Source organism: Xenopus laevis, chromosome 7S (genome assembly GCF_017654675.1).
Source record: "Xenopus laevis strain J_2021 chromosome 7S, Xenopus_laevis_v10.1, whole genome shotgun sequence".
NCBI classification, from domain to species: domain Eukaryota; kingdom Metazoa; phylum Chordata; class Amphibia; order Anura; family Pipidae; genus Xenopus; species Xenopus laevis.
This window is the reverse complement of record NC_054384.1, coordinates 112,041,121-112,185,299: the sequence shown is the minus strand read 5'-3', so window position 1 is coordinate 112,185,299 and position 144,179 is coordinate 112,041,121. Positions and strand designations below refer to the sequence as shown.

Here is a 144,179-nt window from a genome sequence, read left to right as displayed (position 1 = left end):
CCTCCCTTTCTAAGCATTGAACGTGGGATCTCTTTAACTTATCAAGTTGTTATAGAGAAAGCAATAACTTACAGCCTCAGAAATGTCAGCAGATAGTTGCACTCAATCACAATGGCACCTTGAAGATCGTTGAGTAGTTTATTTCAAGCTCTTGACATCAGTGAACATCCGGTTAGATCAAAAGATTATAATATGATCCACTGCAGCGATATAGATGCCGTTGAAAATAGAGCCTAACATATTCTACTGGACACGTGGAGTAAACCAACAGACAGAGATCAGAGGGGACAACAGGAGGAAAGATGGGACAAACCATGGGTCACATGACACTAGCCCTTCAATGCATTTCTGTAAAACTTTTGCAAATTGGGATCTATCTTAATTGAACAAATAAAGTGCTGAATTTGCATAAATCCCTAAAGGTACTTTGCCTCTGCCTTGAGTATCAGTTTTGGGTTTTCTTAATAAAATCCTCAATTTGTCATTTTGCAGTTGAACATCTTCAGCAAACAAACCTCCTGGTGTTGATCTGGAATTAGAAACCACCTCACTGGCTCTGAATGCTGAGAAATCACTTGAACGTTTTGTATTCAAATTCAGAAAAACAAATTGATCCGAACACCTGCAAACATGTTACTAACATTGGATTGTTATAGGTTTTATTTACCCATAACCATTCTGGTTTTTCACATCCCTGGTAAAAGCTGCCTAAATGGTGGTCATATCGTGATGTCCGTCTCATCTTGCAGGAAAAATTTCATTCCCGCTACCTTTTTTTTAATATAAGAAACAGCATATTTGTCCCCATAAAGCTCTTATATATTTAAATGAGATTGTCGATGCTCTTATCATGGAACTGAGAACCAGGACAGAATTGTCTGAAATCCATCCGGCTCTTAGGGGCAGATTTATTAAGGTTCAGATAGTAAATTCTATTTGAATCCAAATTTTAATTTAGTGTCAAAATTCACACATTCGAAATTTAATCCCCCAATTCAAATGTAAATTTGAATGTGATAATTTTTCACACGTCGACCATGAAAACAGTTACTAATTCGAACTTTCATCACCTAAAACCTGCCGCGTTCATGTACAAGTCAATGGCAGAGATCCGTTGAACCATTTGAATATGTTAATTGACTTGAAAAACTTGATGCAAATTCAATTCAAATTTGATTGGAATTTCTGGGTCAGGGCTAAACGAATATCAGACGTTCTCAATTTTTCTCAAATAACCTCCCATTCAAGTTGTGAGTATATTTGAATTTATTTGAGTAAAAAAAATTTGACCTTTGATAAATCTGCCCATTAGTTTTTGGATTCATGGAGCTCTCTAATAAGCAGATCAATTGTTGGATGTTCCAGAGATAATTTGGGAATTCTTGCGCTTCTGCCACTTCTCTGAAGCACTGAAACTGCAGGAGAGATAAAGTATCAGCAATGTGATTAGAGAACCCTCTATGCCCTTATGTTAAATCTTACAGCCCTAAATACTATTTGCCTGAGAACTGTTAATACAGATAAATTCTGTAAAAAAATCAGTTTTGACTCCGAAAACCCGAAAAAGTTATGGTAAAAAAAAAAAGACAATTCTTTTTCTCGATTTATTATACCCGGAATCTGTTTCAAGTCCAAATCCGAAAATATTCCATCTTAAACCTGCTGAACTGATGTAATCAATGGCTGACCATTTGAACCATTTGAAGATGTTTTAACCCTCACAAAATTTTCAGAGTTTGACGCTGCTTTTTCCACAAAAATGCACTAATTTTTCATGGTTTTCGGGTGTCAAATGTGAAAAACTTGGGTTTTTCATGCAACAATCCAAACATAGTTGAATTTTTTTCCGATGCAAATATTTCATTATAGTGGCAAGAAATACTGCACCCCATTGGTACACACTTAGGGGCAAATTTATCAAAGGTCGAAGTGAAGGTTTGAAGTTAAAAACTTTGAATTTCGAAGTCATTTATGGGTACTTTGACCATAGAATAGTCCAACTTCAAATCGAAGTTTTATAAAACGTTGAAATTCGAAGGTCGAATTCGAAGTTAAAAAAACTTTGAATCGAATTGGCGCTACTTCGACCCAAAAAAACTGCGACCATCATTTGGTTGGTCTTTTTGAATTCGAAGTTCGAAGTTTTTTTAACTTCAAACTTCGACCTTAAGGGCAGATTTTTCAAGGGTTGAATTTTGAATTCATGGGAGTTTCTAAAAACTCCCATGAACTGTATATTAGAAAATCGAAATTTATTAAAAATTCGAATTTTTTAAATTCGGGTGAATAGGATCGACCCGCAAACTCAAATCAAATTTGAATCGAATTCAATTAGAAAAATTTTTTTTTCAAAACTTTACTAACCGACTCCAAATTGATTGTACGAGGTCCCCCCATAGGCTAAAATGCCAATTTGTCAGGTTTTAGATGATAAATAGTTTAATTCGAATTCTTAAAGAGACAGTACATGAAAAATTTCAAAATTCCATTTTTTTAACTCAAATAGAATTTGGACTTTTCCTAAGTGAAATTGCACTAAAATAAACTTGAAATTGGAATTTTCAGTTGGAACTTGATAAATGGAAAGATCCAGGGAAGTAAAAAGCGAATAGTCAGTGATGAGCCAAATTGTCTCGTTTCACTTTGCCAAAAAATTTGCGAAATGAAGTCAACGGGCGTCAAATAAATGAAAGAAATGAAAAAATGAAAGAAATGAAAAAACGAAAGAAATGAAAGAAACGAAAGAAATGAAAAAACGAAAGAAATTAAAGAAACGAAAGAAATTAAAGAAACGAAAGAAATGAAAAAATGAAAGAAATTAAAGAAACAAAAGAAATGTGTCGAGCGCCAATTCTTTTTTGCTCGAAATAAATGAAAGTCAATGGGGTTTTTTTTGTCACAGCGAATTTTCCGCAGCAATTTATTCTGCAGTTTCTTAAAGAAAATCAAATCTATAAAGAGATGAGGAAATGTCAGAGGAAATCCAGCGCAGGCCAAAGAATGAATTGCTCACTACTAACAACATGAGGGCTTCTGGGTAGGAAACAAACAGCTGATTTGATTGGCAGAAATCCGAATTAAACCAATAGGCGCAGTAGAAGACTAGTCACTGAGCGCACGCTGAGAAGCGGTGTGAGCTGTCTCTTTAAAGGCCTCAGTCTCCACCCACTTATTGTTTCTGCTGCGAAGCTGTCTTAGCCAATAGCAGCGCTGCCACACGCAACATGGCGGAAACGTCTGTCTCAGCGCGTCCAATTGGTTTATTTGTGACAACGCGCCTTCCGCGCGCTCCCCTCCCGCTGGCGATTGACTTGTACGTGCGCGTGACAGAGCTTGGTGCGTGTGCGCTCCCGCGTTGTCTGGTGACTCTGGTCCTCTTTTCCCATCTAGCGCTGCAGGGAAGATGGCGGCTCCGTGACTGGGAAGATACCGGGAGGGACCGGGCCCGGCCTGAGGCGCAGAGAGAGAGGCAGGTGAGACCGCAGGGCCCGAGGGCTGGAGGCGAGAGCGGCTGTATGAGGGGAAGTGACGCTGTGAGCTGATATGAGACTCTTATGGGCTGGGGATGGGGGAGGGATAAGACTGTGGCAGGTGGGGGACTGGGGGTACAGGGCACAACTGGGGTGATACTGGCTCACTAAGTGTCACCCAGGAACTGGCACAGGGGGGAGACCGGCAGGTGCAGCTCATAGGCCATTGGCTCCATTTACTGTGCCCCCCTCCCCATTTAATCCTAATGGTTGTGCCCTAGGCCCCCCTGTTAGGAGACTTGGCCCAATATTCTGCCCCAGTGGTTCCTCCACTGTTTTATCTTCCTGTCCCTCTGTCTGTCTGACCCCTCTGTCTGTCTGACCCCTCTGTCTGTCTGACCCCTCTGTCTGTCTGACCCCTCTGTACCAACTGGAATGAGACTGGCACGCTTGTTCCTCTCATTTACACACACAGTGGGCACAATTGGGGGGATGATCAGTTTGTTGGGGTGCTCAGGGTCCCATTCAGATACTGGTGTAACCTGTGCACTTTAATATGTTCTATCAGAGACTGTCAGCTCTCCAGTCCATAATGAACACTGCTGCGAGGCTCATACACCTCAGCAACCGCTCCTCCTCTGCCTCGCCATTCTGTCAATCCCTGCACTGGCTTCCGTTACCTTTCAGAATCAAATTCAAATTAATGACCCTGACAGTCAAAGCACTTCATAACTCTGCTCCACCCTACATCTCTGAACTCATCTCTATATACTCACCCACTCGCTTACTACTCTCCTCTACTGACCTGCTACTCAACTCTTCTCTCATTACCTCCTCACATGCTCACATTCAAGACTTTGCAAGGGCTGCACCCCTCCTCTGGAACGCTCTCCCACGATCTGTCCGACTTTCTCCCAACCTTTCTGCTTCCAAAAAATCTCTGAAAACGCACTTCTTTCGAGAAGCCTCCCCTCACTCTGCTTAACTACCAAACGCAACACCACATACAATACCACATTTCTCACCCACTTAATTCCATCTTGCCCACTCCCACACCTTGTGTATTACTCCCTTCCCTTTAGACTGTAAGCTCCTATGCATAGGGCCTTCCTCACCTCTTTGTACCTGTATTGATTGTGATGTATGTAACTCCATATGTTCTATGTATATAATTCATGTGATTTAGTTGTATAATCACAGTTACTTTACAGTGCTACACAATATGTTGGCGCTATATAAATACATGTTAATAATCAAATGATGTTAAAAATATTTGTTTTGTATGCGCTTCCGTTTACAAATAAAATACACCAACTTTTGCGTCCCCCAAATGTCTCAAAAGTCCCTGTGTTGTACAGAGATCCGGAGCGAACGGATCTGTCCGAATATTGCGTTCACAATCCCTGCAGTCAGAGATCGTTTCTTATCTTAAAGACACAAGAGACAAAGGCAGACAAATGTGGAATATCGTAAATGCCGGTATCAGGGCCCTGGGACTTTTGAGACATTTGGGGGACGCAAAAGTTGGTGTATTTTATTTGTAAACGGAAGCGCATACAAAACAAATATTTTTAACATCATTTGATTATTAACATGTATTTATATAGCGCCAACATATTGCGTAGCGCTGTAAAGTAAATGTGATTATACAACTAAATGACATGAATTACATGCATAGAACATATGAAGTTACATACATCACAATCAATACAGGTACAAAAGGTGATGAAGGCCCTATGCAGAAAGAGCTTACACTCTAAAGGGAAGGGAGTAATACACAAGGTGTGGGAGTGGGCAAGATTGAATTAAGTGGGTGAGAAATGTGGTACTGTATGTGGTGTTGCGCAACCAGTATGTTATTTTTGCGCAAGACATATACTGTTATATACTAATAATCAGATAATATCTACTCTGAGCTACTGGCACCTGCTGATATTTGTCTGTCTGCTTGTGGGCTGAACCCCATCCTCCTCATCTACTAAATACTGGTCTGTCACTAGTGGGACTGAGTATCACAGGCAGGTTAAACCATCATAACCAAGTCACATGCATTGTTTTAGCTGTGGGGCCCCATGTCTGGGAGCAGATCTGGAAGAGAATTCCTTTCTCCTATCTCCTCTGCTCCTTTCCCCATGCCCCTGTATCACTTGTGCTCTCATGTAGGTAAGTGCCCGGGTGCAGGCGGCACAATAAACAGGCAGGTGTGAAGCACATACACAATATTGATTGTGAATATTCAACGTCTCCTTCCCTGACTTGAAGGGCTTTTTTAAAGGAGAAGGAAAAGCTAAAACTATCAGAAAGGTCTATATAAATACACCAGTAACCCCTCAAAGTAATGCTGCTCTGAGACCTCTGTCAAACAGCACATTTCTTTCCTTCTATTGTGTACTCATGGGCTTCTGTATCAGACTAACTGTTTTCAGCTTAAACCTCCAGGGCTAGGGCTTGAGCATGCTCAGTTTGCTCCTCTCTCTCTCCCTGCTGTAATCTGAGCCCAGAGCTATGAGTGAGCAGGAAGTGATGTCACATGAAGCTAATATGGCAGCTGCTATCATAAACAAACAGAGAGCTTCTAGAGTTGTTGACTCGGATAGGGTAAAGAATTTTACAGAATAAATATAGTGCTATAGCTTGTACTATTGTGCCTAATCTATTGGCAATTAAATGCTTCGGTAGCTTTCCTTCTACTTAAAGAATGGGAGTAACATGCACAGCTCTTGTTTCTTCACAATGCCCCTGAGAGATAATGGCCTGTCTGCCTGTGTCTGCCTGTGTCTCAGACTTACAGATAAGGAACAGTTCCTGCCATTATGGTTATGGCTACATACAGGAGATCAATCTTAAAATAAATTCTGGAGAACCACAGCAAATTCAGTGTGTTTATTTTTTTGGTTACATAACCTTCCAGTTCCTTTTCCTCAGTATGAGGTGGGCTGAACAGTGTTCCAATGTTCCAAATATGTAGGGCAACAAATAACTGTTTACCCTTAAAGGGGTTGTTCACCTTTAAATGAACTGTTAGTATAATATAGAGAGGGATATTCTGAGACACTTTGCAGTTGGTTGTGGTTTTTCAGTTATTTAGCTTTTTATTCAGCAGTTCTTCAGTTTGTAATTTCAGTCATCTGGTTCCTAGGATTGAAATTCCCCTAGCAACCATGCATTGATTTGAATAAGACACTGGAATATGAATAGGAGAGGCCTGAATAGAAAGATGAGGCATAAAAAGTAACAATACATTTGTAGCCTTACAGAGTGTTTGTTTTTTAGATGGGGTCAGTGACCCTCATTTAAAAGCTGGTAAGAGTCAGAAGAAGGCAAATAATCCAGAAACAATAAACAATAAATAATGAAGACCAATTGAAATGTTTCCTTGAATTGGTCATTCTGTAACATACTAAAAGTTAACTTGAAGGTGAACCATTCCTTTAATATCAAATGTGATCGGGTTTGATCCTACTTTACCCTTTAATTTCTACTCTATTGTAAAATGAGCATTTTCTCTGTGGCAGGGAGTGTGTGCGAGGCCATGGCCGTCTCTTGTGGAAGTGAAGACGATGGATTCATGGCCATTGACTCAGAAGAAGTAGAAGGAAGGATGGAACAGGGGGAAGAGCTGCCCCCACAAGGGGAGACAATACAGAGTGAGCACAGCCGGGTGATGGTAGAGATGCCGGAGGAGGTGCTGGAGTATATACTGTCCTTCCTCTCTCCCTACCAGGAGCATAAGAGCGCCGCCCTAGTGTGCAAGCAGTGGTACCGCCTCATAAAGGGTAAGTTCTTCCTCCTCTGCTGCAAACAGACTCTATTACTTGTACAACTGTCAGTCCCTAAATGCCAGGGACACTTTTGTGTCTTATAATGGGGCTGCTGTGTAAGGTAGACTTCTATAGCATTTTTTATTGGGATTGCACTTCATTACTGCGCAATATAGTGGCGCTCTAAAAAAACATGTTAATAATAATAATAGTTCTAGTATGACACCGAAGTAAATAAAACTGTATAATGTATAAAGAGGTGCTTATTTTGTCCCCCTTACACTACAGTAATCAGAGTCTGCTGTGACGGTGTATTTCTCCCATTTCAGCAACTTTTTTCTAATGTTGGTTCCGTACATGACCACAATGAATTTTAAAGGAACAGTTCAGTGTAAAAATAAAAACTGGGTAAATAAATAGTCTGTGCAAAATAAAATTGTTTCTAATATAGTTAGTTAGCCAAAAATGTAATGTATAAAGGCTGGAGTGACTGGGTGTGTAATATAACAGCTACAACACTACTTCCTGCTTTTCAGCTCTCTTGCTTTACACTGACTGGTTACCCTGGTTACCAGGCAGTAACCAATCAGAAACTTGAGTGGGGGTCACATGGGTCATATCTGTTGCTTTTGAATCTGAGCTGAATACTGAGGATCAATTACAAACTCACTGAACAGAAATGTCCCATGTGGCCCCCCTTATAGTCACTGACTAACTCAGAGTTAGAGAGCTGAAAAGCAGGCTGTTTTATTAGACATCTGTTCACTCCAGCTTTTATATATTACATTTTTGGCTAACTTACTATATTAGAAACATTTTTTATTTTGCACAGTCTATTTATTTACCCAGTTTTTATTTTCACACTGAACTGTTCCTTTAAATGAAACAACTCAGATGCAGTTGAACTGCAGACTTTAATTCAGGCGGTGGAACAAAAAGATTGCAGATCTGTCCCAATATTTATGGAGGAACTGTGTGTGCATGCCAGTACTCTATGCTTGACACGTGACAAGTCCTGTTTTTTGTGCTGCTGCTGATGATACTAAAGGACTGGTTTACGAACTATCGCTAACAGCCGTGCCTCTCATAAAAGTAATTGAAAATGTAATATTTAAAAATTCTATTTTAATTGAAAACATTTTTGTCCAAATTGTTAATCCTGGGATTGCTTCAATGAATTGACAGTTTGCTGTCCTGCTGAGCAGCGCCACCCCCATGATACACCTCCCCTGATTTATACACACCGCAGTTTCTCCCAGCGCAGGGTCACAGTACATTGGATTTCATGTGGTACAAATGGGATGAGTCCATTACGTTGCTTTTTCGCTTGGCTGCCATACTGTGTGACAGGCAACTCTGTGGTGCTGCAGGTTTGCCAGCAGAACAGCATTGGGAGGGGACTGATGGTCTGTAACACACTGAAGTGCCGAGCAGCTGTTAGTTGTACGTACCATGCAGTGTGTTATTGTGGGTCACTAGAAGGGACACTGCTCCCATTATACACAGTGAGAAGTGGGGGCAGTGCTCCTCAGGTCACAAGGGGGGCACAGAGCCGTCTCTTGTAACTTTTAAAGCAGGGGTCCCCAACCTTTTTTACCCGTGAGCCACATTCAACTGTAAAAAGAGTCAGGGAGCAACACAAGCATGAAAAAGTCCCTTGGGTGCCAAATAAGGGCTGTGATTGGTTATTTGCCAGTCCCTATGTGGACTGGCAGTCTACAGAAGGCTCTACTTGGCACTATACTTAGTTTTTATGCAATCAAGCCTGGAATGTAAAAATAAGCACCTGCTTATAGGCCCACTGGGAGCAACATCCAAGGGGTTGGAGAGCAACATGTTACTCACGAGCTACTGGTTGGGGATCACTGATTTAAAGCAACAGTTAGGTGTAAAATTAAAATAAATAGTCTGTGCAAAATAAAAAAATTATCTAATATAGTTGGGCAAAAATGTAATATATAAAGGCTGGAGTGAGTGGATGTGTAACATAATAGCCAGAACACTACTTCCTGCTTTTCAGCTCTCTAACTCTGAGTTAGTCAGTGACTATAAGGGGGGCCACATGGGACATAACTGTTCAGTGAGTTTGTAATTGATCCTCAGTATTCAGCTCAGATTCAAAAGCAACAGTTATGTTCCCCCTCTCTCAAGTCTCTGATTGGTTACAGCCTGGTAACCAATCAGTGGAAAGCAAGAGAGCTGAAAAGCAGGAAGTAGTGTTCTGGCTATTATGTTACACATCACTCCAGCCTTTATACATTACATTTCTAACTATATCAGATACATTTTTATTAAGCACAGACTATCTATTTACCCAGTTTTTATTTTTACACTGAACTGTTCCTTTAAGTGCTGAATTATTGTTTTGTAAGCCGGAGATTCAGCCTTCTGTACTGCTATGGCCCCTCCTGTAGTTGGGTGAAAAGGGTAACTGGGGGGTTCAGCATTGCCCCTGTTAGATCATGTGATTCTGCTCCTGGGGTCATGTACATAAATTGAATTAGTTGGCTGTGCAGTATGGGCTCCCCTTGCTATGTGTGCAGGCTGGGCTCCAGTTCAGCTTCAAGGCCTTATATGGAGGCTAGAGAGTCCGCTCCATATCTGTGAGTGCGGGAGATAAGGAAAGCATTGCTAAAGCTCTGCTAAATCTCATGGATTCAGACTGCTGCCCAGTGTGGGAAACACGGAAACAGCGCAGGCCCCAACCCTCCTAATAAATAGCAAATAATTGGAATACTTTCTCTTCCTGCCAGCGACTGACAGTTGCCCTTTAGATTCACTTTGAATGTTCTAGATGGACAAACGTGAGCACCCTTGCACTTGGCCATCATTTATATTTTTGTCTTGTTGCAAAAGCCACAAAGCATCACTGGTATTTACTACATTATTAGGCCTTCCCATGTAAAGGGGAAATTCACCTTCCAAAAACTTTTTTTTTTTCCAATTCCGAGCTTTGTTTCCAACTTCTTGTGTGCCCCAGGATCATTTCAGGAAGGAGGGGGTTACTGACCATTTAAGCCAGGGGATCCCAAAAGTTAAATTGGGATCCACCAGTGATCATTAGATCTCAAGAGACTGTCCACAAAAAGCTTGTCTAAATCACCCTCCTGTTTCTTGCTTTTCATTCACATATTTATTATTTTAAGGTGACATAAACAATAGTTTGCTAAATATAACAATATATATATTTCTCATAAATCAGTATTTAAGTAATATTTTCCATGGAACAGAAAGATAACTTTTATGGATGTAGAGCATAACGGGACAACTTCACTAAAAGTAGACCTTGCTGTAATAAAATAGGGGCCCTCCTGATTTAAACTGTAACAATCTGATCTATTACTTGATACACTTCTTGATTGGGTCTCTGAGCTCTCTATGAGCACCATTAGTTGTTACACTAGTTGGGGAGTCATGTATCACATTGAAAGGAGAGCGGCTGCTCCAGTTCTGCAGACCTACCCCATCCACTGAACTGTATCTGTGCCAGACTATCCCAACTGTCACCTTCCCCCCCCCCGGGCATGATTATATGAAGGGGTGTCACTTAACCCACGGAAACCTTTAAGGTGCCACTGGGGGAGGTCACTGACATTCTACATTAGGTGAGATGTAAACAGAAATGTTACCTAATAAATCTAATTCTGTCCCTTCATTCCTCATTCTCACTTTATAGTTCTGTGTAACTGTCATTGTGTCTGTCCCTTTCTCTTCTCTGCACTGCTGCTTCTGACTCCTGATACAACTTCCCAATATCCATTCTTCCTCATTCTCACTGGGTTTATAGTTCTGTGTAACTGTCATTGTGTCTGTCCCTTTCTCTTCTCTGCACTGCTGCCTCTGACTCCTGATACAACTTCCCAATATCCATTCATTCCTCATTCTCACTGGGTTTATAGTTCTGTGTAACTGTCATTGTGTCTGTCCCTTTCTCTTCTCTGCACTGCTGCCTCTGACTCCTGATACAACTTCCCAATATCCATTCATTCCTCATTCTCACTGGGTTTATAGTTCTGTGTAACTGTCATTGTGTCTGTCCCTTTCTCTGCACTGCTGCTTCTGACTCCTGATACAACTTCCCAATATCCATTCATTCCTCATTCTCACTGGGTTTATAGTTCTGTGTAACTGTCATTGTGTCTGTCCCTTTCTCTGCACTGCTGCTTCTGACTCCTGATACAACTTCCCAATATCTATTCATTCCTCATTCTCACTGGGTTTATAGTTCTGTGTAACTGTCATTGTGTCTGTCCCTTTCTCTGCACTGCTGCTTCTGACTCCTGATACAACTTCCCAATATCCATTCATTCCTCATTCTCACTGGGTTTATAGTTCTGTGTAACTGTCATTATGTCTGTCCCTTTCTCTGCACTGCTGCTTCTGACTCCTGATACAACTTCCCAATATCCATTCATTCCTCATTCTCACTGGGTTTATAGTTCTGTGTAACTGTCATTGTGTCTGTCCCTTTCTCTTCTCTGCACTGCTGCTTCTGACTCCTGATACAACTTCCCAATATCCATTCATTCCTCATTCTCACTGGGTTTATAGTTCTGTGTAACTGTCATTGTGTCTGTCCCTTTCTCTGCACTGCTGCTTCTGACTCCTGATACAACTTCCCAATATCCATTCATTCCTCATTCTCACTGGGTTTATAGTTCTGTGTAACTGTCATTGTGTCTGTCTCTTTCTCTTCTCTGCACTGCTGCTTCTGACTCCTGATACAACTTCCCAATATCCATTCATTCCTCATTCTCACTGGGTTTATAGTTCTGTGTAACTGTCATTGTGTCTGACCCTGTCTCTCTGGCTTTTTATATTCTGTGCACTGCTGGATCTGACTTTTAACAATGTATCAGAAGCAAGCTAATTAACAGACCTCTAAAGAAGCAATTAAGACTTTTGGTACATGATTTCAAGATGAATGAAAGAATCCTGGGAAGCTGCTCGGAATGACATTAACCTCTCTGTAATAAAATCCTTTCTGTGCTGATGACTCTTTCTTTCTTTCCTTCTCTCAGGGGTTGCCCACCAGTGTTACCATGGCTTTATCAAAGCAGTGCAAGAAGGAAACATCCAATGGGAAAGTCGCACCTACCCGTACCCAGGGACGCCAATCACTCAACGCTTCTCCCACAGTAGGTACCTTGGGCTCACGGGTATAATGCCCTTGGGATTCTCACAGATTTTGCTCCCCTCCTGTAGGGGGCACCTATAACTGTCTTTATTTTCAGAGCTGAGTGTATGTGCATAGCAGACTGCTGCCTCGGCAAATAATATACAGTATTGGGAGCCTTTCTCCATGAAGTCACTCTAATTCAAATTCATTTACTAACACATATTTGTCTTTAAACATTTTTACTCATTATCCGTGTATGATGGACCTACTGTAAGTTAATATATGTATGTGGATATAGAGGAGAGTCTCAAGCTTTGCATCACTGCCTGAACCCCTTCCTCATTGTGCCCCCCTATCCAGGTGCCTGTTATTATGACGCTAACCAATCCATGTATGTGTTTGGGGGCTGCACTCAGAGTAGCTGCAATGCTGCATTCAATGACCTGTGGAGGCTGGATCTGAACAGCAAAGAGTGGATCCGACCCTTGGCTTCTGGTGAGTGGATCTGATGGTACAGGGTGGGGGTGTGCTGGAACATTGGGTGCTGATCCTGCCAGTTCACCTGCATGGTATTTACTGTACCTCTAATTCTCATACAGGAGGGGGCTGGCCACTTATTGCTTAGAGTAGAGCTGGACCTCTGGTGCCCTACCCAGGCACGGATATTTTGGGGGGAGACGTGGCTTTTTTTTTTTTTTTTTTATCTTAATGCTGCTCTGTCATCTTGTCTATGCCCCATAATGTGCCCTCTTCTGAGCAGTCGCTTAGGGATATTTAGTTGAATGATGGAGTTGGGTGGCTCCATAGGCTGCGTATGCATTCCATGATGTTGGCCTGTAAATTGCCAGACTTTCCAATGATCCAAGCAGATCTTAAATCAAATGTGTATCCTTATTTAATGGGCTTTTCATTGGTCCTTTGCACCTTCTGATTTCTCATTTTAGGAGAATTCAACCCTAAAAAAAAACCCATACCCCCCTAACCTACATAGACCCCCCTTCCTCCCCCCCCAGCCTAGCTGCTACCCCGGGAAAATGCCCCTGTCTTTACTTACCCCTCCATGCAGATTCTGTCCAGTGGAGTTCACGGGCGCCATCTTCTTCTCTTAGGAATGAGATTGGTTCATGTGCCGAAACTCATGAAACTTGCTGAAGTGATGGTCTCATTCTGAAGAGGAGTAGATGGCGCCTGTGAATGCCACTGGACAGAATCTGTTTTTTAACTTTAGGGTTTTAGCCCATGGATCTCCTTCCTCACTTCCTCACTTCAGAGTCCGCAGAGGCTGTGTCTCTTTGCATGACTGCTGCTGCCTGCAATGCTATCAGTGTAGGTGTACAGGGCTATATGGAATGAATGGTCTGGCTGCTACTCTAGGTGAGTCAGTGATAAGTCACCCTGCCTTCTCCTTCCAGGGCTGTTCAGCTTCCTCTTCTGCAATGTTCATTCTGTGTGTTTTGGGGGTTCAGGGTCTCTGTCCTTCCTCCTTATGCTATTTGATTAGCAGTTACCCCGTCTGCAGCTCTTCACTCTGTTACAGGAGATTCATTTCTCTTACCCCGGCAGCAAGTGGGGCAAATGGCCCCCATCTTAAAGCCATGAATACTTACGTTTAATAGCTTCATGGTACATATACCATCAATCTGAATACATAACATATGTAAAGGATAGTGTTTGTCTGTATCTGCTCCATTTATACTCTGATGGGAAAAGTCACGGGGAGGTACAGGACTGTCATTACTTATATATTCTGATGGGCAAGTACTGGGGTAACTACTGGCATTACAGGTACTTGTATATTATCTGGGAGAGTCATGGGGTAAGAACATGGGGTAAGTACTGGCATTACAGGTACATGTATATTGTGCTGGGCAGAGTCATGGGGTAGGTACATTAGTGGTATTACTAGTAAATGTCATACTATGATGTTGCAGGTTCCTATCCCTCCCCCAAGGCTGGAGCCACACTAGTTGTGTTCAAGGAGCTGCTGGTTCTGTTCGGAGGCTGGACCAGACCCAGTCCGTATCCATTACACCAACCTGAGCGATTTTTTGATGAAATACACACTTATTCACCTTCCAAAAACTGGTAAGTGGGAAACTAAGGAGCAAAGAGCCCCGTGTGTTTTCGTGCTTTCATGGGCTCTGCAAGGAGCAGGTGTATTTGGGGGTTTAAGTAGAACCTACAGGATCTCGTAGTATTAGGGGTTGTATTTTCCCAGACGATTAAATGCCAAGGCATTCCATATCACTCAGCTTAAAGGAACAGTAACATCAAAAAATTAAAGTGTTTTAAAGTAATAAAAATATAATGCAGTGTCTCCCTGCACTGGTAAAACTGGTGTGTTTGCTTCAGAAACACTACTATAGTTTATATAAACAAGCTGCTGTGTAGCCATGGGGACAGCCATTCAAGCACACGATACACAGTATATAACAGATAAGTACTACTATAGTTTATATAAACAAGCTGCTGTGTAGCCATGGGGGCAGCCATTCAAGCACAGGATACACAGTAGATAACAGATAAGTACTACTATAGTTTATATAACCAAGCTGCTGTGTAGCCATGGGGACAGCCATTCAAGCACAGGATACACAGTAGATAACAGATAAGTACTACTATAGTTTATATAACCAAGCTGCTGTGTAGCCATGGGGACAGCCATTCAAGCACAGGATACACAGTAGATAACAGATAAGTACTACTATAGTTTATGTAAACAAGCTGCTGTGTAGCCATGGGGGCAGATATTCAAGCACAGGATACACAGTAGATAACAGATAAGTACTACTATAGTTTATGTAACCAAGCTGCTGTGTAGCCATGGGGACAGCCATTCAAGCACAGGATACACAGTATATAACAGATAAGTACTACTATAGTTTATATAAACAAGCTGCTGTGTAGCCATGGGGGCAGCCATTCAAGCACAGGATACACAGTAGATAACAGATAAGTACTACTATAGTTTATATAACCAAGCTGCTGTGTAGCCATGGGGACAGCCATTCAAGCACAGGATACACAGTAGATAACAGATAAGTACTACTATAGTTTATATAACCAAGCTGCTGTGTAGCCATGGGGACAGCCATTCAAGCACAGGATACACAGTAGATAACAGATAAGTACTACTATAGTTTATATAAACAAGCTGCTGTGTAGCCATGGGGGCAGCCATTCAAGCACAGGATACACAGTAGATAACAGATAAGTACTACTATAGTTTATATAACCAAGCTGCTGTGTAGCCATGGGGACAGCCATTCAAGCACAGGATACACAGTAGATAACAGATAAGTACTACTATAGTTTATATAACCAAGCTGCTGTGTAGCCATGGGGACAGCCATTCAAGCACAGGATACACAGTAGATAACAGATAAGTACTACTATAGTTTATATAACCAAGCTGCTGTGTAGCCATGGGGACAGCCATTCAAGCACAGGATACACAGTAGATAACAGATAAGTACTACTATAGTTTATATAAACAAGCTGCTGTGTAGCCATGGGGCAGCCATTCAAGCACAGGATACACAGTAGATAACAGATAAGTACTACTACTATAGTTTATATAAAGAAGCTGCTGTGTAGCCATGGGGGCAGCCATTCAAGCACAGGATACACAGTAGATAACAGATAAGTACTACTATAGTTTATATAAACAAGCTGCTGTGTAGCCATGGGGCAGCCATTCAAGCACAGGTTACACAGTAGATAACAGATAAGTACTACTATAGTTTATATAAACAAGCTGCTGTGTAGCCATGGGGCAGCCATTCAAAGCAGAAAAGGCTCAGGTTACACAGCAGATAAGCTCTGTAGAACATAATGGTATTATCTGTTATCCATTATTTAACCTGTGCCATATAGCCTTTTTTCAATTTCCGCCACAGCTTGTTTATATAAACTGTAGTAGTGATTCTGAAGCAAACACACCAGTTTTACCAGTGCAGCACAACACTACATGATATTTTTATCACTTTAAAACACTTTAATTTTTTGGTGTTACTGTTCCTTTAAGTGAAGAAGCAAGTTGAATGAGGAAACATTAGTTGGCTAAGGAGGTCCTGTTTGTTTCCACTTATCCCTGTTCTGTATGTCATGGGCCGGATACACGGAACCTACAGACATTACAGACCATGTGACCTGCTCGTAAGATACAAAATGTTCATAGAATAATACTTGGTTTTCCCCCTTTAGCTTTACAGTTGTGTTTGTCACTTCCCCTTTATTATCCTGTATTTCCTATGTTTTTTTCATTCATTCCCTTGTTTCCTTCCCCCTCTTTTTATTTCACTTTTTTGTTTTCATTTTTCCCTTTTCTGAGCCATTTTTAACCTTTGTTTTCTTCTAAGCCTTTTCACTTTTTCATCTTTCTCCTCCTGTACTTCCCCTTGGCCTATTTTTGATTCTGCCTATGAGATCCCTTCTGGTGTGACTGCGGGTGCCACAGATTATGGGCATGTGGGTCGGCTGGGGGGCAAGTAAGAAGTATTAGTTATTCTTTTGCTTTACAGGTGGAACTGTATTGTGACAACTCATGGGCCCCCACCTATGGCCGGTCACTCCTCCTGTGTCATCGGAGAGAAAATGATCGTCTTTGGGGGCTCCTTGGGTTCTCGCCAAATGTGAGTAAATTAACTTTTTCCTTCAGATCTTCTACTAACCAGTAGTCAGCATTTTACCCACAGCAACCAGTCAGCACTTAGCTTAACTCTACCAACCAGTCAGCTTAACTCTACCCACAGCAACCAGTCAGCTTAACTCTACCCACAGCAACCAGTCAGCTTAACTCTACCCACAGCAACCAGTCAGCTTAACTCTACCCACCGCAAGCAGTCAGCTTAACTCTACCCACAACAACCAGACAGCTTAACTCTACCCACAGCAACCAGTCAACTTAACTCTACCCACAGCAACCAGTCAGCTTAACTCTACCCACAGCAACCAGTCAGCAGTCAACTTAACTCTACCCACAGCAACCAGTCAGCATTTTGCTAACAACCATTTGGTAAATAATTAAAGCCTCCGGTTAGCAAGGAGTGTTACACTGAACCAGTTGTCCTTGAATGTCATTTAAATGTTGAAGTCAGAAACAGTAGTGGGTTTAGATGTTTTTTTCTGGGTAGATTGAGGGCGCTAGTAATGCCAAGCAAGTATTTCACATTAGTCACTAAAGGGCACTATTTAAATGAGTTTAAATGTTCTTGTTGCTGCTATAAATTATTTAGTTGCACTTTTTTTTGTGCTTAATGACATAAGTATCCTTGTGCCAATAGCTTCACATAAGCACCTTGTCATTGCCCTTATAGTATCCGGGTTGTAGCAAATACTGAGCCTTTATTCCTCAGTCTCAAACCCTCACTAGCAGAGATTTTGGTGATTTCTTACTGTACCCATTTACTTATGTGTTTCACCCAACCAGGAGCAATGATGTTTGGGTGCTGGACCTGGAGCACTGGTCATGGTGTAAGCCCACTATTACTGGGACCTGCCCTCATCCTCGCGGGGGACAATCTCAGGTGAGGTGCCAGACACAGTATGAACAGAAACATAATGAAAGAATACCTTACTATACCAGTGAATGGTTTTGGGGTGTAATTGGAGAGAGTTTGGTGACAGAATGTATTTCCATACCAATACTTTGTGTATGAAGGAAGCTGTGGCAGCATATTGAGCCCATGCTGGGAGTGCTGCTATCAGTTTGGGATGAAACGTGGGCTCACTAACCCTCCACAACAGCGATATCCAGTGTGTCCTAGTTATGTAACATAAGGGAATCCAATGTCCCTGAGCTACAAGCAGATTCACTGAATAACCAACCTCTTCTGTCTCTGTGACTCCCTCCTGCAGATTGTGATTGATAGTGAGACCATCCTTATCCTGGGGGGCTGCGGAGGTCCAAATGCTGTAAGTATTTAGGGCTCCTTTGTCCTTTACACTTGAATACTGAGCCTTTAATTCTGCTACTGTCTGTGCTGTGCCACTAATGCCTCTGTCTGTGTCTGTGCAGCTGTTTAAGGACGCATGGCTACTACATATGCATGAGAGCCCTTGGACCTGGCAGCAGCTCAAGGTGGAGAACGAGGAGCATGGTGCCCCAGAACTGTGGTGCCACCCTGCCTGCAGGGTAAGTTAAGCTTAGTGACGGGGGGCACTGTATTGCTCTTGGTTATATAGAAACATTCCACAATTCCTGTCAGGAGAAACAATATGGCAGATCCTATCCATATGTATCAATACAAATATACAGAGAAGGCATGTTCTGGGCACACAATAAGCTATACCCTCATACTGTACTGTCTAAGGGAATCAATATGGCACCTCCTCCTCCTCCCATATGTATAAATACAAATATACAGAGAAGGAATGTTCTGGGCGCACAATAAGCTATACCCTCATATTGTACTGTCTGAGGGAATCAATATGGCACCTCCCTCCTCCCATATGTATAAATACAAATATACAGAGAAGGAATGTTCTGGGCACACAATAAGCTATACCGTATATACTCGAGTATAAGCCGACCCGAGTATAAGCCGAGGTACCTAAATTTACCTACAAAAACTGGGAAAACTTATTGACTCGAGTATAAGCCTAGGGGGAGAAATGCAGCAGCTACTGGTAAGTTTCCCAAATTTTCCTAAATAACAGATAGCTAGAATCGCAGCTGCCATAGAGCAGGACAGGACTGCAGCTTACAACAGGGATCAGATAGGATCTGTGCAGCCACTGGGACAGAATGTTCTGTTATACAGATAGCTAGAATCTCAGCTGCCATAAAGCAGGGCAGGACTGCTGCTTACAATGGGGATCAGATAGGATCTGTGCAGCCACTGGGACAGAATGCTCTGTTATACAGATAGCTAGAATCTCAGCTGCCATAAAGCAGGACAGGACTGCTGCTTACAATGGGGATCAGATAGGATCTGTGCAGCCACTGGGACAGAATGTTCTGTTATACAGATAGCTAGAATCTCAGCTGCCATAAAGCAGGACAGGACTGCTGCTTACAATGGGGATCAGATAGGATCTGTGCAGCCACTGGGACAGAATGTTCTGTTATACAGATAGCTAGAATCTCAGCTGCCATAAAGCAGGGCAGGACTGCTGCTTACAATGGGGATCAGATAGGATCTGTGCAGCCACTGGGACAGAATGCTCTGTTATACAGATAGCTAGAATCTCAGCTGCCATAAAGCAGGACAGGACTGCTGCTTACAATGGGGATCAGATAGGATCTGTGCAGCTACTGGGACAGAATGTTCTGTTATACAGATAGCTAGAATCTCAGCTGCCATAAAGCAGGACAGGACTGCTGCTTACAATGGGGATCAGATAGGATCTGTGCAGCCACTGGGACAGAATGTTCTGTTATACAGATAGCTAGAATCTCAGCTGCCATAAAGCAGGGCAGGACTGCTGCTTACAATGGGGATCAGATAGGATCTGTGCAGCCACTGGGACAGAATGCTCTGTTATACAGATAGCTAGAATCTCAGCTGCCATAAAGCAGGACAGGACTGCTGCTTACAATGGGGATCAGATAGGATCTGTGCAGCTACTGGGACAGAATGTTCTGTTATACAGATAGCTAGAATCTCAGCTGCCATAAAGCAGGACAGGACTGCTGCTTACAATGGGGATCAGATAGGATCTGTGCAGCCACTGGGACAGAATGTTCTGTTATACAGATAGCTAGAATCTCAGCTGCCATAAAGCAGGACAGGACTGCTGCTTACAATGGGGATCAGATAGGATCTGTGCAGCCACTGGGACAGAATGCTCTGTTATACAGATAGCTAGAATCTCAGCTGCCATAAAGCAGGACAGGACTGCTGCTTACAATGGGGATCAGATAGGATCTGTGCAGCCACTGGGACAGAATGTTCTGTTATACAGATAGCTAGAATCTCAGCTGCCATAAAGCAGGACAGGACTGCTGCTTACAATGGGGATCAGATAGGATCTGTGCAGCCACTGGGACAGAATGCTCTGTTATACAGATAGCTAGAATCTCAGCCATAAAGCAGGACAGTACTGCTGCTTACAATGGGGATCAGATAGAATCTGTGCAGCCACTGGGACAGAATGTTCTGTTATACAGATAGCTAGAATCTCAGCTGCCATAAAGCAGGGCAGGACTGCTGCTTACAATGGGGATCAGATAGGATCTGTGCAGCCACTGGGACAGAATGCTCTGTTATACAGATAGCTAGAATCTCAGCTGCCATAAAGCAGGACAGGACTGCTGCTTACAATGGGGATCAGATAGGATCTGTGCAGCTACTGGGACAGAATGTTCTGTTATACAGATAGCTAGAATCTCAGCTGCCATAAAGCAGGACAGGACTGCTGCTTACAATGGGGATCAGATAGGATCTGTGCAGCCACTGGGACAGAATGTTCTGTTATACAGATAGCTAGAATCTCAGCTGCCATAAAGCAGGACAGGACTGCTGCTTACAATGGGGATCAGATAGGATCTGTGCAGCCACTGGGACAGAATGTTCTGTTATACAGATAGCTAGAATCTCAGCTGCCATAAAGCAGGACAGGACTGCTGCTTACAATGGGGATCAGATAGGATCTGTGCAGCCACTGGGACAGAATGTTCTGTTATACAGATAGCTAGAATCTCAGCTGCCATAAAGCAGGACAGGACTGCTGCTTACAATGGGGATCAGATAGGATCTGTGCAGCCACTGGGACAGAATGTTCTGTTATACAGATAGCTAAGGGGGGGAAGTGCAGGCAATCATTTCAGCAGATGTGCTCTGCTGTACTATGACTTATGTGAGATGGGAAAATAATGCAGCCAGGGATCAGTGCTGCAGGATGGCAGAGCAGAGTGGTGGGAGTTGTAGTTCACATCATAGACCAGGCACTCCACTCATCTCTCAAGCATTCGCTACCTCACATTCACTGTTAGTGCAAGTTGCTATCCCTGTACTTTCTCTGATGCGACAGGGAGTTCACCACATGGATACTGGCAGAGCGGTGAGAGAGAGCAGGAAGGGCCCTGCCAGCTCCGGAATACGTTTGATTTACAACAGCAGCCGCCCTTATTGCTGACAGGTCAGCTAGTGAGAGAGGAGGAAAGCTTCCTCCCCTGCACATAAATGCGATTGCCCGTGGCGTGCAAATTAGACTCCGACCTGCTTGTTTGGTGACCTTTATAAACCCCTCACAGTTTTTAAATACCTTGGCTAGATTATTTCAGGCACAGGATAGAATTTTAAAATTATCATATAGTGGAACCTACTTTTTCGTTTTCCCAGGGACCGCAAAAAATCCAGGAAGGAAATCACATCCAGGAGAACAAACTATATGGTTATGTAAAAGGGGGGGCTTCTCTTATTTACATCAGAGTTCTCTTGGTTTCCTGCTTACTTCTGCCCATTTGTTTTAGCGATCACTTGTCTGCTGCTTGTACTGACTCGAGTATAAGCCGAGGTAACGTTTTTCAGCACATTTTGGGTGCTGAAAAACTCGGCTTATACTCAAGTATATACGGTACCCTCATACTGTACTGTCTAAGGGAATCAATATGGCACCTCCTCCTCCCATATGTATAAATACAAATATACAGAGAAGGAATGTTCTGGGCACACAATAAGCTATACCCTCATACTGTACTGTCTAAGGGAATCAATATGGCACCTCCTCCTCCCATATGTATAAATACAAATATACAGAGAAGGAATGTTCTGGGCACACAATAAGCTATACCCTCATACTATACTGTCTAAGGAAATCAATATGGCACCTCCCTCCTCCCATATGTATAAATACAAATATACAGAGAAGGAATGTTCTGGGCACACAATAAGCTATACCCTCATACTGTACTGTCTAAGGAAATCAATATGGCACCTCCCTCCTCCCATATGTATAAATACAAATATACAGAGAAGGAATGTTCTGGGCACACAATAAGCTATACCCTCATACTATACTGTCTAAGGAAATCAATATGGCACCTCCCTCCTCCCATATGTATAAATACAAATATACAGAGAAGGAATGTTCTGGGCACACAATAAGCTATACCCTCATACTGTACTGTCTAAGGGAATCAATATGGCTCCTCCCATATGTATAAATACAAATATACAGAGAAGGAATGTTCTGGGCCCATGGAGAGGTTTGTGAGCCACATGATGCCTATAATTATAATTATATATATATATGTCTACTCTCTGCAGGTGGGACAGTGTGTGGTTGTGTTCAGCCAAGCTCCCAGTGGCCGTGCTCCTCTCAGCCCGAGTCTGAACTCTCGTCCTTCTCCAATCAGCGCTACTCCCCCTGCCTTGGCTCCTGATAGCAGAGAATTTCGCTCCCACTCCCCAGTCCGGGCCCCAGATGAGGCCCCCTGTGTAAATGGCCGCTGGGGGACACTGCGCCCCCGGGCTCAGAGACAGAATACAGGTGGATCCAGGGAGGGCAGTCTCTCTCCTGCCCGGGGGGATGGCCTGTCTCCTGTACTTAATGGGGGTGGTGTGTCTCCGGGTGCAGCACTGGACAGTCCCCTCCAGGTCGTTTCCCCTCCAGCCACTGAGGTGTGTGAGGCACGAGGGGCCAGTAAGAGCTCCCTCCCTGAGCAGAAAGACTTGTGCCTGGGAGCCTCGGACTACGAGTGGGAAAGGAAACGTATGGACTCTGAGCTGGACTCTGCAGGTAGGACCCATTCGGAGCAAACCAACGGCCTCCACAGCCCCCCGCACATCACTACTACACTCTCTGGTGCTGTTTCACCCGGAGCACTACGGAGGGGACTGGAAGCTGTCAGAGCCATGGCTACCTCCTCCCCCTCTTCATCACAAAGTGGCACTTCCCCTCTGAGCCCCCCTGCCCTCTCCTCCCCCGTCTCCCCCAGTAGCGGAGCGGAATCTGCACCCCGACCAGTTCAGGCACAGAATGAAGGACATTCCCTGCCCCCCATAGCCCGCCGTTTAGGGCATCACCCGCCTCAGTCGCTGAATGTGGGCAAGCCGCTGTATCAGAGCATGAACTGCAAGCCCATGCAAATGTACGCCTTGGACATTAAGGGGGCCCAGGAGCGGGGCCGAGTAAAGTGGAAAGTCTTTAGCAGCAGCTCTGTGGTTGGACCCCCCGAAACCAGTCTGCACACGGTGGTACAGGGGCGCGGGGAGCTGATCATTTTTGGTGGGCTCATGGACAAGAAACAGAACGTCAAATATTACCCCAAAACCAACGCCTTGTATTTTGTACGGGCCAAGAGATAATGTCATGGAATGGCTAACCAACCAGACTCTTCATTTTCCCAGCCCCGCCCGCTTATTTGCTTTATACTCTTTTACACTACTTGTTCCCTTGTGTTTTTAGCTCTCGATATGATGACACGAGCCAATAAAGAAAATAACAGCTGTACTTAATAGGCCAGGATCTGTCCTCCACTCTTCCACTAGTCCCTTGGATGTTGATCTCAGTGGCCTCAAAGCCGATGCTTATCTTTAAAATTCCAGACTTGGAGATTTGGTTGCATTAAAACCAGGAGTACTGCCAAATAGACCCCCTATAGCCTGTCAGTCGATATAGGGGCTACCCAATAGCAGATTACAGCCCTTAAGTGGGATCCTTAGGGACTTATTTTTATGCTTGTGTTGCTCCCCAACTCTTTTTACATTTGGATGTGGCTAATGGGTAAAAAAGATTTGGGGCTCCCGACATATTGTATTGTCTGTACTCTCTTTATGTTCATTGGTCATGGTTTTCACTGAGCTCCCTCAGCCTTGTATTTTCTCCTGCTGCAAACATCTCACTCCTGCTGTGAGCCCCAGACTGATTAGGATTGGATAGCAAAGGCTAGAATGTAATGTATGTAAACTATACCCCCCCAAACAATGTAGGTCTCTATAAAAAGATATTGCATAAAAGATGCTGCAGTATTTCTGGTCAGGTGATCTCTTCCTGTTACAGTTGGAGCTGCAGTATTTCTGGTCAGGTGATCTCTTCCTGTTACAGTTAGAGCTGCAGTATTTCTGGTCAGGTGATCTCTTCCTGTTACAGTTAGAGCTGCAGTATTTCTGGTCAGGTGATCTCTTCCTGTTACAGTTAGAGCTGCAGTATTTCTGGTCAGGTGATCTGTTCCTGTTACAGTTAGAGCTGCAGTATTTCTGGTCAGGTGATCTCTGAGACAGCACACAGACCATCACAAAATGGGGGTTCAAGGCAAGAGATGTAAAAGGGCAAGATTTACTGAAATATATAGACCAGTTTGGTAAGATTCTTTTATATGCCTCTTAATATGATACAAAATATCTGTTGCTTAAGTGTTCATTTTGGTGGTATAGTTTTCCTTTGACTGCCTGACAGCAGGGTTCAGTTGCTTGCAGCAGGGACAGACTGGCTGTGCAAGGGGTGAGTTCTGATTCGCTACTGTGGATACCCCTAAATCCTTTGTGTTGCATTTGCTCTTTCATAGGCCGTGAGCCAACCAGAAATGTAGAATGTTTGTCGTTATTGTACAGATCCCTATGGCATGCGACCCTCCGTGGCAGGTAAAGGGTTAAACCTGTGGTCTCTGGTAAGTTCATATTTATTCTTATTTGCAAATGTGCTTTAACTTGTGCACTGCCAACCTCTGCCCAATGCACTTCATGGTGGGACGTGACCTGCACCTCTGCCAGTGATGATGTGTGGGTGAAGCTGCTGTTACAGGGCCACACTTGCTTGGGCAACATCACTCATTCTGGTATACTGATATACTGGCTATTAATGGTCATGATGGGAAATGTCAGTCAGCTGAAGGAAGAGGAGTCGCAGCAGCTGTGATCACTTGTGCAGTTAGGATCATAAGAAGCAAGGATTATATGAATGAAAGGAGAAACTTACCGCTTTCCACCGTGGGTTCCGGGTGCTCATGCCCCAGACCTTCAGCAAAGGGGAACAACACACAGAAAACTTGAGTAGTGGGCAGGCACCATTCCGGACCACCAAAATCAGACAGTCAATGGAATCCAGGAGCCAAAGTATTTTAAGTAGTAGAAAAAGGCCTTTATTTTACATTATGTATAAAAAATAAAAGCCTGGTTATGATTAATTGTCCGTGAGGGACTTGAAACACGTCGGGCTTTTATTTTTTATACATAATGTAAAATAAAGGCCTTTTTCTACTACTTAAAATACTTTGGCTCCTGGATTCCATTGACTGACTGATTTTGGTGGTCCCGAGTGGTGCCTGCCCACTACTCAAGTTTTCTGTGCCCCTACAGTAACCCTTTATAACCCAGGCTAAAGCTCATATCTGACTAACGTCCCCTTTATAGGACATAACATGTTTATAAAATAATGGCAAATCTGGCTACTGGTTTCTACCCTGGCCACGCCCCTCTAATCAAGGATTGGTTTATTCTGCAGGGGAACCCCATAAACATTCTCTGGAAATTCCTAGGGTCCCATAAAGAAAAACAGCCGTAATGTGGGCGGCACACAATTCTGCCCCAATATTATTAAATGACAATAATTTAATACGAGTGTACCGCTCCCTTATGGTAGATTATCAATACAAAACCCAATTTGAGTGGCCAGAGACAACTGGACACCTTTAATTACAGATCCCCAGTCAATGTTTTTATTGTTTAGAAGTTAAACAAGCAGGAATTTCAGCAGAAAGGTTGAACTTGATGGACGTGTGTCTTTTTCCAACCTGACTTACTCACATCAATACAACTTGTAGCAAAAATGCCTAATAGGAAAATGAAGAGTAAATATGACGGGTGAAGCCAATCAGATTGTTCAACAGATTAAAATAAGTCAATTAAAATCCTATAACCAAGCGACCAAACTAACAAACCGCCAAACAGCGCTCAGCGAATGTTAAAATTGTACCAACATAAAGCCAGGGCTGTAAACAAAGAAAATATATAAACATTTCCATTGAACCAGCAAAGATTTGCTTAGAAATGTAACAAGCCCAACGTGTGAGTATTGAGCCGCTCTGTATTCTTCTCTAATGATAATTATGGCTCATTATGATACAGAATTACCCCTCTCACACTCACCATCCAGTCTGATCCCCACTCACACTCCAGTCACACTCACCATCCAGTCTGATCCCCACTCACACTCCAGTCACACTCACCATCCAGTCTGATCCCCACTCACACTCCAGTCACACTCACCATCCAGTCTGATCCCCACTCACACTCCAGTCACACTCACCATCCAGTCTGATCCCCACTCACACTCCAGTCACACTCACCATCCAGTCTGATCCCCACTCACACTCCAGTCACACTCACCATCCAGTCTGATCCCCACTCACACTCCAGTCACACTCACCATCCAGTCCTAGCAGTACTCACCACCTAGTCTGATCCCCACTCACCATTCAGTCCCATCCACACTCACCACCCAGAATGAGCTGCACTCACACTCACCTAGTGACACACAGAGAAGGGGAGATGTAGGTGCAGATAGAAGGATTTATTGCAGGATAAAGCAGAATAATCAGAATAACAGACACAGTAACATGAGAGAATGATATCAGGACTTGCATGTTCATCTAGAGTCCATTAGCGTTACTGTCCCTTTAATATGTGCCCTCTCAGTGGTGCCAGTCTGACCCAGGTCCCTCCATGTCCCAGGCAGGGCGGGTCACTGAGCAGAACAGGACGGAGCTGGGAGGGATTGCTGGCTTAGTGGGTGCAGGGAATCTCCTCTGATTGCAGCTGTGGGATTAGTATCATGGCAGGATCAGCAGAAGGGGGATCTCCAGCTGGGAATCAAGCAGCTCTCGGGGGTCTCTCAGCCAGGCCTGGAGTAAGTGCCGAGAGTAGGAGACCAGAGTAGGTGCTGAGAGTAGGAGCAGGACACTGGTTACATAAAGTCTTTAGTACGAGTGATGGGTCTCAGAGAACTCAGTGTATCATTCCAGCCAAGAGGAACATAATTTGGGACTTTATCTCCTGCCACCGTGACCATTCGCTTCCCCTTGTAATTGGCATGTTCATACAGGATCCAGGCTCCTCTTTGTGTCTTGTGAGAGGAAACTTTATCATTGAAGTCAAGGAGAAAATCGACTGCTTTATCCACAGGAACGGATCTTCCCTCATAGTTGACATGTTCATAGAGATCGATCCTGGGAGCACAGAAGCCACCGGGAACCACTCGTACTGAGCCGATAAAGCCAGAAAACCCTGGGATGAAGTTGTAGGTTCCCTCTTCATAGAAGGCAAATTCTCCTTCATATTGTCTGTCAATAAACACAACCCAAGGGTCCCCACAAATTCTAAGGGACTGGGCCTTTCTCCAGAATCCAACACTGCACAAGTCTGGGGTATCTGCAGTCAAAGAGACGGCGCATCCCTGTAGGTTTGGGAACTGGAACAGCTCAATACAGTTCATGTTGTGCTGGTGTGGGAGATTTGTGGCTCAGTGTAAGGTCAGGAGATAAATATATGTCTGTGTCTCTGGGCTTTAATTTATAGGAGGGCCCCTCCCCATCAGAGGCTGGACTCTATGTAATGCCCATTGCAGCAACATTTCTACTATGGTCTCATATCTCTGCTATTGGCCAATGTTACTTCTGCACAGAAATGTACATCCATTCTGCACGTGCTCATGCATTCGGGTAACGGCCCCATCCTCAGATGTAAAGGGCTTGTTGAGTTAAATGTTAGTAGGATGTAGAACAGGGGCCCCAACCTTTTTTTGCCCTTGAGCCACATTCAAATGGAAAAAAAAGGCTGGAGAGCAACTCATGCACGAAAAATGTTCCTATAGATGCCAATTACGGACTGTGATTGACTACTGTCCCTTTGTGGACTAGTAGCCTACACCAGGCTCTGCTTGGCTGTACCCCTGTTTTTTATGCACCAGAACTTGCCTCCAAGCCTGAAATTCAAAAATAATCACCTGCTTTGAGGCTACTGGGAGCAACATCCAAGGGGTTGGAGAGCAACATGTTGTCCATGAGCCGTTGGTTGGGGATCACTGGTGTAGAGAGGGATATTCTGAGACTATTTGCAATTGGTTTTCATTTTTTCTTATTTGTGGTTTTTGTTATTTAGCTTTTTATTTAGCAGCTCTCCAGTCTGTAATGTCATCTGGTTGCTAGGGTTCAAATTGCCATAGCAACCATGCACTGATTTGATTTAGAGACTGGAATATGAATAGGAGAGGCCTGAAAAGAAAGATGAGGGACAATAAGTAGCAATAACAATACATCTATAGTCTTACAGAGTATTTGCTTTTTAGATGGAGTCAGTGACCCCTATTTTAAAGAAAGAGGCAAAAAATCTCCCAGATTTCCCATCTAAAGGCCTTCAGTTTTTCATAGATGACCCAAATCTATTATTGCACCCCCCCCCCATCATCATTTCAATTACTTCAAATTAATAATAATGGGCCTCTGACTGGACAAATACCCCTCAACTCTAGACTGGACCCAGAGGAAACACATAAAGACTGGGGCTCAAGGGGAAGTCCAGTGTTGCTCCTGCCTCAACCTCAAAATCTTTATCTCACCAACTATTTCTCAATGGGAAGCTTTTTGTCCCATCACACGAAATTCCATTCAATCTGGTCTCAGTCCAACTAAGAATTTGTGACCCTCATTAAAACTGGGCAAATCTGGCAGAAAGTATAAACCCAAATCCTAATTACCCCCCAAAAGCCTTAAAGGACATGTAAAGGCAAAAAAATAAAATCCCATTTTTAATTTCTTTAATGCAAAAGAAACCTATCTCCAATATACTTTGATTAAAAAATGTGTACCGTTTTTATAAGAAACCTGACTGTATGCAGTGAAATTCCCCCTTCATTTACTGCTGTGGATAGGAATTGTCAGACGGTCCCTAACTGCTCTGCAGGGAAACAATCATACTTATGTACAGCAGGGGGAGCCCCCGCCTTACTTCCCAGCCATGCAGAACTCAAGCAGCTTTGTTTGTTTCCCTGTAGAGCAGTCGGCGACTGTGTAGAGATTTGTATTGGATTTTTTTTGCCTTTACTTCCCCTTTACTGTTTCCAACTCCAGCTGCAGGGACAAAGATCATGGAGCCAGATTTAAACAGATAAACTGGGATTCTATTTGGAGGATTATTTTGCTGCAGCCACTGGTTCTGCAGAGTTGGAGAAAGTTTATATTAAACAATACAAAAACTATAAACTCCACATTAGATTACATGACAACACAGGACCCAGTGCAGTCTGTATATTCTGATTATTAATCAGTCTTGTTGTATCGGCTTCTGGCAGATATTATTTGACTTGTGCTGTTTTGATCATTTATGACGATCCCTAAGCAGCCCAGATCACACTGAGCATGTGCACAGTCTTGGTCTTGCAAAGATGTATAACAAAGTCACAAGATGGTGACCCCCTGTGGCCAACTTTGAAAGCATAAATCATTTGTTTGATTAGACTTGTGGTGCAGTATGTTCATGTTTATGTTTAGTATACAAAATACAGCATTTCTAGCCTTATTCTATTTTACACTTTACTTCCCCTTTAAAGCTGTTATTGGTGCAAATGGCTTCACTAGAGAGAGTTATAATATGGAGGTGGAATACTTTATCCCAGGGAAAATCATTTTGGGGTCAGACTTGTCAGTAACTGGAAGGTCATGTGGGGGGTACAGACAGTGACACCCTGGGGCGTTTGCTTATTCAGTGGAAAAGAAGGTTTGTGATGAGACTCTATGGGGGTTACACAATCTGTGGTTTGGGGTTTCTTATAAAGAAAGAAGTGATGGGGCCCCACCAAAGAAACCACAAGTTCTGACACAGAGACCTCAGGGGGAGTAGGGGCAGGTTTAGGGGAGATATTATGTACCTGTTGTTCCCTTGGAATGTGTGAGACCCTAGTGGGGTGCCGCCATTGGGTCATATCAGTTACCAGGGTCCCCCATTGTTCCTCACAACACAACAGGGGCCCCAAGCTTTACCCCAGGAATACAGATAATGAGAGCAAAATGCAATATCACGTGGCTCCTGTGTGACCCGGGGGAGGCAGTTGTGAGAGAAAGATTTTCAGGAAGTTACAAAAGTCTTGTTTCTGATTCTTATGAAGGAAAATCATTTTATCATTGTTCCAAAGAAACCTAAAAATGAAAAGCAAGGCAGGGCCCCCCCCCCGGGTACAGAGATATCTTAGTGGGTCATGACACGGGGGCACGTTTGGCAGGAGATACAGATTAGAATGTCCAGTTAGTTGATATTGTAGCCCCTTTTGCTTTAAAAAGAGCCTGTTGACTTGGAGAGTTTGGGAGATACTGCTGGTCAGGAACCTCCCCCTGGGTAAGTGAATCCAATCTCCCCCAGTACTTACCCAGGTACAGAGCTCTGATTCTCTGTACTTCCTGCTCCTGGGCTGTTCTCTTTCCCATGGTCAGACAGGAACCTCCCCCTGGGTAAGTGAATCTCCCCCAGTACTTACCCAGGTACAGAGCTCTGATTCTCTGTACTTCCTGCTCCTGGGCTGTTCTCTTTCCCATGGTCAGACAGGAACCTCCCCCTGGGTAAGTGAATCTCCCCCAGTACTTACCCAGGTACAGAGCTCTGATTCTCTGTACTTCCTGCTCCTGGGCTGTTCTCTTTCCCATGGTCAGACAGGAACCTCCCCCTGGGTAAGTGAATCCAATCTCCCCCAGTACTTACCCAGGTACAGAGCTCTGATTCTCTGTACTTCCTGCTCCTGGGCTGTTCTCTTTCCCATGGTCAGACAGGAACCTCCCTATAGGAAAGTAAACCCAATCACATCTCAGAACACAGAGCAAAGAGACACTCCCCCAACACCAGGTATCAGTATATAAAACTTTTATCTTTATTGAAAGTGTCTAAGTAATAAATTATTTACAGGGCTTTTTAATGTACAGGAGGAAAAACTTTCCACCAATCATAACTCATACTACCCTTTTCCCAGGAGAGCCACACCCATAGTACAGTCCCAGCCAATCAGGTGAATGTGAGCTGATTTTGGGATGATTCAGCCAGGCATGGGAGTTGGATCAAGATAGGTTGAACTGTAGATTAAATCCCATAGTCCAGTGCTCTGGCTGATCTTTGGCTGAATATTGGTTGTGGGGGCCTGTTGGAAGGACCTAAACATGGGCAGATCAACTGTCGACTGCCCCTTTATGGCCACCTAAAAGTTCCCCATAGACAAGCCAACATAAACTGGCAACAGACTAAATGAGCATCTTATGGGCCAGTGTATGGGCCACTCCAACAGGCGACTCCTGATCAATGTCAATGAGCCGGGTTTAAAAGTAGTTCCGTTCAAAGACCGAAACGGCTCATTCATCTGATCCTTGATCCAACCTCCTGTTTTGTAGTCATTGTGATCTGGTCGTTGGCTCAAGGGCTCACAATTGGATCAGCCGGATCGGATCTCTGTGTGTGTCACTGTGAGTCCTCGTTCTATAACAGGGATCCCCAACCTGCACATCCCGTGAGCAACATTCAGAAGTAAAAGGAGTTGGGGAACAACACAAGCATGAAAAATGTTCTTGGGGTGCCAAATAAGGGCTGTGATTGGCCATTTAGTAGCCCCTATGTGGGTTGTCATCCTACATTGAGACTCTGTTTGACAGTACAATGTGGTTTTTATACAACTAAAACTTGCCTCCAAGCCTGGAATTCAATAATAATCACCTGCTTTGAGGCCACTGGGAGCAACATCCAAGGGGTCGGAGAGAAACATGTTACTCATGAGCTACTGGTTGGGGATCACTGGTCTATAGGCGAAGTAAAGCAGAGCTCATTAACCCCTCCCCCCTTGATTCAGGAAGGCCCCACTGGTGTTTTAAGTGGTTGAAAAGGGGCGTGACTTGTAAGCCCCTCCCACCTATTTTAGCCCCTAACACTTGCAGGACCCCCCCCTGCTATTTCATAATAATAATCATTTGTATAAAGTGAAGGGTCTCTATGTGAGTGACAGCAGTAGTGGGAATTTGCATCGATGTGATTTGGTGTCTCACTGTTAGTAAGTTGCCCTTGAGCAGTGGCTCGTGGGCAACAAATACAGTAGCCCAGCAACCCATTGGCTGTTGCTCCCAGTGGCCTTAAAGAGGACCTGTCACCTTGAGTCATGGGTCATATATATCTATTGTTAACCCCTGTCAGCTGCTTTTGTCTATATCTGAAATGGATTAGAAAATCAAGTACATGTAAAAGTGCGTTTATAGGAGCTGCCATGTTGAAACAGGAGCCCTTTATGTTGTGTGTGGGTGGGATCTCATGTTTAGTCATAGAGTAATACTGTGTCATAGACTCACCCAGGACCTGATCTTCTACTGGCATTTCTATATTATTCAATGGGCTGCTACTAAAAATCTCATAAACTGTGAAGTCACTGAAATTCTAAAACCTACTAAGAATGTGCAGTTCTTTATCTTATTTAAACAGCAATTAGCAGTTCCCTTGTAGTCTTCAGTGGAAATCCTTCCTTGTATTATATTGGGTACAGCTTTAATCTGGCACCACGTCTACCACCTTAAGGGTAAGGCCACACGAGGAGATTCGGGGTGATTTTGTCTCCTGGCGACTAATCGCCTCGTCTTCTGAGCGACTCCCCGAACTGCCTCAGTGTGTTTTCCCATTGAAAAGTCGCCTGCGCTAATCACACGCGGTGATGCCTTTTCTATATTCGCCTGAAGTTGCCTCACTTCGAGCAACTTCGGAAAACAAATCGCCGCATGTGATTAGCGCCGGCGTTTTTTTCTTTTTAGCCAGAACAGATTCAGGGAAGGCGTTTGGGGAGATTGGTCGCCGCAAAAACGAGCCAATTAGTTGCCAGACGACCAAATCTCCCCAAAAAGCCCTGTGTGGCCTGACCCTAAATACTTAACCCTTTTATATACCACCCCCCCTCGGTACTTTTTTTTTCATTGTAGGCAACGCAAGACAGAGGGAAGGCGTTCGGCGACTAATCTCCCTGAATCGCCCAGTGTTCCCCTACCCTAAAGATGGCTAACGGGGCTCCTTATCTTACACCCCCTCCCTCCTCGTCCTCCGTGATGATAAAACTCCCGATTGTCTGTACTGTCCTTTTGTTCTCTGTATGTCTCTGAACTCCTTCACTATAATAACATTCACACGCTGGACTCCTCCAGCTCCTCCTCTAACAACATCTAAAGACGCAGATATTGCGAGAGGAGTCCAGGGAAGTCGGGGCTTCAGTGTCTCGTGGACATTTTGAAAAAACAGTAATTTATTGGGATTTAGTGAGAATTGATTTAAATAAATTAATGTACCGTATATACTCGAGTATAGGCCGAGTTTTTTCAGCATCCAAAATGTGCAGAAAAAGTCTACCTCGGCTTATACTCAAGTCAGTAGCTGAGATTGCAGTCACTTTTAATCATTCCTATACCAACAGTTCACTTGGGGAGAGACTGCAAAATCACACAGCGCCCTCTGTTGGTTATATGAAAGAATAACAGTGACTGCAATATCACACAGCGCCCTCTGTTGGTTATATGAAAGAATAACAGTGACTGCAATATCACACAGCGCCCTCTGCACATGGTAGTGGGACAGTGGGACAATACACACAGTAATTCTCTGTCACCATCAACTTTGCAAAGAATTACGGTTGATCGATGGGGGGGTCAATTTGGTGGAATGTGCGCTGCTGGGAGACAGGGCTGTAGTTGTGTCTAGGCTTATACTCGAGTCAATAAGTTTTCCCAGTTTTCGTAGGTAAAATTAGGTACCTTGGCTTATACTCTGGTCGGCTTATACTCGAGTATATACAGTATGTGTTTTTATTGCCTTCCAAGTGTTAACTCAATCGTGACAGGTTTTCTTTAAAGCAGGGGCTTCTTGTTGAATTCATGGCTATGAGGGAAATTTTAGTTGTAAAGAAAACCAGGAGTCCTGCCAATCACAAGCTCCTGTAGCTGCCAGTCCATAGAGGGGCTACCAATGGCCAATCACTGCCCTTGTTTGCCACCGACAGGGACTTTTTCTGTTTCTCTCAAACTCATTTGGAATGGGACTCATGGGCGAAAGGGGTTGGGGCCCCTGCCCCAGAGGCTAATTGATGAGCATTTAATGGAGGAGTTCATGCTAAAGTTTAATCCCCTCTGGTATCTACTTGTGACCCTGGTCAAGTCAATTCTATTGATTCATTATATATTTTACACAGGGACTAAGTTTTACCTGCAACTTACTTACCCTGGTGGCTAATTGTAGCACGGTGGATATTTGATTAAATGATTTACAATATATATATCTGATTTATTGTGAATCAAACCTGAAGTTTGAGTAAGTTTAAGATTTTGGGATAGTTATTTGAGTCCAATGTCCCTGATGTAGTTCTATTGCTGGGCAAACGTTGTATAACAAACACAGGCATTGTTGGCCAACAAACATCTCTTAGTATGAATAAACAGCAGACAGACAAGACTCAGATTGAGTAACAAACTGTGTCTTTTTGAAAGAGATACAAAGTTCTTGCTGATCTTTTACAATTCCATTGGACAGCATTTTGGGCTCGCTAACTACAGGCCCGGATTTGTGGAAAGGCCACCTAGGCCCGGGCCTTGGGTGGCAGGATTTTAGGGGGGCGGCTGCCCAACCACACCCACATTGGTTCAAAAACACTGGGGATGAGCTGGAGATACAATGATTTTTTTACATTTCCCCATTGATGATGAAAATTTGCACAAATAAATTGAAGGGCACAGGGGTGAATGACAGTGGGTCTAGGGGCGCCCTCTATGTAAATCCCTGGCTAACTATATTGCCTAGGTCAGCATTTGGGGTTAAAGGTCTCTGTAGCTGTCGATTATAAAGCACACCTTCACTTTACATGGGGAGCTTCGCCTCGGACCCATGAGTGGCGCCAGGATTTGGATCATCGCTTGATTATCGGGAACCTGAGGCTGATGAACCAAAGGTTGTGGGGCTCCCCGATTGTGCAGAACCGGCTATTTATATAATTCCCATCATATGAAGTTGAGTAAACGTTTTTAAATTCTACCTTTACTTGTGTGTGTGTAAGTTATTGCTCACAAGCAGTATATCAAAAGGTTTAATCATTGATCCTGTATATTTGTATTCATATATTTATTTTAATTAATACAAGTATTATTATTGATAAAGGTTCACTCCTTTATTACACTAATAAAAGGGCAGCCAAGTTTGGGAGTTTTACTTTGAAAGCAGCGAGTAAGTTGCAGGTAAAACTTAGTCCCTGTGTAAAATGTATAATGAAGCAATAGAATTCTTAATGAATCAGATAAAATTCAGTGTAGGACTGGCCAGATATGGGATGAGTTTATTAAATATATTGCAATATATGGACAAACAATCCCTGTTTTGTTTAAAGGGTAATGGAACAAGATAGAGCAGAAGCACACCCACGGCAATCTCCTGAAGATAACGCCTGGTGCTCAGTAATAGAGGGTACGGCAACCTCAAAATGTAGTCAAGAAACAAAGATACCGGCACACAAGGCTTTCTTGCAGGGAAACCCTTGCTTTAATTCAAAGTGCGGAAGTGCAACGTTTCGGGGACACGCCCCTTTCTCAAGCATACGGAATCATTAGTGAACAAGGTATATATAAATAAAACAATTAAAAATTTGCATAATAATTAGATTTACATAATTAGAAAAAAAAAATTTTTCTTTTAAAAGTGAATCAAAATACGAAAGTGCGTACATAATAAAACAGTAGCAGTCCACATCTCGTCTTTCTCGTGCACGTGGTGATAAAACCAGATAATGTCCAAAATTTGTGAAAAGATCCGGATTCCAATAAAAAATTAGAAAGCCTTAGAAATTGTGATAAAGTCTGTTTGCAAAGTCAATAATATAAACATACAGTGCAACAATTTGACGCAGTAACAATTTCTTGAGAAGAAAGAACTCACAAAGTGGCAGTCAGTAGAACTAGAAACAAAATGGCAATTAGTGGTTACAAAAAGTTGCAAAATAACTCACCCTGCATGTATGGGAAAGGGGATAATTATCTAGCCCTGGGTGGTACTCAGAAAGGATTTCTTATCTGTTAAAAAGGAAAAAAGTATAATTAGCCAGCAGATAAATATTGATAAGAATAATTTACAGAATAATTTTATAAAAAGCAAGATAAGTTATATTCCTCATTGAGACCTTTAGGACGCCTAGATTGGAGTAGCCAAATCCAAAAACACTCCCGTTGATGAAGTCGACACTTTTTATCCTGACCTTGTGTTACCATCACTTTTTCCAAGATTTGCCAACGTAATTGTGCAACCCGGTGTCCTTGCGTATGGAAATGTTTTGCTAATAAAGTCTCTTTTTGAAATTTTTCCTTTCCCTTGTTCTCCTTATTTGCCATACGTTCCATTGGCGTGGGTGACGGTTGGTAATTTCTTATTGTAGATTTATGTTCATTTAATCTCACTTTTATGGGTCTAGAGGTCTGTCCCACGTATGCCAACCCACATGGGCATTTAATGCAGTAAACTACATCACTAGTGTCACATGTGAAAAATCCTTTTATGGTGTGTTTAGAACCATGTAGGGGGTGTGTGACCATGTTACCAGGTATTATTCCATTGCAGTGGCCACAGTTTCTGCAGGGAAAAGTTCCGTTAGAGGTGGTCAGAACCTGGCATTTCCGCCGATCTACAGATCTAGTTTTAATAAGATCGCCAATATTTTTGCCACGTCTGTATGAAAACAACGGTGGTGCCTGGAATAAATGGCCATATTTAGGGTCAGTACTCACAATGGGCCAATATTTAAAGGACCAGTAACATCAAAAAAATTTTTTTTAAAAATCGTTAGTACACATCAAAAAAAAAACACCACCACAAATTATAATTTAAAATCACAAAGCCTTTATTAAGAAATAACTTACAGAAACTGCACTTCCTGTCCTGTACAGAAACGGCGAAAGGGCGACCATCCATTCTGCTGGGCTCGATTTCTCCTCCCTGGCTACTCTGCTGACAGCGTGTGAAGGAGCAAGATGGATGCCTCATGTCTGCGATGCGATGAAGTGACTGCTCGAGCCCCCTCCTCCTCCTGCACTATAGATGAGAAGCGCCCACCTGGACACTGGAGGAAGCGGTGGTAGTGGAGGCGGTGGAGGGAGCTGTAATTCAATGTTGGCAGCCGCAGCCGCTACTCATCATCAGTCACTGGCCAGGCCCCTCCTCCTCCACCGCTCCCTGCCCTGGTCGCTCCTGCTCCGTTCCCTGCCAAGAGGTGTGCTAGTGCTGCAAGTATAGCACGTACTGAGTTGTGGGAAGCTTCCCCCCTCCCCATAGCATTTGTTTGAAACTGTCCAGCGCAGTGTATGCGGCAATGAGACGAGGCGACGCAGTTTATACTGTGCCACAAAGCTGCCAGTGTATAGTGCTAGTGCTTCCGCTCTTCTTCTTCCGCTCTTCCGCTCAAACTTGCAGAGTTTCCTGCTTGGGCAGCAGCTGAAAATACACTAGCGCTATACACTGGCAGCTTTGTGGCACAGTATAAACTGCGTCGCCTCGTCTCATAGATGCGCTGATTGATGTCTTTCAAGGCCGTCTGCAACTGCTGTATCGTCAGCGTAATCAGGTCTAAGCTGCAACGATTCAATATGCCTTGCCATTTCAATAGAAACTCACGGTCTTCCTGAAATAGAACTGGGGTGAGCCGCACGCGTAAACCTCGAGGTATCCGCTGTACCTTCGCGTACTCCGTGAGAGAGGAGGAATGTAGGGACCAAGTGGTTTCCCGGCGTCTCAATTGTTCCAACTGCCGAAGAATGTCGGATCCGTCTGGAGATACTTGAACCGGCAGAGTCTGTGCTGAGTTCAAGATGCGCTTTCTTTCAGCCTCCGTGAATCCGAACGTTTCAGCCTTTTCTTCGGTAAGTGCAGCGATATCTGCAAATGACATTTTTGGGAGCTAGAGGGTACTAGTAGGATCGCCGACAGGATACAAGTAGCAAGTAAATTTACCTAGTTTCCCCAAAGTCTCTCCTGGTAGTCGATGCCTGGTGTTGGCTGGAGGGGTCGGCACCTCTCCCAATCTTATCTGAACAGAAAAGTAGCCGAACAACACAAGCTGGTGTAGCGGGGATCTCCCCTGCACGTTTATTAGGTCAAGTGATGTAACGTTTTGGGGGCGTGCCCCTTCATCAGACATGCAGATTTACTCTAAAACAGTGTTTAAAAACCCTTAGTGATTTACATAATTGAACATATATGTGTGAATAATTAAACATTGTGACCAATCATCCATCGTGAAATCCTATGTGTTATACAAAAGCCATAAAAACTTTCAAAGCATTTTTAAAAAACGTTTTTATAATAACATTAGTAAAAGTGAATACTTTATAAATAATTAAATATATGGCGAGTTATGCGGGTAATAGTCCCAATTTCCATTGGAAAAAATCCTCTTCTATATAGGGCACTCCTTTGTGCAAAGCTTGAAAATTAGTGTAAAAAATGTGCCAAAAAATTTTTTTTTATATAATAAAGTCAGTAAATATAAGGAGATTCAAAACCTAATGAATAAAGAAACACATAAATACAATTGTATGTACTGAACAAAACGAATATAATTGTAGTTGTATAATGAAGTCAACTATAAAAAATTAAAAGCAGACCCTACCGATGTTTTCCAAAAAGAGATAAATATATATCTAAATGCGGCAGTTATGGAAGGAATCATCACAGATGAAATGTCTAATCTTCTAACTCGAGAACATTCTACTGTACCATATATATACTTTTTACCAAAAATTCACAAAGATTTAAAAACTCCACCTGGCAGGCCTATAGTATCCAATATCGGGTCCATTTTACAACCTTTAGCCATGTATGTAGATACTCAATTGCTAGAGGTTAGATCTCGGTTGACTTACTGTCTATCTGATACTACTGATTTTTTAAATCACTTAAAAAGTATAACGTTGCCAGCTGGTGAATTCCTGCTATGTTCCTTGGATGTGAAGGATCTGTACACATCTATCCCTACCGACGAGGGGGTTGAATGCGTCAGATCCTTACTATCTAGTACAAATTGTCCCAACCACAAAATTGGTTTTTTGTGTACACTCCTCGAAATGGTGTTATCAAAAAATTACTTTAAATTTGAAAACGAGTTCTTCCTACAGTTACAAGGTTGCGCAATGGGAGCTAACATGGCGCCCACATACGCTAATGTGTTCATGGATTTTTTTGAAAAAACATTTATCCTGGCTAATACGGAATATGGGGGCTATATCCAACACTATATGCGCTATGTGGATGACACATTTTTTATCTGGTGTGGCAGTAAAGACATGTTACTTAAATTTTTGGACCACCTTAACATGGTTCATGGGTCTATCAAATTTACTATGGAATTCCATCCAGATAAATTGCATTTTTTGGATGTGAATGTAACACATTTTGAGGGTAAATTTGTTACATCCTTGTATAAAAAGCCAACAGATAGAAACACTCTGCTTAAAGCTGACAGTTTCCATCCTCCGGCTCTACTTAAAGGGTTACCACGCAGCCAACTAACTAGAGTGCGGAGAATTACCTCTAATGATGTTTTGTTTAAAGGGGAATCGGCCCAAATGATAAAGAAGTTTGCAGAAAGAGGATATGATGAAATAAATTTACTGGATATAAATAAAGAGGTATTTAATACATCGAGACAGGCCACCCTAATAAAGAAGGATAAAAACAAGATGGTACAAAATAGAATACCTTTCATTTCCTCTTATGATACGAATGCTAAACAAGTACGTAAAATAATTCTTAAGTATTGGGGAGTATTAAAAGCTGACCCAAAATATGGTAAAATATTCTTTCAGCCCCCCCTCTTTTCATATAAAAGGGGAAAATCGATAGGGGATCAGATAAAACCTAAACAAACAAATCAAAAAGGGAACATTAACACAGGCACTGAGGTAAATGGAACATTTCCTTGCAGGAAATGCAGCCACTGCAATGGTATTATACAAGGAGAGGTAGTACAACATCCATTGAAGGGAACTAAACATAAAATAAAAGGATTCCACACATGTGACAGTACAAATATCATTTACTGCATTAAATGCCCATGTGGGCTAGCGTATATAGGACAGACAAGTCGAAACATGAAAACCAGATTAAATGAACACAAATCGGTTATACGTAACTACAAGCCCCCTAAAGAGTAGAGATGTCGCGAACTGTTCGCCGGCGAACTTGTTCGCGCGAACATCGGGTGTTCGCGCTCGCCGGAAGTTCGCGAACGTCGCGCGACGTTCGCCATTTTGGGTTCGCCATTGTTGGCGCTTTTTTTTGCCCTCTCACCCCAGACCAGCAGGTACATGGCAGCCAATCAGGAAGCTCTCCCCTGGACCACTCCCCTTCCCTATAAAAACCGAAGCCCTGCAGCGTTTTTTCACTCTGCCTGTGTGTGCTGAAGAGATAGTGTAGGGAGAGAGCTGCTGCCTGTTAGTGATTTCAGGGACAGTTGAAAGTTTGCTGGCTAGTAATCGTTTTGATACTGCTCTGTTATTGGAGGGACAGAAGTCTGCAGGGGTTTGAGGGACATTTAAGCTTAGGTAGCTTTGCTGGCTAGTAATCTACCTTCTACTGCAGTGCTCTGTATGTAGCTGCAGTGGGCAGCTGTCCTGCTTCTGATCTCATCTGCTGACTGCTGCAATAACAGTAGTCCTTGTAAGGACTGCTTTTATTTATTTTTTTGTTGTTTTACTACTACTACTACTACTACTATAAGAGCCCAGTGCTATTAGTCTAGCAGTGTTGGGGAGTGGGACTGGTGTGCTAATCTGCTGCTCCTAGTAGTTCAGCAGCACCAACTTTAATTTTTTTTTTTTAATATTCATTTTTTTTTTATTTTACTTTTTTTTATTTTACTACCGCTGTAGTAGTGTATAAGTTGACCTTTTAGGCATTATTTGCCCTGTAGGCATTATTTGCACACTGTTTTCTTCAACCCGCCATCGAGCTGTGTGACCTTGTTCACATTCTGTCTAAATATCCATAATATTACCGTCTCCAGAAAAAACACCGGAGTCACTTCAGTGGCTGCGTCCAAAAAAACTGGGCAAACAATGTCTACAAGGTCAACGTATGGCGAAAAATGACTATTTTCAGCATTTATATGGCATATTTTTTCTGGCAACTGTGCTTCAGTGGCTGCGTCCAAAAAAAATGGGCAAACAATGCCTACAAGGTCAACGTATGGCAGTTGTTTAAAGAGAACAGTAGATTACTAGCCAGCAAAGCTACCTAAGCTAAAATGTCCCTCAAATCCCTGCAGACTTCTGTCCCTCCAATACAGAGCAGTATCAAGCAGATTACTAGCCAGCAAACTTACTATCATCTGTCCCTGAAATCACTAACAGCTCTCCCCCTACACTATCTCTTCCAAGCACACACAGGCAGATTTTTCAGATACATTTTTGCCCTTGATCCCCCTCTGGCATGCCACTGTCCAGGTCGTTGCACCCTTTAAACAACTTTAAAATCATTTTTCTGGCCAGAAATGTCTTTTCTAGATGTTAAAGTTCGCCTTCCCATTGAAGTCTATGGGGTTCGCGAACCGTTCGCGAACCGCTCGCATTTTTGCGCAAGTTCGCGAATATGTTCGCGAACTTTTTTTCCGACGTTCGCTACATCCCTACTAAAGAGGAACAAAAGGAAAAAGCAGGTAAAGATAAGAAAAAAGAAACTACATTGGCGCGCCATTTTCAGGAAAATGGACATGGGGTAGCCCAACTTAGGTGGCAAATTTTGGATAAGATTTATGGAAAAAATGAGAGAGAAATAAAAAGAAAATTATTGCAAAAGGAATGTTTTTGGATTTGGCAACTGCAAACTAAATATCCACGTGGGTTAAATGAGGAGTATAACATAAACTGTTACTTGTAACGAAAATTGTATCCAACTTTTAAGTGCCGTTGGAATGTTTCCAATTTTTAATGCTCTTAGAATTGGTGTCTTTGTATTTCTTTAGTATGATTACATCTAGTTTCCTGTTTGATGTATTAATTCTTGATTTTTTATAGATAAGGCACTGAACAACCCATTATCCAGGGACAGCTTGTGAATAGGGTAAGGTAGTCCTATATACTGTTATTCCTTATAATTGAATAATTCGTTTTGTTCAGTACATACAATTGTATTTATGTGTTTCTTTATTCATTAGGTTTTGAATCTCCTTATATTTACTGACTTTATTATATAAAAAAAATTTTTTTGGCACATTTTTTACACTAATTTTCAAGCTTTGCACAAAGGAGTGCCCTATATAGAAGAGGATTTTTTCCAATGGAAATTGGGACTATTACCCGCATAACTCGCCATATATTTAATTATTTATAAAGTATTCACTTTTACTAATGTTATTATAAAAACGTTTTTTAAAAATGCTTTGAAAGTTTTTATGGCTTTTGTATAACACATAGGATTTCACGATGGATGATTGGTCACAATGTTTAATTATTCACACATATATGTTCAATTATGTAAATCACTAAGGGTTTTTAAACACTGTTTTAGAGTAAATCTGCATGTCTGATGAAGGGGCACGCCCCCGAAACGTTACATCACTTGACCTAATAAACGTGCAGGGGAGATCCCCGCTACACCAGCTTGTGTTGTTCGGCTACTTTTTTGGCATACGTGGGACAGACCTCTAGACCCATAAAAGTGAGATTAAATGAACATAAATCTACAATAAGAAATTACCAACCATCACCCACGCCAATGGAACGTATGGCAAATAAGGAGAACAAGGGAAAGGAAAAATTTCAAAAAGAGACTTTATTAGCAAAACATTTCCATACGCAAGGACACCGGGTTGCACAATTACGTTGGCAAATCTTGGAAAAAGTGATGGTAACACAAGGTCAGGATAAAAAGTGTCGACTTCATCAACGGGAGTGTTTTTGGATTTGGCTACTCCAATCTAGGCGTCCTAAAGGTCTCAATGAGGAATATAACTTATCTTGCTTTTTATAAAATTATTCTGTAAATTAATCTTATCAATATTTATCTGCTGGCTAATTATACTTTTTTCCTTTTTAACAGATAAGAAATCCTTTCTGAGTACCACCCAGGGCTAGATAATTATCCCCTTTCCCATACATGCAGGGTGAGTTATTTTGCAACTTTTTGTAACCACTAATTGCCATTTTGTTTCTAGTTCTACTGACTGACACTTTGTGAGTTCTTTCTTCTCAAGAAATTGTTACTGCGTCAAATTGTTGCACTGTATGTTTATATTATTGACTTTGCAAACAGACTTTATCACAATTTCTAAGGCTTTCTAATTTTTTATTGGAATCCGGATCTTTTCACAAATTTTGGACATTATCTGGTTTTATCACCACGTGCACGAGAAAGACGAGATGTGGACTGCTACTGTTTTATTATGTACGCACTTTCGTATTTTGATTCACTTTTAAAAGAAAAAAATTTTTTTTTCTAATTATGTAAATCTAATTATTATGCAAATTTTTAATTGTTTTACTTATATATACCTTGTTCACTAATGATTCCGTATGCTTGAGAAAGGGGCGTGTCCCCGAAACGTTGCACTTCCGCACTTTGAATTAAAGCAAGGGTTTCCCTGCAAGCAAGCCTTGTGTGCCGGTATCTTTGTTTCTTGTTTAAAGGGTAAGACATTTTTCAGTAGCAGTAGCACAAAATGTCTCAATGTCCTTAATATATTGATAATGGGTTGAGTGCAGAGGATCTTGTATTTGTCTATATGTATTTTGTGGTCACAGTCTCATTGCACCCCCGTCTAATGGTTTTATAATTAGTGGTGAGCACAAGTTTCCCTTGTTTGTTATAAGTCAGTCGAGTCCCATGAGAGAAAAGCTCAATATAATTCTGTGTCTCCAGTGGAAATGTTAGTGGCAATAGTGTGACATTTGTCATTACTCTTTAGTTGTGTTCCCTGCTCTGTGCCATTGTGGGGCCCCTGTGCTGGACTCATATATATATATATATATATAGTGAATAAAGTACCCCCTCTTGTAAAATATAAGGATAAGGATCATGGAACTCCGAGGTTACTTCTAATATCCTCATATTTTGCAACTGGGGGTACTTTATTTATTATAATACACAAGTTTCAGTGAGTCATATGACAGAAATGACATCAGAACTCACCGTTTATAACTGATGACATCAGAACTCACCGTTTATAAGGATATAATTTACAGGATATTCATGGCTTTTGTGTATTATATTTATTTATTCTCTTATAGATTGTTATCAATAGGAAACTGAGGGCAACGTCATTGAGCTAATGTCCCCCCAATACAGGCAGATACAATAGACTGTGTAGAACGTTTCCCAGAGAATAAACTGAATAGAATGAATGAGAGGAGACGAGAAAAGTAATGAAGGGCCCCCCAGTGGCCAATGAGGATATTGCAGATTCCCCAGTAACTGACAGTTTGACTCGTGGGGGGAATTCACAAAAGTGGACAGAGCCCATTTTTGGAGTAAAAGTGATGGTAAACTGGTGTCAAATACTTTCTCCTTATTCACAAACAGAAATCTGCCTAAATTCCGACTCAACCGCCTTTTTTACAGTAGGGGGTACATTATCCCTTATAATACATGAGTGATACTCAGAGTTCCCTGTATAACTCAGCCTGCAGCCTTGTGCCTTTATATGGTCACAGAACAACCCCTCAGTGACTTCTAATATCCTTATCATTTACAGTAGGGGGTACATTATCCCTTATAATACATGAGTGATACTCAGAGTTCCCTGTATAACTCAGCCTGCAGCCTTGTGTTTTTATATGGTCACAGACCCCTCAGTGACTTCTAATATCCTTATCATTTACAGTAGGGGTACACTATCCCTTATAATACATGAGTGATACTCAGAGTTCCCTGTATAACTCAGCCCGCAGCCTTGTGCCTTTATATGGTCACAGAACAACCCCTCAGTGACTTCTAATATCCTTATCATTTACAGTAGGGGGTACATTATCCCTTATAATACATGAGTGATACTCAGAGTTCCCTGTATAACTCAGCCTGCAGACTTGTGCCTTTATATGGTCACAGAACAACCCCTCAGTGACTTCTAATATCCTTATCATTTACAGTAGGGGGTACATTATCCCTTATAATACATAGGTTTTCGTTTTTGCAGAAACACAGTATTAATATACATTGGGGTCACATTGGAGTTGGGGGTCAGAGGTTCAGGTTGAAGCTGCATGAGATTATTTGTACCCCAGATAATAATCAACCCCAAAGCTTTTCCTATGCCCCAGTGAATTAACCCTGTAAGTTGCTGCTGGAGCTGCGGGTGCAGAGTGGAGTCAATGTGGCAGTGGCAGGAATATAAATCCGGCAGTTTCATTTGCCCCGCCCCCTCTCTCCGCACATTCCTGGCAGGATTCCTCTGGAGTCTCTCACTCAGTCTCTTCTCTGCGACCCCCTGGCTGGATGTGAGTGGGGGTCCCCCAAATCCCCTCCTGTCACTGACTCCCCAAATCCCTAGCAGACACTGAACCCCTGCCCTGCAGGATTCGGGCCAGTACATCTGCAATGCGTCCAATGAAGAAGACTACTCAGAGGTTTTCATAACCTTTGATGTGGAAAGTACGTGGTAGAATGTCTATTCTGTGAAATGTTCTGAATATTCACAGTATTGCTCATCAGATAGTCTAGAACCTTCCATGCTGGTAACAATGTTGACAAATATTGTTACTGGTCTGTTAAAGGAGAAGGAAAGGTAAAAACTAAGTAAGCTTTATCAGAAAGGTCCATCTAAATATACCAGTAAATCCTCAAAGTAATGTTGCTCTGAGTCCTCTGTCAAAACAAACATCACATTTCTTACCTTCTATTGTGTACTCATGGGCTTCTGTATCAGACTTCCTGCCTTCAGCTTAAACCTCATTGCCCTGGGCAAGAGCATGCTCAGTTTGCTCCTCTTCCCTCCCCTCCCTTCTCTGCTGTAATCTGAGCCCAGAGCAGGGAGAGACTCAGGCAGGAAGTGATGTCACACCATGTTAATACTGCAGCTCCTATTCTAAACAAACAGAGAGTTTCTAGAGCTTTTTACTCAGGTATGGTAAAACATTCTACAGAATAAATATAGTATTCTAGCTTGCACTATTGCAGCTAATCTATTGGCAATAAAATGCCTCCGTAGCTTTCCTTCTCCTTTAAAATAAATGTGATATGAAAGAATGTGTCTCCATCTTATCCTACTGTTACTATCTTGTCCCGCTGTCTCCACCTTGAGCTACTGTCTCCATCTTGCCCTACTGTCTCCATCTTGTCCTACTGTCTCCACCTTCTCCTGCTGTCTCCATCTTGTTCTATGGTCTCTTCCTTATCTTTTCCTGGTCCAATCATCTCTATCTTGTCCTATTGTCTCCACCTTGTGCAACTGTCTTTAAATTGGTCTGCTGTCTCCATCTTGTCCTACTGTCTCCATCTTGTCCTACTGTCTCCATCTTGTCCTACTGTCTCCATCTTGCCCTACTGTCTCCATCTTGTCCTACTGTCTACGTATTTTTTTAATGTCTCTTCCTTGTCCTGCCGTCTCCATTGTGTTATACTGACTGTTCCTTGGCCTACTGTCTCCATATTTGCTCTACTGTCTCCTTCTTGTCCTACTGTCTCCATATTGTTCTACTGTCTTCCTCTTGTCCTACTGTCTTTATCTTGCCCTACTGCCTCCCTCTTGTCCTACGTGTCCATTTTGTTTTACTGTCTCCATTTTGTCCTACTGTCTCCATCTTGCCCTACTGTCTCCTTCTTGTCCTACTGTCTCCATATTGTTCTACTGTCTTCCTCTTGTCCTACTGTCTCCATCTTGCCCTACTGTCTCCATCTTGCCCTACTGTCTCCCTCTTGTCCTACGTCTCCATTTTGCCCTACTGTCTTCATCTTGCCCTACTGTCTTCATCTTGTCCTACTGTCTCCATATTGTTCTACTGTCTTCCTCTTGTCCTACTGTCTCCATCTTGCCCTACTGTCTCCATCTTGCCCTACTGTCTCCCTCTTGTCCTACGTCTCCATTTTGTCCTACTGTCTCTCTCTTGTCCTACTGTCTCCATCTTACGTGTGTGAATTCAATTTGTTCTATTATCTCCACCTTATCCTACTGTCTATAAATTTTCCTACTGTCTCCACCTTGTGATGCTTTTCCACCACACTCTTTCTACTGTCTTTAAATTGTTAAATTGTCCTTTTGTCTCCACCTTGTCCTTCTGTCGTTAAATTGTTCTACTGTCTCAATCCTGTCCTACTATCTCCACCTTGTTCAGCTCTCATAATATTTCCCTACAATCTCTGTCTTGTTTTATTGTCTCCATATTTTTTGTTAAAAAAAATATATTTGTTGTGTAAATATAAAAACACAGCTCCAGTCTGCTAATGTTCTACAAATCTCCCCAGCACCACCGTATGCCACCAGCCTTCAGATTCAGTGTCTCTCCCACGGGACCTCCCCACTCAAGTTCCAATGGAGCAAAGTAAAGGGATCACTCCCAGACCTAGAGCCCTCCATATAAATCTGACCAAAGCAGCTGATACTGGAACCTACCGCTGTGTGGTCCGCAATAAAGTGGGAATGAGTGAGGCCTTTGCTCAAGTCAGTATTTTGGGTAAATATCCAAATACAAACAGGTTATTAATTTATAATTTGTAATGTCCAACTGATTAGGGCCACTGGGACCCTATTGTATATAAACCAGTCATTGTGCCCCTAGACAGTGTTCTAGCAGGGAAGGCAATGGCTTATCTTTGCACCAAAAACCCAATATTCTGTCTCTTTATTCAGCTCCATTTGCTCTCAGAGTTTCGCCCCTAATTGACACACAGCCCATAAGTGGAACAGCAGAGTTTACCATTGGAGACCCCCAGGCCCGGATCTAGTGGTTAAAGAAGGAGGCCAGTTACCAGCGGGACATCAGGTACAAGGAGGAGTGTTACGCTAAATGGAACAGTGGAGTTGGCTTGGTAATTCTAGACCATAATGAAGTAGTAATGTGCTTATTGATAAAGACCCCCTGTGTTGTCTTTAGAATGGGGAGGGGGGTAATTTCTTGTGTTGCCATAGCATGAACCACAAGCTGTGAGCTCCACCTGGCCCCTTCCTGCTAATCCTGCTCATTGGATGTGTTTATTATAGGATCTTACTTATAATAAATAATGTTTCTGCTCGCCATAGAATCCCCAACCTGGAATTTGGCAATGAAGGGACGTGCCGTGTAGCCAGCCGCTTTGGGCAAGCACAGGAGAACGTCAAACTAGTTCTTCAAGCTAAAATAGTGCCAGGGGTTCCTACTTACCCCCTCTAGACACAATAGTGATTGGGCACAACATGGCACCTACTACATCTCTTGTTTGTTCCCATCACAGCTTTGCCCAAAGGGAGGATTAATATTCACATCTCCGTGCAGACAGTGTTGGCTGGAATTCTGTGGAGTTTGATTGTCTTGCCCTTGGAGACCCTCAAGCAAAGGTGTAATGGAGTAAGGTGGGCTGCCGCTTGCCTGCTGATGCTGTGATTAGTGGTGGCACTCTAAGGTTTGAGCAAGTGAAACAGTCAGACGCTGGCCAGTACCAATGTACAGCAGCCAATGATGTTGGAGAGGTGCAATCTCATGTCATTCAATGTAAGTACAGTGTACTATTGACATTATGGGTCACACATTACATGATGCTGAAGAACTAGGGGGTCCAAACAGAGTGATGGAGACAGTAGGACAAGATGGAGACAGTAGGGCAAAATGGAGACAGTAGGGACAAGGTGGAAACAGTAGGACAAGATGGTGACAGTAGGACAAGACAAAAACAATAGGGCAAATGGAGACAGTAGGGCAAGATGGAGACAGTAGGACAAGATGGAGACAGTAGGACAAGATGGAGACAGTAGGACAAGATGGAGACAGTAGGGCAAGATGGAAACAGTAGAAGAAGATGGAGACAGTAGGGCAAGATGGAGACAGTAGGACAAGATGGAGACAGTAGGGCAAGATGGAAACAGTAGAAGAAGATGGAGACAGTAGGGCAAGATGGAGACAGTAGGACAAGATGGAGACAGTAGGGCAAGATGGAAACAGTAGAACAAGATGGAGACAGTAGGACAAGATGGAGACCGTAGGGCAAGATGGAGGCAGTAGGACAAGATGGAGACAGTAGGACAAGATGGAGACAGTAGGGCAAGATGGAGACAGTAGTACAAGATGGAGACAGTAGGGCAAGATGGAAACAGTAGAACAAGATGGAGACAGTAGGACAAGATGGAGACCGTAGGGCAAGATGGAGACAGTAGGACAAGATGGAGACAGTAGGGCAGCATGGTGACAGTAGGACAAGACAAAAACAATAGGACAAAATGGAGACAGTAGGGCAAGATGGACAACAGGATTCTATGACAACAGGATTCTTAAACCGTACTCATTAAAGGAGAAGGAAAGGTTAAAAGTAAGTAAGCCTTATCAGAAGGGTCCATCTAAATATACCAGTAACCCCCAAAGTAATGTTGCTCTGAGTCCTGAGTCAAAAGAAACAGCACATTTCTTTCCTTCTATTGTGTACTCATGGGCTTCTGTATCAGACTTCCTGCCTTCAGCTTAAACCTCATTGCCCTGGGCAAGAGCATGCTCAGTTTGCTCCTCTCCCCTCCCCTCCCTTCTCTGCTGTAATCTGAGCCCAGAGCAGGGAGAGACTCAGGCAGGAAGTGATGTCACACCATGTTAATACTGCAGCTGCTATCCTAAACAAACAGAGAGTTTCTAGAGCTTTTTACTCCGGTATGGTAAAACATTCTACAGAATAAATATAGTGTTATAGCTTGTACTATTGCAGCTAATCTATTGGCAATAAAATGCCTCCGTAGCTTTCCTTCTCAAACAATTCTTTTTTTTGTTAATGTTCTACAGCTCTTTTTCACTAACTGCTTCCAACGAGCGCATCTCTGTGCCAGGCAATGGGTTCCATCTGGAGACCAGGAAGGAGAAGACCTGCTATGGAGCCTTCTTGCCTTAGAATAGACAATAAGATCCATCTTTTGAATTTCCTCATAGCTGTTCTGATTGGACAGGGCAGAAAATCCGTTTGTCCAAAGATGTCCATGTATCTTCTTGTAGAGTCTAAACAAACAAAGCCAACTATTGGACACAGACATTAGAGACGATGCCTTCCAGTTGTTTCTTGGAGGACAGAAAAACACGTGGGTTGGTTTTAGAATAAGCTGGAGAGCATCTGACTTGGTCCCTAAAATTGGACAGGGCCATTGGAGAAAAATGTTGATTAAAGCAAAAAGCACATTGTGTGAAACAATGAGATACTTTTAATATGTACATAAGGGATATCCAACCTGAGGAACCCCATCTGTTCTTTCTATGCCCAAGGTCACCATTCCTCTGACATCATCCCTTGGGGGGCTAGTGAACCACAGGTACAGTTAGGTGGGAGGAGGGTTATCACTGGACTTTACAGTTGCCTCTTTTCCCCCAGCCCCCCCATGTAGGTATGGAATCTACTTCCATTATAGTTTCACCACTGGTTATGACCTTGTCTGTGCCTCAAATGCAATGTCCCCTCTGCTCTCCATGGGGCTAATTTGGGTACAGAGTTAGGGACAAAATATTTATGTTGTTCCTTTAAATTCACCAGACAAACATATTTTAAGGCAAATTCGATTCTAGGGCTTTCTGTAGAGCAAGGTCTGTTATAGTCTTTGCGGTTAACCTTTGCCTTCAGCTCATCACTATGGCTGGGTGTCTCTCTCCAACTCCATGGGGAACTGTCCACAGTAAGTGAAACAGGGGTCTACCTGCAGTTTTTGGGGGCAGTTGTATGTATCTACATGTATGAACTTATTAGGGATGCACCGAATCCACTTTTTTGGATTCGGCCGAACCCCCGAATCCTTCGTGAAAGATTCGGCCGAATACCGAACCGAACCCTAATTTGCATATGCAAATTAGGGGTGGTAAGGGGAAAACATTTTTTACTTCCTTGTTTTCTGACAAAAAGTCATGCAATTTCACTCCCGCCCCCCTTATTTGCATATGCAAATTAGGATTCGGATTCGGTTCGGCTGGGCAGAAGGATTCGGCCGAATCCGAATCCTGCTGAAAAAGGCCGAATCCTGGCCGAATCCCGAACCGAATCCTGGATTCGGTGCAACCCTAGAACTTATATCATGGCTGTACCTGCAGCCTCCAGCCCTGCTGTGGAGCACTTACCCCCTGCTACTTACAGAAATTCTGGCTAATTCTTTTCTCTTTTGTTACCTCCATGATTTCCACTCATTTTATTTGGACCAATAAATACAAAAGAAAACTCGCTGGAAGCTTCCATTGTCTGACTGCCCCTTCCCTCCCGGGCAGAATAATTTCTCCCACTTTTCTTCCGTCGGCCATTGTGCGTCTCTTGGGACAGAAATAAGTCAAGAGTCTCGCTAGGCTGTGGCTACAATGAGGTAGAACTTGATAGACACCATGGTCCTCCTCAGTAGTGAGGCTGTAGTGTTTAGATGCCACCAAAGGTGGTGAGGTCCTGGCAGTAGGGCCTGGCATGGAACTAGCCCCTCACACGGGCACAGTCGTGGCTGCATTCTGTGGGGTCACTTTCCCAGGTCGGCTCTTTTCTTTAAAGGTGCAGCTGCGGGTGCAGAGGTGACAGGAGGCGCAGAAGGAGTTGCAGCCGGGGATGAACCGACAGGCGCTGATTCTCCATATGAACCAACCAGGGGACCAGCAGCAGCAAAACAGCAAAGCCACTGCCACCAGCAGTCCCAGAATCACATACAGGTAGAGGAGGGAGGTGTACGACTTACTCTCTGTAACACAAGAAATCATTAGACACTCGTATGAATAAATAGGATGAGCAAAATAATCAGTTGCCATGAAAAATGGCGCAGGGCAATTAATATGCAATAGCCCTAGCTCTGAGCAAGCTTATTCCAAGCTTATTCCATGAGGGCAGAAAAAATTGCCATAATTCCACCAGGTTCCACCTTAAACAACTTTCCTGTTCTCCAACTGGATTTGATGTTACTAGAACTGCCCGTGATGCTGCCAACCCAGTGGTTCAGTAGGTAAATGGCCTGTTGGGAACCAGAGGGTACATTGTTCTAGTTCCCTTTTTATTTGGGGTGTCAACCCCAGCCAACCCCTCATCTCTAGTGCTGCTATTTAGATATGAAACCCCGTCACAAGACTTTTTGGGCCTTTAATGTAGAGATAGACATAAAATCAATTGGTTCTGGTACCTCCGGCTGTGCCATGTGGATAGGCAATATCTGGATGAAGAAGTTGATGGTTCCCAGTGGTGCCGTAGCTTAAATTCAACGTTGTTTCCTCAAACATTTTCAAGCCGACTGTAGGGGTGGCCATTATTTCCCCCAAGTTCCACGTCCCAGTGTCACCTAAGGGGGAAGGAATAGATAGAAAGTCAATGATTGGACCATGGTCGATTTGGGACAAAGATCAGTGTCTGTTTTGGCATAGAACCAACAGGGTCCGGGGGAGAATAATAATAATATTGGTTGGACACAGTCAGACATGGATCTCAGGAATGGTTCCCAGAAGATGTTTATGGTTTTATGTGGCCCTGGGGCAAAAAGAAGAATTGTGTCTCGACTCTGGTCCCCCAACTGCACAAGACTATTTTGACCTAGTTAATGTTCTTTAATTCCAACAGGACAGATAACAGCAGGATAATAGGGGGAAAAGAAACCTTTGCTGGTGCCCTGCTTATCTGCTGAGATGGGGGTACAGCTCGCCGGGGCATTAGGGGACTGGTCACTCCCATCCCCACAATTGTCTATGTTCTTAGAGTCACAGACCAGGCTGGACTGCATTTGCCATTATGACAGTGGAAGTGCGGCTCAGATCTGCACTCATTGCTCTTCAACCCTATAAATGAGATTTATTACAGAATCTTTGCTTAAACTGACCACTGTGTCCTGTTTCTGGGCTGCTCTCTTTCCCATGGTCAGACAACCCCTGGGTAAGGCAATCCAATCTCCCCCAGTACTTCTCTTGGTATAGAAGAAGCTCTGATTCTCTGTCGTGCTCCTAGACTGTACTCATTCCCATGGCCAAGCAGGGGCATTTGCCTTGGACCCAACTGAGGAAACCTGCTGAATGATTCACATTGTATTGGCCATCACTTCTATAAGAATTGTACAGCATGTTGGCTATCAGATCATATTACGTAGCTTTTCTTGGCATATGAGATTACAAAATTGGGAAACCCCAACCATCCAGCTCTTTATTCCTGCCTGACCATTGAAGAACAGCCCAGGAGCAGGAATTATACAGAATCAGAACTCCTTACTTGGGTAAGTACTGGGGGGAGATTGGATTCACTTACCCAGGGGGAGGTTCCTGTCTGACCATGGGAAAGAGAGCAGCCCAGGAGCAGGAAGTACAGAGAATCAGAGCTCTGTACCTGGGTAAGTACTGGGGGAGATTGGATTCACTTACCCAGGGGGAGGTTCCTGTCTGACCATGGGAAAGAGAACAGCCCAGGAGCAGGAGGTACAGAGAATCAGAGCTCTGTACCTGGGTAAGTACTGGGGGAGATTGGATTCACTTACCCAGGGGGAAGTTCCTGTCTGACCATGGGAAAGAGAACAGCCCAGGAGCAGGAAGTACAGAGAATCAGAGCTCTGTACCTGGGTAAGTACTGGGGGAGATTGGATTCACTTACCCAAGGGGAGGTTCCTGTCTGACCTTAGGAAAGAGAACAGCCCAGGAGCAGGAAGTACAGAGAATCAGAGCTCTGTACCTGGGTAAGTACTGGGGGAGATTGGATTCACTTACCCAGGGGGAGGTTCCTGTCTGACCATGGGAAAGAGAACAGCCCAGGAGCAGGAAGTACAGAGAATCAGAGCTCTGTACCTGGGTAAGTACTGGGGGAGATTGGATTCACTTACCCAGGGGGAGGTTCCTGTCTGACCATGGGAAAGAGAACAGCCCAGGAGCAGGAGGTACAGAGAATCAGAGCTCTGTACCTGGGTAAGTACTGGGGGAGATTGGATTCACTTACCCAGGGGAGGTTCCTGTCTGACCATGGGAAAGAGAACAGCCCAGGAGCAGGAAGTACAGAGAATCAGAGCTCTGTACCTGGGTAAGTACTGGGGGAGATTGGATTCACTTACCCAGGGGGAGGTTCCTGTCTGACCTTAGGAAAGAGAACAGCCCAGGAGCAGGAAGTACAGAGAATCAGAGCTCTGTACCTGGGTAAGTACTGGGGGAGATTGGATTCACTTACCCAGGGGGAGGTTCCTGTCTGACCATGGGAAAGAGAACAGCCCAGGAGCAGGAAGTACAGAGAATCAGAGCTCTGTACCTGGGTAAGTACTGGGGGAGATTGGATTCACTTACCCAGGGGGAGGTTCCTGTCTGACCATGGGAAAGAGAACAGCCCAGGAGCAGGAAGTACAGAGAATCAGAGCTCTGTACCTGGGTAAGTACTGGGAGAGATTCACTTACCCAGGGGGAGGTTCCTGAGTACAGATAAAGAGCAACAAGTACATAGAATCAAGGCTTTGATTTAAGGTAAATGTAGGGGTAGGTGTGGGATTAAATTCCCCTATCCAGAGAGGACTCCTAAAGCATGAACATTTCTCTAGAGACATAGGGGTATATTTATCAAAGAGTGAAGTCCGCTAGAATGAAATACCGCCTCTCTCCATTCATTTTTATGGGATCTTTAAAGGCGTATTTATCAATGGGTGAAAGTTCACCATTTGATAAATACATCTTTAGAAATCCCATAGAAATGAAAAGAGATAGGCGGTATGGTGGACCGTGGCACTCTTTGATAATTATTTGATAAATATACCCCATTATCTGTATTTTCTAGAGAATATCTGCTGGCTCTGGGTATTCCAGAAGGTTGACATTCTGCTGGGCTACAACAGTCAACGTCTAATAGAAAGATCTAGGGGGGCAAGTGGCAACATTTCTGACTAAAGGTCACTAGGGTAAGTCACATCTAGTAGAAGTAGATCTAGAGCAACTGGACTTGTTGAGTTATCCTCTCCAGTGATTACTCAGCAAGTCCAATTGCTCTAGATTTACTTCTAGATACACCATGACTTGGATCAATCAAAAGCTTCATAGACATAGAGCAGCCAGATGTCCTCACTGTCATTACTGTACCTATTCTGAAAGAGGTGAAGTCGCCCACAAAGTCCACTCTTGGCTGTTGACCTCTGGTGACAAGTCTCAAGGTCAGGAAGTTTCCAGTAGAGAGGATGGGTCTCGGGATGGTCTTCCCACAAAGAGGAGTCCCTAATGGCTCAGAATTCAGGTCTTTTCCATCATAGAACTGAACATAGGACCCAGAATTACATGGATCATACTGAATTCCCTGTCCTGACCCAGTTGCTTTTTTTTCCTCTGGAACTGAAGAACCTCGGGCACTATTGTTAGTTACTGGACCAGATGCCTCATTTTGGGTATTGGACATGCGTAGGAGGCTGTAGACCAGGAAAAATCGGAACTGGAACTGAACCTTGTCCTTCAGAGCGGAGGCTTGCATGGTCAGTTGGCAGTCCGTCCCCATGGAGACAAAGTAATATTTCCTCGACTCGCTGTGGGAGTTAATGATCATTCCATCCCCTCTGACTGTTTGGCCGCAGAAGTCCACCAGGTTTACTATGGAGGAGAGACAGTTAGGGACCCTGATATTGGTTAGTTGGACACGGAATGCAACATAGTGTTTTAAGGGTCCATCATCGTATCCAGGAGTAGTTCCACAACTGCTTTTGTTCACAAACCATTGGTCACCTGAGCTGGCCTTCATTCTGCTGTCAATTAACCTCAAGTTACAAGTCATTATGACCAATCAGATTGTGTCATCACAAAATTCCTCAGTAGAGGGTGTTGAGCTTTTTTATATAGTCTATTTGCCTGCAAACCTGATTGGCTTTCTGGTCAATGTTCACAATGGGGTAACTACAACTAACCAAACACCCCTCCCCCCAAATCTTCAAGAGGCTCAATGTGCACCCTCAACTGTGCATCATACACCACCCTATATATATACAGGTCTGCCATCATACTATTAAGTTAGCAGGGCCTCTGGTATAAGTCCTTGGGAACCTGGGTCCCTTGGGTGGTAGAATGTGACCCCAATTATATAAAATGCCCCATGCACACATTCCTATTGCTGCCCCTGATCAGCCCCATTTGTTGCCCAAGAATGTGCCTTTATCCATCTCTTGCCTCTGCCCCAAAGTCTCCAACTGGACCCCCTCTACCCCACTGATGGTGGCCCAGTATACATATATATTCTAGTAGTAGAGCTTCATGGGGTTCCTTGGCTTTTGTGTTTCATTGTTTTTTCCTAATTGGATACGAAAGAATTGGGACCCACAGATCCCTTGTTTTGGGGGGTCAGTTTTCTACAGTAAATCCTCTGTGACTCACAAGGAAATGGCCATTTGGGAGATTTACACCAGAGAACCCACATCTATAGGATCCCAAGTGAAAACCATGTAAAATCACCTATACTGATGCCTTCAATGGAGACCCCTCCTATGGAAGAGCAGAAAGTAGGACAGGGATGAGCAAAGGGTTGACCTTGAACTCAGGGGGCTTCTCAAGATCCCACTTCTCCTATCATTAACCCTATCAATTATCCCTATTTGTTAATTATCATCTCTGACCCAATTTCAGGTGAATGGGCTGGAAGATTCTTGGCACAACAGCACTTGCCCCTCCCCTGCCCTCGTTTAGGTTTATCACCATCTGGAACTGAGACTAAACGATCCCGAGATTTACAGCCCCCCAACTTTTACAACCTCTGTCTCCAGGGGGACGGGGCTGCTGGAATCCCTGCGTCTCATGTGAGAACATACTCGGTCCCTCCGGGAGATGAATGGCCCCCGATGAGCTCATAATGTGGCTCCAACTGCCCCGGACAAAAGAAATGATAATTGAAAGAGAAAAGGAAGGAGATCCGAGCGGGTCAGTGGGACAGGAATAAATGTGTTTGTACAGGGAGAGAATGTGGGAGAAGCCCCATTGGCTCATAGTAAACAAATGTGACATGTGAAGCCCCTTTAAGGGGTTGATTAATAAATGGCAGTGACGAGCTGTTTAACGTCAGCTCTATATTTATACTGAGGATTAATCCCGGGGACAAATGTATTTTATATTAAGTCCCTAAATTCCAAGTCCTCTGCGGAGTGTGATGCCCATAATAAAGCTCAAGGCTAAAGGGAGGTTACTCCTTTTTCTCAATCAACCCCCCCCCCCAGCACTTTTTTTGGAGTCAAAAGACATAAACCTGACCTTGAAAATTCATCCCCAGAAAGTAAAACGAGTATTGAGCCCTCAGATGGAGGGGTCACAGGAGGGAGTATTGTAGGTAAATAATGGGCGAGTAGGAAGGTACAGTCTCTATACCCACAGAATGAATGAAAAACCCTGTTACACCCCAAATTGCCCAAGTTCCAGAATGTGACGAATCCTTTGATTTTCATCCCACAATCAATGACAATTGCACTGGCCCTAAAGAAGAGGGGCTCACAGCTCTGGGGGGAGCACAGGACAGGTTGTTTCTTGCCAGAAGGGTTGTACCATGGGCATAAGCACCAATTCGTTTGGTGGAAAAACAGAGTTGGCAACAGTTGGAAAAGAGACAGTAGGACAAGAGGGCCAGTGATATGAGTCAATAGGGCAGATAATGACAAGAAGAAGACAATAGGGCAGGTTAGACACAGTGGAACAAAATGGAGACAGTAGGACAAGATGGAGACAGTAGGACAAGATGGAGACAGTAGGGCAAGATGGAGACAGTAGGGCAAGATGGAGACAGTAGGACAAGATGGAGACAGTAAGACAAGATGGAGACAGTAGGACAAGATGGAGACAGTAGGGCAAGATGGAGACAGTAGGACAAGATGGAGACAGTAGGACAAGATGGAGACAGTAAGACAAGATGGAGACAGTAGGACAAGATGGAGACAGTAGGGCAAGATGGAGACAGTAGGACAAGATGGAGACAGTAGGACAAGATGGAGACAGTAGGACAAGATGGAGACAGTAAGACAAGATGGAGACAGTAGGACAAGATGGAGACAGTAGGGCAAGATGGAGACAGTAGGACAAGATGGAGACAGTAGGACAAGATGGAGACAGTAGGACAAGATGGAGACAGTAGGGCAAGATGGAGACAGTAGGACAAGATGGAGACAGTAAGACAAGATAGAGACAGTATAGCAAGATGGAGACATTAGGACACTTTAGAGACAGTAGGGCAAGATGGAGACAGTTGGACAAGATGGAGACAGTAGGACAAGATGGAGACAGGATAAGATGGAGACAGTTGGACAAGACAGAGTGATCAAGAACATTAGAGGGCAGCATAGGGTAGGGGTATTAGTGTGACCAACTGCCAAACAGAAAGTGTGGGGTGGATGACGGTAAAAAAAAAGCAAAAGGTTTTTTTTTAACAAAACTCTGTAACTTAGAGAATTAACGTAAGAGAATTTTAGTGCTTGGTTTTGGGCCAGGCTTGTGGATGAAATTGCCAGGGCTGGACCCAGTCTCTTTTAAGATGCTAATGTCCTGTTATAAATGGGCAGCAGCAGAGAAGAACAGCAGCCAAAAAGAGAGAGAAAGAAAATAAGGGAATACAATAACACTCTCATTAAAATAATAATGTTTATCTAATGAATATATTATGTTTCTAACGTTAGACCTGAGGGGGTGAAAATGGGTAAGAATGGGTTACCAGGAATAGCAAAAATACATTAAAACAACATGGAGACAGTAGGACAAGATGGAGACAGTAGGTCAAGATGGAGACAGTAGGACAAGATGGAGACAGTAGGACAAGATGGAGACAGTAGGGCAAGATGGAGACAGTAGGGCAAGATGGAGACAGTAGGGCAAGATGGAGACAGTAGGGCAAGATGGAGACAGTAGGACAAGATGGAGACAGTAGGGCAAGATGGAGACAGTAGGACAAGATGGAGAGAGTAGGACAAGATGGAGACAGTAGGACAAGATGGAGACAGTAGGACAAGATGGAGACAGTAGGACAAGATGGAGACAATAGGACAAGATGGAGACAGTAGGACAAGATGGAGACAGTAGGACAAGATGGAGAGAGTAGGACAAGATGGAGACAGTAGGACAAGATGGAGAGAGTAGGACAAGATGGAGACAATAGGACAAGATGGAGACAGTAGGACAAGATGGAGACAGTAGGACAAGATGGAGACAGTAGGGCAAGATGGAGACAGTAGGACAAGATGGAGACAGTAGGACAAGATGGAGACAGTAGGACAAGATGGAGACAGTAGGACAAGATGGAGACAGTAGGACAAGATGGAGACAGTAGGACAAGATGGAGACAATAGGACAAGATGGAGACAGTAGGACAAGATGGAGAGAGTAGGACAAGATGGAGACAGTAGGACAAGATGGAGAGAGTAGGACAAGATGGAGACAATAGGACAAGATGGAGACAGTAGGACAAGATGGAGACAGTAGGACAAGATGGAGACAGTAGGGCAAGATGGAGACAGTAGGACAAGATGGAGACAGTAGGACAAGATGGAGAGAGTAGGACAAGATGGAGACAGTAGGACAAGATGGAGAGAGTAGGGCAATGTGATAAATAAATAAAACAGTGTTACTTAAGCTGCAGCCCTTAATTTACTGAGACCAATGAAACAGAAGTATTAGTGGAGTATTAGTGGAGTATAAGTGGAGTACTAGTGTAGAACTGTTGGCCAGTTGGGTGGGAAGCTCAAGCAGAACCATTTGAAATAAAGGGAAACGGTTCAAAACAAATCCTTCAACAAGAAGATATTGGTTTGGGACTGGCAAATTAATTCCTATGAGCAGAAGTGATACAGTACTCGCTACTGATGTGGGACAACACTATGGCATAAGCACTTACAGTATATGTGGGAAACACAAATGTTGAGGGGTGGGTAAAAGAGTTCAAGCCAGGCACATAAGTAAAGGAAATCCCACCAATGACTCTTTTGTGAGAAAACAGTTCAACATGGGCAAGTCATTGAATTGTGGGGCATTAGGTGAGTTGAGCAGCGCAGGTGGGGCAGTTATGTAACTAACCAATGACAAGCTGGAAGCTGTTACATTTCTTTGCCTTCTGAGGGAATAAATAGAGTTCAGTGACTAATTTTACTCTCAGAATAAAGCAGTTCAGCAGCACAGAGAAGCCCAGTAAGGTGAGGCCTTATATAAGTGGGGCCTGACATCTGCCCTCACATTATACAACTCTTATATCAGCGGCTCGAGCAGGAACAGCCCACAGCAAACAGACTGACCGACTGGCAGATAATAGACGACAGAAAGTGGCCTTTGTGAGGGAAATGAGAGGGGCACGTGCCCGGGGTCCATTCAGCTCCGATAAAAGCAATGCCCCGCGGGACGGTCTCTGGGCCATTATAGGAGATTAATCTCCATATTTGTGACTCGCCTGTTGATTCCACTAGAGGATAATGTAAAAAAGCAGCCGACCCTTTCTTAAAACAATCCACTGTATCTGCCTCCACCTCCTCTACCCCATTAACCCTGTCCCTCCCATTCTCATCTGTTGTTGCTCCTGCAACTCTGCCAACCAGATACACAATAACAGTCGCCGATGTTGCTGAACTACAACGCCCAGAATTCCTCAACTACATGCTGGGAGCTGTAGTCCACCAACATCAGGGGCCCCAAGTTTATAAAAGAGCGAATGTAAATAACAGACACATAATTAATTGGCATTGGGTATCAGTGGTACTGGCTGGGGGGCAACTCTAATCACTGTGTTTCTGTGCCCCCCATAGGCTTAAACAGGAGAAATGACCCTGATCCTGATGTACAATATTTATACAGTTACGGAGAGCTTTATCCCTAAAGATTGTAAGCTCTTGTCCCCAGAACTCTCTTCTTTCTATTTTCTTGCCTGTATTGCCCCCTAGATGTATTATTGGAGGGAGTCATTCCTGGGATGGGGAATGGGGCATTTGTTTAGTAACCTGAGGCTGACCTGTTGCCTCCAGCTGTACTACAACTCCCAGCATGCCCTTTGCTGACAGGCGGAAGTCAATGTTTATTAAGGGGGTATTGACCTTTAAATTAACAATTTAACAATTTGAGATTGGTTTTCATTTTTTATTATTTGTGGTTTTTGAGTTATTTAGCTTTTTATTCAGCAGCTCTCCAGTTTGCAATTGCAGCCATCTGGTTACTAGGGTCCAAATTCCCCTAGCAACCATGCACTGATGTGAACAAGAGACTGGAATATGAATAGGAGAGGCCTGAATAGAAAGATGAGGAATAAAAAGTAACAATAACAATACATTTGTAGCCTTACAGAGCATTTGTTTTTAGATGGAGCCATTTGATCGCTGGAAAGAGTCAAGAGACGACAAATCATTCAAAAACAGTAAAAAAAGAAATAATAAAGACCAATTGAGAAGTTGCTTAGGGTTGACCATTCTATAAGATACTGAAAGTTAACTTAAATTTAAACCTCCCCTTTAATATTCCTGCCCCTGGTGTGGCTGATCTCCTGCCTTTGCCCCAGGAATACACATAAGGATATACAGTACATTATACAGAATAATGTGTAGGGTCCCCAGCTGATAGAACTGAGTGCAAGCTCCTCTCAGTAACAGACAAAGCCCCATATGTTACTTACCTGTCTCTAGGGACCGGGCCGCCAGGACCATAAAGCTCAGCAAGACAAAGACGTGTGGCAGAAAACAGCTCCGGGTGCTGGGGCCCATATTTAGATTGCAGTGGGTGCTGGTGCCCATATTTAGATTGCGGTGGGTGCTGGTGCCCATATTTAGATTGCAGTGGGTGCTGGGGCCCATATTTAGATTGCGGTGGGTGCTGGGGCCCATATTTAGATTGCGGTGGGTGCTGGGGCCCATATTTAGATTGCAGTGGGTGCTGGGGCCCATATTTAGATTGCGGTGGGTGCTGGTGCAAGGAAGGTGTCCTTGAGTCCGTGTGTAAGATCTGTGGCCCCAGACAGAGCCCTCACTACACAAACTCCCAGGGGCCCCAGGAGGCAGGCGGAGCTCAGTCCAGTTATTTGATGAGGCTTTTGTGTTTTTCCCTTTGAGCACAATGAGTCCCGGCCGCTGCCTTTTGTTTGGGGCTAAGACTGTTTTATGGCCGGGCAATGTGTCACTTGGTCGCTATGGTAACGGTGGGAATGCCCCAGCGCAGGAGGCTAAGGAGACTGATAAAATGTGCACCCCCATCCCATCCTGCTGTGATCCCCAACCCTTGCCTATTGGATGAGAAAGAGCCCAAAGGGGATCCACATGCCCCATTACATTCCTCTGCCCCCCCCATACTGCCCCCCAATCATGTGCTCTGAACTGCCCTGCCAGGGGCCTAAGGGGCAATTGCCAGCAACCCCCTATAATATAACTACATGTTACTTCCCAGTGTCCAACTAATCACTGTACTCCATTGCTAGGGTGCTAAGGGGTTAACCTGACCAGCCACTGTATTGGATGGCTTGGGGGCTCAAGGGTTAAGTGGTCATTGTATAGGAACTGTAGGGGAAATAAGGGGTTAAGGTCCAACCAAGGGTGATTGGATTGGTGAGATGCTAAAGGGTTAAGTGGCACCACTAAGAAAGAGGGGAGAGTGAAATCCTAATGCCGGGAGATCCTGTACGTGATGATAAACTGCACTACATTTCCCAGCATCCCCTGACAAGCGTTGTTATAAAGGACTGATACACTGCAGAGTATTGCACCAAGTAACACATCATCAGGGGGCAGAACTAACCGTAGCCAATCAGAGCGCTAGAATGTTCACACTGGAGCCAATAGCAAGAGCACGGCTATTATATATAACACAGGCCCCTTCTATTCACATACTGAACATCCACTTACTCAAGGGCCACAACCGCCAGTGATCCCAGGGTCACATGACTGGGGCATATCTGGGGAGTGGCCATTTACAGCTGGAGGATGACTTTGCCTTTAATGGTCTCTCCGTGCAGGAGGTTGTGGCCTATTTACTAAATGGCCAGATAATCACATTGTAGCCAAGAGCTGCACAAGCCCCGCCCAGAGTTAAAGGCCCCCAACGGGGGATTCTGAAGGGTGAAAGGACAATTAGGCCCTTCAACCACATGGGGGGGTTGTTATTGGGGTATTTTAGTGTTTATGGGTTTAAATATAGTGGTATGGTCCGAAGGGCTTTGATTGGTCCAAAGGGAGTGTGAGGAGAGTGGCGGGAAAATAAAGGTATAAATAGAGGAGGGGATTATAACCTGTTGTTTCCTCAGCAGCGTCTGGAGAGAGGTTCAAATATTAATTGATGTTTTGTGAAATACGATGAGAGAGAGTTTTAAAAAAAAATGAAAAAAAAAAATGAATTATTGTCGCAGCTGGAGGAAAGTGAAGAGAACATTTAGTCAGTTATCCCATGACTAGGGAATTAAAGACTATATAGGCAGCCTGCTGGGTTAAGAGCAGGGGTTGGCTAAGGGGTTAAAAATATATGATATTATTACATGGTTATGTGTTAATTCAGTTATTGAATTAAATAAAGCTGCGGCCTGTCTCCATCCTAATTACTTGTATGTTGTTTTTATTTAAATCTTACAACCTCCCTCTACCATGTAAAATCCTCAGCGTCGGACTGGGACACCCAGTGTCGGACTGGCCCGGCGGGAAACCGGGAAAAAACCTGGTGGGCCCCGACCCTTAATGGGCCCCCGCCGGGCCAGACCCCTCTCCCGACCATTTTGTTAAAAAAAAAAGATTTCTTTAGGCACCGCGCTGCGCCATCTGCGCATGCGCGCAGCAACATACAGAGCTCTGAGCGGCGCCTTTCAAGAAGGAGCGTCGAGCCATGCCGTCACGCAGGTGTGCAGTGCGCATCACGGTAGGGGGTCGAGGGGGTCGGGGGGCCCTGGACAGTAGTCCCGGTGGGCCCCGGGCCCCCCAGTCCGACCCTGGGGACACCAGGGGCCCCCCAAAAACTTCAGACCAGGGGCCCCTCTCAGTATTATTATTATTCTTCCTCACTCAACCTCTATTCTCCTGTCTCTTTCAGTTATACAGACTACAATCTATTATTCCATCTATTTAGTCTCTTTGTTCTCATAGAAATAGGGAATGACCATGAAATAGACCAAATGTTTATCAGCCTGAGGGGCCACTGACACCTGGGCCCCCCCCGGGAGTTTTCCTGGTCTCCCTGTGGGTCAGTCTGACGCTGTTTTACACTGGGATTAGTGATTCTCTATTGGGTGGTTGGACTGTGAGTGGGACTAATACAGGACTAATAGTCTCTTCATGTATCAGATGATTCGTATTGTCTCTGTGGCTCCGTTAGGTCAGAAGTTGTGGATAGAAGAGAAGATACTGAGCGATGATTCAGCCGCTCTGGGGAATCCAGGGATTCGCTTGTACAGGAATGATTTGTATTGAGTCAGACACATAATGAGTCAATGAATTAGTGTCCTATCCTATATAATAACGTCCTATATAATAATATCCTATATAATAACGTCCTATATAATAATATCCTATATAATAATATCCTATATAATAATATCCTATATAATAACGTCCTATATAATAATATCCTATATAATAACATCCAAGTGTCTCTGCTCCCAGTCCCCGTGTCCGTGGAAATGCGTTATTGCGCATGTGCCCCACGGGTCCGAAGTCTCGCGAGAGCTTGCTGCAGCCCAGCCGGCGCCGCCATCTTGATTTTACTGACGCGGGTCACCATGGGCGGATCTTCGTTAAGGCTTGGGGAGGCTAAGCCTCCCCAAAATCTGCCAGAGAACTTGGAAAAAATAAAAGATAAGAAAAAAATAGTTACGTTTATAACCTTTACACTACAGGTTTGAGCAATAGCAGAAAAAAAATCTAAAAGCCTCCTATTGGTTGTTGTGATGTCACGTACGTTACGTATGCGTTATTTGTGGCGAGTACAAGACGAGCAGTGTCCACGAACACTGGGGGTACAAGAATTTTGAAGTGTGAGCAGATCGAGCCGGCAGCTCCTGAATGTGGACTTTGTACATCGCCTGCTATGTGAGCTCCCAAAAGTGTCAGTGCCCTGTACAAGAGTCTGAGAGTCTCCAATAAATCTTCCATTTCAAGGCTGAGAGGCTCCTTTAGTTCTTAGAGAGGGTCAGGGGCGTAACTATAGAGGGAGCAGACCCTGCGGCTGCAGGGGGGCCCAGGAGGTATAGGGGTCCCACGAGGCCTAATTCATATACAATTTCAATAAATATTGGAGAAACAAGTCAACCTCTAAACATTTTGGGGGCCTGAAAAATAATTTGCTGTGGGGCCCAGTAATATCTAGTTACGCCACTGGGGATCACATTCATTTCTGGCAGCCATTGACTTGGGCTGGGGGGGTCGGAGACTCTCTGAGGAACGGACTCCTGGACGGGCCACTGACACTAAAGCAAATATTCCAGCTCTTCTATTTGCAGCTGCGGAGCAGTGACTTTCAACACAAAATATGTCCAAGCAGTGAAACAAACTTTAATAATTATATTATATGATACTGGGATCACATTGCTGCATTCGCAACACCCCAAAGTCTTTTTTTGCTTGTGTGTAATAAGTACAGTGTGTGCATTAATACATAAATATATATTGTTCACTTACAATAGCACTCGTTTTAATTACATTAACAATGTGTTGGTGGGGGAGGGGGGGTTGAACCCAATCAGTTTGCAGGTCTTCATGAGATGCTTAAGGCCAGGGACAGAATTTGGGGACTTTGTCCACATTACAAAAGACTAAGGGGCACATTTACAAAGCTCGAGTGAAGGATTCGAATTAAAAAAACGTTGAATTTCGAAGTGTTTTTTGGGCTACTTCGACCATCGAATGGGCTACTTCGACCTTCGACTACGATTTCGACTACGAATCGAACGATTCGAACTAAAAATCGTTCGACTATTCGACCATTCGATAGTCGAAGTACTGTCTCTTTAAGAAAAACTTCAACCCCCTAGTTCGGCAGATAAAAGCTACAGAAGTCAATGTTAGTCTATGAGGAAGGTCCCCATAGGCTTGCCTGTGTTTTTTTTGATCGAAGGATATTCCTTCGATCGTTGGATTAAAATCCTTCGATCGTTGGATTAAAATCCTTCGAATCGTTCGATTCAAAGGATTTAATCGTTCGATTGAACGAATAATCCTTCGATCGTTCAATCGTAGGATTTGAGCTAAATCGTTCGACTTCGATATTCGAAGTCGAACGATTTTAGTTCCTAGTCGAATATTGAGGGTTAATTAACCCTCGATATTGGACTCTTGATGAATCAACCCCTTAATATTGTTCTTTAAAGGTCCACTAATGCTGCACCTTTTCTAAAAACTCATTGAGAGTGGCCAGGCCATTTATAAATTGTGTCTTGATATTTTTGAACATATAGGGGCTCATTTTTCTAAGGGTCGAAGTGAATTCAAAGTGAATTTTCGAATTCAAAAACGTTGAATTTCAAAGTAATTTTTGGGTCCTCCGACTATCGAATAGGCCAAATTCAACTTCGATTCGAATTGAAAAAACGTTGAATATTCGACCATTCGAAAATCGAAGTACTGCCTCTTTAAAAAACTTCGACTTCGACACTTCGCCACCTTAAACCTGCCGAATTGCAATGTTAGCCTATGGGGACCTCCTAGAACCTATAGCCAACATTTGGCTAAGTTTTTAGAAGTCAAAGGTTTTTTTTTTAAAATTGTTCGACCAATCAATTAAATCGTTCGAATCATTCAAATCAAAGGATTTAATCGTTCAATCGAATGATTCTACTTCGAACGCCTATGGCCATATTCGGTCAAAAAAACGTTGACTTTGAATATCGAACTATTGCAATTCGATGGTCGAATTTCGAAGTTTTTTTCACTTCGAAATTCGATCCTTAGTAAATGTGCCCCATAGTGTGGGTCCCACATAGTCTTTTAACTAATGCTAATTTATACTTTCGATATCATTGATTTTTTCTCTGCATGTTGATGTGCAAATACCCATTCTGAAATGTTGGGAGGTATGTGACGACATATGTTCTTAACGGGCTTAATGTCTAGTAAAGGTATGTTATTTGTATATGATTAGCATATACAATAAATAAATAAACTTATGGGCAGCCCCCATTCATACAAACAATATTGAGCAGATTTTCGTAGGGAAACACATGATTCAGTAGTTATTCAGACACCTGACGTGGCCCCTTTAATGCTGCAATAGAGCCCGGGGTTCAGTGGCACCCACACAGGTAATTAATAATGCAAATTATTCACCCCCACCCATACACCTGTACCATTTAACCCTTGAATGTCATTTGCATGTTTCCCAATCAGAAGAAACTAAGTCTGACTCCAATCAAATGAACCCCATTAATATCCTAGAATGAGGTCCAGTTGGCTGCTGATGTATTTCTAACCAATCAGATTTATTTGCTGTATTGGGCCTATTTAAACAGAAGCCTCCACCCCCTACAAGGAACTACTTGAACTAATGGTACAAGGAATTTGGGGGGCTTCACCAAATTAAACACTAGAGTAAATTAGTTTGATCACTTTATGTGTGAAGCAGTTGAAAACCTCTGCTTTCTCTCTGTTTCCATTAATCTCCTTCTTCTTGATATTTATATAATAATACAATTATGTGCTTTATTCCAAAGTGAGCTGGCACCTCATCAAAAAATATAGTCCCTTATTGTAATTGAGAAATCCTGTGCAGATAAAATTTACATCCAATTGGCTGAGATTTCCTTCAGTTCTGTCCCATGAGCCGTACCTGTATAAAGAGCAGCAGGACAGAAGGACACGGAGGCAGTGATATTCCACAAGGAGCTTTGGTCTTGTGCCCATTTTTATATGGCAACAATCTCAACAAAAGACGGTGCCCAAGGACCCTGGCACGGGAAAGTGGGAATAAGCAGATGGTTCTTGGTGATAATCCCATCTGGTGCACCTGGTTGGGAACCAGTAGATAAAGGTCAGAAGTGTATGGAACATTTTGGGTTGATAAAGACCATGAGGTAAGGTTTATGCTGATAAAAGTCTGTATAAAAGGCATCAGCGCTGCAGAACTTTCCTTTCAAACAAGATGTGGAGCTTGGTCTTCTCTGTTCTGCTGGTATCTGGAGGTGAGTGAGGAGTAAGAGCAGTTGGAGTTTGAAGGCCATCTCAGTTGGTTTCTATGAGTTCTTTCAGCTCTGGTCGAAGACTCTTTGAGTTCCATTTATTAGGAGCCCTATCTTTGATATTCTAGAGATTATGTCACTTCATCATTTTAAAACACTCTGGTCAATAGGTTCCTTTGTCTGTTGTCTCATCAGTTCATCTGTAGGTTCCTCTGCCTTTGGGTTATCTCCTTTTAGACAGTTGGGGTTTCTCCCTCTAGTCTAAATGCCCCTCATTCCACTATGTATGTACCCCTATGTCTAGTTTATAGGCTTCTCCTTTTCATCAGTAGGTTCCTCATTCTCAGGACTAAAGGATCCCCACCCCACATAGCAGGTTCCTCTGTCCTTGGACCACTGGCTTCTCTTTTTGGTCAGTAGGTTCTTCTGCCTCTGGTCTAAAGGCTCCTCATCCCGCTCATTAGATTACACTGTCCCTGGTCTAAAGGCTCAGTAGGTCACTCTTCTACTGGTCTAAGGACTTCTCATCCCACACAGCAGGTTCATCTGTCCTTCATCTATTGGCTTTACTTTTTGGTCAGTAGGTTCCTCTTATTCTGATCTAAAGGTTCTTCACCTGGGTCAGTAGGTTTCTCTGTCTCTGGTCTATATGCTCTGGTTGGTTCTTCAAGCACAAGTCTATAGACTGTTCATGTTGATTTCCAGGCCTGTAGGTGCTTCAGTTTTGCCAATAGGTTTATCCATCAGGTTCTTCTCTCTGGTTATTAGGTATTTCCACTGTAGTATAGAGACGTCTCACACTAATAAATTCACTGAGCTCTGGTCTATTACTCTCTCCGCAGCCTATGGATGTGGGGTTCCCACTTATGCTCCATCTGCACGAGTGGTGAATGGAGAAGATGCCAAACCCTACAGTTGGCCTTGGCAAGTAAGTTCAATCCTGGTGTTTAATCATCATTTATTTGTTACATTCATGTAATGGACCAGGGATATGGGAACAGCATGGGAGGGACAGATACTGCTCTCATTAGTCAAAATATTATATTTGGGTTTACTTACCCTTTAACAAATGTCATTTCCACCTTAGTATATATAAGTAAGCCTTTTTATTCTTATTGTATCCCCATGTTGGGGTGAGTAGAAACGTTATGATCTAAATCCTCTGCCCATATATCTGTTCCATAGATGTGAATATTGTAGTAGATGAGGTTGAAACAAGACTCACATCCATCCTTTTTCTGCTCTAGGTCTCACTGCAGATTCTGAAAGACGGGGTATTTGCTCACAATTGTGGGGGGACCCTCGTTGCTGACAGATGGCTTCTGACTGCCGCCCATTGTATCAAGTGAGTATCACAAGAGACGGCAGAATAAGAGACACATGTAGGTGACCCGGGCCAATAGTGGGTGATCAATAGAGATAATAAGAACTACTCTGTTGATTGGTTAATCTCTCTCATTGCAGCTTCTCTCGGACCAATCGGGTGGTGGTGGGTGAGTTTGACCTTGAGAAGGAGGAAGGAGCGGAGCAGATCTTTCCTGTTCCTGCAGAGGACATGTTTGTGCACCCGTCATGGAACCCCAGTTGTGTCGCATGTGGGTAAGGGGAGTGACCATTGTGTTACTGAGACCAATCATATCTCATCTGCACACGGATTGGCTGACAGTGATCTGTCCTGTTGTCTCTTTCCTTTAGGAACGACATTGCCCTGGTCAGATTGTCTCACCCTGTGCAGATAAGTGATAAGGTTCAGCTAAGCTGCCTCCCCCCCGCCGGGGAACTGCTCCCCAACAATTACCCCTGTTATGCCAGCGGCTGGGGGCGGCTTTACAGTAAGTACATAGAATTCTCTGCTGGGAGGTTTTATTGCTAAATATAATATATACATCCCAAAGGGATTGGACAGTTCCTTGTAAAAATACTGTACTACCTTCATCTGGGCTGTTCTCTTTCCCTTGGTCAGTCAGGGATGCCCCCCCCCCATATAAATGGATCTTATCTATCCCCCAGTACTTACCCAGGTACAGAGCTCTGATTCTCTGTACTTCCTGCTCCGGGGCTGTTCTCTTTCCCATGGTCAGACAGGAACCTCCCCCTGGGTAAATGAACCCAATCTCCCCCAGTACTTACCCAGGTACAGAGCTCTGATTCTCTGTACTTCCTGCTCCGGGGCTGTTCTCTTTCCCATGGTCAGACAGGAACCTCCCCCTGGGTAAGTGAATCCAATCTCCCCCAGTACTTACCCAGGTACAGAGCTCTGATTCTCTGTACTTCCTGCTCCGGGGCTGTTCTCTTTCCCATGGTCAGACAGGAACCTCCCCCTGGGTAAATGAACCCAATCTCCCCCAGTACTTACCCAGGTACAGAGCTCTGATTCTCTGTACTTCCTGCTCCGGGGCTGTTCTCTTTCCCATGGTCAGACAGGAACCTCCCCCTGGGTAAGTGAATCCAATCTCCCCCAGTACTTACCCAGGTACAGAGCTCTGATTCTCTGTACTTCCTGCTCCTGGGCTGTTCTCTTTCCCATGGTCAGACAGGAACCTCCCCCTGGGTAAGTGAATCCAATCTCCCCCAGTACTTACCCAGGTACAGAGCTCTGATTCTCTGTACTTCCTGCTCCTGGGCTGCTCTCTTTCCCATGGTCAGACAGGAACCTCCCCCTGGGTAAGTGAATCCAATCTACCCCAGTACTTACCCAGGTACAGAGCTCTGATTCTCTGTACCTCCTGCTCCTGGGCTGTTCTCTTTCCCATGGTCAGACAGGAACCTCCCCCTGGGTAAGTCTCGTAGAGCAAATGTAACACAATATATTTTGTTTTACAGCTGGGGGGCCCATTCCTGATGTCCTCCAGCAGGCGCTGCTCCCAGTTGTGGATTACGCTCACTGTTCGCAGAGTGACTGGTGGGGTCAGACAGTGAAACAAAACATGGTCTGCGCTGGAGGAGACATTCGCTCTGTGTGTAATGTGAGTGTCAGACTGTAGGGGGAGCTGTGGCACAAGCAGTGGGAATAGAGGTTCTAGTGCCACCTACAGGCCACACGGCAGATGCCACTTTAACTTCCTACAAACATTGTCATTGACTCATATTGTCTCTTTCAGGGTGACTCTGGGGGACCCCTCAACTGTCAGGCGGCTGACGGCCGGTGGTATGTCCATGGGGTGACCAGCTTTGTGTCTGGCTATGGGTGTAACACGCTCAAGAAGCCCAGTGTGTTCACTCGAGTGTCGGCTTTTAACTCGTGGATCCAGCAAGTGAGTGGGGACCTGGGGCTCAATAAACAGGGGGGCCCGTGGGCAGGAATGTAATAGGCCAATATCGGGGTTCATTCTTCTTTGTGTGGGACGTTGACCTTGGGCAGGTTGTACTCATAGTTTGCTGGTGGGGGTTAAGAAATCTCTGATTCAGATTGGTCGGGAATATTTTCCTCTTTCCAGACAATCAGGGAGAATTCTGTGTTCCAGTAGATCCTTCCCGGGAATCTTCAGCTACAAAGCACCGGAATCTCTTCTATTGGTCTTGGTTCTGATTCTCCTGCTGCAGATCCAATAAATCCTCAGAGATCCATAAGAGTCTTTTTCTTTTCATTCTCATCAAGTTCAGTTTGGGACTGAGGCTCCTGGGGCCCAACAGAAACCCCAACATCTTGTAGCAATTAGATGTCGATTTAGGGGCTGCTGGGAATGGCCCTTAGTTGGGGCTCTCAGGCAGATCGAGTGCTGCTCCTGGTCTGACCCTGATCAAGTTAATACCCCAAAATTAAAGGGAAGGAATATGTAATGGGGTCTGGAGGAATGTTTGTCCCACGTCCTGCTCCTTGTCATTAGAGCTGACACTCACCCCTTTGATACCAGACAGATACCGAATCCACTTCCTGTAAATTGTGCAGCCTGGATACATTCAGCTGCTCCCAGACCCCCATTGTGCTGTCACCAACTCTGATTTAGGCCCCATTGTGACGTCAAAAACTTCTAAGCCCCATTGTGCCATCAATGACTTGAATCAGGCCCCATTGTACCATCACTGACTCTTATCTAGGTCCCATTGTGTTGTCACTGACTCTAATATAGGCCCCATTGTGCCGTCACCATCACCGACTGATCTAGGCCCCATTGTGCAATCACCGACTGATCTAGTCCCCATTGTGCCTTCACCATCACCAACTTTTATCTAGAACTGATCTAGGCCCTATTGTGCGGTAACCATCACAGCTCTTTTCTAGGCCCCATTGTGCCGTCTCTGACTCTAATCTAGGCCCTATTGTGCAGTCACCATCACCACTCTGATCTAAGCCCCATTGTGCCGTCACCATCACGGCTCTGATCTAGGCCCCATTGTGCCGTCTCTTACTCTAATCTAGGCCCTATTGTGCCATCACCATCACGACTCTGATCTAGGCCCCATTGTGCCGCCACCATCACAGACTCTGATCTAGGCCCCATTGTGCCGTCACCATCACCAACTCTGATCTAGGCCCCATTGTGCCGTCACCATCACCAACTCTGATCTAGGCCCCATTGTGCAGTCTCTGACACTGATCTAGGCCCTATTGTGCCGCCACCATCACAGACTCTGATCTAGGCCCCATTGTGCCGTCACTGACTCTGATCTAGGCCCTATTGCGCAGTCACCATCACAACTCTAAACTAGGCCCCATTGTGCCATCACCGTCTCTGATCTAGGCCCCATTGTGCTGGAATTGGAGGGTGGGAGGAAGGACAGAAACTCCAGCCAATAGGGTGCTGTTATTGCATGAAGGTACTGGAGGGGACCCCAAAAACAATTGTGTTATCACTGAGTCGCTTTATGTTTGCACACTGGGAGCCCCCCCTCTTTTGCATCCCATGGTATAACCGCACCCCCCGTACAACAGGAAGGCGCAGACGTCTGTACAGATTGAGTTTATTCCATAGAATTTTAGTTAAAAGCTTTGTACAAATAATAGAATTTATTCTGATAAATACATTTACATTTAATTCCACGGAGAGACAAAGAGACGACAGGAGACACGAGACGCCCATCGAGGCCGACATTTATCCCTGGGGCAATTAGTGTTTCTGACTAACGGAAAATAAATTAAATAGCAGTGGGAGGGGCATAAATAAAACACAGACACACCCCCACCATTGTCATTACAATAAGGAGCCACAAGAGGGAGCGAATATACAAGTCCGGATATGACTTAATGTCCTGCTGATTGTGGTTCCCCTGTATCTGCCCCGGGCTCATTCCTACAGAACTGGAACCAGAGACCCCGACCCCCCCGATCCACACACTTCACTTGCGCAGGGGCCCAACATTACTGACGCCTCACAAGGGGCCCCAGGGCACAAAGACTTCCAGATTCATATGAGAACTTTTATATTATTGTCCCAGAGTCGCCCTCCCCAGTTATTCTGCCCGAGTGACAGTTAGAACTTGATAAATACCGAATATATAGAGAGAGACAAGAGGAGTCAGGAGTCAGAAGCAGCAGTGCAGAGAAAGGGACAGACACAATGACAGTTACACAGAACTATAAACCCAGTGAGAATGAGGAATGAATGGATATTGGGAAGTTGTATCAGGAGTCAGAAGCAGCAGTGCAGAGAAAGGGACAGACACAATGACAGTTACACAGAACTATAAACCCAGTGAGAATGAGGACTGAATGGATATTGGGAAGTTGTATCAGGAGTCAGAAGCAGCAGTGCAGAGAAGAGAAAGGGACAGACACAATGACAGTTACACAGAACTATAAACCCAGTGAGAATGAGGAATGAATGGATATTGGGAAGTTGTATCAGGAGTCAGAGGCAGCAGTGCAGAGAAAGGGACAGACACAATGACAGTTACACAGAACTATAAACCCAGTGAGAATGAGGAATGAATGGATATTGGGAAGTTGTATCAGGAGTCAGAAGCAGCAGTGCAGAGAAGAGAAAGGGACAGACACAATGACAGTTACACAGAACTATAAACCCAGTGAGAATGAGGAATGAATGGATATTGGGAAGTTGTATCAGGAGTCAGAGGCAGCAGTGCAGAGAAAGGGACAGACACAATGACAGTTACACAGAACTATAAACCCAGTGAGAATGAGGAATGAATGGATATTGGGAAGTTGTATCAGGAGTCAGAAGCAGCAGTGCAGAGAAGAGAAAGGGACAGACACAATGACAGTTACACAGAACTATAAACCCAGTGAGAATGAGGAATGAATGGATATTGGGAAGTTGTATCAGGAGTCAGAAGCAGCAGTGCAGAGAAGAGAAAGGGACAGACACAATGACAGTTACACAGAACTATAAACCCAGTGAGAATGAGGAATGAATGGATATTGGGAAGTTGTATCAGGAGTCAGAAGCAGCAGTGCAGAGAAAGGGACAGACACAGTGACAGTTACACAGAACTATAAACCCAGTGAGAATGAGGAATGAATGGATATTGGGAAGTTGTATCAGGAGTCAGAAGCAGCAGTGCAGAGAAAGGGACAGACACAATGACAGTTACACAGAACTATAAACCCAGTGAGAATGAGGAATGAATGGATATTGGGAAGTTGTATCAGGAGTCAGAAGCAGCAGTGCAGAGAAAGGGACAGACACAATGACAGTTACACAGAACTATAAACCCAGTGAGAATGAGGAATGAATGGATATTGGGAAGTTGTATCAGGAGTCAGAAGCAGCAGTGCAGAGAAGAGAAAGGGACAGACACAATGACAGTTACACAGAACTATAAACCCAGTGAGAATGAGGAATGAATGGATATTGGGAAGTTGTATCAGGAGTCAGAAGCAGCAGTGCAGAGAAAGGGACAGACACAATGACAGTTACACAGAACTATAAACCCAGTGAGAATGAGGAATGAATGGATATTGGGAAGTTGTATCAGGAGTCAGAAGCAGCAGTGCAGAGAAAGGGACAGACACAATGACAGTTACACAGAACTATAAACCCAGTGAGAATGAGGAATGAATGGATATTGGGAAGTTGTATCAGGAGTCAGAAGCAGCAGTGCAGAGAAAGGGACAGACACAATGACAGTTACACAGAACTATAAACCCAGTGAGAATGAGGAATGAATGGATATTGGGAAGTTGTATCAGGAGTCAGAAGCAGCAGTGCAGAGAAAGGGACAGACACAATGACAGTTACACAGAACTATAAACCCAGTGAGAATGAGGAATGAATGGATATTGGGAAGTTGTATCAGGAGTCAGAGGCAGCAGTGCAGAGAAAGGGACAGACACAATGACAGTTACACAGAACTATAAACCCAGTGAGAATGAGGAATGAATGGATATTGGGAAGTTGTATCAGGAGTCAGAAGCAGCAGTGCAGAGAAGAGACAGACACAATGACAGTTACACAGAACTATAAACCCAGTGAGAATGAGGAATGAATGGATATTGGGAAGTTGTATCAGGAGTCAGAAGCAGCAGTGCAGAGAAAGGGACAGACACAATGACAGTTACACAGAACTATAAACCCAGTGAGAATGAGGAATGAATGGATATTGGGAAGTTGTATCAGGAGTCAGAAGCAGCAGTGCAGAGAAAGGGACAGTATTAGTAAAGTGTAATTTCTCATGTGTCCTGAGCGCAGGGAGTTGGGCGAGTGCATTCTGGGAATTCTATAGCTCTGCTGAGTAACCCTAGAGGGTGATACTTCCAGCGGCTGTAGCGCAGTACAACTGTATCTCACATGACAAGGAAGATTCCCGCTATTCCGAGCTCCTTTGTACTCATAGTACCAGTCTCACCCACTAGGTGGCAGTATTTCTCTTTTAAAGGGACAGTAAAACCTGTTTATGGCATCTGGCAGTATAAAAAAGCCTCACCTTGTTAATGGGCTCCTCATTGCACCCTCCTGACCATGTGATCAGCAATGGGCTGATTAAACTCCAGCCCCCAGAATGAATGGGAGGGATTTAGCCCACAAGCAGGAAGTGGGAGGCAGGATTTCTTATGGGACTAAAAGGACCAAAAAAATTCCATCCAAAGAAAAACAGGTGCCAATGGTTTTCACGTGTTGGTTTCCCTTTAAGGGAAAGAGGGCGGAGTCACTTGGTGTAAGTGCCACATACTGATAAACTGCCCCCCAGGGTGGAATATTTAGCGACACCCACGAGACAAACACAGACATTGGGTCAGTGGGGAACATGCGGGGCCCCCCGGCGGTACCATTAACCCTTTCATTGCATGACAGTCAGGGGGGTGCAACTGGCAGCCAATCAGCTCTCATTATTAGTCATTCATTTCTATTGCAACAACATGAGTAACAACGATGTACAAACTGTAAGGGCCCCCCGCAGGCTGAGCCCCCCAACGTTTCCGTGTCCCGGGTTACTGGGGGGATCCGGTAGTGACATCACCGTCACGTGGGAGTTTATTACGTGCGCCCCCTGGTCCCCCACTCCTTAGGGAAGGGGAAATGTTTGGGGGCGCAGGAGGAGGCAAATCGATTCTGTCCTTTCCCCTCCCTCGTCTGTCCCCGGAATGAGACAAACCCCCCAAAAAGAGCAGTGGTCAGTCCAGCGGCATCAGAAGTGGGGGTCCTCAGGCTGCGTTTCTGGTCGGAGGGGTCCCCCATCTGTCGCATCGAAGGCCGGAGCCTGGCGCAAATCCTTCAGCTTCTGCCTGCGCTGAGCAACCTGGGGAGACATTGCCTTTAATATCGTTGTATTGGGAGGAGGGAACAGTAACCACTACTTCATCTTCCCAAAATGCACCCCAAGTTTAGTCTCCCCCAAACATTACCCCCATCACCTTCCTCCCCTCCCACCTTCCCATAAAGATTTGCTCTGAAATGAACATTGAGTGGGTGAAGAGATGAAAAGCAGTGCAGTCGGGAAAGGGTTACTAATAATCATGATATCAGCACTGACCGCTTCCCCTTTAAATGGGCTGTACCCCCAAATGCAACATTAGTACAATGAATAGGGCTCCTCCCACCCACAATACAAACATGGGGATAGATACAGGGAACAGCCTCCCAGCAGGGGTGGTGGGACTAATACAGTAAAGGAATAGGAGGGAGAGTGAAAGGGGGATAGATACAGGGAACAGCCTCCCAGCAGGGGTGGTGGGACTAATACAGTAAAGGAATAGGAGGGAGAGTGAAAGGGGGATAGATACAGGGAACAGACTCCCAGCAGGGGTGGTAGGACTAATACAGTAAAGGAATAGGAGGGAGAGTGAAAGGGGGATAGATACAGGGAACAGACTCCCAGCAGGGGTGGTAGGACTAATACAGTAAAGGAATAGGAGGGAGAGTGAAAGGGAACATAAGGAAGTGATACTTTACAGAAAGGGGGATAGATACAGGGAACAGACTCCCAGCAGGGGAGGTGGGACTAATACAGTAAAGGAATAGGAGGGAGAGTGAAACATAAGGAAGTGATACTTTACAGAAAGGGGGATAGATACAGGGAACAGACTCCCAGCAGGGGTGGTAGGACTAATACAGTAAAGGAATAGGAGGGAGAGTGAAACATAAGGAAGTGATACTTTACTCCTAGAGAAATTGTACTGATCTGAGGCAGAGAAAGTTGAGGTAAGTGATTATATCAGGGGATCATTATATGGGGGTGCTTGGGGGGAAGAGGCAGATCATTACAGGGGTGCTGGGAGTGCTAAGGGGAAGGTGTCAGAGGGTTCCTATAATAACTAATTTCTATTACAGTAAATGAGTAACAGGAACAACTCCCTGAGGCCTCTGCAGTCAGTAGTTGCTGGGAGTAGTAAAAGAAAAGGGAAGAGAATGACAGAATAGAGAGAGAGAGAAGGAAAGAGACGGGGGGCTCAGTGGAGACCCACCCAGTTGCTCCTCCCCCACACACACAGAGTGTAAGCTCCCGGGTACAAGGCTGACCTGTGAGGAGAGGCAGTTCCACGTAGAACGCACGAGGGAGGGGCTAGCAGCGCTGAATCGACACACAGGAGACATGGGAGAGAAGAAACATTACTGGAAGGGTCACGGGAGTTGTTGACATATAAATAATGGGGTTTCCTGGCCAGTCGAGTGAGGGCAGATCCCCAGGGTGGCACTTTATAACTGGCAGCAAGACTAGAGGTGCCCCCATATACGGAGGGGTAAAAGAAATACCCTGGGGGTGCCAGGAACTAATAGGGCTCCTAAGGGAAGATGATTTGGCCCAAGGTCTGGGGCCCCACAAGCCAGTCTGGTTATGCCATTGGCCAATGCTCTGCAGTAAGTTCTGTGCCGGCCAATTAGGAGCCAGGGAAAGCTCTTACCTGATTGGTTGTTTGATGTTCTGTCTGTTCCAGTTGGATTTTGATCTCGGGAAAAGAGGGGTCTCCTGATCTGCGGCCCTCCAGCAGTGGGGAGTGAGGGAACCCTGGGGAACAGCATGGGAACAACATATAAGTGCAACTACACCTACCCCCACTCCCTCCTGCTCTGTAGACACAGGGGTGTAGTTGAACTATAACCCCCAACTGGAACCCAATTGTGATACCTGAGGAGCTGCCCCCGCTGGCCGTGCTCACGCTGCTCATGCTGTCCTCCAGCCACGTGTTGTACATAAGCGACTCCCTCTTGTGGGGGGTCCCCGAGGCCGAGACGCTTTCCTGATAAAAAACAGGTTGGGGGGTTATTAAAGGGCTGCTGGGGCGACAGAGGGGAGGAGAACAGCCAGCACCAAGTTTTTACTGACTTAATGGCGACTGATACTTAGAGACCCCAAAAATGGTCCTCAAATCCCCCTTTTAGTATCAGGAAGGTTTGTTGTTAATTCCAATTTGGGGAATGTTTAGATAATCCATGTCCACCTCCAGCCAATGGTAAAGACTCCACAATACAAACTCCTCCTCCTCATGACAGGCCCCTCCTCCTCACTGCCCATCTTTACAGTAAAGTGAGGTTACCATGTCCTCTTCATCCAGCATTTCGGTCTCCTCCACTACGCTGGCAAAACTACTGGCACTGGATGAAGAACGAGATAAATCGGTGCCGGCGTCGGGTTTGGGGGCTGATTCTCTCCTGCCGTGAAACAAGAGACAAAAAATGTTGCTACAAATCCAACCTGGGGCCCTGGGGCCCGACACAGACAAAGTTAGACGTGGGCCCCTCTCATTACCAGAACCAGCACCGGGAGCCACACGTTCGGCAATGAAACAAATGGAAACCCTGAGCTGGTCGGATATTAATGACAAACCTATTTTTCGTCGTGGGCATCTCAGGAGAGCTGTGATTGGATGAATTCTCAGATTTGGGTTCCTGGGAGACGGGGCCACTGTCCGGGTTCCTCTGGGGGCCGGTGGGACTTTCCCTGTTGGGCACAAGGAATGAACTGGGATATTTATCTGGGGCCCCACAGATCAGCAATTTGTTCCTAATAAGGGCCCCATAACTAGGGCTGTTCCCTCTGAATAAAGGAAAGGCGGAGCTTGGTCCCACAGGGGATGGTATATCAGAGGGTCCACATGATGCACTTTATGGGCCCCGAGGAGAAATCCCGCTATAGAAGAACATTCTGTGTCTCTCACGCAACAGAACATTCCCTTATTGACACCCACACTGATTAACTCCTCAACTCCCTGCCTGCAGTGCTGCCTATTAACTGCTTCCATGTCATACACCCAAGCCCCGCCCACTGCTTGAGTCACAGACTCCCTCCCCTCATTAAAGTACCTCTTCTCCTGGACCTCCTGGATATTCTCTATGCCGATGGCGCTGCTTCTCCGGGAGCTGAACGGACCCGACTTCTTCCTGGTCGGACTCTTTCCTGGAACAATCAGTGACTGGAAAAACATTCAGTTCATTGAACGAGACAAGTCACATGAGTACAGGGATCGGCTAATCACCTGGTCTCTTAGCTGAGAGTTGGTGCTGCCATGTTGCTTGCTATAGCAAGGAGCAGACTACAACAGCGCCCCCTATTGCTCATTAATGGACAATGTTCTTCTCTTGGGGTCTATAAAGACTGATGCAGTCAAGGAAAGCCACATGGCAGCTCCCACTTATATGATCAAATATCTGAGGAGGTTGGTTTAAGTAAAGCCCCAGACAGGTTAGTAACCAGAATAAAGGAAAACTATGCCCCAAAGGGGCAGCTTCTGATCTAACGAACTCATTAACATCCCATCATGCTTAGGGGCATGAATGGCATCACCATGGGGGTCCTTGGGGGAGGGGTAGCAGTCACATCAGTTCCAGTCCAATGGCAACTCCCGGGGGCAGATTTGTTCCCATCAGAGAACCTTATGCAGTGGTTTTAGTAGGAAGCGGTAGGTTTGCTTTGCCTTTAACACCCACAATTGCGACTCCCAGAAACCTGCGCTACTGCTGCTGATAATCTATGAGTCAGGAGTTGCTGAGTTGCTGAGGGGCAGAGGAGGGGCCAATATTGGGGCCTACATGGGGCAAGATGGGGGGCAAAAACCTCCTTATCTGTCCTGGTGCAAATCAATGAAACTTTGTGCAAATAAATAAATATCCACCTCTTCTATGGTTCCTATGCCTATGGCACTGCCCCGGCGTCCGTGCCTATTCGCAGCTTTCCCTGGCACCAGCAATGACTGAAGCAGAAGAGAGCGCGGCATAAGGGGGTAGATAGGGTAGAACACAGGACAGGGGCAGGAGGGGAGTCAATGGGAAGAGTGGGGGGCAGTTGGAGAGGGAAGGGGCAGTTGAAGAGGATAAGAGGCAGTTGAAGAGATTAGGGGCAGTTGGAGAGGGAAGGGGCAGTTGAAGAGGATAAGAGGCAGTTGGAGAGGGAAGGGGCAGTTGGAGAGGGTGGGGTATAGGAGGGTTTAGGGAAAAGGAACGAGAACCCATACAGGGCCCCGGCAAAAGGCAAACGTGCCACAGAAGGGCCACAGGGACACAAAACAATGAACAGACACAGCCAGGAGGCGGAGACACGCGCACAGCAAACAGAGAGGGAGGAGTCACAGGTGGGAGGGACAAAAAGAAGAGAAAACGAGAAATCATCATGCATGGAATGTCAATTAAGGGTTAATTACAGCAAATGGATATAAAATAATTAGCGGAAACACAAGCTCTAACCAAGATGCCTAGCACAGCCAATAGCAGGGCATACTGGCCATGAACCCCAACTGATGGCATATATGTCTATTGGGGAAATGCCAAGTAATAAGTAATAAGTGCCAGGTCTAGTTTCCCATAGCAACCTATCAGTGGGGAGCATTTGCAGGAACTATTGGACTGGTTGCTATGGGTAACTAGACCTGGAGAAGACTTTGCTTCCTTTATGGCAGTAGCCCCACATTAGTAACAGATTTCTATAATGTCGGGGTGTAGTAGCCTCATATTTTGGGGTGTGAGACTTACAATTCCGGGGGGCTTGAGGATATCGGGGTTGTTGTGGCCGAAGCTCCCGCTGTGACTGGTCGATACGGTTTGTTGCTTCTTGTTACTCAGCCCCATCGCGTCCATGGACTGACTCCGACTCCGGATCACCCTCTGGCCCAGAGAAAGGGAAAGAGGAATTAGCAGGGCCGGCTCCTGATTGGGCGACTGTCTCTCCAATCAAATCACTTATTGCTCATGGATCAGGGGGTTCAGCCTCATTTCCAGGCCAGAGTATCAGCCCCCCAGATTCCTCATCCTCCCCCCCCCCGTGCTGCTCCCACTCTCCAGCCAAGTCCTTATTGGAGAGACACTGAAGGTCGTTAAGGGGAATTTGGGTTGCCGGGAGCAACTAATGAATCTATTATATTCCCTATAATTTGTGCGTTTATACTGCGAGCGCTCGGCCGGGGAACATCTGCCACTTACCCCCCACTTACCCCAAGTGCCACGTATTGTCCTCTCTCAACAACAGACTACGCACGTCAGTGTCCTAGCAGCAGTCGCATAATAAAGTGCACCCACCCAGGCCATTCAGCCCCCAGCTCTGCCACTAATACATGTCAGCCTGTGTGTATATATGTGTGAGTATATATATATATATATATATCTGTGTGTATATATGTGTGAGTATATATATATATCTGTGTGTATATATGTGTGAGTATATATTGTATGTGAGTATATATATATATATATATATATGTGTGTGTGTGTGTATATGTGTTTGAGTATATACTGTATGCAAGTATATTTGTGTTTATATATGTGAGTATATATATGTGTATGTGTGTGTATAGGTGTGAGTATGTGGCGTGAGTATATATGTGTGTGTGTGTTTGTGTGTGTGTGTGTGTGTGTGTGTGTGTGTGTGTGTGTGTGTGTGTGTGTGTGTGTGTGTGTGTGTGTGTGTGTGTGTGTGTGTGTGTGTGTGTGTGTGTGTGTGTGTGTGTGTGTGTGTGTGTGTGTGTGTGTGTGTGTGTGTGTGTGTGTGTGTGTGTGTGTGTGTGTGTGTGTGTGTGTGTGTGTGTGTGTGTGTGTATATATATGTGTGTGTGTGTGTATATAAAGCGTGTGTATCTGCGTTTGTTCCCCAGGGGTTCATGGGAAATGTTCCTCCCCACCCTCAGCCAATGAGAAACCTACTTAGTAGTCAGATTCAGGGGGTTTCTCACCTTAAATGATTCAAAGAAGCCTCCTCCGCCTCCTCCACCGTTTTCCATTTTGTCGTCATCCCCCCCGAGGCCCATCATGGACTGACTGTTCAAGTGCAACTCCTCATAGAGGGTCTCCAGCAGCGCAGCTCTTGTGCGTTCCTTATGGGGAACAGGGAGACAATGTGCCCTTACTCCATTGTTTAGTTGGGATGAACCTCGACCAGTGGAATTAGATCCTCACCTGAATCCTCCTGCATTCACTCAGGTACACAGCTCTGAGAACATCAAATTCCCATCTCTGACCATGGGAAAGAGAACAGCCCAGGAGCAGGAAGTACAGAGAATCAGAGCTCTGTACCTGGGTAAGTACTGGGGGAGATTGGATTCACTTACCCAGGGGGAGGTTCCTGTCTGACCATGGGAAAGAAAACAGCCCAGGAGCAGGAAGTACAGAGAATCAGAGCTCTGTACCTGGGTAAGTACTGGGGGAGATTGGATTCACTTACCCAGGGGGAGGTTCCTGTCTGACCATGGGAAAGAGAACAGCCCAGGAGCAGGAAGTACAGAGAATCACAGCTCTGTATTTGGGTAAGTACTGGGGGAGATTGGATTCACTTACCCAGGGGGAGGTTCCTGTCTGACCATGGGAAAGAGAACAGCCCAGGAGCAGGAAGTACAGAGAATCACAGCTCTGTATTTGGGTAAGTACTGGGGGGAGAAGATGTATAGGGAAGATATAGGGAAGGAGTAGGCGTCTCTCACCTCCAGTTTGGCAAATTTATCGGCTTTATAACAGGCGTATTCTGCATTAATCAGCTTCGTTAGTAGAAACTCCTGGAATTCCTGCCCCTGTAAATAGAAATTGGCCCAGTTAGTACAGTGAGACTGGGACAGATAAAAATAGCAGTGGGCCATCACTATTCCCATAACGGAGCCCTCCAGTTGCTCAGCAATTGGTCTCTCTTCTCTTTTCTATAAGGGATTACTAGAGGAAAAGCTGAAAGAAAACACTTTGCCCAGTTGGCAGCAGGTGGCGCTGTTGGGATCTTTCCCTGTAACCAATGTTTCCCACACCCGGCAACCAGTTATTCAAGTTTCTGGAGACACCTGGGGGGGTGCAGCGAATACCATTAATCTTACCTTGCAGAAAACTGCCGGATCAGGGAGTGGGGGGCCAAAGAAAGGCACATCATCCCTGGCTGTAACAGAGACCTGAGTAAAACAGAAGCACATCCAGTGAAAAAGGGTTAATATATGGGACTGTGGGGTTAACCGTTACCAATAGTCTCATTACAGAGAGAGGATAGAGCCAATAGATGGGGCAGGAGCCATTAATATTGATTAGGGAGATACAGACGCCAATCAATACAAGTGATTCCAACTCCCGGTGCTGCTCATGGGGAAAGGGCTGAGCACGGCCAACTGACCCGCTGATTTGGGTTCAGAACCTCCCCATGCCCAGCGCCGGGAGCGGAGTTGGTGTCGGTAGAATTGGGTGTCATGGAGTTGGGTGTCGGTGGAGTTGGGTGTCGGTAGAGTTGGGTGTCGGTAGAGTTGGGTGTCGGTAGAGTTGGGTGTCGGTAGAGTTGGGTGTCGGTAGAGTTGGGTGTCGGTAGAGTTGGGTGTCGGTAGAGTTGGGTGTCATGGAGTTGGGTGTCGGTGGAGTTGGGTGTCGGTAGAGTTGGGTGTCGGTAGAGTTGGGTGTCAGTGGGTAAAGGGACCACCATAGGGTTTTGGAGCAGTGGGAATGTGAATCCCCCCAAAGGGCCCCATTAACAGCCAATGACCTTGTACAGGGTCTGCTCGCTGCAGGGGTTCTCCACTTGCACCACGATGTAGGCGTGAAGGAAATTGGACGCAATCATATCGGGAACGAATGGCGTATTCTCATCCTGGAACACGATGGCGACTATGTCATTGCCGATGTGCCGCTTCCTCTGCAACTGAACAAAGAGAGGGGCTCGTCACTGGGGGGCACCATAACTGAATTCTGGGGTACCCAGAGTGGGGAGATGGTAAAAAAAAATACAGTGGGTTTCTTGTCTGAATATTTATACATGTGGGAGGGAGCTGCCATACCGATACAATATATAAGGATGTAGCTGATATTATGGGATGTGACTGGAGCAGCTGGGGGGAGACACAATCAGGGAGTAAATCTGACATTACCCTGAGAGAGAAGGAACATTCTGTGAAGGAGAAGTAGAAAGGTCTTTGCTCTGGGCCACACACACATGACGTGGCCCCCTCATGGGCCTAATAATGGCCCCCGTTCATTTCAGGGCTACAAAGGCCCAAGGTTGTTGTTTGGAGAGGGGGGATGGGTACAAGGCTGAATGGCTGCTCTTGTTCTGGAATATTCCGAGGGCCCCACGTGAATGTTTGAAAAAGGAGCAAAAGATCAGAATTGGTGTGTATGTGGGGGGGGGGGGTAAGTACAATCCTACAGGGTCACTGGGCCCTTTAAGGCGCAGATTGAGCTGTACCCAGAATTCCTTGCAGCACAGGAAATTATAAACCACGGGGCCCCTACTTACCTGCTGGGTGTCCCCCTCTGTGTAGGGCAGTTTAGTGGAAACGTGGAACATAATCTCTTTGTTCCTGAAATTACAGTAAATGGATTCTGTCCCGGTCTGTCCGTGAGTCACGTCCAACCCTCCCCGGAACCTGAGGAACCAAACGCGGCAGTTAGTGAGTGGGAACCGGCAGTGACAGCCCCTGTACAGGCACAACATTATATATTATTATTAGAGGGATTTTCTTACCCTTTAAAATCATGAAGGAGAACCTTCTCTCCAAGTAATTCCAAGAATTCGGCAAAGGCCGGACTCTCCTCTGTGGTGCTGAACAGCTCCTCCTCCGACGTCTGACGGACAATTAGAGTTTAATGGGGGGACCAGGCAGAGCCCAAAGTCCAGACCCTTTTCAGAACAAAACAAACCCCCCCCCGCACCCTCCAAAAACAGATAAATAGGGGCAGAACCAGCAGGAAGAACAGAGACTCCATAAGGAGAACCTGGGAACTTCTGTTCAGCTTCAATCACCCAGGCCCCATCAGGTAACTCATCCAACCCAACAATCCAACCCAATCCAGTCCAACCCAACAATCCAACCCAATCCAGTCCAACCCAATCCACCAATCCAACCCAATAAAATCCAACCCAATCCAGTCCAACCCAACCCAATCCACCAATCCAACCCAATAAAATCCAACCCAATCCAAGCAAGCAAACAACCCCCCTCCACATATCCCTCATTCAGCCCAGGGTTCCCCATGCCCCCGTGCCAGTAAGGAGGCCGTACCTGCCCGATCTTCTGGTAAATGACGCCAAACTTAAAGTTATTGCTAATGACGTGTTCATCGAAGGTGACGATCAGGCGCGAAGCCTACGGAGAGAATTGGAGCAGATTGGGAGAGGGCACAATACACAGGCAGGGGCCACAGACCAGAACCAGTATTTATAAAGGACAAATTCTCACCTTTGGGTACAGAACGGGGTGAAATCGATCAACGTTGACGTCCTCACACACCAGCTGCAAAACACAAAGCGAAAATTAGTGACGGGCGTGATCGAGGAGGGGGTGGGACAAGGAGAGGAGCTTGCACTTTATTGCCTGATTTATAGTGTCATTGTGCTCTGTTAGAAACATGGAACGGGCGACACCTCCGCACCCCGACACCATTGTGATGCTTCACACCTGAGCGGCTGCTTTATGAGCTAAAGAAAATCCTGAGATTGTATCAGCTCCGGGCAGGAATGCAGCAAATCCAATTGTGCCGGATTCAGCAGAAACAGCCTGAACTCCTCTAATCCCATTACCTGGATCTGAGAAGCAGCAACTGCACCTCCCTTGGCTAATAATGGGGCAGATTAATTATGGCTTGGGAACGGGCTAATTATACAGTAGGCTGGGAGTGAGGCTTTGTGTGTGTAAGTGTGTGTGTGTGTGTGTGTGTAAGTGTGTGTGTGTAAGTGTGTGTGTGTGTGTGTAAGTGTGTGTGTGTGTGTGTGTGTGTGTAAGTGTGTGTGTAAGTGTGTGTGTGTGTTTTTATGTGCAGTTGTTTGTGTGTGTGTGCTCTGTGTGTGTGACATCAGTCGGGGTTAATTCACCATACACACCAGTATATTCCCATGCACCCATTGTACCACTTATCAGAAATGTGTACGACCAGATGCAGCACTAATGCACCAGGGCAGAAGTGGAGGGGGCAATGCGGTGCCTCCATGGACAAATATAAGCCAGACTGGGTCCCCCCATACATTTTTGGAGGCTTCTGAACACAAACATAAGGGTTTGGGGAGAGTGAGAGATGGAAGTGGGTGCCATCTGGCCAGTATTTCACCGACCTGGCCGGTAAAAATGATGGTTGATGCCAATGTTATTAATAGGAAAAAACGGCAAGAATATAGGAAGGCCGGTATATTTTTCCAGAAAAGCTGACAACCCTAGATGGGAGTGGCCCTAACAGGGGCCCCGTGAAGCTGGAGCAGGATTCAGGTTCTCAGTTTGTTTTGCCGACGTGGAAAAAACATTTGCAGATAAAGAGTCGGAAAGATCCGGCCAATGGGAATCCTGGGAGCACTGGGGCAGAACTGCTGCAAATACTGACGGGCCCTTTCCAGGACCTGGGGCCACAGGGGAGCAGAATGAGCTGAAATACACACACTGGAGCTGCTGCCAACACTCAAAGGGGTATTTGTTGGTCTGGGGGCAATAGGGGCTTCTGATTCCCATTCATATTAACCAGCTGCCAGTGTCCAATCAGATGTCAGTTCTATAAGAAACAGATTGGGGATTGGGCCCTACAAGTTGGGGCATTAGGGCAGTGCCCAGGATCCGCCCTCTGTCGTGTAAAACAAGGACCAACATTTGCTCATTAATTACCTTTGCCATTTGCACAACGTTGGGGAACTCCGTGAGACACGAGATGGGGATCACATCATGGTACGTCCGCAATTTAGTCCTGTGAATAAAATCAAATCAATTGTGTCTTCTGAGGTGTCACCGACCCCCGTGTTACCCACCGACCCCTGTACCGCCAATGTGTTACCCACCAGTCCCCCAAAATTTAACCCAACAACCCCTGTGTCACCCAGTGTGTTACCCAAAATCCCCTGTCCCTCCTGGCATGTTTCCGGTATCTGGTACCGTTGCTCAACAGCCCCCAGTCTCCTCATAACAAGGGGGGCACTTACCGGAGCAGCAGGCGCAAGTGTTCCTGGTCGCCAATCACATCGTATTTTAAGGAAAAGACAAGGTGCCCCAAAGCCGCATCCATTGAGTAATAGTTAAAATGCTCCTGTGGGAAAGAGATGGGGTTAATGAAATGAACACTGTAAGTATTGTTGCTAAGGTAGGACATCATGGCAACCAGAAAGCAAGACAAGATAGGGCAAGACTGAGGCAGTAGGAGACGATGGGCTCAGTAAATATATCAGTCTTTCCCCTGTGGCCCTTCAGCATTACAACTCCCAGCTCCTACCTTGGGGGCGGGGTTTTGGAACTGTAGCTCACAGCTGATTGGACAGTTCTACTTTATATAAAGTCATTGGGGGGGGGCAGACTCTGACTCACAGGGACAGGGGCAGCTACTCCCTAAAACAAAGCAGGGGCCCCAATATCATGACAATGTCGTCTGTAAAGAACCAATGAAGACGGGCTGTTTTTGGGTCAGTTCAGAGGTGGGACCTGATCAGCACAAGCACCTTGGCACCCAGTCCTAATGCCGAGCTCTAACCTCCCCCGAATAATGAAGGTGCCCAGACAGCAGGGGGTGCTGGGAGTTGTAACCCTGATTTACACTGCAGAGTATTAGGCACAGCTACAATGTACTCACAGTCTGCTGGGACAGGTCATGGGTCTCACACGATTCAGCCAGAATGTCAATATTCAAGTTCTGAACAAACAGTGAGACACAGCGAGGAACATACAGGCCCAGATCTGCTAAACGCTGCTCTGAATGGCTGCACTCACTGGGGCTGAAACACTCTATCAGTTCTTATATAGAAATCTAACGGGCACAGGGGTATTATTGTAGGGAGTAAGGGGCACGGGGGTATTATTGTAGGGAGTAAGGACTGGGGGGTATTATTGTAGGGAGTAAGGGGCACGGGGGTATTATTGTAGGGAGTAAGGACTGGGGGGTATTATTGTAGGGAGTAAGGGGCACGGGGGTATTATTGTAGGGAGTAAGGGGCACGGGGTATTATTGTAGGGAGTAAGGACTGGGGGGTATTATTGTAGGGAGTAAGGGGTGGGGGAGTATTATTGTAGGGAGTAAGGACTGGGGGGTATTATTGTAGGGAGTAAGGGGTGGGGGGTATTATTGTAGGGAGTAAGGGCTGGGGGGTATTATTGTAGGGAGTAAGGGCTGGGGGTATTATTGTAGGGAGTAAGGGGCACGGGGTATTATTGTAGGGAGTAAGGGCTGGGGGTATTATTGTAGGGAGTAAGGGCGGGGGGTATTATTGTAGGGAGTAAGGGGTGGGGGGTATAATTGTAGGGAGTAAGGGGTGGGGGGTATTATTGTAGGGAGTAAGGGGTGGGGGGTATAATTGTAGGGAGTAAGGGGTGGGGGTATTATTGTAGAGAGTAAGGGATGGGGGGTATTATTGTAGGGAGTAAGGGGTGGGGGGTATTATTGTAGGGAGTAAGAGCTGGGGGGTATTATTGTAGGGAGTAAGGGGCACGGGTATTATTGTAGGGAGTAAGGGCTGGGGGTATTATGGGAGGCAGTGGGGCTCATTGGGGTATTATAGTATTATCTGACTTAGTTTATACATTAAAGGGCATGTAAAAGCAAAAAAAATAAAATTCTATTTTTACTTTCTTTAATGAAAAAGAAACCTATTTCTTTATAAGAAACCTGACTGTATGCAGTGAAATTCTCCCTCCGTTTTACTTGCTCTGACTGCTGTGAATAGGAAACTTCAGACGGTCCCCAACTGCTCTGCAGGGAAATGATCATACTTATGTACAGCAGGGGGGAGGGACTTTCCAGAACTCGAGCAGCTTTGTTTCCCTGTAACAACCGTGTAGATTTGTATCCACAGACCCAGTGCAGTCTGTATATTCTGATTAATAATCAGTCTTGTTGTATCGGCTTCTGGCAGATATTATTTGACTTGTGCTGTTTTGATCATTTATGACGATCCCTAAGCAGCCCAGATCACACTGAGCATGTGCACAGTCTTGGTCTTGCAAAGATGTATAACAAAGTTACAAGATGGTGACCCCCTGTGGCCAACTTTGAAAGCATAAATCATTTGTTTGATTAGGCTTGTGGTGCAGTAAGTTCATGTTTATGTTTAGTATAAAAAATACAGCATTTCTAGCCTTATTCTATTTTACACTTTACTTCCCCTTTAACAATTGTTCTGCAGCTCCTGAGTGTGGACTTTAATCTTTTATCCGGTTGCCAGGGTCCCGCTTACCCTAGTGACCAGTCAGGAGTTCAAGGGCAGAACAGGCAGAATTGTGAAAACAAACAACTTGGATTAGACAGGGACAACATATTTGGGAAGAGACCCAAACTCCCACTGTCGCCTCCAACTGTCGCCTCCCATGACCTGACCCCCAGCACCAAAGGAAGTTCTGGGAACAGAGAGTTTGGACTTTACTGATTCTCTAACACTTGGGCCCAGACATGATGGTTCTGTTGGGACCTGTAGGTGAATTCTCCCACCTGACCTGGAATTGATGGTTCTGTTTCCGACCAATCAGAAAAAGTGTTGGATTTGTTTATGACCTTGGAATTAGTATTGCCCCCCCCCCCCGCAGAGCTGATGGTTCAGTCTGGGACGTGTCAGTAAGTGACAGACACACGGACTTTACCTTCCCCAGGAAGTGTTTGTGGTACAGTCGGGCCGTGGGGTTTCTCTCCAGTTTCACTTTCCCACTTGGCGACTGAACAGACTCCGGTTCCACCGACCTGGAAACATCGTGATTGGTCCCTTCAATCCAGTAACCCCCAAACTGGGGCAGGAGGATGAGGGGGAAGGGCCCGTCTCTTGTCAGAACCTGAGGGACACGAAGAGCAACATGAGGAGACAGAACCAGAGCCGCTCCCACTGGATCTACAGAAACACCCGGCTCTGGTACCTACTGACCCCCAATAGCAGTGACCCCAATATATTCATGTGCCTGAAATAAACTGACTTTGTATTTCTGCCCCATTGTGACATCAACTCTCCCAATATATGAACAGGGGGAAGGGGCAGCATTATTCTTACAGTGATGTATCATAGGACTCACCTCATGGACACTGGGGTACGGGATATAATCCTCTTCAGTCTGGGGAAAAGAGTGATATGTTATAGTTCCACAACACCTTCCTGCTCACAACTCATACTGCAGCCAATTCATTCAACTTAAAGGGCAACTACAGTAAAATGTGGCACATTTGCATCCTCATCTCAGTATCAGTACTTACCTGTTACAGAACTGCGATTCTGCTCCATGGCTGTTCTCTTTCCCATGGTCAGACAGGAAGTACAGAGAATCAGAGCTCTGTACCTGGGTAAGTACTGGGGGAGATTGGATTCACTTACCCAGGGGGAGGTTCCTGTCTGACCATGGGAAAGAGAACAGCCCAGGAGCAGGAAGTACAGAGAATCAGAGCTCTGTACCTGGGTAAGTACTGGGGGAGATTGGATTCACTTACCCAGGGGGAGGTTCCTGTCTGACCATGGGAAAGAGAACAGCCCAGGAGCAGGAAGTACAGAGAATCAGAGCTCTGTACCTGGGTAAGTACTGGGGGAGATTGGATTCACTTACCCAGGGGGAGGTTCCTGTCTGACCATGGGAAAGAGAACAGCCCAGGAGCAGGAAGTACAGAGAATCAGAGCTCTGTACCTGGGTAAGTACTGGGGGAGATTGGATTCACTTACCCAGGGGGAGGTTCCTGTCTGACCATGGGAAAGAGAACAGCCCAGGAGCAGGAAGTACAGAGAATCAGAGCTCTGTACCTGGGTAAGTACTGGGGGAGATTGGATTCACTTACCCAGGGGGAGGTTCCTGTCTGACCATGGGAAAGAGAACAGCCCAGGAGCAGGAAGTACAGAGAATCAGAGCTCTGTACCTGGGTAAGTACTGGGGGAGATTGGATTCACTTACCCAGGGGGAGGTTCCTGTCTGACCATGGGAAAGAGAACAGCCCAGGAGCAGGAAGTACAGAGAATCAGAGCTCTGTACCTGGGTAAGTACTGGGGGAGATTGGATTCACTTACCCAGGGGGAGGTTCCTGTCTGACCATGGGAAAGAGAACAGCCCAGGAGCAGGAAGTACAGAGAATCAGAGCTCTGTACCTGGGTAAGTACTGGGGGAGATTGGATTCACTTACCCAGGGGGAGGTTCCTGTCTGACCATGGGAAAGAGAACAGCCCAGGAGCAGGAAGTACAGAGAATCAGAGCTCTGTACCTGGGTAAGTACTGGGGGAGATTGGATTCACTTACCCAGGGGGAGGTTCCTGTCTGACCATGGGAAAGAGAACAGCCCAGGAGCAGGAAGTACAGAGAATCAGAGCTCTGTACCTGGGTAAGTACTGGGGGAGATTGGATTCACTTACCCAGGGGGAGGTTCCTGTCTGACCATGGGAAAGAGAACAGCCCAGGAGCAGGAAGTACAGAGAATCAGAGCTCTGTACCTGGGTAAGTACTGGGGGAGATTGGATTCACTTACCCAGGGGGAGGTTCCTGTCTGACCATGGGAAACAGAACAGCTCTAGAGAGCAACAGAGACTCCCTGTGAGTAATAGAGGGAACCCCCTTTTTAACCCAACCAACAGGTAGGAGCCTTTCCCAGAATACTCAGTAGAAAACCATTAGTACCTTGAGAGGAGGAGGAGGAGGGAGCGAGTACCTCTGTTCATCCATTCTGCAGCCCTGAGAGAGAGAGAGAGAGAGAGAGAGAGAAGCAGCAGGAGATGAAGGAGCAGCAACAATTCTGGGATTTCCTGAGTCGGATTCTGTCTGTAACTGAACCCAATGGGCTGAGCATGTGACGTCCCTCCTGTATCATTGGGGCCCCCTGACAATATTGGGCTCAGTCTGGCACCAGGTTCATTTCTATTCATCAGCACTGTGGCACCCAAACATAGCACCTTAATGTGCTCCTACCTCAGTGACACTGGCCAATAGGAATGTTATTAACTACCAACACAGCAACATGGCAGCTCCTGGCCCCTGAACCAGTATATATATGTCTGTGTGTGTGTGTATAGTATATATATATATATATATGTGTGTGTGTGTGTGTGTGTGTGTGTGTGTGTAGTATGTATATATATATATATATATATATATATATATATATATATATATATATATATATATATATATATATATATATATATATATATATATATATATATATATATATGGGGAGAAAGAACTGCTTATTTTAAAAACCAAATATTATTGTATGTTAAAAAACTGGCTGCATGATTCGCTTTTCACTTGACGCGTTTCGGGCACAGCTGCCCTTAGTCATAAGCAATGTATCATATAGTGAGGAATAAAGGGGAAGTACATACCTGCATCTTTTCAATCATTTCAAACAAGTCGGAGTTCTGCAGAAAGAAAAAGAATTGGGTGATTATTTCAAGTTCTGACCTTCTGTATCCACCCGACAGCACCTGCATGACACCCCGGGGTGCAGAACTGGCACAGACACAGTGGGAGGCAGCACAAGGGGCATGGGGGGTTTAGATCTCACTGTAATTCTGCTGCAAGTAAACAACCCGCCTTTACTTCCCCTTTAATCCCCCCCCAGACATAATAGTGCAAGGGGTGTGTGACACGTGAGACAACACAACTGATCCCTCTAATGACTCACTCACAATAAGTGTAATACATGGGGCATGAATTAAAGGGTAACTGACACCTTTGTTATTGTATATATTGATTTCCATCCCTATTCTTAGCTCTCAGGCTCCTCCTCCCCCAGTACATTCTCACTGCCTATATGATACAGTTTCTGTGCAGCAGCAGCATGGCTACTTAGCAACCGGTGCAGTCTGCAGCATCCATCTGCTGTGTAGTTCCCAGTACAGGAATGATCCAGAGCTAATATTTATCTGCTGCCAGTGCCCAGTCTGCAACACAGAACATTTCCCTGTGTCAATACAGAAATAAATCCAATTTCCTTGTGTTCTAACAGTCACGGCCGGGCCCCTGGGGCCCCTACATCTGGGGGAACTCAGAGTCACCCTGTTCTGCACAGCCTGGTCCCCCGGGACAGAGGGTATGAGAATATCCCCCACATACAGGAGCTCCCTGTACAACAGATACGGTTACTATGTAGGTTACTATGTGTGTTACTATGTGCATGTTACTATTTATTTTACTATGTAGGTTACTCTATAGGCTACTATGTAGGTTACTATGTATGTTACTATGTGTGTTACTATGTGTGTTACTATGTAGGTTACTAGGTATCCCCCCTGTAACATTGTAACAAATGGGCACAACAGGGATTTATGGGGATTCTGTGCCCACACTGGACCCTGAAAGACACAAGGAATCCTGGGAAAGGACGAATCAGCCGAAAAGGAGTTTATTTCCCAGTGTCAGAGAGAGAAGGATCTGCTCCTGTACCCCAATGCCATCTACTCACCACCCCAATACCATCTACTCACCCCCAATACCATCTACTCACCCCCCCAATACCATCTACTCACCCCCAATACCATTTACTCACCCCCCAATACCATCTACTCACCCCAATACCATCTACTCACCCCCCAATACCATCTACTCACCCCCCAATACCATCTACTCATCCCCCAATACCATCTACTCACCCCCCCAATACCATCTACTCACCCCCCCAATACCATCTACTCACCCCCCCAATACCATCTACTCACCCCCCAATACCATCTACTCACCCCCCCAATACCATCTACTCACCCCCCCAATACCATCTACTCACCCCCCCAATACCATCTACTCACCCCCAATACCATCTACTCACCCCCCAATACCATCTACTCACCCCCCAGTACCATCTACTCACCCCCAGTACCATCTACTCACCCCCCAGTACCATTTACTCACCCCCAATACCATCTACTCACCCCCAGTACCATTTACTCACCCCCAATATCATCTACTCACCCCCCCAATACCATCTACTCACCCCCCCAATACCATCTACTCACCCCCCAATACCATCTACTCACCCCCCAATACCATCTACTCACCCCCCAATACCATCTACTCACCCCCAGTACCATCTACTCACCCCCCCAATACCATCTACTCACCCCCCAATACCATCTACTCACCCCCAATATCATCTACTCACCCCCCAATACCATCTACTCACCCCCCAGTCCCATCTACTCACCCCCAGTCCCATCTACTCACCCCCCAATACCATCTACTCACCCCCCAGTCCCATCTACTCACCCCCAGTCCCATCTACTCACCACAAGGGATTCACATGAGAAGGAAAGTCTGTCTCCAGCTCTGGGGCCCTTCTCTTGCCCTCCATCCACTCTGTAACCCCTCAGGTCCCACATGCTGCCCCTCCTGAACTTCTGCACCCGCCCACTGGCTTCCTGGGTGCCCCTCATGTCCTTACACTGAGCCAGGCCAAGCCATGAGTGTGAGTGTGAGTGTGAGTGCCGGGGAGAAGCAGCCACAGCTGTAACGAGGGCTGGGATAAGAGCAGGAGGCGAGTCCCAATCAGGAAGAAGAGCAGGAGGAACAGCTGAACACCAGGAAGGGCTTGTCTGTTTCATATGGGCAGAACCACCACTGTGTGATTTGGGTGTGTGCGTGTGAATGTGTGTGACACGGTGTGACTGTGTGTGTGAGTGTGTTATAGTGTAAGTGTGTGTTATAGTGAGAGTGTGTTATAGTGTAAGTGTGTGTCTGAGTGGGGGCTGTGCCCCGGGGTCATGGCTAAGAGCAACATAATTCAGGGATTAGCCACCCACTCCCTGCCCTGCAGAGCTTGCAATCTTTTTACAGCACTTCACACAGGAGGTGAGAAGGAAAAAAAGTGTTAACACCTGTGCCCCCCACCCCCGACCTGCACCTGCCTCTATACCCTCTGCTGCACTCAATAAGCCAGTTCAGTACTGTCTCGTGTGTGTGTCTATGAAGCATTGGAATCCCTATGAGCAAATCTCCTGCAGCACCGTCTGACCCCCACACAGCTGGCCTATCGACTGCAGCACCGTCTGACCCCCACACAGCTGGCCTATCGACTGCAGCACCGTCTGACCCCCACACAGCTGGCCTATCGACTGCAGCACCGTCTGACCCCCACACAGCTGGCCTATCGACTGCAGCACCGTCTGACCCCCACACAGCTGGCCTATCGACTGCAGCACTGTCTGACCCACACACAGCTGGCCTATCGACTGCAGCACCGTCTGACCCCCACACAGCTGGCCTATCGACTGCAGGGAAACAAGCACCTACAGATATACAGGGCTGGACTTGGAGGGAGTTGGGGGCAGTGAGTGACCCAGTTAAGTGTAATGTATCATTATGTAGCGGCACTAACAGTATTTAATCCCCATCAGTAAGAGAGATTATTATTATTATCCCCCCACCCTCCTCCCCGGGGCCCTCACACCCTCACTGACAACAGCACCCGCTCCTCCTCCTCCTCTGATCATTTATTTATCTGCCCCTCGGATCAGTTATATCTCCACACAGATCCCATTTACCCGATACCCCCAACCCGAATCACTGGAGAAACCACAAAATCACTTACACCCCCAGCATCTGCCTCATATACTGGGAACTCGGAGTATCACTCATGTATTATAAGGGATAATGTACCCCCTACTGTAAATGATAAGGATATTAGAAGTCACTGAGGGGTTGTTCTGTGACCATATAAAGGCACAAGGCTGCAGGCTGAGTTATACAGGGAACTCTGAGTATCACTCATGTATTATAAGGGATAATGTACCCCCTACTGTAAATGATAAGGATATTAGAAGTCACTGAGGGGTTGTTCTGTGACCATATAAAGGCACAAGGCTGCAGGCTGAGTTATACAGGGAACTCTGAGTATCACTCATGTATTATAAAGGATAATGTACCCCCTACTGTAAATGATAAGGATATTAGAAGTCACTGAGGGGTTGTTCTGTGACCATATAAAGGCACAAGGCTGCAGGCTGAGTTATACAGGGAATTCTGAGTATCACTCATGGATTATAAGGGATAATGTGCCCCCTATTATAAATGATAAGGATTTTGTATGTAACAAATAAAGGAATATATCAAAAGCTACAGAGGAAGTAACTGGGGTTATTATTATGACATGTATATAGCGCACCATGTACTACAGTGCAGTAAAGTAGAAGGGATGAATAACTTGACAAGTAGCAGCACTGCAGGAGGCAACACTTTGCTCTTGAGCAAAAAAGGTTAATGGACTAGTTGGATAGGCAGAGGAGCTTACAATCTAGGGCAGGTTGATAGGTTAGTGGTGCTGTAGGAATTAATGAAAGTGACTAGTGATGGGCAGAAGGATAAAGGCAAGAGTGCACAGGTAACCCTTACTTGCCCTCTCCTATCTGACTCCCCTCCAGCTGCCTATGAGGATCCTCTGCCTGAGGGAATTCACACTGCCCCACCTGCACCTTTCCCTTCCCCAGCCTGGGGCTCACCTGTACTGCCCCACCTGCACCTGCATCTCACCTGTACTGTCTCACCTGTACTGCCCCATCTGCACCTGCATCTCACCTGTACTGTCTCACCTGTACTGCCCCATCTGCACCTGCATCTCACCTGTACTGTCTCACCTGTACTGCCCCATCTGCACCTACATCTCACCTGGACTGTCTCACCTGTACTGTCTCACCTGTACTGTCTCACCTGTACTGCCCCACCTGCATCTCACCTGCACTGTCTCACCTGCCTCACTGATTCTACTACCTGGGAGGGCACCTCTGTTCCTGTCCTGTATTGTGGTGGCAGAATTGGGGGCCCCCAGCCTTTCGTACTAACCCAGTTGATTCCAGTGAATATTATTATTAATATGAAACATAGAACTTTGTGTTGGAGCAGCGCTGCCCCCTGATGGCCAAGCAAAGTAACTGCAGTCACACAGGATCCTTATTAGTGGGGTGTCAGTTTCATATTTAATAGAATATTAAGATTTAATATCAGATACATAGTTACCTGCCTTACTACTCACTTACACACTCCCCTCACTACCCCCTGCACTGACCACTCATAGACTGACCCAGGGTGCCCCCTACAGGCACATCACATGCTCTTTGTTACCCCGATAACTCAGTATTATTAAAGGGGAAGTAAAGCCTCCACTCTACACCCTGACCCATATCTCACAGTACCTGTGGCAGATAAACAGCAGAAATCCCATGGAGTTAGATCTGTGCCAGCGAAGCAGTGCCGGGGGGTGGCAGGCTGGGGGCACTCACCTTATATCTGGGAGCACTTTCAAGGGGGGAGGAGTTGGCTCTGGACAAATCTAAGGTGTAAGAAATGAGTTGGCTGTGCCCATCCTGGCGCCTGCAAGTTAAAAGGAAATGATTGTAAAAATGAAGACTCTGGGCCCAAGAGCTTGCACTCTACTTCAAGCCAAATACAGGTGGTACAGCCTAGAGTGAGCCCAGAACATTCCTTCTCTTCTCCTTGAAAAATCTCTCCCTTTAGACTGTAGTGGGGGGGGGGCACCCTGGAACGCTCAACAGTAATTGGCCTTTAATTGCTCGTTTAGTAGCTCATTAGCGGGAATGGAGAGAAATCTCATTGACACTGACATCACTGCTGGTGGGCGGAGCCTGTGACTGACAGTTAAGAAAGCTTGGCTGGAGCAGCAGAAACAAAACTTTTCAATTGGCTTTGATTTTTTCTTTGATTTGCCTAATTTGGCCGACTGTTTCTAACTTTCAAATGGGGGTCACTGACCCCATCTGAATATCAAATGCTCCGTAAGGTTACAAAGTTATGATTATACCTACTTTTTAATGATCATCTTTCTATTCAGGCCTCTCCTATTCATATTCCAGTCTCTTATTCATATCAATAAATGGTTGCTAGGGGAATTTGGACCCTAGCAACCAGATGGCTGAAATTACAAACTGGAGAGCTGCTGAATAAAAAGCTAAATAAGTCAAAAACCACAAATAATAAAAAATGAAAACAAATTGCAAATTGTCTCAGAATATCCCTCTCTACATCCTACTAACAAACCCTTTAACAAGGACAATCACTGGCTGGGGTGGAACTGGGGGCAATTAGTGCGGCTCAGGGGTCATTTGTACAGTCCTGTAATTATCTGGGGCAGAATCTCAATCACTGGGGCATTTGGCTCTGTCTCCCACAGGTCTGACTTGCCCAGGACACAGGTCTTTGTGTGGGAAACACTGAGTTTCAACTGCTGAGAAATTAAGGTTTTCGTTTTTTGTGTCACCCACCAGCACCCTTGGGAGTCAATACAAAGGCGATAAACTGCCCTGCTAAGTTTTGGCCAGCAGCCGACACCCGGGCACTGATTAATTGTGTTACTAACTGTCATCTCACTCATCACTCACAGCTTACCCAGGGGGAGGTTCCTGTCTGACCATGGGAAAGAGAACAGCCCAGGAGCAGGAAGTACAGAGAATCAGAGCTCTGTACCTGGGTAAGTACTGGGGGAGATTGGATTCACTTACCCAGGGGGAGGTTCCTGTCTGACCATGGGAAAGAGAACAGCCCAGGAGTAGGAAGTACAAAGAATCAGAGTTCTGTACCTGGGTAAGTACTGGGGGAGATTGGATTCACTTACCCAGGGGGAGGTTCCTGTCTGACCATGGGAAAGAGAACAGCCCAGGAGCAGGAAGTACAGAGAATCAGAGCTCTGTACCTGGGTAAGTACTGGGGGAGATTGGATTCACTTACCCAGGGGGAGGTTCCTGTCTGACCATGGGAAAGAGAACAGCCCAGGAGCAGGAAGTACAGAGAATCAGAGCTCTGTACCTGGGTAAGTACTGGGGGAGATTGGATTCACTTACTCAGGGGAGGTTCCTGTCTGACCATGGGAAAGAGAACAGCCCAGGAGCAGGAAGTACAGAGAATCAGAGCTCTGTACCTGGGTAAGTACTGGGGGAGATTGGATTCACTTACCCAGGGGGAGGTTCCTGTCTGACCATGGGAAAGAGAACAGCCCAGGAGCAGGAAGTACAGAGAATCACAGCTCTGTACCTGGGTAAGTACTGGGGGAGATTGGATTCACTTACTCAGGGGGAGGTTCCTGTCTGACCATGGGAAAGAGAACAGCCCAGGAGCAGGAAGTACAGAGAATCAGAGCTCTGTACCTGGGTAAGTACTGGGGGAGATTCACTTACCCAGGGGGAGGTTCCTGTCTGACCATGGGAGAGAGAACAGCCCAGGAGCAGGAAGTACAGAGAATCAGAGCTCTGTACCTCGGTAAGTACTGGGGGGGATTCACTTACCCAGGGGGAGGTTCCTGTCTGACCATGGGAAAGAGAACAGCCCAGGAGCAGGAAGTACAGAGAATCAGAGCTCTGTACCTGGGTAAGTACTGGGGGAGATTCACTTACCCAGGGGGAGGTTCCTGTCGGACCATGGGAAAGAGAACAGCCTCACAGCCCGATGGTGATGGAGCAAAAATCCCAATACCAGCTGAATAAACGGAGTGTGAGTTGTTGGCACAAGTCCAATGTATCAGTTCCAGGCGAGGGGAAGAGGAGGGGGTGCTATTTGATGGCAGCTGTGCCCCTCCCTCTGTTCTCTCTTCAGATTAATCAATAACTCCCCGCATTGCTCTGACAGATGATATGACCCAGATCCAGAAGTCGTAATTACAGAGACAGAGAGGAGATCACTAATCCCTTGTACCAATGCCCCCCCCACTTGTAATCCCGTTACACGTCTGTAACATGTCCCCCTGTGTGGCCCTTGGGCCCCTTGAACCCTGCTCTTAGTTTATAGCAAATGAGACTTGATTCACCCTGCGACTGATACGTTTCTATGCAGTTCATTTGAGATCTATTAGTGCCGGGGCCCCAGGGCCCAGTAGAACATCTAATGCAACTCCCTGCTGCCTGGGAGTCAGTTCATCGCAGCTCTCATTATTAAAGGGGAACTAAACCCAGAAACCATTTCCTGCACAGTGAAAGAAAATGCAATTAGAAGTAACATGCAGCAGGGGGTAGTATAGAGCCCATTGCTACACTCTAGGCCAGGTATTTATAGGTCTTCCTGTAGCAGGAAGGTACAACTACTACACATAGAGGATTATAGAAACTCCCATAATGCCCTGGTAGTTGTTTAGCAAGAGCTGCAGGCTGGAGGGCACTGGGTCCCCTGGCCCAACCTCTGCCTCTTTATATATAAACAAGAATCATTTTGGGAGCTGTTGGAGCAGAGATTTTGGTTGTTAGCAGCTGTTTGTGTAGCTCAGGGCATTCCCGCAGGAGGGCACCATGGGTACCTGCACAGAAACACTGGAAATATGGGCCCCGGGGGGAAGGAGGGCTCCGTGCCAGATAAGGAGTCTGTGATTAAGTCACCTGTATCCAAAGCTACGGAGCCCCAAGGGCCACAGTAAACAAATGGGGGTGGGGGTGAACTAACATGGGTTACAGGAAAGGGTTGGGGTTACATCTGATCTGATCCGCTGGGGTCGTAGGGGCCCTAAATACATGTGACTGAGGGTCCCTATATCTTTTAATCACCCCACAGATTTTCGTTATCACTTACTTGTGTTACTGTAGTCGAATTGCTCCCATATCCTCATCACCCTATAGCACTGCAGCCAAAAAGCCCATGTAGTCAAAACCAGCAGTGCAGAGAGCAATAAGGGACAGACAGGCAGTGCTTTACATATACAGGGTTTACTTCCCCTTTAAGTCAGGCAAATGTGGGGGGTGCGGGTGCTGCTCCCCTGGCTGAAGGGCACTTGGCCAAATGAATGCCGACACCCGGCTGCCCTCCTCCCCCCATTGTCCTGCTGCAAAGCTCTGACGCTTCAGTCTCCTTCCAGGAGTCGCATTCTGCTGGGCAGTCGCATCATCGCTCAATATCTGCACCTTCTGCCCGTCGCATTTCACCAGATGAAAGGACAAGTTGTGACTGTAGAGCACAGGTCAGACTAAAAGTCACACGCAACTGCTCACGTCACTACAATTATCCACTTACACCTTGTGAGTCTGTTATATAAGTGATAGAAGTGAATCCTGGGTATTCCTTCTATATATGTATATATTCCTATGCACTGGGCACGGAGCTACCATACTGATACAGGAATCAATATGGCACCTCCTCCTCCCATATGTATAAATACAAATATACAGAGAAGGAATGTTCTGGGCACACAATAAGCTATACCCTCATACTGTACTGTCTAAGGGAATCAATATGGCACCTCCTCCCATATGTATAAATACAAATATACAGAGAAGGAATGTTCTGGGCACACAATAAGCTATACCCTCATACTGTACTGTCTAAGGGAATCAATATGGCACCTCCTCCTCCCATATGTATAAATACAAATATACAGAGAAGGAATGTTCTGGGCACACAATAAGCTATACCCTCATACTGTACTGTCTAAGGGAATCAATATGGCACCTCCTCCTCCCATATGTATAAATACAAATATACAGAGAAGGAATGTTCTGGGCACAAATAGAGCTATACCCTCATACTGTACCTGTTCTAAAGGGAATCAATATGCGCACCTCCTCCTCCCATATGTATATACAAATATACAGATGAAGGAATGTTCTGGGGCACATATAAGCTATTACCCTCATACTTTGTACTGTCTAAGGGAATCAATTATGGCATCCCTCCTCCCATATGTATAAATACAAATATAACAGAGAAGGAATGTTCTAGCGGCACATAATAAGCTATACCCTCATACTGTACTGTCTAAGGGAATCAATATGGCCACCTTCCTCCCCTCCCCATATGTATACAATACCAAATATACAGGAGAAGGAATGTTCTGGGCAGCACAAAAGCTATACCTCAGTACTGCTACTGTCTAAGGGAATCAATATGGCACCCTCCCTCCTCCCATATGTTATAAATACAAATATACAGAGAAGGAATGTTCTGGGCACATCAATACAGCTGTACCCTCATGACTGTACTGTCCTAAGGAAATCAAATATGGCCCCTCCTCCTCCATATGTATAAATACAAATATACAGAGAAGGAATGTTCTGGGCACACAATAAGCTATACCCTCATACTGTACTGTCTAAGGGAATCAATATGGCACCTCCTCCTCCCATATGTATAAATACAAATATACAGAGAAGGAATGTTCTGGGCACACAATAAGCTATACCCTCATACTGTACTGTCTAAGGGAATCAATATGGCACCTCCTCCCATATGTATAAATACAAATATACAGAGAAGGAATGTTCTGGGCACACAATAAGCTATACCCTCATACTGTACTTTTTAAGGGAATCAATATGGCACCTTCTATTCACAGTAGGAAAGTAACCCTGCAGGAGAATAGCGGTACTGAAAGTGAAACATTGATGTGTGATAGAGAACTGGCTCCCTTATCCTGGTTTAATCAGCTGGATACAATGGACAATCTAAGTACACATTGAGTTTGTCTCCCCTTTAAAATGTACAGCAGTCAGTCAGGTGAGTCAGTGAGAGGTGCAGGGAGTTATTCCAGACAACTCTACACTATGAGTAGTAGGAATGTGATCTCTGATTGGTTGAAGGGAAGGTCAGGCTGATGGAAGTGGCAGAACACGGTTCAGACGTGAGTTTATGGAGTAAATAGAAATAATCTTTGTTCCGCTGACACAGGAGGTATCAATACCCTCAACTCTGCACTTAATCCCCCTCTCTGTATTGTCTGATGCTACTTAATCCCCTCCAAACACTGATCCCTCTGTAATGTCCATATCTACTCCTCTAATGCCCAGAGATAATACCAAGAGATAATGCCCCTGCACTTACCCCCTGCCTCTAGCACATACCTATCCCTACACAATGTATTTATATCAGGGAATAAGTATTGAACACGTCCGTATATATGTTTCTAATGGGGCTACTGACATGAAATAGACACTAGATGTCAGTAACAAACCAAGTAACCCACACATACACACACAACTCACACACACAACTCACATACACAACTCACATACACACAACTCACATACACACACAACTCAAACACACAACTCACATACACACAACTCACATACACACACAACAAATAAGTCTATAAACGAAGTTGTGTGTAGTAAAGTGGAATGACACAGGGAATAAGTATTGAACACACTTACTGACATGTATTTAATACTTAGTAGAAAAGCCTGTTGGTAATGAGAGCTTTAAGCCTCCTGAATGAGACGAGTCCCATTGCTCAGGTGGGATTTTGGCCCATTCTTGCACATAAATGGTCTTTAGAGGGTTCCGGGGGGGCCTCTTCTATGAGCTCTGAGAGTTCCCTTGGCTGTGTGTTTGGGATCATTGGTCCTCCCATGTTTCATCTCCAGGATCCTGGTACATTTCTCCATTCATCCTTGATTCACTTATATGAAGATAAGAGGTTTCCACCTGCAAACGTTACTGTTGTGATGGTGTTTTTGGGGTGCAGTGCCATTTCTCCTCCAAACATGGTGTGTGCAATGACATCCAAAGAGTTCCGTTTTGTTCCCATCTGACCAAACTATATTCTCCCAGAATTCCATTGTCCAAATGTTCTGCAGCAAACGTTAAACAAGCTTCAACTTGCTTTATCTTCTGCAGTGGAGCCTTGTGGGATGAATGTGCATAGAGGCCATGTTGGTTGAGGGCATTACTTATTGTATGAAACAACTGTAGCTGCTCATTCAAATTCTCTCTGAAGCTTCTCCACCAGTAATTCTTGGCTCTTGGACAACTCTTCTGATTACTCTTGTGACTCCTCTGTCAGAAACCTTGAGAAGCTGCTTGTGGTCGTGTAGTAAATGAAGTTCTTTCCACTTCCGGATTATCAACCCAATGGGGTCACTGGAACATTTAGAAATACGTCTGTAACCAATCAGCCATCAGTAGGTTTTGTAACAATAAAGTTGTGAAGTCTTGAGGGAGTGTGTTGCTTTTACCAATAATGAGATGCCTCTTGTGTGATACGTTGCTAATGAGAAACCTTTATATAGGCCATCAATTAGGACTAAACCAGCTGATATTCATTTGGACTGATAGGGACACAATTGATTTCTATAGAAACATTTCAGCAGGTTTCTTGGCTTTCCAGGCCCTTTTGCTCGTCCTTTTCTTCATGTGTTCAATACTTATTCCCTGTGTCATTCCACTTTGCTACACACAACTTCAATAGCCTCATTAGAAATAGATTTACTGAGAAAACTGTTGAGGTGTTCAATATTTATCTTCCCCGCTGTATGCTCTAACTTTACATTGCAGGATACATAGGAAATGTCTACTGGTTCATTCTCCCCCAGTACCGACCTTGGTACTAGAGCATGTTAAATGTAGGCTAATAAAACTTAAATAAAAATTCTAATTCAAGAGAATCAGAGCTCTGTACCTGGGTAAGTACTGGGGGAGATTGGATTCACTTACCCAGGGGGAGGTTCCTGTCTGACCATGGGAAAGAGAACAGCCCAGAGCAGGAAGTACAGAGAATCAGAGTTCTGTACCTGGGTAAGTACTGGGGGAGATTGGATTCACTTACCCAGGGGGAGGTTCCTGTCTGACCATGGGAAAGAGAACAGCCCAGGAGCAGGAAGTACAGAGAATCAGAGCTCTGTACCTGGGTAAGTACTGGGGGAGATTGGATTCACTTACCCAGGGGGAGGTTCCTGTCTGACCATGGGAAAGAGAACAGCCCAGGAGCAGGAAGTACAGAGAATCAGAGCTCTGTACCTGGGTAAGTACTGGGGGAGATTGGATTCACTTACCCAGGGGGAGGTTCCTGTCTGACCATGGGAAAGAGAGCAGCGAAGGTTAATGAAACCACACTTAACCCCTTGTTCACTACCTACCCAAAACTGTGTAAAAGTTTGTACCCAAATACCTGTAGATAAGATTCTATATTGTACTAATACCCCATACTGCACTTCACTTTTACCTGCTGTTGTGCACACGCATACTGTTACCCAAAAGCTCACGCTCTAAGGGTAAGGGCACACCTGGCAATTCGAGGAGATTTAGTCCCCTGGCGACTAATCGTTTCTTCTTTGGGACGAATAATCTCCCCGAACGCCTTCCCTCCGTCTTGTGCCGACTATAATGAAAAGTCGCCTATGGCATGGCACACGCAGCGCTTTGTATTCCGAAGTCGCCCGAAGTTTCCTTGTGAGGCGACAATCTCCCAGTGTGACGTTACCCCAATGAGATGGAAGGTGCAGTGGTGGGTCAGTATAAGAATATACAGTAGCACTGGGGGGGGGGCCAGTGTTTATTTCACTGTGGGGTCACAAGGTGACTAATCACCCCCGTCTGCTCTTCACTACTGGATATTTGTTGTTCACATCCTTAAGTGTTTTCCGTATTTGCTTGAATGAATTCTGTGGTTGAGTGAGGGCTGTGCGGGGGGGGGGGGCTCCCATCCATTCAGGCTCAAGTGCCCCCACCCCCTGCTCTGGGCACAGGTTTTGCTGCTCTCAGCACTTAATTGCACTCCATTCATTCTGCTCCGTGTGTCTCCAGTGAGCAGTGACGTCACAATCCCCTCGTACACGCTCTATGCCAAGTCATCTGCACAAAGGGTTAACTCTGATTGGCTAGAAATAAACAAAGAAGGGGCAGAACTGAAACATGGGGGGCCCCGATATTCCTGAGATTGCAGAACGTTACTGTGTTTGGTGTCCCTGGAGCAGATTAATAAGAGCAAAGCAGAGAGAGCAGACAGTAACCCTTCCAACACTTTCCTCTTCTCTCTATATATTAGGTACCTATCTAGTGTTACCAATCCCTATTTCTGTAGGGAAATGAGAGAGAGCAGACAGTAACCCTTCCAACACTTTCCTCTTGTCTCTATATATTAGGTACCTATCTAGTGTTAACAATCCCTATTTCTGTAGGGAAATGAGAGAGAGCAGACAGTAACCCTTCCAACACTTTCCTCTTGTCTCTATATATTAGGTCCCTATCTAGTGTTACCAATCCCTATTTCTGTAGGGAAATGAGAGCAGACAGTAACCCTTCCAACACTTTCCTCTTGTCTCTATATATTAGGTACCTATCTAGTGCTACCAATCCCTATTTCTGTAGGGAAATGAGAGAGAGCAGACAGTAACCCTTCCAACACTTTCCTCTTGTCTCTATATATTAGGTACCTATCTAGTGTTAACAATCCCTATTTCTGTAGGGAAATGAGAGAGAGCAGGCAGTAACCCTTCCAACACTCTCCTCTTGTCTCTATATATTAGGTACCTATCTAGTGTTACCAATCCCTATTTCTGTAGGGAAATGAGAGAGAGCAGACAGTAACCCTTCCAACACTTTCCTCTTGTCTCTATATATTAGGTACCTATCTAGTGTTACCAATCCCTATTTCTGTAGGGAAATGAGAGAGAGCAGACAGTAACCCTTCCAACACTCTCCTCTTGTCTCTATATATTAGGTACCTATCTAGTGTTACCAATCCCTATTTCTGTAGGGAAATGAGAGAGAGCAGACAGTAACCCTTCCAACACTTTCCTCTTGTCTCTATATATTAGGTCCCTATCTAGTGTTACTAATCCCCAGTGGAACATTGATGACTGGACATGTCAGTATGGAGGGTCAGTGCATTGGGGGACAAATATCTAACCTGACAGTTGCTCAGCACTTTATTCGGCTGGTATTTCTGGCAGGGGCTGCACGTTGGCAAGGAGAGCGCCAGTGTTAGATATTTGCCAATGATGATGTAAATTACGGGGCCCTTGGAATGACCTTTCTTCAGGGCCCCAGAAGAACAGCTCCAGACGCTCTACATGACATTTCTACCTTCTCATCTGAGCGGCGACTCAGTAACAAGGGGGGAGTCTCTGGGGAGAGAGAGAGAGGGATCGGCAGTCGGACTCTCAGAGCTGAAGGGTTTGATCATTGAACATCTCGTCCCTCTCTCTTTCCTTCCAGGGGTCCGACCTTCCTCCCAGAAACAATCTGTCGCTTCCTGAGCTCAATTTGTACTTACACCGCGCAGCCTCCGAGATAATTAGTCTGTGGGAACTTCATGTGTCAGAGACAGCGGCAGAGACTGAGAATAAGGATCCGGGCGGCTGCTGAATGTGCATCTGGGATGTGAGGCTCATGGGGAAGAGAACAGTCCTTATAATCAGGGATTTATCCTGTGAGTTGTGTTTGCAGCACTGCTGCCCAGAGAGGCCCATGAGTGAATTCTATAGGAGATAAGAAGGCTCAGCTAAGGCAGAGGCAACCAAACCACCTATAAACCTATAAAGTGGGAGCTTTAAGCCTGGGCTTTTGATCAATTAAGGGGGAATCTAATAAAGTGATGGGATGGCAGAATCCCTTTCATAATGAGGCTGTAATCAATCCGACAGCTCTGACTGCATTATACACAAATTAGCAGAACATGAGTCCGTCCCACTGTACTCGCACACTGTGATTAAACATCTCCTTGTCCAGTCACCTGCCCCCCAGGTAAATCCCTCCACATTAATTCAAACCCATAATAGCCCGCCCCAAGACATGTAAACCAATGCCCTTCTACTGGGTTTATTATCAGCCAATCAGCATTAAGCTCCGACTCCCTGGCACTGCCCACAGCAGCACAGCAGAATCCAATCTAAATGGAGAAATTGTACCAACTGGAATAGTGAATGAGGCCCCAAGGGAATGGGACAGAGCGGGCCCTTAATAATGGACACTGACTCTAGGTAAGAACACTGGGCTTTCATTTGTAACATAACAGATGTTGCTAGGTTAAAAGTCCCTGGCAACCAAAAAAGTGAAAGAAACACTTCAAACTACAGATCTGCAAACGTATAATCATTAAAATAGAACGATGCCCAACTGCAAAGTGTCCACGTGTCTCATCTACAGACCCCAGGTACTGGATTTACAGCAGACAATACCAGCCCAGGCCCCAGCATTACATTGGCCCCAGGATTAGATGGGCAAATAAAGGACATAGAATACTGCACCGCATTAGATGCTGCAGCCGAGTGCAATTTGTAGGCCTGCAGGTTGGAATTCCCAAGTAATGTTCACCCCTCATATATGGGCCCCAGCCTTCCTGCATTGCCAGGGGCCCCTGTTAAAACACAACCAGCTCTACATGAAAGAGTCTGGGCATGACAGGCAGAACCAATAAGCTGAAGAGACAGAGGGCACAGCGGAATCAAAAGGGGCATCAGATCTGCAGCCTCCGGTACAGAACCAGTCATATCCCCCCAAATATTCCCAAACACCCAAAAGCATTTTATATCTTAGCAACAGTATCCAAAGCCCTATGGCTTGTCCTCCTAGTGCTTAATTAGAGTGTCAGCTCTGCAGGCAGGAGAATCACCAGCCAGGTGAGCAGTGCAGAATACAGTGGCTTTAGCCCCTCAGCCTATGACACACTGGGTGTCTGGAGCACCTCTGTCGTCCAGGCCCAAAAAATGGACAATTTGATTGGTCTAAACTGACCCATGTGCCAAATGCATCACAGAAAGATAAACAGAAGCCACGTGCCAGTCGTGCCGCTCCATATGAACCCTCTCTCTTACACAATATATTAGTTATGCCACGACTTGTCCTCAACAAACTGAAAAAATTCATAGATACCTGCGCACCAATCCGAACCCGCAGATACCCAAGTGCCAACCCGGAACCCACAGATACCCACAGCCAACAGATACCCAAGTGCCAACCCCAAACCAACAGATACCCACGGCCAAACCCACAGATACCCAAAGCCAACCCCAAACCAACAGATACCCAAGTGCCAACCCTGAACCAACAGATACTCAAGTGTCAACCCCCAAACCCACAGATACCCACAGCCAACTCCAAAACCCACAGATACTCAAGTGCCAACCCCAAACCCACAGATACTCAAGTGCCAACACTGAACCAACAGATACTCAAGTGCCAACCCCAAACCCACAGATACCCACAGCCAACTCCAACCCCACAGATACCCAAGCACCAAACCCGAACGCACAGATACCCACACACTCCTCCTACTTAAGCGCCAAACACGAACCAACAGATACCCACGGCCAACCCCAAAGATACCCAAGTGCCAACCCCAAACCCACAGATACCCACACACTCCTCCTTGTACCCTCAGAGGGAGCTCCGTATATGACCAATGAGACTTATACAGATACAAACAGGGTGTCACTAAATAGCACCCAGTATATTTTTAACTCCCACAAGCTGCGGGTGCCAGTGAATGGGCGATACACTCATTGGGTTATAGATTGTCACCAGCTTGTCCCACTGTCCCCCAATACACACATAGTAACACTGTGACGGAATTCATATATTGGGGGGTCCGCTGGCTGAGGAAAAGAAGGAAAACACTGAAATAACAGAAGTGCCAAAACCCCTCACAGAGTAGTAGGTGCCAGGAACAAACTCCCAGTGGGGTTGGTAAGGAGCCAGTTACTATTAAGAGACCCTGGGCTTATACAGAGACCAGAGACTATGGGGGGACAATTCAGTTGGACAATGCAAGTGTCCCCCGTGGGAAATGCTTTAAAAGGCAAGTTAGAGAGTCGCATGTAACGGTGCAGTAGAAGGCGGAGCCTTTATGTGATGATTCAGACAGAAATCCAGTCGCACCATCGACTCCTCGTTAATCTGATCCATAAGAAACGTCAATGGGATCAGGTTTTTATTTCCTTCAGGAGTTGGGGCTAAATATTTCCCTTTCTGCACCGAAATCATCAGCTGAGATTGTGACGTCTACACTTTGTCTCCATATTGGGATAAATGCACCTCATTCACTGACCGACCCCCCTAATGATCACATCTTGCACCCCAATACTACTATACGCAGGATACTATAGGGGCAACTATACTCGCTGCTGTACTCACTATACGCAGGATATTATAGGGGCAGATATACTCAGTGTTGTACATACTATACACAGGATACTATAGGGGCAGATATACTCAGTGCTGTACATTCAATACACAGGATACTATAGGGGCAGATATACTCAGTGCTGTACATACTATACACAGGATACTATAGGGGCAGATATAATCAGTGCTGTACATTCTATACACAGGATACTATAGGGGCAGATATACTCAGTGCTGTACATTCTATACAAAGGATACTATAGGGGCACATATACTCAGTGCTGTACATACTATACACAGGATCCTATAGGGGCAGATATACTCAGTGCTGTACATACTATACACAGGATACTATAGGGGCAGATATACTCAGTGCTGTACATACTATACACAGGATCCTATAGGGGCAGATATACTCAGTGCTGTACATACTATACACAGGATACTATAGGGGCACATATACTCAGTGCTGTACATACTATACACAGGATACTATAGGGGCAGATATACTCAGTGCTGTACATACTATACACAGGATACTATAGGGGCACATATACTCAGTGCTGTACATACTATACACAGGATACTATAGGGGCAGATATACTCAGTGCTGTACATTCAATACACAGGATACTATAGGGGCAGATATACTCAGTGCTGTACATACTATACACAGGATACTATAGGGGCAGATATACTCAGTGCTGTACATTCTATACAAAGGATACTATAGGGGCACATATACTCAGTGCTGTACATTCTATACAAAGGATACTATAGGGGCACATATACTCAGTGCTGTACATACTATACACAGGATCCTATAGCGGCAGATCTACTCAGTGCTGTACATTCTGAACACAGGATACTATAGGGGCAGATATACTCAGTGCTGTACATACTATACACAGGATACTATAGGGGCACATATACTCAATGCTGTACATACTATACACAGGATACTATAGGGGCAGATATACTCAGTGCTGTGCATACTATACACAGGATACTATCGGGCACATATACTCAGTGCTGTACATTCTATACACAGGATACTATAGGGGCAGATATACTCAGTGCTGTACATTCTATACACAGGCTACTATAGGGGCAGATATACTCAGTGCTGTACATACTATACACAGGATACTATAGGGGCAGATATACTCAGTGCTGTACATTCTATACACAGGATACTATAGGGGCAGATATACTCAGTGCTGTACATTCTATACACAGGCTACTATAGGGGCAGATATACTCAGTGCTGTACATTCTATACATAGGATACTATAGGAGCAGGTGTCCTCACTAATCCCCCAACAACCTGCACTAAAGTCTGCAGAGCCGGGGGGCCCATATCTCTGCTGCCCCCCTGCCCTGGGCTTCACCTTGAGACTCTCCCTCCTGCCCGGGGATCAAATCAGTCACAGACAGACTCGGGGTTCCCTGCTGCTGGGGGGCAGTTACGTGGGGGCTAATTACAGTCAGGCACTTACCGGGAGGCCTCGGGGCACAATGAGGTTTATTATTCCATCCGCCCGAGAGACTCACGATCATCCCGAGACTGAGATCCCTGCGACTCCTCCTGCAGCTGCTGCACCTGCAGTGTCTCGTGTGTGACTGATACAGGCTCCTCCCCTCCCGCTGCACTCACTCCCTGCTGCACTCCCTGCACTCCAACTCCCTGCTCCCCTACTCCCTGCCTGGCACCCCAATATCTGTATAAACGCTGAGCTGCCCACCCCAATATTAACTGCACACTCTACAGCACTGACATATCAACTCCCTGCACCTTCCATAATACTTCAATAACTCCCTGCACCTCCAACCCTGAAGACAAGACATTAGCAACATTGCCCCTCACCCCCAGAACACACAGAACACCCCCACTGCTATGTCACAGCTGTAACTACTGAACCCCAAAGCAAATGCTCACTAATTAGGGCTTTCTGGGGCCCCTGCAGCCCCCGGCTCTGCTTCCTCTGTCTGTAGTGCAGCCCCTGTGTTATGGCAAATGAGCGAGACGCACGGCTGGACAGAATTCATTGCAGTCTGCAGCATGTCACTCAACTGGCAGTTAGCCAATCAGGATGCCCAGCTGTCAGTACTCACTCAATAGCTGAAACTGTGTCCTGGGACTGGAATGAGTTGATTGGTGCAGAGAAATAGTTTTATCAATGGCCTCCCCCCCCAAGTCTTTGTTCTTTATCCCCCCCCCCATTCACCTCTCTAACAAACAGTCAGGGGAAGGGGGGCACATGTTTCCATGGTAACCAGATTAAAGCTCAGATGATTCTTTTCAACACCACATGGGGCCTGGGGGGTAATTTGTAATTTTATTGGAGACTGAGAAGCCAATCTGCCCCCCAGCAGGAATAATCAGACTGGAGAAAAGAAAGCAGGGGGTGTCCCAATGTGACTCTCTTTGTGCCCCAGCCTTCCTGCCCTATTAATATCACATGGCATCCAACTCCCTGCTACCTCTGCACCTTTATGTATTCCCTGCTCACTGCAAGGTCTTTCATATAAACCCAACTGGATTGTGGGCCCAAGAGCTTACAGTCTAATCTCACAGCCAACTCCCTGCTACATGAATCCTTATTCCCTTATGTACCATGTGACATCAGTGCAGCAGCATGGATTGTGATTCCAAAAGCTTGCAATCTAATGCAGAGGCCACAGACACTGCAGTATTTACCTGATACCAGGTGGGGTGACTCTCAGGTGACGTCCCTAGGGTGGGACAGGTCAATAGAACAGAGATTATGCAACCAATCAGCAATTAGCTTTTACTGGTCAGCTGCAGGCAGAATAATGAAAGCAGCATCTGATTGGTTAAAAAGATGGGTCCCTCCCCTTTAGAGTTCCCTCACATGTGTCAGGGGCATTTACCTGTCTGTTCCCACAGGAAAGTAACGAGACGCCCAAACACAACTGCAATAAAAACCTGGGGGGAAAGAGCACAATGAGAATCATGTTGAACGCGCTTTTATGTGTGTGAGTGTCAGCTGTGTGTAATGCAGGGAGAGCTGAGGATGCTGGGAGCTGTAGTTTACAAAGACTCCCATTATGCAGTTATGTATAGAGAGACCCCCATAGATTGGTATCAGGGAGTGGATACTGGGACATGTAGTACAGCCGCTGTTTAAAATTGTAATGGGGCTGTTGAAAATTACATTTTTGGGCCCCAAAATATTGATAAATTGACCTATTCTACCAAGATGTTTTAAAATTATTCATGAATTAGGGTCTCACTGGTCCCCCTACATTCCTGCCCCCCCCCCTGCAACTGCAGTGTCTGCTCACTCTATAGTTACACCCCTGCCCTGGGGCCTGACAGCACTAAGGACACCCCCTGTTTGTTAATTCTGCACCCCTTTATGGCTTCCCTCTGACTGTATGGGCTGCTGCTGCCGCAGTCCAGTGAGGACTAGTGTGTGTTACACAGCGCCACCTGCTGGACACTGGCACAAATGCGCAATACTGACAATTCTGCACCTGATCTGTATGTCAGGCCAGTCTTAGTGTGTATTTATATGTATGTGTGTGTGTGTGTGTCTATAGCTGTGTGTGTGTCTATATATATATATATATATATATGTGTGTGTGTGTGTGTATATGTGTGTGTATATATATATGTGTGGGTATATGTGTGTGTGTCTATATATATATATATATATATATATATATATATATATATATATATATATATATATGTATGTTTGTGTGTGTGTTTGTGTGTGTGTATATATATATGTGTGTGTATATGTGTGTGTGGGTGTCTATGTGTGTGTCTATGTGTGTGTATGTGTGTGTATATGTGTGTGTGTGTCTATGTGTGTGTATGTGTATAAGCAGATGGCAAATCAGTGAGAGGGAGTCATAACCTGCAGTGCTAAAACAAGTCCATGCAGGATATTGGCACTATTATACACGGCACATACACACAAGCCTGGCTGGTACAAAGCTGCCGTGTTGTTTGCCCAATCACAAGGCCTTCTCCTTATTATATTGTGTGTGTGTATTGAGTGTATTGTACTATCCATTCATGTCCAAAAGCATTATCTGTGTCTGGGGGTTGGGTTCAGCCCACAAGCATCTAGAGGAATAAAACTTATAGACTGAAGTTCTGTTTGGGCTTTCAGCCCCTTTAACCAGTGCATAAAGTGTAAAGTTGTGTATTAGGCTTGTGTGCTCCCATATGCACAGGGAATTGTGCCACTTACACACCATCTGTCCCTCTATCACTCTGCTCCTCTTCCCAAACGGACACCCATTCTGAGCTTGGGCCCCTTGTGAGCTGAGCCAATCAGCTTCTTCCCTGCATCCTCTTCTTCATCACTGTGTTACATATTTATACAGACGGGATTTCCTATATATACTGTATATTTATTCTATGCAGTCACATGGGCACCAGCAAATACACTCCCCAATCTCCTACACTTTTGGATTACAGTATTTTATCCAACTCCCTGCACTCCCTAGACTCCCTGCACACTGCACCTCGTTTATTCATAGCAACATCTTCTCTCCTGCTATTAATGTCACACATCTCCCTGTGAGAAGCCACTTCATTAGGAACCTTATCATATTCATTGGGTTTGATGAGCTCAGCGTTGAGTTTGACACAAACCAGTCTCTCCATAATAAGCTGGTACCTCCCTCCCCAGTAGGGTCATTATCAGTGAAATATACCAACTTCTCCATCTCACACTTCCTTGCCCTACTGTCTCAAGAGATGGAGACAGTAGGTCAAGATAGAGATGGAGACATTAGGGTAAGATGGAGATAAAGACAGTAGAGCAAGATAGAGACAATAGGACAAAATGGAGACAACAGGACAAGATGGAGACAGTAGGGTAAAATGAAAATAGATGAAAAAGACAGTAGAGCAAAAAAGAGAAGAAGACAGAAGAGCAAGCTAGAGATGAAAACAGTAGGAGAAGAAAGAGATGGAGACAGCAGGACAAGATGGAGACAGTAGGACAAGTTGGAGACAGTAGGACAAGATGGAGACAGTAGGACAAGGTGTGACAGTAGGGCAAGAAAGAGATAGTGACAGTAGGACAAGATGGAGACAGTAGGGCAAGATGGAGACAGCAGGACAAGATGGAGACAGTAGGGCAAGATGGAGACAGTAGGACAAGATGGAGACAGTAGGACAAGATGGAGACAGTAGGACAAGATGGAGACAGTAGGACAAGGTGTGACAGTAGGGCAAGAAAGACAAGGAGACAGAAGAGCAAGCTAGAGATGGAAACAGTAGGAGAAGAAAGAGATGGAGACAGCAGGACAAGATGGAGACAGTAGGGCAAGATGGAGACTGTAGCCAAGAAAGAGATGGCGACAGTAGGACAAGAAAAAGATGGAGACAGTAGGGCAAGATGGAGACAGTAGGACAAGATGGAGACAGTAGGGCAAGATGGAGATGGTAGGACAAGATGGAGACAGTAGGACAAGATGGAGACAGTAGGGCAAGATGGAGATGGTAGGGGAAGGTGGGAGACAGTTGAGAGAGGTGGGAGACAGTAAGGCAAAGTGGGAGACAGTAGGTGAATGTGTGAGACAATAGAGGAGATAGTAGGGGAAGGTGGGAGACACAGTAGGTAGAATTGGTGACAGATGAATTATGAATGTACAGAAAGAATAAGGACCCCAAGGCGCTGCAGTGAGAGAGAAGGAGGAAAGTATAATATGTGGGTCAGTGAGTTTGTTGCTCGGTGCTAATTAGTACTCATGCAGGGAGCGCAGGGAATTAGCAGACATGTTTCTGTGAGTGCAGGAATAAGTGGAATTAATTCTGAGGATCATACGGCGAATAGAAATGAACATTCAAGCTGGTGTCAAACAGAATATTATGTGCCAACCAAAGCCAGACTGGCAGTGCCCCCTGGGAAATAGAACCCTATACACCCCACATCGCTGTCATTCTTTTTTATTATTTATCCTCTCTTGTCTCTCCTCATCTTCTCTTTTCTTTCCCATCTGTTTCCCCTTTTTATTACTGCTTTATCTCTCACCTTCTCTCCCCTTCTATATTTCTCCTCTCCCCCATTTGTCTCTCTACTCCCTAACCCCCTTTCCCTTCTCTCCTTCTGTCTCTCACCCCCTCTCCTTTCCTTTTCTCCCCCAACTGTTTGGCCTTACTCTCCCCCATCCTCCCTCTTCTCTCCCCTTCTATATTTCTCCCCATTTGTCTCTCTACTCCCTAACCCCCTTTCCTTCTCTCCTTCTGTCTCTCATCCCCTCTCCTTTCCTTTTCTCCCCCAACTGTTTGGCCTTACTCTCCCCCATCCTCCCTCTTCTCTCCCCTTCTATATTTCTCCTCTCCCCCCATTTGTCTCTCTACTCCCTAACCCCCTTTCCCTTCTCTCCTTCTGTCTCTCATCCCCTCTCCTTTCCTTTTCTCCCCCAACTGTTTGGCCTTACTCTCCCCCATCCTCCCTCTTCTCTCCCCTTCTATATTTCTCCTCTCCCCCATTTGTCTCTCTACTCCCTAACCCCCTTTCCCTTCTCTCCTTCTGTCTCTCATCCCCTCTCCTTTCCTTTTCTCCCCCAACTGTTTGGCCTTACTCTCCCCCATCCTCCCTCTTCTCTCCCCTTCTATATTTCTCCTCTCCCCCATTTGTCTCTCTACTCCCTAACCCCCTTTCCCTTCTCTCCTTCTGTCTCTCATCCCCTCTCCTTTCCTTTTCTCCCCCAACTGTTTGGCCTTACTCTCCCCCATCCTCCCTCTTCTCTCCCCTTCTATATTTCTCCTCTCCCCCATTTGTCTCTCTACTCCCTAACCCCCTTTCCCTTCTCTCCTTCTGTCTCTCATCCCCTCTCCTTTCCTTTTCTCCCCCAACTGTTTGGCCTTACTCTCCCCCATCCTCCCTCTTCTCTCCCCTTCTATATTTCTCCTCTCCCCCATTTGTCTCTCTACTCCCTAACCCCCTTTCCCTTCTCTCCTTCTGTTTCTCACCCCCTCTCCTTTCCTTTTCTCCCCCAACTGTTTGGCCTTACTCTCCCCCATCCTCCCTCTTCTCTCCCCTTCTATATTTCTCCTCTCCCCCATTTGTCTCTCTACTCCCTAACCCCCTTTCCCTTCTCTCCTTCTGTTTCTCACCCCCTCTCCTTTCCTTTTCTCCCCCAACTGTTTGGCCTTACTCTCCCCCATCCTCCCTCTTCTCTCCCCTTCTATATTTCTCCTCTCCCCCATTTGTCTCTCTACTCCCTAACTTCTCAAGGGAAGAGACAATTTACAGAGACAATACTGTGGCGCCCCCTGCCAGAGCCAATCAGATCCTTTGTTGCCCCATAACACACCTATAATTGCTTGTCTGCCAGTGTAGCTGCTCAATCCTCTAAACAGGGTCAGAACTAGGGGTGACAATTGGCTTCTACAGGTTCCCTTCTCTATGTGTAGCAATGAATTGAACCTAGAACTGTATGGGATGCAGCCCCTTCTTCTTGGCTTCTGTACTTCCAGAATTTCCAGATTGTAATCTCCATGGGGCAGAAATTGCTGCCTTCATGTTACAATTGCGTCTCACAGATCCACCCCTGTCACTGATGTATTAATTCCGTCAATTGTCCCCCTGCTTAATCCTCTGAATTACTGTGACTAGTGGGCCAGAATAAATAGATTTATTCCATATACATTCCATATATACAATCAATCTCCCACCACATCTGGGCAGCAAAATTATATGTGCCGGAGGCAAGAAATTCCCCTTATCTGAGTGTAATGGTTTCTTCCTGCCCCTTCATTATTATTCAATGGAACACTGTTTCCTGAACAGTTGTGCCCCAATAATGCTAATAGGCCCCGTATGTATATTTATATATAGTGATCATATCCCCCTTATATATTTATATATAGTGATCATATCCCCTTATATATTTATATATAGTGATCATATCCCCTTATATATTTATATATAGTGATCATATCCCCTTATATATTTATATATAGTGATCATATCCCCTTATATATTTATATATAGTGATCATATCCCCCTTATATAGTTATATATAGTGATCATAATCCCCCTTATATATTTATATATAGTGATCATATCCCCTTATATATTTATATATAGTGATCATATCCCCTTATATATTTATATATAGTGATCATATCCCCTTATATATTTATATATAGTGATCATATCCCCTTATATATTTATATATAGTGATCATATCCCCTTATAGTTATATATAGTGATCATATCCCCTATCAAATAATATCCCCTTATATTTATATATAGTGATCATATCCCCCTTATATATTTATATATAGTGATCATATCCCCTTATATATTTATATATAGTGATCATATCCCCTTATATATTTATATATAGTGATCATATCCCCTTATATATTTATATATAGTGATCATATCCCCCTTATATTTTATATAGTGATCATATCCCCTTATATATTTATATATAGTGATCATATCCCCTTATATATTTATATATAGTGATCATATCCCCTTATATATTTATATATAGTGATCATATCCCCTTATATATTTATATATAGTGATCATATCCCCCTTATATATTTATATATAGTGATCATATCCCCTTATATATTTATATATAGTGATCATATCCCCTTATATATTTATATATAGTGATCATATCCCCCTTATATATTTATATATAGTGATCATATCCCCGTATATATTTATATATAGTGATCATATCCCCTTATATTTATATAATAGTGATCCATATCCCCTTATATAGTTATATATAGTGATCATATCCCCTTATAATAGTTTATATATAGTGGATCATATCCCCTTATATATTTATATATAGTGATCATATCCCTTATATATTTATATATAGTGATCATATCCCCTTATATATTTATATATAGTGATCATATCCCCCTTATATATTTATATATAGTGATCATATCCCCCTTATATATTTATATATAGTGATCATAATCCCCCTTATATATTTATATATAAGTGATCATATCCCCCTTATATATTTATATATAGTGATCATACCCCTTATATATTTATATATAAGTGATCATTTCCCCCTTATATATTTATATATAGTGATCATATCCCCAAATATATTTATATATAGTGATCATATCCCCTTATATATAGTGATCATATCCCCAATATATTTATATATAGTGATCATATCCCCCTTATATATTTATATATAGTGATCATATCCCCCTTATATATTTATATATAGTGATCATACCCTTATATATTTATATATAGTGATCATTTCCCCCTTATATATTTATATATAGTGATCATATCCCCAAATATATTTATATATAGTGATCATATCCCCTTATATATAGTGATCATATCCCCAAATATATTTATATATAGTGATCATATCCCCCTTATATATTTATATATAGTGATCATATCCCCCTTATATATTTATATATAGTGATCATATCCCCTTATATATTTATATATAGTGATCATATCCCCTTATATATTTATATATAGTGATCATATCCCTTATATATTTCTATATAGTGATCATATCCCCTTATATATTTATATATAGTGATCATATCCCCGTATATATTTATATATAGTGATCATATCCCCTTATATATTTATATATAGTGATCATATCCCCGTATATATTTATATATAGTGATCATATCCCTTATATATTTATATATAGTGATCATATCCCCTTATATATTTATATATAGTGATCATATCCCCTTATATATTTATATATATGACCATATCCCCTTATATATTTATATATAGTGATCATATCCCCTTATATATTTATATATAGTGATTATATCCCTTATATATTTATATATAGTGATCATATCCCCGTATATATTTATATATAGTGATCATATCCCCTTATATATTTATATATAGTGATCATATCCCCTTATATATTTATATATAGTGATCATATCCCCCTTATATATTTATATATAGTGATCATATCCCCTTATATATTTATATATAGTGATCATATCCCCCTTATATATTTATATATAGTGATCATATCCCCGTATATATTTATGAATAATGCTCCCCCAGTGAACGTAAGTCTTATTAATACTGGGTGTTGCCTTTGTGCCTTTGCTGCTGTCCGGCTGTATTATATATTATTAACATGTATTATATAGACGGTATTAGAAAGCCTCCCCTCATTGGGCACAAATCTCGTTCCGTCCCAGGGACCCCGTATCTGTTATTTGATGATAATGACATAAATCTCCTCTGTTAATAACAGAAATCTTGTCTCTCTCCGCTGGTTGCCATGCCAACGAAACAATCTTTTAATGTAAAATTAAACAAGCTCTTTGGGGGAAAGGGAACAGTTTTAACGCCTTTAGTTCATGTTGTTTGTGCTTTTAAATATAATAGAAAAACTTATTGTGCAACTCGCTGTCATTCCCAAGCAGAATATTGTGGGGGTGTATTTTCTTCTTTTTCTTTTATAAGAGAGAACTTTGCTTAGAAATAATGATTTAAAGAGGTAGCTCAGATTTTCTATTACTCCATCTATTTACTTACACACACACTGTCCTGCCTTCATTACCCAGACACCCCGGGGACCCCCTACTGAGCCCCCCAACACTCACTCAGCCGCTCTTGTGGGTCAATGACTCCTTTTATTTAACTGACACTTTACACTTGTAAAGAAAATGATGAGTCTCTGCCCTCGGCCCCACACCCTCCCCTTCCCTCTCTCCGGCCAAAGATTAAATATAAGAATTTAATTATCAACAGAAATCCCTTCCCTCCACTTTATAAACAGTTTCCATTCCCTCCTGTCTGATCTGCATTCCTCAACTGCACCCTGTGCTCTGTCACCCACTGTCACCCACTGTCACCCACAGACTGTAATAAGGAATCAAATCCCACTGACAGTCCATGGGGCATCAGTATTTCTATAGGGATCTCACCCACTAACCCCATGGGCCCCATAGTAGCTACAGCCAAATTCACTGCTCTATCAGTACTGGAAGGAATGTTCTGGGCACACAATAAGCTATACCCTCATACTGTACTGTCTAAGGGAATCAATATGGCACCTCCTCCTCCCATATGTATAAATACAAATATACAGAGAAGGAATGTTCTGGGCACACAATAAGCTATACCCTCATACTGTACTGTCTAAGGGAATCAATATGGCACCTCCTCCTCCCATATGTATAAATACAAATATACAGAGAAGGAATGTTCTGGGCACACAATAAGCTATACCCTCATACTGTACTGACTAAGGGAATCAATATGGCACCTCCTCCTCCCATATGTATAAATACAAATATACAGAGAAGGAATGTTCTGGGCACACAATAAGCTATACCCTCATACTGTACTGTCTAAGGGAATCAATATGGCACCTCCTCCTCCCATATGTATAAATACAAATATACAGAGAAGGAATGTTCTGGGCACACAATAAGCTATACCCTCATACTGTACTGTCTAAGGGAATCAATATGGCACCTCCTCCTCCCATATGTATAAATACAAATATACAGAGAAGGAATGTTCTGGGCACACAATAAGCTATACCCTCATACTGTACTGTCTAAGGGAATCAATATGGCACCTCCTCCTCCCATATGTATAAATACAAATATACAGAGAAGGAATGTTCTGGGCACACAATAAGCTATACCCTCATACTGTACTGTCTAAGGGAATCAATATGGCAACCTCCTCCTCCCATATGTATAAATACAAATATACAGAGAAGGAATGTTCTGGGCACACAATAAGCTATACCCTCATACTGTACTGTCTAAGGGAATCAATATGGCACCTCCTCCTCCCATATGTATAAATACAAATATACAGAGAAGGAATGTTCTGGGCACACAATAAGCTATACCCTCATACTGTACTGTCTAAGGGAATCAATATGGCACCTCCTCCTCCCATATGTATAAATACAAATATACAGAGAAGGAATGTTCTGGGCATCACTCAGTGTGTATCACACGTCTCTGGGACACATTCAGACTGGGCCGAGGGTTGGAAACATCCGGACTCAGGACTGTTTGTGCATCTCTTTAATTTCCAATTAAACTTTCATTCTCATTAGTGATGGTAGTGATAAGCAAATTTGTCCCTTTTTGCTTTGTTGAAAAATTTGTGACCTTCCTATGAAATTTGCAAAACATTCACAAAAAGCATTGAAGTCAAAATTATTTTGACGTGCGTCAATTGCGATGGCCGCAGCAATTTTTATACGCACGTCTATTTTTTCCAAATGCATTAAAGTCAATAGGCATCCGAATAATTTTGACGCGCAACAATTTTTCTGCGGGCTACTATTCTGACGCACACCCACATTTTTTTTTGATGCACCAGATTTTTCGCTGCGAATTTTCTCTGCAGTTTCGCAAATGTATTCGCCAGTGGTGAAACGCGGAAATAACCAGTGAATTTGCACCTGGCATATTTATTCACCCATCACTAGTGCGGAGGTGTGAGTAGGTAGCCCAGTGCAATATAACACAGCTCTTCATAATACAACATTTTATACAACAATCAGAACTTTACACATATACCTGCCTCCAACAATACATTAAAAGAGTCATATAAAGGCATTACAACAAAAAAATACCCCTGAAATATTGTTCAAATGAGGCAGTGTAGCAAAGGGTAATGTAGGAAAACATAATGGATTGGGGGTTGGGACTGTTGGATCAGAACCAGCATAATATAGTTCCCAGTCCCAGACAGAACCATTCCCCAATATACTCTAGAGAATCTGCTCCATTATCCCAAATTAGAACCCCGTCGGGCCTTTGCTTAGTGGCAGCTCAGTCTCTGAAGTTTAAGCACCAGCCTGAGTGACAGGCGAGTAATTCCACTGGAGGGGTCGCAGAACGAGCTGGTTCTGCCACAATATCTGGGGGCAATTGTATCACTGGTTCCATCTGATGAGATCAGCCACGAGTCAGTCACATTGAGACAAAAGTTAATGGGGGGGGGATCAATGTGACTCTATTCAAGTACAGATATATTAAACTGTAAGATGAAAACAGTAGAACAAGATGGAGACAGTAGGACAAGGTGGAGACAGGGAGTCAAGACGGAGACAATAGGACAAGATGGAGACAGTAGGACAAGATGGAGACAGTAGGACATGATGGAGACAGTAGGAAAAGATGGAGACAGTAGGGCAAGATGGAGACAGTAGTGCATGATGGAGACAGTAGGACAAGATGGAGACAGTAGGGCAAGATGGAGACAGTAGTGCATGATGGAGACAGTAGGACATAATGGAGACAGTAGGACCAGATGGAGACAGTAGGGCAAGATGGAGACAGTAGGACAAGATGGAGACAGTAGGACATGATGGAGACAGTAGGGCAAGATGGAGACAGTAGGGCAAGATGGAGACAGTAGGACAAGATGGAGACAGTAGGGCAAGATGGAGACAGTAGGACAAGATGGAGACAGTAGGGCAAGATGGAGACAGTAGGGCAAGATGGAGACAGTAGGACAAGATGGAGACAGTAGGACAAGATGGAGACAGTAGGACAAGATGGAGACAGTAGGACATGATGGAGACAGTAGGAAAAGATGGAGACAGTAGGGCAAGATGGAGACAGTAGTGCATGATGGAGACAGTAGGACAAGATGGAGACAGTAGGGCAAGATGGAGACAGTAGTGCATGATGGAGACAGTAGGACATAATGGAGACAGTAGGACCAGATGGAGACAGTAGGGCAAGATGGAGACAGTAGGACAAGATGGAGACAGTAGGACATGATGGAGACAGTAGGAAAAGATGGAGACAGTAGGGCAAGATGGAGACAGTAGTGCATGATGGAGACAGTAGGACAAGATGGAGACAGTAGGGCATGATGGAGACAGTAGGGCATGATGGAGACAGTAGGACAAGATGGAGACAGTAGGGCAAGATGGAGACAGTAGTGCATGATGGAGACAGTAGGACAAGATGGAGACAGTAGGGCATGATGGAGACAGTAGGGCATGATGGAGACAGTAGGACAAGATGGAGACAGTAGGACATAATGGAGACAGTAGGGCAAGATGGAGACAGTAGTGCATGATGGAGACAGTAGGACAAGATGGAGACAGTAGGGCATGATGGAGACAGTAGGACAAGATGGAGACAGTAGGACATAATGGAGACAGTAGGACAAGATGGAGACAGTGGGGAAAGATGGAGATGGAGACCACAATTGTTGCACCTTTCCCTTTACCCTATTCCATTTGCTACACTCAGTAGGCCGTTCCCTGATAGAATATTTCATGGGTAAGTCTAAAAACAGGTAAAAGAGAAACTCATTTGCACCAAGGGGACGTGGTACAACTATAAAGGAATTTTCTGTTACCCCCCCAAATATACTCCTGCATCTTGGTGTGTGAATGTGTCACAGAGACCTATGCTTGTGTCCTCTAGGGGCAATGTCACCCCCTCTTTTCCGAATTTATTTTCAGCCCACATTGTGCTTAGAATAAGGGGGTGGAACAATTACTACTCCACACAAATCACTTTCTATCAAGTGTGAATCTCATGGGAACTCACACAGAGGCTTCTGCTTTTCTGCCCCCCCAGTGATAAGAGGAGGTGGGGGGGTATTTATTCCCCATTGGGGAGACATTGAATGGAGTTCATTATATTTGCTGTACAGAGCCAGGGGCTTTATGTATAAGTCTTACTCCCAATGTCTCTTTCTAATGTGTCTGTGGAAACCCACACGGCTCATTGCTCTGCAGCGTATTAGCCTGCTGGCCAGAGAGGCCTGTGACTCATTCACAGTGGGGGGTGATCAGAAAGACTGGCCAAACAAAAACACTGAACATACTTACATATATGAAGAGCACAAATAACGCTATCGGAGAGGGGATCATACATGTTACATGCAGTCTTGCCATGCGGTGCCACTGCGGATTCATTGTACAAATAGACCAACCGGCGGCAGGATATACAAGGGCCAATAACAGCCCTCCAGCTGTCGATTAACTATAACTCTCAGAACACTGGCAGTGGGTTGCTGGGAGTTGCAAGTTAAGGCGGGACACTGATGATATTGAATCATCCTTCCGAGTCCTACCTGAAGGCATGGGCTCCGTTGCCCAAGTGTCCCAGGCACAGCCCACAGACAGCTTTAGCAGGTGGGTCCCCCTTCGTCGAAGCTAGGGAGAGCCCACCATCCCGGCCCCCCCAAGGGGTTTGGGGTCGTTTGGACTCCCCTTCGCCGAAGCTAGGGGGAGTCCCGTCTACCCTGGGTTCTGCCGAAGCTTCCCCAAGGGTGTGTCATGGCCTGGGGTCCAACCAAAGGGACTAGGACCCCATCCAGGGTGCTCAAACCAGGCACAAAAGGTGGGTCCCGCACCAGGACCTGCCCCCCTCTAGTTACGTTACTGCTCACAACCTCAATCAGACACTGGATGGGAAAGGATTTGGGACTCACCGAAGGCGTCTGTGGGAGGCGACTGTCTGGTCCAGCCTGGGGGAGACAGAGAAGAGAGACAGGTTAAGTCACAGCACTGAAATCCATCTACGGGCCCTTACTGTGTAAAACATTTCCCATCCCTGCCTCTCACTTAGGGACACTGCTGGGTTTGGCCTCTGCTTCCTTTCTGGCAAACACAACAACACTGTCTTGCTTTATGGCAGGGACACAATGAGCCTCTCAAAGTGCAAAGTATTGATATGGGGGTAGGGTGGTTTTGGGCTGGCTAATTACCCCTCTAGCAGGACATGGGGGGTTATGACATGGGCAAAACAAACAAAAGAATTGTCTGGTCCATTCTGACCAATCAAATTCCTTGGTACAGACAAAGAAGATTTCCAAGGATCACCATTCACATACCCACACCAGGATATATGGGCACCCAGCCCCCCCAAACATACCTCTGTCTCCCTTGAGTTACCCCAGTCTCTGCGACACCCCAGCATCTCTCCTGGCCCGTCTGTGCTTGATAATGTCACTCAACTCCCAGCACCTTTGGAAAAATCCTTTGTAGTGCCATTCAACTCCCGGCATGTGGGCACAAGGAATGAGTGCCCTACTTTACAAGCAGCAGGCAGATGTGCTGAGCTATAGAGGGAATTAAGGGGGGCCGCACTCTGCTCTCCCTTCATTAGATCTCTGCTCTGATATCACTGGCTCTGCTATAAGGCACACGGCTCAGCAGTAATCCCTGTAATCTGCCCAATAACTGCCTCCCTGCACTGCTCATCCGCTGTATTCCTCAGCAAGCTGAACCCTGTGCTGTCTGTGAGGAGCAATATGGCAGCTCCCACCGCGTGCAGCAGGAATGGGCGCAGGTCCAATCACAGGCAATGCAGGTTATTTGCCATGTTAGTAAATAGTAGCTGCCCACACAAATGTTTGGATCGTTCCTCACATTAATCAAATGTATCAGAGAAAAAATAAAATCATAAAGCAGCCAATCAACACCCATCAGCTCTGGGGTGCTCATAATAGAGGCTGTACCCCAGAGAGACAGCGTTATACAGGGTGCGGGGCCCACTGGTAACTTTGGACTTGGGGCCCTCCCTCTCCTAAACTCTCTGCTCCCTCTATCTCTCCTGTTCCCTCTCCCCCCAACTATTTGTCCTCCCTCATACCTGGGGCCCTAAACAAATCAAAGGGAACCCTGACATCTCACCTGTACAGATTCCCCAAACTTCACTAATTAATGCAACAGCCCAAACCCTATTCATTGCACTTATGTCGCACGAGGGGGGGTACTGTCCCTTTAACTTGATGATCATTTCCCCATTCCCAAGATATCGATCATTATATTTAATGACACTCGCACTTATGGACATTTCTCTTACTGGCCAGTTATTAAGCGTTCAGAGTGGGGGCAGGAAAAAGATCTCGTTTTAACCTGTCGTTTGCTGTGTTTACAGGATATTGACCCATTGCTGTCGTGTTTGAGGCAACGGTGATACAAGAAGTTGTCTGATGAAGTAATAGTCCCTGCAGAAAGCTTCCTCCTCCTACACTTCTAAATCATTTACCATTAAAGGGCAAGTTCGTATTAAAGTAGGAAGTAGAGACGGTTATTCTAAGAAAATTTGCAATTGGTCTAGCTTTTTTTTTGTGGTTTTTCAATGTAATGTCTCGCTCTACAGCTCCACTGGCATTTGGTTGGTTGGGCTCCAGTTCCCCAGCAACCACTTGGTAGTTTAATGGCAACTATAAGAGCCTGGCTGATGATATGGGTTGCAGGGCAAAGGATTTGAAAGCTAGAAGCCTTTGCCGGGGTCAGTGTCCTTGGCAACGAGGACCATTGGAAATAATAGTATTTAATAATAATAATTACTACTCAGTGTCATGTATCAGTGTGCCCTTTGGGTTTTAAATACAGTAGAACCTCAATTTTACATCCCCTGATTTCAAGTTTTCCTTCATTTTAATAATATATTTCCTTGATTTTACATGTCCCTTGATTTTACACCATTTTTTTCTGGTCCCTTGAAAAACGTAAAATGGGGGTTCTACTGTATATCTGCTCAGATTAAAGCTGGATCTCCAACCCCGACACGTGAATGGATCCTTTATATGTCCAACTGTCAACGTAACTAGGGGCTGCTGGGCTTAAAGGGACATTACACGGTCTTGTTCCCAATGATAGAAACAGTCAGTGTTATTGCATTGTGGGTGCTGCCTGTGAGGTGCCGATATGGAATATTACAGTGAATTGCCTCACTATACACCTTTCCTGTCTTACTATTCACACTCCCCCCCCCCGTCACCATAGCAACTTCCCTTACTGCACTCACACAGGTGTCCAGGGAGTTACGTACCCTCCATACGCCCCAAATGTGAAGCTCCTCTTCCTGTGGTACATGGTGGGACCCCGAGTGTCTGTGCAGCAATGAGAGAGGTCTCTCCAGGGCTCTGTCCCCCGCAGTCTCACAGCTGTCTCTTATTTAGCAATGGGCCACAGGCTCTTCCCCTCTTGCACACACACTAACACTCACACACACTAACACACATACACACTAACACACATACACACTAACACACACAGAGCCTATTCTCCAGCACTCTATGTGCATCAGAATGGAAATGCAGCCGGGCTGCTGAATATCAAGGGGTCACACAGACAATAACTCTCTCTTCTCCTCTGCCCCAGTCCATCCCACACTCTGGATAACAAAGCAAAGGCTTCTGGGTATTTCCCAGAATCCCGTTCCAGGTGCCGACTGCCCATTGAAAAGCAACACAGCCTGAGGCCAAGGTTAACCCTGTACTTTACCTGGGGGGTGGCAGGTGAGACTCATTGGAGGTCCCACTAGTGATTACTGGCTCTTGATTGGATTTCTGATTAGCTGAGGGGCCCTTACTGGGCGGGGGCTCATTCTGGCCTCTGCAACTGATTGGTCTCTGATCTTTGCCTGACCAATGATTAGACAGCAGGCCTGATACATAGGGGCCCCAAAGGTGCTTTTGTCTATTATTGTTACAGGTTTGGTACAACTGACAGAAAAATATCACTTGCCCCACAGATCAGGAAGGAGAGGGTTAATGCTCACTGGGTCTCCAAGAAAGAGAGGATGATGTTATGGAATGTTCTTCCCATTCAGTCCCTTTATGCTCTTACACTGATTCTGTATCCCACGATCCCAAGGGCTGAGCCCCAGCAGTATAGGGAGTTTTGGGGCAATGAATGACCCCTTTGTTCTGCAGACAAGAGCCTCTCACTGTCCCCTACATGCCTGTTCCACGGATACAAGAGGCAGTTGGGCACCACAGAGCCATGAAGCCTGCAGTGCTGCAAAGTACATATCCAGTCTGTCATTTCCTGCAGGACTGAAAGGGTTACTCATGCCAATGTTCTAACCAATAAAATTCCTCCCTGTATCCAAACCTTATCTCTATATATTAGGTACCTATCTAGTGTTACCAATCCCTATTTCTGTAGGGAAATGAGAGAGAGCAGACAGTAACCCTTCCAACACTTTCCTCTTGTCTCTATATATTAGGTACCTATCTAGTGTTACCAATCCCTATTTCTGTAGGGAAATGAGAGAGAGCAGACAGTAACCCTTCCAACACTTTCCTCTTGTCTCTATATATTAGGTACCTATCTAGTACTACCAATCCCTATTTCTGTAGGGAAATGAGAGAGAGCAGACAGTAACCCTTCCAACACTTTCCTCTTGTCTCTATATATTAGGTACCTATCTAGTGTTACCAATCCCTATTTCTGTAGGGAAATGAGAGCAGACAGTAACCCTTCCAACACTTTCCTCTTGTCTCTATATATTAGGTACCTATCTAGTGTTACCAATCCCTATTTCTGTAGGGAAATGAGAGCAGACAGTAACCCTTCCAACACTTTCCTCTTGTCTCTATATATTAGGTACCTATCTAGTGTTACCAATCCCTATTTCTGTAGGGAAATGAGAGAGAGCAGACAGTAACCCTTCCAACACTTTCCTCTTGTCTCTATATATTAGGTACCTATCTAGTGTTACCAATCCCTATTTCTGTAGGGAAATGAGAGAGAGCAGACAGTAACCCTTCCAACACTTTCCTCTTGTCTCTATATATTAGGTACCTATCTAGTACTACCAATCCCTATTTCTGTAGGGAAATGAGAGAGAGCAGACAGTAACCCTTCCAACACTTTCCTCTTGTCTCTATATATTAGGTACCTATCTAGTGTTACCAATCCCTATTTCTGTAGGGAAATGAGAGAGAGCAGACAGTAACCCTTCCAACACTTTCCTCTTGTCTCTATATATTAGGTACCTATCTAGTGTTACCAATCCCTATTTCTGTAGGGAAATGAGAGCAGACAGTAACCCTTCCAACACTTTCCTCTTGTCTCTATATATTAGGTACCTATCTAGTGTTACCAATCCCTATTTCTGTAGGGAAATGAGAGAGAGCAGACAGTAACCCTTCCAACACTTTCCTCTTGTCTCTATATATTAGGTACCTATCTAGTGTTACCAATCCCTATTTCTGTAGGGAAATGAGAGAGAGCAGACAGTAACCCTTCCAACACTTTCCTCTTGTCTCTATATATTAGGTACCTATCTAGTGTTACCAATCCCTATTTCTGTAGGGAAATGAGAGAGAGCAGACAGTAACCCTTCATACACTCTTGGCTCCCCCAGACAGGACAGACAATACAGTAGAGCAGATAATACAGTCCTGGGGTTGGTACTTTCCATCTCCTCAATTAATCTCACTAGAAGAAAATGGATTTCCTTTCAGTCTGTGTGAGTTGAATCCCCCTGGAGACTTGGTTGGTTCATCCTAAAACCATCACTTACAGAGGACACAGGGAGTATTTTGGGGAAAATGAATTGCCTTAATGTTATAGCCAGGAATCTTTTGCAGACAGACAGACAGGTAAATAGACAAGTGGTAGAGTGATCACAGGAATATGCGAGAGAGGTGAGTGTTGCCTTTAATTTCTGCCCAGTACGAGATGTAAGTTACAGAGAAAGTATTGCTAAACAGAATGGGTTCTCTGATCAGGGAGTCGGGTTGTCAGGTTCTAGAAGCTGAGAGTTCTGAAGGGAGAGGCAGGTCAGTCGATTCCATTAGTGAAGGTCACAGATTGGGGCAGACAGGGAGAGGTATTTAATTTCAGTTTAGGCAGGTGTTTGTGAGCAGGACTCAGGGCAGGAAGGTTACTTGTCCCAGAGGGGGTCGGGGGTGCTGTGGGGGTCAGTGTAGTGAGGGGAACGCGCACAGAGGGCAGGATTTGTTATTATGATTTGTCTGTTGACTTGGGCCCCTTGTGTAGTAATAAACTGCGTTAAAAAAAAACAAAGTGTCTGCTTGTGCCACATGCAATCAAATGCGGGCGATGCTCAACTATAACTCACCACTTGGTGTAGAGTCAGGTGCAAGCTGCTGGTCCCCCTGTCAGGGACCCACTTATAACTCCAAGAAATACACGCTGCAGCACTCCTGTGAAAAGGGATTTATTGTGAGAACAAACTATTTATTGTTGGCACAATACACTTTTCACTGGATTCGGAGTGTTGCAGTATGTATTTCTTGGTGCTCGCGCCACATGCTTACAATAGACAGACAGACAGATGATAATGATAGACAGACATATTGATAGTGATAGAGATATAGATGATAAATTATATAAGGATAGATAGACAGACAGATAATGATAGACAGACAGACATATTGATAGGTGATGGAGCTATAGATGATAGTTAGATTGACAGAGAGAGAGAGAGATGGATAGGACAGACAGACAGACAATAGAAAATCCCAGGGCCCCTAAATCTTTAGAGAGAGAAAATGCTTGACCCAAATATATTGATATTGTACATCAGCCATGAAACCATGAAACCCTTTATATCCCTGGGCCCCATCTATCCCCAAACCTTGGCGTAAGATGAATAGGACCCAGAACGGTGTCTGATAAGCCAGAGAAATCCTTTCTGCAGCTCTATTGGCTGCCCACATGAAACATTATCCCACCTACTGTACCTTCATATTTATACTCTGCCTCCCATTCCCTTCTACCCCCTCTTTCTTTTCTCTCTTTTCAGTTCGGTACTTCAGCCCCCAATCTTCATTGTCATCACTGTCAGTTCTCCCTGTCACATTTCACTCATGTACCTTCAGTCATACAGTCATTGTTGCCTTGTCCCTGTATAAACTCTCCCCATCCCCAGAAAGGGGCCGAGTGACTCACTCCTTTGGCTTTCAGGAATAACAAGCGTCGTATTTGTGCATTTCTGGGTAACATTTAAGAGAACAGCTAAATATTTCCTCCATGTAAATACTCTGCTACTCACACAGGCAAAAACAATATTTTGGGTATAGTTCCCCTTTAAATTGAATGCCTTTATCACCCTGAGCCTCTGGAATTCCTATAAATGTGAAGGTTGTGGGCATAGGAACACGTGTGAATAATGAGGTCACAATGATTCAGTCATAGCAACTGAGCTTCAATGTGGGAGCTGCTATGTGGCGCCACCTGATGGAGTCCAGGAGCAGTGCAGCCGGATTCAGCACCACGGACAGAGGTTGATAAATGTCCCTGATACAGAATTGATATCGACCGGTGCCTGAAATCTTGTCAAATAAATTGCATTTCCTTCCCAATGAGAACAGCCTGTCAGTAGGAACCAATCAGCACATGATTTGGCCATTCTCAGGACTGGGAATACAGCACAGGGATCAATGGTTCCCCAAGCTATTGGACTGGATTCATTTAGGGGAGGTTCCTGTGCGACCAAGGGAAAGAGACAGCATCAAAACTTTAGGGGGGCCTACGCCTCTCCCCACAAACAATAGTTTTAGGGCCCTCTCTGGATGAAAGTACTGGGGGGGATTAGATTTATTGACCATGGGAAAGAGAACAGCTCAGGAGAAGGAAGTACATTAGGCACAAAGCCTTCCTGCCTCACTAATGCCCTGACCATGTGGGTCCCAATTTAGGGGATACCCCTGCTCAGTTCCTACATGTTACCTACACGTCTCCCAATGATCCCAGGCAATGGCAATACAGGCAGCAGGGGCCACGGGACTCAGTAGCCGTGTAACTAGGTCAGATGGAAAGAGCAGCAGCCGTGCAGAGACGTGCAACAGCCTGCTGGGTAAAGAGTATAATACATGTATATATACGAAAAATCAGATGGCGCACAGCAATTGTGCTAAATCATTCTTGTCGTTTATTTGAGATCTCCTCCACACAGTGTTTCAGGGGTACACGTCAAATAAATGACAAGAATGATTTAGCACAATTGCCGGAGTGTTCGCCATCTGAATTCTTTGAATTTACATGTTTGTTGAGCTTGAAGGCAGCAGAGTTTGCGGATAGAGCACCACATTGGGGGGAATTCACAAAAGTGTCGGTAAAATAAGTAACCCAGAAGTGGTGGTCGACAAATTTGTAAAATGACGTACGAACGGCAAATTCACAAAGGCAGATGTTACCATCTCTGAATGTCTCGTAAGTCTGTCAATTTTCTAAAATGTCGTATATCTTTTCATCGTACAAACGACATTTACCACGACTTTTTAAAAGACAATTTGACTGACATTTTCATTTTGGAGAGCCTAAAGTGTCTGAAAAATTGGCGGTAAAAAAAATGAGTTTACGAGTAATTCATAAAAATGTCGGGAAAAGTGGCGCCGAAAAAACCACGCCCACTTTTAACGACACTAATTCAAAAGTGTCGTACATGTCGGAAAATTGGCAGAGAAATGCTCTGTGAATTTGTCGGCTGTTGCTACGACACTTTCTACGACATTTTAAAGACATTTTTTCGTTCCCGACACTTTTGTGAATTCCCCCCATAGAGTCGCATACAGAATCTTGCATTGTTTTATATTGGATACAGTGAATAATATCCCACAGCTGGGGGGCACATTGGGGCTCAGGGTGCCCCCAAATAACTGCAGCTGGTTAATGAACTGGGCACTAAAGGCAAAGTTTTGGGCATCCAGTCTCCCCCATAACACTGTTTGTCTGAGCTAATTAGGCAACTGGCTGCTAATGAACTTTCACTAATGCACTGGTCATAGAGCTAAATGTGTCTGGTTATTGGCTGCATGCTGCTCTGCATATGTATAAACCCACTCACACTCACACTTGCACTCACACAAACACTGGCACTATTGCACTCAACATAAATCTCTTTGCCCATTACATTAATCAATATAATCCAGCAGTGGGAGTCAATACTTCCTGCTGGGCAAGTCTGTGCCCATATTGCCCCTGGCACAGAAAGGCTCCGGGTATCCATCATGTGAGACAAGAGGATTCCCAGGGGGACCCTCCTCCATAACCAAACTGGAGTCAATTACCTGCGCCTGCAGGAGCTGCCAAGTGTCATATCCCGAGTCCCAGCTGAGCCACCCCGGGGACAATGGGTTAATGAGCCAAAGGAATCAATTAACCTCTCACTGGGCAGGCTTCTGGGGGCCTCATATGTTCCCAGTCAGAAAAACAAATTTCTCCTCATTTTCTAATTTTTCAGCAAATAGGAACAGGGTTGGTTGAGCAAACGCACTGGCAGTGATGAGAGAACTTATGTTTAACAAAGTCACCCCAGGGTGCTACTGTTTTCTCTGCTGGTTTGGGCACCTTATAGGCACATAATGATGGGGGGCAACACTGTACCCCATGATCAGCAGTACCTCATTACAGCCCCCTATGTATGTATAAGGCAGCACAGAGGTGTTTGGGGCTATACCAAACCCAATAGGATAGAGGGAATGCAGGAGGGCTGCACAGAGAAGGAGGGAGACTCCTCAGCTAAACAGCTTACAATCTAGTGTTGGGCTTGAGGATAGGGAGTATCACACATGGCTGTCAGGGTGGCACAGGGTGTATAAGGGTGGCAGAGAGAATATCAAGGAGGGAAGTGGATTGGGGTTACTGGCACCAGAGGGCACCGACAGTGGACAATGAAGTCCGTACATTACAAAAAGAGAAGCATTTCTCCAAATGTTTTGCTTCTTCATTAAAATACTTTAACCCCCCTCCCCCGCAGCTCTCAGAATAACCCCCCATCTAATTGGTACATTCATTTACTCACCAGCTATAGGCACACAGCTCCTCGCAGCCAGTCTCTACTACTCCTGTGCTCAGCTTTGTGCTGTCCCTTTCAGCAGCTCCTGCCTCCTTTTCTATCTCCTTCCCTTTTTAGCCGACAGTGATCTCAGCCTACGGTGCAAGATGGCACAAAGATAGGCACGGTGGGCATAGAGCACAAGGATATGAAGAGGGTGCCCAGTCTGAAAACAATAGATGGGCAAGGGATGTCTTGTGTGTCAGCAGCTGCCAATGTTAAAATGAGATGCCAACATGACCTGCTTTCTAGATGCCAATGGGTACAGAGCTAGATGGCAGTTACTAGTCATTCAATGGGTAGAGAGCTGGTAGATACCAGTTTTGCACTGTTTACAGAGCTAGCTGGGAGATGCCAGTCCTTTAGTGGCACAGAGTTAGCTGGGAGATGCCAGTCCTTTAGTGGCACAGAGTTAGCTGGGAGATGCCAGTCCTTTGCTGAGAACAGAGTTAGTTGGAAGATGCCAGTCCTTTGACGAGTACAGAGTTAGCTGAAAGATGCCAGTCCTTTGCTTAGTAAAGAGTTAGTTGGAAGATGCCAGTCCTTTGCCGAGTACAAAGTTAGCTGAAAGATGCCAGTCCTTTGCTTAGTAAAGAGTTAGCTGGGAGATGCCAGTCCTTTGCCGAGTACAGAGTTAGCTGAAAGATGCCAGTCCTTTGCTTAGTAAAGAGTTAGTTGGAAGATGCCAGTCCTTTGCTGAGTACAGAGTTAGCTGAAAGATGCCAGTCCTTTGCTTAGTAAAGAGTTAGTTGGAAGATGCCAGTCCTTTAGTGGCACAGAGTTAGCTGAAAGATGCCAGTCCTTTGCTTAGTAAAAAGTTAGCTGGGAGATGCCAGTCCTTTGCTTAGTAAAGAGTTAGTTGGGAGATGCCAGTCCTTTGCCGAGTACAGAGTTAGCTGAAAGATGCCAGTCCTTTGCTTAGTAAAGAGTTAGTTGGAAGATGCCAGTCCTTTGCTGAGTACAGAGTTAGCTGAAAGATGCCAGTCCTTTGCTTAGTAAAGAGTTAGCTGGGAGATGCCAGTCCTTTGCTTAGTAAAGAGTTAGTTGGAAGATGCCAGTCCTTTGCTGAGTACAGAGTTAGCTGAAAGATGCCAGTCCTTTGCTTAGTAAAGAGTTAGCTGGGAGATGCCAGTCCTTTCCTGAGTACAGAGTTAGTTGGAAGATGCCAGTCCTTTAGTGGCACAGAGTTAGCTGGGAGATGCCAGTCCTTTGCCGAGTACAGAGTTAACTGGGAGATGCCATGTGAAGTTGAAGATCCTTTAGTAAATAAAGAAACAGTTGGGAGACTCCAGACCTTTAGTGGGTACAGAGCAAGTTGGGAGGTTCCTCTCCTTCAATGGCCACAGGGTACATAGGTAGGCAGAGCTTTCAATAAATCGAGATCTTAGCATTAGATGCAGAGATATTAGGGCACAACTGGTGCCAAACATATTATCTGGGGTGCAGCAATTGCAGACATTTGTGGGGGGTTTGGGATGTCTGGGAATCAGTAACTGGTAGGCAGAGGGGTGTCAGACTTTCCAGAGACAGACTTGTTATTCCTGCAGGAGACAGGGAAGCCCAGCCGGTGTGAGTTGGTGCTGAGACTGAGGGACCAGACAGCCAGTCACATGGGCCAAACACAGCTGCCATTGGCACAGGCTGGGGGCGCACCCTTTCCCTGCTGGGCACAGCCTCTTGCTCCAGTTCTGCACATCAGAAGCCAATGCAGCTACTCACTGGCAGGGGAGCATCTGGCACTACACCCACTGCTGTGCCCAATGGGCCCCAGGCTGCAATCAGCTCACCCTGCCCCAGGAACCCACGGACTGGTACCCGTCCTACCAGCCTGGTGTCATGTAATAACTACTGATATACCCCAACCCTGCACACTAATCCCCCCACATGCTCTCTACCCTCATATTGTACTGATCCACTATAGCAGCTCCCAGCCGTTAACATGCACAGAACAAAGAAGGAATATTCCAGGCACAATACATAAATACCATTGAGTGGATTCATTTCCCCTTTACATGAATCAGTTGCCCTTCACAGAACAGAAATAATGAGGGTTTGGGGAAGTAACAAAAAAAGTCTAATTTGTGACAGAGCTCGGCGTGGCACATCTAAATACTGCACTGTGAGTAGGAGTGTGACTAAATATAGTAGTGTGCAGTCAGAACTCAATGCCATGGGCCAGCTCTATAGTCACTGTGCCCCCCGAGTGCCACTGCCCATCAAAATAACGAAAAGACAGAGAAACCGTCCATAATCCCAGCACATCGTAATAACGAGGGCCAACTGATTCCAAAAGTTCAGCCACATTTTCTACGCTCATTTTCACAAAAATAAATATAATTTGTAAGATTGTGTAAAATGTCTTGTTCTGACAATGCCATCCCTTCAATTCCCAGGCCATTGGGCTACACAAACCGATTCCCACTCTAGTCTGGGAATTCACAGGTTCTGAAATGATCAAAATGAAAAGAAGATTTGATTTTTTTTTTAAATGAAGAATTGTGTTTAAAGGGGAAGTTAACTGACGGGGTTCATTGCTAATTAGGGATGCACTGAATGCAGGATTCGGCCTTTTTCAGCAGGATTCGGTCCGAATCCTTCTACCCAACTGAACCGAATCTACATCCTAATTTGCATATGTAAATTAGGGGAGGGGAGGGAAATTGCGTGACTTTTTGGGATTCGGTTCGGTAATCGGCCGAATCTTTTGCAAAGGATTCGGGGGTTCGGCCGAATCCAAAATAGTGGATTCGGTGCATCCCTATTGCTAATATCATGTTGCATTTGCTCTGGTACACATACCTCATACCCAGGACATGGATTTGTTATGCCAAGAAGTCTGGGCTGTGAGTGCCAAAAATCCCTGTGTGTATATGACATTTCAGTAGCCCACCTCCCAACATATGAAAAATGGAAAGAGGAAAAAATAAATCTTTTTAGATTTTTTGATCACACCAAATTATGGCCAGACCCCCTACCATGTCCATTTTACAAAATTTGGCAGGTTATGGAAAGTTTGAACACATTTCTGAGAGTTTTAGGGTCATGTTCTGTGTGTTATAAAAGTTTTGCAAATGGTGAAATTGCCCTTTAAAGGAGAACTAAACGCTAAAAATAAATGTGGCTAAAAATGTCCTATTTTCTATAGTGAACTTATTGCACGAGGCTAAAGTTTGAGCTTGTCAATAGCAGCAATGATCCAGGACTTCAAACTTGTCACAGGGGGTCACCATCTTGGAAAGTGTCTGTGACACTCACATGCTCAGTGGGCTCTGATTGGCTGTTGAGAAGCTAAGCTTAGGGCTCGTCACTAATTATCCAGCAGAAAATGACCTTCCCTGGCTGTAATATAAGCTCATGCTACAGGTTTGCTGATTATTCAATTCTGATGCTAATTGCACTGGTTTCTGTGCTGCCATGTAGTAATTATGTGTATTAATTACTAATCAGCCTTATATTGTGACATTTCTATTCTATGTGTACTGTATATTGTGAGTGGCTCCCTAAGCTCAGTAAGTGACAGCAGCACAGAGCATGTGAATCAGTGAATCAGCAGAAAAGAAGATGGGGAGCTACTGGGGCATCTTTGGAGACACAGATCTTTACTGCTAAAGGGCTGTGGTTGCCTTGGGCTGGTACAGAAGCACAAAACATCATGTACAACATTTCTACCTACTTCTTTAGTTCTCCAAAAAAACCTGCATTTCTTATTAGTTACAATTGTATCTTTGCTTTGCCTATTATGGTATGAGCATTTTTAAACCCCTCAAAACATAGGTAATCTTATATTATCCCCACAGAGGATCCAGATGACCTGTACTATTTATGAATATTTTGAAAGACATAAGTGCAAACAAGCAATATTTAACCTTAAAACTGCAGTATCTGCCATAGAAGATATGGTTGATGGTATCAGTGAAGATATTGTTAATATACTTAATTAAAAACGTTTTTTTGTTTATTGCAATTTCCTGTTTACATTTCAATGTATACATGTTTTTATCAATATTTTCTCTTTCTATACATTTTCCACATGCTGCTGAGATATAGGCATACACAGTGAACAATTGTGTAACGATGATCGTCTCACACAATGATGGATTTCATCTTTTTATGATAAAACTTTTAAACCTGTCCGACAAGTTTGCACCAGAACAAACGACAAATATAATTTTTTTTTGGATCATCCTAAAATCGGTTGTTTTACACAACTAAACTGAGTGCAGGTGCTGAGTATTCCGGCCTCTTTGCCGTAAAGACTCTTCTTTCGTTTCAGAAACTTTTTCTGGTGTCAGTGCAGGAGATCAAAGAGAAACTCTGGACTTTTTAATAAAATCCAAGACAGCGGCCGAGCTGTCAAAATTGGGACTGTCCCGCAGAAAACAGCACAGTTGGGAGGTATGATATTTCAGTAGAGCAGATTCTGTTCCGGGGAAAGATATTTCAGTAGAGCAGATTCTGTTCTGGGGGAAGATATTTCAGTAGAGCAGATTCTGTTCCGGGGGAAGATATTTCAGTAGAGCAGATTCTGTTCCGGGGGAAGATATTTCAGTAGGGCAGATTCTGTTCTGGGGGAAGATATTCCAGTAGGGCAGATTCTGTTCCGGGGGAAGATATTTCAGTAGGGCAGATTCTGTTCCGGGGGAAGATATTTCAGTAGAGCAGATTCTGTTCCAGGGGAAAGATATTTCAGTAGGGCAGATTCAGTTCCGGAAGGAAGAAATTTCAGTAGGGCAGATTCTATTCCAGGGGAAGATATTTCAGTAGAGCAGATTCTGTTCCGGGGGAAGATATTTCAGTAGAGCAGATTCTGTTCCATGAGAAGATATTTCAGTAGAGCAGATTCTGTTCTGGGGGAAGATATTTCAGTAGAGCAGATTCTGTTCCGGGGAAGATATTTCAGTAAGCAGATTCTGTTCCGGGGAAGATATTCAGTAGAGCAGTCTGTCTGGGGAAGATATTTCAGTAGAGCAGATTCTGTTCCGGGGGAAGATATTTCAGTAGAGCAGATTCTGTTCCTGGGGGAAGATATTTCAGTAGAGCAGATTCTGTTCCGGGGGAAGATATTTCAGTAGAGCAGATTTGTTCCATGGGAAGATATTTCAGTAGATCAGATTCTGTTCCGGGGGAAGATATTTCAGTAGAGCAGATTCTGTTCCGGAGGAAGATATTTCAGTAGAGCAGATTCTGTTCCGGGGGAAGATATTTCAGTAGAGCAGATTCTGTTCCTGGGGGAAGATATTTCAGTAGGGCAAGATTCTGTTCCGGGGGAAGATATTTCAGTAGAGCAGATTCTGTTCCGGGGAAGATATTTCAGTAGGGCAGATTCTGTTCTGGGGGAAGATATTCAGTAGGCAGATTCTGTTCCAGGGGAAGATATTTCAGTAGGGCAGATTCTGTTCCGGGGGAAGATATTTCAGTAGAGCAGATTCTGTTCCAGGGAAAGATATTTCAGTAGGGCAGATTCGTTCCGGGGAAGATAATTTCAGTAGGGCAGATTCATTCCAGGGGAAGATATTTCAGTAGAGCAGATTCTGTTCGGGGAAGATATTTCAGTAGAGCAGATTCTGTTCCTGAGAAGATATTTCAGTAGAGCAGATTCTGTTCTGGGGGAAGATATTTCAGTAGAGCAGATTCTGTTCTGGGGGAAGATATTTCAGTAGAGCAGATTCTGTTCTGGGGGAAGATATTTCAGTAGAGCAGATTCTGTTCCGGGGGAAGATATTTCAGTAGAGCAGATTCTGTTCTGGGGGAAGATATTTCAGTAGAGCAGATTCTGTTCCGGGGGAAAGATATTTCAGTACAGCAGATTCTGTTCCGGGGAAGATATTTCAGTAGAGCAGATTCTGTTCCATAAAAAGATATTTCAGTAGAGCAGATTCTGTTCCATGAGAAGATATTTCAGTAGAGCAGATTCTGTTCCGGGGAAGATATTTCAGTAGAGCAGATTCTGTTCTGGGGAAGATATTTCAGTAGAGCAGATTCTGTTCCGGGGAAGATATTCAGTAGAGCAGATTCTGTTCCGGGGGAAGATATTTCAGTAGGGCAGATTCTGTTCGGGGGAAGATATTCCAGTAGGGCAGATTCTGTTCCGGGGGAAGATATTTCAGTAGGGCAGATTCTGTTCCGGGGAAGATATTTCAGTAGAGCAGATTCTGTTCCAGGGGAAAGATATTTCAGTAGGCAGATTCAGTTCCGGAAGGAAGAATATTTCAGTAGGCAGATTCTATTCCAGGGGAAGATATTTCAGTAGAGCAGATTCTGTTCCGGGGGAAGATATTTCAGTAGAGCAGATTCTGTTCCATGAGAAGATATTTCAGTAGAGCAGATTCTGTTCTGGGGGAAGATATTTCAGTAGAGCAGATTCTGTTCCGGGGGAAGATATTTCAGTAGAGCAGATTCTGTTCCGGGGGAAGATATTTCAGTAGAGCAGATTCTGTTCTGGGGGAAGATATTTCAGTAGAGCAGATTCTGTTCCGGGGGAAGATATTTCAGTAGAGCAGATTTGTTCCATGGGAAGATATTTCAGTAGATCAGATTCTGTTCCGGGGGAAGATATTTCAGTAGAGCAGATTCTGTTCCGGAGGAAGATATTTCAGTAGAGCAGATTCTGTTCTGGGGGAAGATATTTCAGTAGAGCAGATTCTGTTCCGGGGGAAGATATTTCAGTAGAGCAGATTCTGTTCTGGGGGAAGATATTTCAGTAGAGCAGATTCTGTTCCGGGGGAAGATATTTCAGTACAGCAGATTCTGTTCCGGGGGAAGATATTTCAGTAGAGCAGATTCTGTTCCATAAAAAGATATTTCAGTAGAGCAGATTCTGTTCCATGAGAAGATATTTCAGTAGAGCAGATTCTGTTCTGGGGGAAGATATTTCAGTAGAGCAGATTCTGTTCCGGGGGAAGATATTTCAGTAGAGCAGATTCTGTTCTGGGGGAAGATATTTCAGTAGAGCAGATTCTGTTCCATGAAAAGATATTTCAGTAGAGCAGATTCTGTTCCCGGGGGAAGATATTTCAGTAGAGCAGATTCTGTTCCATGGGAAGATATTTCAGTAGAGCAGATTCTGTTCTGGGGGAAGATATTTCAGTAGAGCAGATTCTGTTCTGGGGGAAGATATTTCAGTAGAGCAGATTCTGTTCCGGGGGAAGATATTTCAGTAGAGCAGATTCTGTTCCGGGGGAAGATATTTCAGTAGAGCAGATTCTGTTCTGGGGGAAGATATTTCAGTAGGGCAGATTCTGTTCTGGGGGAAGATATTTCAGTAGAGCAGATTCTGTTCCGGGGGAAGATATTTCAGTAGAGCAGATTCTGTTCCGGGGGAAGATATTTCAGTAGAGCAGATTCTGTTCTGGGGGAAGATACTTCAGTAGTGCTAATTGTGTTCCGGGGAAAGATATTTCAGTAGTGCAGATAGTGTTCCGGAACTTCTGGGGGGGGGAGAGATTTCAGTAGAACAGGACCCCCATGACAAACAGCTGATTTGCTGATTTCTTAATTTGACTTACGAATTAAGAACTTACCCAGGAGGAGGTTCCTGTCTGACCATGGGAAAGAGAACAGCCCAGGAGCAGGAAGTACAGAGAATCAGAGCTCTGTACCTGGGTAAGTACTGGGGGAGATTCACTAACCCAGGGGGAGGTTCCTGTCTGACCATGGGAAAGAGAACAGCCCAGGAGCAGGAAGTACAGAGAATCAGAGCTCTGTACCTGGGTAAGTACTGGGGGAGATTGGATTCACTTACCCAGGGGGAGGTTCCTGTCTGACCATGGGAAAGAGAACAGCCCAGGAGCAGGAAGTACAGAGAATCAGAGCTCTGTACCTGGGTAAGTACTGGGTAGGGGAGGGGGCTGGATTCAGCTACCCAAGCGGGAGGTTCCTGTCTGAATGGTAGCAAGATATTATGGGGGTCTAATAGATGCATTATTTGGGACAATGCAATCAGTATAAATAGGACATTTGAATGCAATGGAGAAGAGAAGCACAGGGAGAAGTTTAATAAAGGAATTATTATTAGTGAGAGGGAACATGTCAGAACAGCAGAGAGGTCAGTACAGATGTGAGGGGGGGGGGTCAGTCCCAGTAGGATTCTCAGTCCTCAGAGTTTGTGGGTTCATTATAAGGCAATATACCAGAGCTGCCATACAGATTGGGCCATTCTACTGTCATCCCACCCACTGAGGGCCACAGATTTACTGCTGTATATGGATGAGACAAGTGGCACTGGGGTAGGTATAGGGGGAGGAGACAAAAGAGCTAGGACAGTGGGGGACTGAATGGTGTAGCTTTAAGGGCCACACTATGGCTCCCTGGCCAGAAGACAAATGCTGCTGAATATTAGATATTTGCATTTGCTGCTACATTTACTCAGCAGTCTTGTGCTTGGCTGAGCAGCTCCGTCCCTTACAATGTGCTGAGGAGGGAGAAAATCCTGCAGCTTATTTCTGCCTGGGGCCCCTCCTGACCTGCTCCCTAAGCACAAATCTGCACTAGTTACTACCAGCCACACTGCAGTCTCTTATCCACACTCAACACACTATAAGGGACCCGTCCTCAGTGGGGTAACCTGCACCCCATCTTCTTGTAAAGGGTTACTACTTAATTAACCCTTTATTTGGGTGTTGTATAAAGAGCACAAGCCTGCAATGTATAAGGGAGGGGGCTGCACTCTCTGCCCTTTAATATCCCAAAACCTCCTCTGGACATATTTATTCCTTTACTATTAGTTACAGGTAACTCCTCCCATAGCAGAACCCCACAATGTA

General features: G+C 44.8%; 4 protein-coding genes and 1 long non-coding RNA gene across 17 annotated transcripts; 3 read left to right on the top strand and 2 right to left on the bottom strand.

Annotated features, from left to right (window-relative positions):
* Positions 1-3,209: 3,209 nt before the first annotated feature.
* fbxo42.S (F-box protein 42 S homeolog) lies at positions 3,210-23,750 on the top strand. 3 transcript variants are annotated; one of them, XM_018228299.2, is made up of 10 exons: positions 3,210-3,466; positions 6,981-7,246; positions 12,253-12,369; positions 12,711-12,845; positions 14,282-14,435; positions 16,874-16,984; positions 17,782-17,878; positions 18,210-18,266; positions 18,370-18,486; positions 22,565-23,750. In XM_018228299.2, exons 1-10 carry the CDS (start codon positions 3,225-3,227, stop codon positions 23,603-23,605), a joined length of 2,337 nt encoding a protein of 778 aa, XP_018083788.1. In that variant the 5' UTR covers positions 3,210-3,224; the 3' UTR covers positions 23,606-23,750. The 3 variants fall into 3 exon arrangements, with proteins under 3 accessions (XP_018083788.1, XP_018083789.1, XP_041427724.1); XM_018228300.2 differs by having other exon boundaries at positions 3,386-3,473; positions 6,986-7,246; XM_041571790.1 differs by having other exon boundaries at positions 3,406-3,469; positions 6,986-7,246.
* Positions 23,751-47,317: 23,567 nt separating this feature from the next.
* Positions 47,318-51,258, top strand: LOC108697851. Its single transcript, XR_005963099.1, has 4 exons — positions 47,318-47,916; positions 48,093-48,225; positions 48,674-48,930; positions 50,200-51,258. It is a non-coding gene; the product is annotated as an uncharacterized LOC108697851 (long non-coding RNA).
* Positions 51,259-51,333: 75 nt separating this feature from the next.
* On the bottom strand, positions 51,334-62,976 carry ldlrad2.S (low density lipoprotein receptor class A domain containing 2 S homeolog). The gene is made up of 4 exons (XM_018228301.2): positions 61,955-62,976; positions 55,441-55,938; positions 52,539-52,694; positions 51,334-52,106 (listed from the first exon to the last, which is right to left on the bottom strand). The coding sequence occupies exons 1-4, from the start codon at positions 62,220-62,222 to the stop codon at positions 51,856-51,858; spliced, it is 1,173 nt and encodes a 390-aa protein (XP_018083790.1). The 5' UTR covers positions 62,223-62,976; the 3' UTR covers positions 51,334-51,855.
* A 5,340-nt stretch (positions 62,977-68,316) lies between these two features.
* On the top strand, positions 68,317-71,986 carry cela3a.S (chymotrypsin like elastase family member 3A S homeolog). Its single transcript, XM_018228452.2, has 8 exons — positions 68,317-68,422; positions 69,262-69,347; positions 69,667-69,764; positions 69,884-70,018; positions 70,115-70,251; positions 71,243-71,385; positions 71,521-71,673; positions 71,857-71,986. The coding sequence occupies exons 1-8, from the start codon at positions 68,383-68,385 to the stop codon at positions 71,884-71,886; spliced, it is 822 nt and encodes a 273-aa protein (XP_018083941.1). The 5' UTR covers positions 68,317-68,382; the 3' UTR covers positions 71,887-71,986.
* A 3,892-nt stretch (positions 71,987-75,878) lies between these two features.
* Positions 75,879-137,036, bottom strand: rap1gap.S (RAP1 GTPase activating protein S homeolog). 11 transcript variants are annotated; one of them, XM_041571788.1, is made up of 25 exons: positions 135,385-135,463; positions 126,302-126,337; positions 98,315-98,405; positions 93,431-93,466; positions 92,727-92,780; positions 91,152-91,190; positions 90,732-90,917; positions 88,094-88,197; positions 87,783-87,861; positions 86,376-86,429; positions 86,199-86,282; positions 85,661-85,761; positions 85,433-85,562; positions 84,683-84,838; positions 84,036-84,107; positions 83,658-83,744; positions 82,914-83,054; positions 81,721-81,852; positions 80,868-80,945; positions 80,059-80,168; positions 79,583-79,696; positions 79,293-79,407; positions 78,884-78,995; positions 78,660-78,763; positions 75,879-77,056 (listed from the first exon to the last, which is right to left on the bottom strand). In XM_041571788.1, exons 4-25 carry the CDS (start codon positions 93,446-93,448, stop codon positions 76,946-76,948), a joined length of 2,181 nt encoding a protein of 726 aa, XP_041427722.1. In that variant the 5' UTR covers positions 93,449-93,466; positions 98,315-98,405; positions 126,302-126,337; positions 135,385-135,463; the 3' UTR covers positions 75,879-76,945. The 11 variants fall into 11 exon arrangements, with proteins under 11 accessions (XP_041427722.1, XP_041427716.1, XP_041427723.1 ...); XM_041571782.1 differs by lacking the exon at positions 135,385-135,463 and adding an exon at positions 128,653-128,671; XM_041571789.1 differs by lacking the exon at positions 135,385-135,463 and adding an exon at positions 126,745-126,783.
* Positions 137,037-144,179: the final 7,143 nt, after the last annotated feature.

Bases quoted from the DNA above. Each gene is read 5' to 3' on its own strand.
- rap1gap.S (XM_041571779.1), bottom strand. From the start codon at position 95,644: ATGAAACAGACAAGCCCTTCCTGGTGTTCAGCTGTTCCTCCTGCTCTT. The intron at 90,918-91,151 runs GTGAGTCCTATG...CGTGTCCCTCAG, and splicing joins CGTACCCCAGTGTCCATGAG to GTTCTGACAAGAGACGGGCC. The intron at 85,563-85,660 runs GTAAGAAAATCC...TTGGTTCCTCAG, and splicing joins CTCCTTCATGATTTTAAAGG to GTTCCGGGGAGGGTTGGACG.
- ldlrad2.S (XM_018228301.2), bottom strand. From the start codon at position 62,222: ATGGGCCCCAGCACCCACTGCAATCTAAATATGGGCCCCAGCACCCAC. The intron at 55,939-61,954 runs GTAAGTAACATA...TCTCCTCCATAG, and splicing joins GGCCCGGTCCCTAGAGACAG to TAAACCTGGTGGACTTCTGC. The intron at 52,695-55,440 runs GTACAGTAATGA...CTTCCCCCTTAG, and splicing joins CTTCACCTCTTTCAGAATAG to GTGACACTGGGACGTGGAAC.
- cela3a.S (XM_018228452.2), top strand. From the start codon at position 68,383: ATGTGGAGCTTGGTCTTCTCTGTTCTGCTGGTATCTGGAG. The intron at 69,765-69,883 runs GTGAGTATCACA...CTCTCATTGCAG, and splicing joins ACTGCCGCCCATTGTATCAA to CTTCTCTCGGACCAATCGGG. The intron at 71,674-71,856 runs GTGAGTGGGGAC...TCCTCTTTCCAG, and splicing joins TTAACTCGTGGATCCAGCAA to ACAATCAGGGAGAATTCTGT.
- fbxo42.S (XM_018228299.2), top strand. From the start codon at position 3,225: ATGGCGGAAACGTCTGTCTCAGCGCGTCCAATTGGTTTATTTGTGACA. The intron at 16,985-17,781 runs GTGAGTAAATTA...TCACCCAACCAG, and splicing joins TCCTTGGGTTCTCGCCAAAT to GAGCAATGATGTTTGGGTGC. The intron at 18,267-18,369 runs GTAAGTATTTAG...GTGTCTGTGCAG, and splicing joins GCTGCGGAGGTCCAAATGCT to CTGTTTAAGGACGCATGGCT.